This window comes from Eulemur rufifrons, chromosome 17 (assembly GCF_041146395.1).
Source record: "Eulemur rufifrons isolate Redbay chromosome 17, OSU_ERuf_1, whole genome shotgun sequence".
Lineage (NCBI taxonomy): Eukaryota > Metazoa > Chordata > Mammalia > Primates > Lemuridae > Eulemur > Eulemur rufifrons.
In genome coordinates, this window is record NC_090999.1 from 81,861,080 (window position 1) to 82,005,258 (window position 144,179).

A 144,179-nucleotide genomic window follows, 5' to 3' on the forward strand; every position below is an offset into this window, starting at 1 on the left:
ACTTGCAAATGAAAGTGGGATCCTACGTGGGCTTCACTTTTTCTATTTCAAATCCTAAAATACAGTTGAAACGGCCCTTGCCAACAAAACTTTACCAAACACCCTACGTGTTAAGAGGTGACTAACAGAAACTGCTCCCAAAGAAAACAGTTCTTTCCTTATTCTTTTCTTTCAGTTATCCCGTTCCCCCAACCGTCAACCCAACAAACCATAGAGACTGAAGCGCTGGCTGCCCTTTGGAAAAAGCGAACCTTTCATCTTTCGGGATGATTAAGTTTTACCTCTGGTTCCAGAGGATTGGTAGGGAGATTCATTTTTACTTAAATCACCAAGCCGGGGCTGCAAAAAAGCCAGCCTGCCAGGACACCGCACCCAAGCAGGTCTGGGAAGCAAGGGCCTTCAATTTACATTCCAGACCAACTCAGAACCACGGATAAGAGAAATCAGATCGTTTGGGGGCTGCAACAAGAGCGGTCGTTAATTTGCGAAACCTGACAGTGGATTTGAATAAGCCTGCAGTCGGCAAGGTTAAACTGGTCTGAGAGAGGGGACAGCAGAAGTTGAACAGTAGCTGCTATCCCAGGACCCTATTTTACATGAGTAAAAATGCCCGTTGGAAGGTGCCTGGAGGCAGGTGACCGAAGGCGTAGTGATGGAGAACGGACGTGGGAATCGTGTCCTTCACCATCACCTTCCTCCCGATGGCTTAAGTAGTTCTCTGCCGGGAGCAGCCTCCGCTAGCGCAGCCCGTCGGTTCCTCGAGGTGCCTAGCGGGTCGGAACCCGAGTGCGGTCTCCCCGCACCTCCGCGGCCCGGGTTGACGATGGCTCCAGAGGAGAGGGCATTGCTCCCCAGGCCGGGGGCAGGAGGAGTAGGGGTTCGGAAGCAGAGGAATTGGCGGGCGAGGAGAGGGTAGAAAACCTCGCTGCCGCGCGGTGGTCTCTCCGGCCGGCGTCCGGCAAGGCCAGTGGGAGCCACTCTCCGCCCGCATTGCGGCCGCAGAGCACAAAGCGCGGAGCGCCAGCCCGTGGCTCGCCAGCGAGGGGGTGAGTGGGCGATGGGAGGGGGCTCAGCGGGAGCACTGAGGCCTGGGCTCCCCCGGGCCAGACCCCCACGTATGTGCCCACCACGCCCGCTCCTCCTCCCACTGGAAGAGTGGGCACCGCTTAGCTTCAAGGATAGAGCGCGCTCACCTGTACTGATCGAACTTGGCGTACATTGCCCACTCGGCGGGGTCGCTCTCGTAGGCTTCCATGACGGCTTGCACTTCCTCTACGTTGATTTCATCTCTGGAGAAGAGCTGGTGCAGGATGCGGATCAGATCAGCCAGGGTTCGTGGCTTTAGCACCTCGGTCTGTTCCATGCCGCGCGGAGCTGGCGGCGCGCGCGTCTCCCTGCCGGGCAGCGGTGGAAAAGCTGGGCGAGCAGCGGGGCTGGGGGCTAAGAAGCCTCGCTGCCGGCTAGACAGCCACACACACAAACCCAGACACTCGCGTGCTGACACGCAAGGAAACCCTCGAAAGGTATTTAGAGACCCACCCCCTGACAGCGCGGTGGATCAGAGCTTGCTAAAGGAACACTGTGTGCACCAATCAAAACCAAATCTGCGAGGTTTACCCTACCCGGGCCTTTTTAAGCTCTGGAGTCAGCGGGAATGTACCAACCGCCTTTGTGGGGTGGAGGGAGGAGGACAGCGACCAGAAAAAAGTAACAGAGGTGGGAGAATGTGCGGGCAAGACCGACGCGCACGGCCCCGGCGTCCTGTGCGCGCTGAGCCTTCCCGGGAGTCGCATTCTGTCCAGTGTCCCAGCGCTCGCGGTGGGCTCTGCGCAATCTCTCCCCCACCTTAACGGCGCCTGTTGGTTCCAGCCCTTCTCCCCGCGCCAGAATCAGGAGGAGACGGTTAGGGGGACACAAAGGAAGGAAGGGAAAGAAGAGGGCAGGGGAGGGATTCTTCTTTCCAAATAAATAGAGCTGAGGGGTCGTGAGGAGCCTGCGAAGATTGAGGATGGATTCCACTCCAAGCTTAGAGATCGACTGTTTTGTCGAATGAAACTGTCCATAATATGCCCCAGACTAGATGAAAATAAGTCGAAGTTAAAAAATAATTTTTTAATGTAGTGTACCGTAGGTACATTTGTACAAAATGAAACGATGGAAGGCTAGGTTTTCTCGACTCATTGATTTTAAAATCAAACATTTCCTTAAAAATTTCCAGGGCAAAAAAATTGATGCTTCCACCGGTAGTAAAAACGGGGCTTCCTATTGCCACTTCACTTATTCAAGTCTCTGTTCTATTTTGACTAGGTAGATTATGCACTGGCCTCCGAAACTGGATTCCGTGGTTCTGGCTTTTTCCCATGATTATTCACAGCTGCTTGGTTAATAACCCTAAAACAGAACTGATGTTTCCTGGTCATATTCCTTAACTCTGACTTTCCTATACACTATAGGTCTTGTCAGCCTGGCATTTAAAGTTCTCCATGTTTTGGCTCTAAACTACCTTTTTGGATCTTTTACCCTTTACTATTCTTTACAAGCATATCTTTCAGCCACATTGAATTCATCACTGTTTCTTGTACTTACCAAATGCACTCTTTTGCTTAAGCTTTTTCTTCTGCCTAGATTCTAGAAGGCCAGTTCAGCATGTCCAAATCTTATTTTAAGGTCCAGCTCTTGCTTTCCTTTCAAATAATTTTTCCTTTTCCTGAACAATTGGAACAATAATCAATTTGTTATGGCACTTACCATTTCTTGGCATGTATTGCAGTTCCTTATGTGGATCACCTTGACAGTGAGAACCTTTAGCACAGGTTCCTGTTACATTTTATTTTTATATCCCCAGCAGTTCCTTGCACACAGTGCTTTGTGCAGGTTAGGCACAGATGGAAATATTTTTTAAGTGCATGCACGAATGATGAGTTTAGGAAAAGCATATTGGCTAGAATAATTCAATTGCTAGTTTTTCTTTAGAGATCCTGGGGTTCTGAATTCAAATCCAACAAAGACTTGTTTTTCTCAGGTTTTTTCAGTTTCTTTGCAAAGGACACCAGAATTCTTCCCCAAAGAGTTGCACATTATAATCCAACTACATAAAAAAGTAGTCATAAAAAGGTATTATTATATGCTCTATTAATATAAACAGAATACCGAGGTCCAAAGACGTAGTTCTGTACTCTGAGTTGCCCAGGGCAATGATTGTCACATTTTAAGATAGACATTGATGTGGGTGGGCATAGATTCCCAGAAGGGAACCAGATTAGAGATCTGTAAATATTCATCTATCCATCCATCCAACACATTTTTAAAAGCATGTACTACATTTAGGTGCTGCACACAAAACTAAGTCACTGCCCTCAGAGGGCTTGCATTCTAATGGGGGTGGGTGGGTAGGGGCACACCAACAAATAATGTACATGGTATACATGGAGAAATGGATACTGTATACAATATACAACAGAGAAAAATAAAGCAGGGAAAGTTGGGTATGCAGAGTGGTGAGGAGTTGCCATTTTAGGGGAACACTTCCTTGAAGTGATATTTGAGTTAAGACGGATGTTAGCAAGACATCTGGCAAGTTTTCAGGTGGAGGGAACAGTTAGGTGCAAAAGCCCTGGGATGGGAGTAAGTTAGTGTTTGAAGAACAGCAGGGATGAACACAGATATGGGTGGCAGAGTGTGAGGAAGTGGGGAATGCAAATCACATAGACCCTTGCAGGCCAATGTAAGGACTTCAGCTTTTTCTCTGATATTGGAAGCCACTGGAGAATTGTGGCAAGAGAGCAGATACCAGGGAGCCAATTAGTTGGCCATTATGATTCAAGTGAAAAAAAATATATATATAATGGTGGCTTTTGCCAGGGTGATAGCAGATGAGAAATGGTTGGACTCTGAACATGTTTTAAAGGTAAAACTAATCTTTAATTTCTAATTTTTAGGGATACAACTGTTGTACATGTTAAATATTTATAGGATACATGTGAACTTTTGATACAATGTGTAATGATCAGGGTAACTGAAATATCCATCACCTCAAGTATTTATCATTTGTTACAAACATTCCAATTCCACTCTTCTAGCTATATTGAACTATGTAATAAATCATTAACTGTAGTCACCCTACTGTGTTGAGCATTAGATCTTATTCCTTCTAACTGTATTTTTGTATCCATTCACCAACCTCTTTATCTCTCCTTCCCCATTACCCTTCCCAGCCTCTGGTAACATTATTCTACTATCTCCATGAGTTCAACTTTTTTTACTTCCCACATGAGAACATGTGGTATTTGTTGTCCTTCTGTGCCTGGCTTATTTCACTTTACATAATGAGCTCCCATTCCATCTATATTGTTGCAAATAACAGGACTTCATTTATAATGACTGAATAATATTCCATTGTGTATATGTACCACATCTTCCTTATCCATTCATCGGCTGATGGACACTTAGGTTGATTCCCTATCTTGGCTATCATGAATAGTGCTGCAATAGACTTGGGAGTGCAGGTATCTTTTCGATGTATTAATGTTCCCTTCTTTTGGATATATACCCAGCAGTGATACTGCCGGATCATGATAGCTGTATTTTTAGTTAAGAAACCTCCATACTGTTCTCGTAGTTGCTATGCTAATTCACATTCCCAATAGTGTGGGAGAGTTCCCCTTTCTCCACATCCTCACGGCATCCACCACCTGTCTTTGGGTAAAAGCCACTTAAACTGGGGCGAGATGTCTCATCGTAGTTTTGATTTGCATTTCCCTGATGATTAGTGATGTTGAGCATTTTTTTCCCATATACCATTTGGCCATTTGTATGTCTTCTTTTGAGAAGGTCTATTCAGATCTTTTGCCCATTTTTTAACTGCTATTGTGTCGAGTTGCTTTTATATTCTGGTTATTAATCCCTCATCAGACGGGTAGTTTGCAAATATTTTCTCCCATTCTGTAGGCTTTTTACTTTTCTGTGCAGAAGCTTTTTAGTGTGATGTGATTCCATTTGTCCATTTTTGCTTTGGTTGCCTGTGCCTTTCAGGTCTTAGTCCAAGAAACCTTTACACAAACCAACGTCCTAGAGTGTTTCCCCAGTTTTCTTCTAGCAGTTTCATAGCTTTAGGTCTTATAAGTGTTTAATCCATTTTGATTTTTGTATGTGGTGAGAGAGGAGGTCTAATTTCACTCTTCATCATATAGTTATCCAGTCTTCCCAGCACTACTTATTGAAGAAACTATCCTTTCTCCAATGTATGTTCTTGGTGCTTTTGTCAAAAATAAGTTGACTATAAATGTGTGGATTTATTTCTGGGTTCTCTATTCTGTTCCATTCGTCTATGGATCTGTTTTTATGCAAATATCATGCTGTTTTGGTTATTATATCTTTGTAGTATAATTTGAAGTGAGGTAGTGTGATACCTCCAGCTTTCTTCCTTTTTCTGAGGATTGCTTTGGCTTTTCAGGTCTTTTGTGGTTCCCTATAAATTTTAGGATTATTTTTCACTATTTCTATGAAGAATGTCATTGGTATTTTGATAGGGATTGCACTGAATCTGTATACTGATTCAGGTAGTAAAGCTGTCAGGATATGCTGATGGGGGGATTAGAACTGGGTTGGAAGAGAGGAGTCAAGGTTCTAAGGAAAGAAGCATGGATTTACCATTTAATAAAACAAAGATGATTTGGGAAAACTGGGGTGGGAATGGGGGAAATACATGCTTTGTAGATAGATACTAGAAATAGGAACAAATAGTTGGAAGAGGGAGGGAGGCAGATTTTGGCATACTGTAAGGCAGACAGTTCTGTAACAAATAGAGCCACCTCAAAATGGATAGGGCTTCCTTTGTGTCTATCACAGAAGTAATCAATGTTAAGATTCATGTGCATCTGTTGTGATAACAGAAGGAACTATGAGAGTTGTATTTATAAGGACTCTTAAGATTTTATTCAGACTCATACATAAGTGTTTTCTTTCACTCAGTATCAAATACAGAAACATATGTAAAGCTAAATATTAGGTATCAAATATCTTTACTTTCCAATATTTCTAAAAATTCAATTTAAAAACTTAAAGATTTAAATTCAAATTGGAAAATCTGCCTCCCTCCATTAAAATGAAAGCATCACAAAGGATTTTATTAATCTTATTACAGTGCTGAGGACACAGTAGGCACTCAATATGTGAATGAACAGGTTATATGAACAAGTCAAAGCTTATACTTGGTTTCATGATTTTTGATATTGCCAAACTGCCCTTTAAAAATTAAGTACCAACTGACATTCCATTCACCAAGAATATGACAAGACTTATTTCCCCACAACTGTGCCAACCCAGAGATTTACATTGTTTTTAATTATTGATAGGTGTGATAAACAGCATTGTTTTATTTTCATTTTTCATACCTAATATAGGGTTCAAGGCTTTTCACATTTTATTGGGCATTTGTATTTTTGTGAATTGAATTTTAATGTTGTTTGCCTTTCATCAGTTGGTTTGTTTTTTCTTACCAACTGAAATGAGTTCATATACTAAAGACATTAAAAACCCTGTCATCTGTTGCAAATATTTTCCTTTACTTTCTGCTGTATAAAAATGTAAATGATACAAATTTCCTTTTTTTGTTGTTTTTCTAAGTCATACTTTACTAATCACATTTAACTTCACTCACTCAACATATGTTACATTACTGATTATATATGAGCAAGGAAATGTACTAAGTATTATGTGTGTGGGTACTAAATAAAAAAGCAAATAACATCCTATTTTCAGGAACCTTACAATCATGAAGGGTTGTTAGACACATCCCTGTAAGGCAGTATGCAGTTAAGTGCTGTAATAGTAGTAGTTTGCCGTTAGTGTTCTTATGAAGGAGAGGGTATTTCCTCAAGGAATTCAGATAGGTTTTGGGAAGAGTTAAAATCTGAATTAGGGCTGGGCATTGTGGCTCACATCTGTAATCCTAGCTCTTTGCGAGGCTGAGACAGGAAGATCAATTGAGGCTGGGAGTTTGAGACCAGCCTGAGAGACAACCTAGTCTTTACAAAAATACAAAAATTAGCTGAACATGGTAGCATGTGTCTGTAGTCTTAGCTATTCGGCAGGCTGAGGCAGGAGGATCACTTAAAACCTGGAGTTTGAAGTTGCATCAAGCTATGATGACCCCACTGTGTTCTAGCCTGGGCAACAGAGCAAGACCCTGTCCACCCTGTAAAAAAAAAAAATCTGAATTAGGCCTTGAAGGAGAGTTAGAATTTGAAGGGGTAAAGGTATAAGTAAACTGCACAAGCAGATATAGAAAACAAATACAAGGTGTCTTCAGGGAATAGCGGACAATCCAGTTTGGGTTGAATAATATTGTAGGGAAATAGTATCTATAAGACTAAACCTGATGAAATGTTTTCTAAATACTTTTCACTATGTGGCCTTTAACTGGCTTTCATAGTGCCAAAAGCTTACCTAGCACATTGTAACCCTTGGAAAATGAAGCAGAAGCTGCATGAGAGGCAATTTTCATTTTCACACTCGCTTCAACACCTAAGGCTTTCCCACTTTATGTTACATACAACCAAATTGACTAGTGTTATATAATCTGAGACATATCCTGCACTTTAGTTTTCTAATCTGATTAGCTAGGATTGAAACTTCTAGAAATCATAGATTGCAGGAAGTATCCAATCTCATTTTGATTACAGATAAAACATTCTTACCTTATTCCCTAAATACAGGGAACTCATTATGAGGTCCTTGGCATAGATAACTTTTAAAAATGGAAGCAAAATAGTCTAATATCATATATACTTTGTGTGCTGTGAGCCATTTTTGCACAGTAATATAAAGCATATTATTGACATCTATTTAGTCATAAACATGAAAAACTTAAAAATATACCTGTTAGCTTAAGATAGTTTAAACTAGATGCGTGCAAAACTATTTGTGAATCAATTGTGTTTTAAGTTCTAGTCACCTGATAACTTATGGGATCCAGGCTTACAAGTAAATGTTATAAATTTAGCACAGAATGATTAATTCTTTGGGTAAAGATCAAGAGATAATAACATAAATATGGTTTGAAAAAGTGTGAAGTCATGTATTCTTCAAGGTTATTAGGGAAGAAAATAAGGTATACATATTTAGTTAACCTTAGAGTTAATAAACAAGTTATTTAGATAAAAAATAATTAAATTGATGCTACAAATTCAAACTCAAGTATTTCTGGTAGTCAAGGTAGTTAATGTTCTACCACCTGATACCTCAGTAGCAAACATAACACAAAAATTCAACATATTTTTGCTATTTGTTAAATATATATGCATATAAATAAATATATTCATTTCCTTTGGTAAACTGTAAGTAGAAAAAGAACAGATCTTTCTCGTATCTGACTTGACTTGAAAATAGTATACTTTCCAGCTTTCAACATATAAACAAATTTCTTCCCTAATCTTATAATTTTACACAACTCAACTTGTATTATTCTAGTGCTTTTTAGCTGTATTAATTTATTACACAGGGACACTGGTAAAAGGGGGCTCAAAAATTCACGTTTGGGCAGAAAATGAGAACTGAACAGTTATTTTTATCACTGCAAAGTTAACTGTTACTTAGCATCCCCTAATGCTGACATATAGCAGATCACTAGCCATGAAGTGCATTCTGGGATTTCAGGGACATTAAGGGTAGTTGAAGTCCTTCAATATAATCATATCATTCCCAACATTACCTTTGAAAATAAACACTTGGAATTCTAGTACATATCTTAGATCCTGTTTGGACATTCCATTCAATTTATTGGAATACTTTTTAAAAAATATGGCATTACAAATAAAATAGAGAATGAAGAAAAAAAAAGTTAAATCTCACTTTAAGCACTTACCAGTCTAACAGCATCACTAAAAATGGTATTCTTTTGGTCATGGTATGAAATATGCGTAAAATCTAACGCTGTTTTTCAATTATCTAGTGCTTTCAAGTTGGAAAATGCATTATGAAACAAAGATGTTGCCAGGTTTACTCAATGAGTGCTTTGACACTATATAAATAAGTGACAGTAACAGCACAGTTGTATGACTGGGACTCAAGAATCATTAAATGATACAACTGTAGGACTTCTTTGTCCAAAATTTATAAAACTGTTTCCCAGTAAAATAGTTAAATTTAAACTATGCATACTCTCTAAAACAGTCTTTCAGTTTGTCCAAAATGCTTGCTTTCCTGGCTACATATTGGCTAGAAATTAGCAAAAGCTTTTTCCCCTGGCAAAGATGTAAAACCAAACTGCTGAACTCTTTCTGCCAGCTGGGCCGCCCTCTACTGGACTATTTAAGGTATTCAGCCAGCAGGTCAATGCGATTTTACAAGATAACACAGTGGATATAAATGTAAATTTCCCATACCCTAAACAAACTGAAGTTCCCTGAATACGTTAAAAAAAAAAAAAAGAGAGAGAGAGAGAGAGAGAAATAAGAACGCTTTGGCAAATTAAATTTTACCATAGGGTAAAAAAATCACTGGAGTGCTTGTTATATAACAATTTCAGTAATTTTGAGAACTGGTAATGAAGAAGTTTACAGTCTTAGTCTCCTATTTAACCTTGGAGGCAGATCTGCAGCAATAATAATAAAGGGTAGGAGCAATGGGTATATTCTAATGTCAATCTTTTATGATGATTTGTGTATTGATACAAATCACATTTTTGTGAGTCCATTCACACTATGGATGTTTTCTTATGCATAAATATGGGTCACAGTAGACACACGCTGAATAGATAATATCTGTTAAGTCTCTTGCCACAAGTATCGACTTTTCAGAGCTGTCTCCTCTGTGAAAATTCATTTTAAGTAGCAAGTTGTTTTTCTCTGTGGTTCATCCCCATGCCTGAGACTTGCAGTAATGTAGGACCAGTTTACCATCACTGCCAAAACACTACAAAAAAAAAAAAAAAAGCAATAAATCAAATTCAATTTCTGTTGTTTTTAGATGAAACTAAGAAAAAATAAATCACATGTATCCTATTCATATACATGTAAGTTACCTCTGTGATAGGCTATTTCTTTCAAAAGATGCCAGTTTCTATCACACACATATCAATAGTTATAATGTTTAATAAACCTGTACTTTAAGCATCTTAGGCACGGATAGGTAAATCTTGTCCCTTTCTCTACATCTCCAGTCAGAGTACGTGATTTCAGCTGTTTTCTACTAGTGGTACTAGTATGTACACTCTGATTATTTCTATGAAACTGCAAGAATGTTGAATAAAGTCAATCTTATGTAGTTTTTTCATTTTCTTGGAGCTAGATCTGGATCACAGATCTACAGAACAATGTAGAAGAAATGAGATACAGACGAAGGGAATCTTACTTTCTGAGAATACAAACAAAAGATTACCTTGAAGTATAATTTATTAAGATTCTATTATATTCAAGGTGTTAGAGATGTAACAGAAAACAAGAAAGCCACTTCTTTCTCAAATAGAGAATTAAGAACGGCATCATGCCATTTCTTAAAATAAAGATGTGAATTAATGGTCATACTATACACTACAATATAAATATTATATAGATGTGCATACTCCATTAAGAAAAGAAAAAGCAGTAACTTTTTACCTCATAGAGGGTTCCTACTTCCTGGTCTGGGGAAGGAGCAAAGGACTGATTCACATAAATAAACTACAAGAAAGGAAAAAAAACAAAAAACAGATTCATTTTTAATGGTATTCTGATTCACGTGCATTTTTCTGGGTTCCAATCAGCCAGCTATTTCACCTTGTCTTCAGAATTAAAGAAAGCTTCCCTAAACTCCTTCTAATTCTCACAAAATAGTCAATTTAAAGAGATCTTTATGAAGATTGCATCTTTCCTCCAGAGGAATAAAAACAACAGAATTTATGTTCTTAGTGGTTCCTAACTTTTTAAAACTAAGAAACTTTTAAATATTTTTTACAAATAGCTTTTAAAGGGCTATTCAAAAAATTACATCATAAAAATTGTCTCACCAATAAATATAGAATTTCTCCTACCAAAATTTCACACACACAGCCAGAAATCAAAAAATCTAATATTTAAGATACTCTGTGCATTTTTCTTGGGTAAATGTATGACATACAAGGTTTTCTTTTTAACCTTTACCATCTTTGAAAACTTTTGAAGGTACTGAACGTCAGGCGGGGTGCCACTACCATAAAGTCACCTGCAGATAAATGAAGTAGGAAAAAAGGTAGCATAATTGAAACCTAATGTCCTTAGAACCTCGTTCTTTAAAGGATTCACTGTTCGATGTTTCAGTTTACTCTGTGTTTACTAAAATATTTCTAGTACTTAAAAAAAAATTCCTAAAGATAATGAAACAAAAGATTATAATGTCAAAGTGACTTTTGATAATTTTCCTTTTAGAAAACAAGACATTTGCAGGTAACAAATGTAACATATTCCATTTCCTTTTAATATCATTATAATCAAATACTCAGACTAAAATATCTTAGACCTAACATAGTATTTTTTATAAAAACAATATTGGAACAGTTGGTTAGATACTATTTTGGTCATGAAGTGTAACAGGAATAAATATTGCTCACATTTCTCCCTTAGGCAAAATAGTGTGGTGATTAAGTTTATAGGTTCTACAGAGAAAGATCTGGGTTTGAATCCTGGCTTTAAATATAAATAACATTTTTCATCCTGTTTCCTTACACGTAAGATTTGAAAAATAATAGTCCCTATACCTTTTGAATTTGCTTGGAAAGATAAAATGAGGTAATATACACCAAGTATCAGTGTCTGGTTTATGTACTCAACACCCATTATTAAATTATTTTAAAATAGTTCATGTTTAAATATCATTTCATGGTTAAATCTGAGTAAAGTTCTAACATAAATTTCAGAACTATGCCAGGCACGGTTGTGTGCACCTATAGTCCCAGCTACTTGGGAGGGTCAGGTGGGAGGGTTGCTTGAGCCCAGGAGTTCAAGATCAGCTGGGGCAACATAGTGAGATTTCACTTCAAAAATAAATATAAATTATTTTTAAAAAATGCTCAGAAATAAAACAGAAAGCAATGTGCATTTTAATGTGAATTTCCTATAATACAGACATAATTTGTGTTTAGTTACTGGCCATTTAACTTTGAGTGAACACTTCTTTTCCTCTTTTGGTACATTATAATAAATTAGAGGAAAGGCTCTGAATGACAGTTTATTTCAACAAATATTCATGAGTGTCCATGATGTGCTAGCAACTATACAAGGTATGGCACTATGAAAAGTAATATGATGTCTCCCCTCAATGAGCTTACGGACTATTGGAGAGGCAAAGACATAAAAGTAGATAAGAATATAGATGAGAATTGTGCATCTAGTGAGATATGTAGCACAAAAATTAGCCTAGCCTAGCAAAAGGGTCAGGGAAGGCTTCCTGGAAGAGATACATGAGGAATAAGCAAGATTCAACCAGTTGAACAAAGTAGTAACTAGAACTTTGTAGGCAAGGGAGACAAAGATAATGTGAGTGTTCATATGGACAGCAGAATAGAAGTAGAGAACAAAAGGAATTCAATGTGGTTTTGTAACAGGAGTTAACAACTGGAAGTAAATACAATAAAAAAAAACAAAAAAACAATTCAGCTAGTTTAAAAGAGATAAAGCTGTAAGGGTCTGTATACCATAAAGCTCTGTACAAGTAACAGGTTATCATCATCATCAATCCCACTGAAGAAACCAGAAGTGGCTTATAATTTGTTACTCTTAAAATAGATGTAGTTACCTTGGGTCTATGAAAATAAAATCTCTAAAACCCAAGAACTTGGGCAGATAAAATTAGTTTTACTGAATGATTTAGTTTTTAAATTACCAGTCTTTAAATTGATGTCTCTCTAGTTATTTTGGTTGTTATAAAGCTCTTTGTCTAGCAGATTCCCCAGCAAGGATTCACAGGAACAGTATTCCCTGAGTTCTTGCACATTGCTAACAGTTTGTGCCCCCATTAAGTCAGACTGGCAGGATACAAAACCCTTATCTCACACTTTCTTTCCTTGTGTATCTTTCCTGACAAACTTTCATGATAGCATAATTTTCTTATTATGTAAGCCATGCCCTCTTATTTCCCCCTAGATTTTCATAGGATATTTTGTTCTTTCAGGTCCAGTAATTTTATCAGAATGTGTCTCGATATTCTTCGTTCTAGGTTGATATTCTCAGGTACTTGGTATGTTTTTTCAATATGTAGTTTCAAATTTCATTTTATCTTAAGAAATTTCCTTTGCATGATAGTTTTATTTCTTCTGTTCCTTTGCTTTGGGAATCTTGTTCATATGTTCATTCTCCTTTGTTCATAATATCATTTTCTCTTGACTATTTTTACTTTTTTAATTAAAAAATACTTTTTTGCCTTCTATTTTTAAGACAATATGTTTATTTGTTCTTATGTTCCTTCTAGTTTAGTATCCATTTCTGAAATAATTTTTCTTTTAATTCTTTACCTGAGCTGTCACTTCATTTCTTAGTTTCATTAATGTTGATTTACCCTGTTCTTTTATATTTTGTACCATTTTCTTAGTATCTTTCAGCTTGTTTTGAAATACGCAGTTACAGTTTTTGACTTGTCTTGTAGGCACATTTTTCTGGTATGATTTCAATGTAATTAGGGATATTGTTCTACTTTTACTTTTTTCTTGTAACATTGTACAGGATTTGACCTTGATACTTCCTGTTGCTCACTTTTATGTGAAATTAGCTTTCTTCAATTTCTAGAATGAAGTTGAAGTGGGTTAGGTTAGTTTTTCTAACTTCAGAGCTCCCTCTTCTGTTGTTTTTTTGTAGTGTTTAAAAATATAGAAGTCTGCTTTCTGGGCTTTCCAAGTTCTGTTCCCCCTCCACTTGGATCTGGTCCTTCTCTTTCCTTTCTTTCTCATGTTCCTATCCTGCTCAATTTTCATTTCATTTCCCATAATTTCTCTTCAGTATGGGCTCCTGTCCTGAAAGGGAGCCATAATGGGTCTATTTTTATAAAGAGTTTGAGCCCCTTTAGTACTCTTTAGTGCAGGCATATTGCAATCACTTGCTTTAGCAGAGGGCAAGATCCCTTAGTTTCAACTTCCATCTTAAATTGGCCCACTTTGCTTTCCAGTGGACCTTTTACTATTTTCTTAGGGCTATCAGATGCTAACCCTGTTGCTTGCTGTTTCTTTCACCACAGATGCTGACACCATGTTGGTCCTGTGGTTGTTGGTGGTTTGTCCCCACCAATGTTTTGGGGTTGGTGAGGATATCTTGTCACCTAGCTTTGTTGTAAGTACTGATCATCGGTTTTTAATTTTGCTATCTAGTTGACTAAATTTTTCTGGAAAATCAAAGAGATTCAACTATGCCTTCTGATACCACTGCTGTCTTCCCAGAATTTCTAACATTACTTTTTTCCTTTAACATCCATTTTGCTAGCTACAAGTAGGACCTAGACACAGCTTGATGAAAGTCAGAAGATGTAAGTTCTAGGTTAATTTAGGAAAGTATTAATAACAAAATGACTCTTGTTTCTGTTTTTGACTGCTTCAATAGGAAGATTTTCAAATTCACTACAGAAACTTTAATTTGACCCGTATGAAATTGTTTTTGATGGTTGATTGATGGCAATTTTGCATGGTTCAACCAAATACATACTGATATCAAGTCCTTTCAGATTACTGAAAATAGGCAATACAAAATTTCAAGACACTAACACTAATATAGGACATAGTATCATTTCATCTTTTCTTCCATTTTTTTCTTTTTTTGCCTACTGTTGCTACCTCTGAAGATTTTTCTTCTCTCTGTATTTCTAAAACTAATGCTTTCACTTACTTGGCACTACTCCGCTTTCCTACCATATCAACTCTTCATGTTGCATCTTTAGTAGAGATATAGCCTCTGCTCATTTCTCTCAAGTGTATGTCCTGGTTCCTTTGACTTTTCCATTTAGACTTGAGCTCTAGGCAAGGTCCTCCGCTTTTTGAGGATTTAGCAATCATGTGCATGTGGACAACATTAAAATCTCTTGCTATTCCCTCTTCAATGAAATTCTATGACATTCTTATCAGTTATTCCCAATATTTTTCCCAAACAAATTGGCTTGGAGGGATCCCTGGCTTTATGCCATTCTTGCCTCAGATAATTTCTAGTGATTAATCTCTCTTACATTTACTTTTATACCAATGCCCCTTTTGTGAGAGCCACTTATAGCCAAACTCTTAGATCAGTCAGTTCTTTGCTCCTCATCGACAAAAAGAAATTCCAACAAGTCCACTTTAATGATCAGTTTACTCATTTTACCTGCTCTGACTCCTGTGTTCATAAGGAAACATATACCCCTCCCCAACGCTTACACATACAAATTCCTAATTTGTATTTCAAAGATACTTAGTGATTCTTCAGTTACCTATCAACTCACATGCTGATTTAGTAATACCCAGGATTGTAATCTGTTTGCAGATAAAGGTGCCTGATACATACTTTTGTAGTCAAATACCAAATTAAAAACCAGTGACATTTAAAGTATTAACCCCTACTACATCAACCATCATGAAGCAATCATTAACACATAGAACGTGCAATATTTGGTACAGCTTTTAGTTCTTTCACAATATATAATAAAGATTCACTGCTTACCTCAAGAAAAAAATGGGGAAAAAAAAGCAACACTGGTATGAAAACAAATTTTACAGAAAACTCTGTACTAATATACAGATAATGTAATGTTGTATGGTAGATTTTTATGCATGGGTATTCAGTGACTGAGGAAAACAATCAATACAGTAAGTTTAAAAAAATGGTTCACATTGCAAAGCAAATTTAAAACTCATTTCATTTCAAGATTTCCCAGAGAATCTTTCCATAAAGTAAATTCCACCAATAAAGAAATAAAAGAGCATAACAAAAAAGTAACATCTGTGGCCCCATATGCATTTCTATAAACTAGTTATTTGTTGTTGCATAAGAACTATTGCAAACTTCTGTAGGAAATGATCACCATCAGTTTCATACCAACTGTTCTGAGGCCACAAGTTTAAGGAATTTTTTGATGAAGTCAATGAGTCCTTGGATGGTTCGGGTTCGCTCCACAGCCCATTTCTTTGTTTTCATGATAGGGGTGTCTCCAACAGCCTTTAGCAGGATGTCAACTGTAAAAGAAAAAAAAAAAATTACTGACAATTACACTGAAACATCTAAAGAGAATGTGATATAAAAGACTTTAGGAAATCTTAATCTTTAATCTACATACATGTCATATATTTATGATACTGAAGATATTGGGTCATTAAACATGAATGTCTGATTTCGAATCAAAAGTTTAGATTATATTTCAAACAAGAAGCAATACAATTAATCAAAGTATGCGCCTCTCAACACAGTTTTGCCATCTTAACAGTAGCTTGTTTATGCCAGCAAAAAAGAAGCCTGAAGAGCAAGTGGCAATGAAATTGCAAAAGGCGTTTTCCACAGCTTGTTAAGAATTGAGTATTTTTCCCTGCAAGAAGTGCTCCAAAGCCTGGAAGAAGTGGTAGTCAGCTGGTGCAAGGTCTGGTGAATACAGTGGATGACAAAGAGTTTCTGAGTCCAGCTTCTGCAGTTTGAGCAGCGCTGTTTTCTGTTACCTGTGGTCTTGTGAGAGGATTGGCCTGTCTCTATTGACCAATCTTGGCTGCTTAATCCCAAGCATCGTCATCATTTTGCCCAACTGGTTGCAGTAGACATCTGCTGTAATCGACTGACTGGGTTTTATGAAGCTATAGTGGATAATACCAGCACTGGACCACCAAACAGACACCATTAGCTTTTTTTAAACAATTATTTGGTTTTGGACTGTTTCAGCACTTCATCGTTATCTAACCATTGTGCCGAATGCTTGCGATTGTCAAAAACAATCCAGTTTTCATCACATATAACAATACGATGTAGAAATGGTTCGCCTTTATGTCATGACAGCAAAGAAAGGCAAGCTTCAAGACAACTTCTCTTTTGACTCTTGTTTAAGTCATGCAGTACCCATCTATCCAGCTTCTTTACCTTGCCGACTTGTTTGAAGTCATCCAATATTACAGGACTAGTAATGTCAAACCTTGCTGCTAATTCACATGTAGACTGAGATGGATTGGCTGCCACAACAGCTCTCAGCTCATAATTATCCACCTTGGTCTCAGGTCACCCACATGGCTCATTTTCAAGATTAAAATCACCAGAACAGAACTTCTAAAAAACCATTGATGTACTGTGCTTTCATTAGCCTTCCCAGACACTTCGTTGACATTTTGAGCTGTCTGTGCTGCGTTGGTTCCATGACGGAATTCCTATCAGAAGATAACATGAATTTTTGACTTATGCATGGTTTCACAAAAATTGATGGGGAAAAAAAACTTCCAAAGATAATCATAAGCCAAAATGTGCATTTGAAAGAATGAGAATATACCTTCACAATAAAAAACACAACGACCAAAACCCCACAAATATCAAAGTGAAATGTCAGAGATATCAACCGTCAAACTTAGTACTTAAGGAAATGGGACATCCTGTACTTAATAACCTAATATATCAGAGATATAAAGATGATGAGAATCTTTTTCATCATTTCTTTTTCTTGATTCTACAAAGTTTTTCCCAAAGGACTAATCTTTAAAATGCATTTTAACTTAACAGGCAATTCCAGAGAGAAGAAATATAATTAGTCAATGAAGATATGAAGAAAACAGCAAAGTAAAATAACATCATGGCCATTTTCACTGACCAAATAGGTAAAGATCAGAATAGTGTAGATCATGCTAGTGTTGAGCATATAAAATAGTATACCCTTTCCGGAAAGCAGTATGTTAATACAGATCCCAACACATAAAGATACACTTTGATTCTGTAATATTTCTAGAATTTAGTCTAAGAAAATATGAGATGTTGTAAAAATTTAGTAAACCTAAATATCAAACAAGGATATTATACTCTACCATATAATGTAGTAAAGAGCACATACTCTGAATTGCCTGGGTTCAAATCCTGGCTCAACCACTTGCTAGATGTGTGCATGTATGTATGTATGTGTGTCTATGTATATATACCTGGATAAGCTTTTTTTTTTTTTTTTGAGACAGAGTCTCACTTTGTTGCCTGGGCTAGAGTGAGTGCCATGGCGTCAGCCTAGCTCACAGCAACCTCAAACTCCTGGGCTCAAGTGATCCTTCTGCCTCAGCCTCCCAAATAGCTGGGACTACAGGCATGTGCCACCATGCTCGGCTAATTTTTTCTATATATATTTTAGTTGGCCAGATAATTTCTTTCTATTTTTAGTAAAGACGGAGTCTCGCTCTTGCTCAAGCTGGTCTCGAACTCCTGACCTCGAGCAATCCACCCGCCTCGGCCTCCCAGAGTGCTAGGATTACAGGCATGAGCCACCGCGCCCAGCCTGGATAAGCTAAATCTCCCTGCCACAGTTTCTCCATTTGTAAAAGAGAATAATAGCACCTACCTGGTAGGGTTGTTGTGAGAATTAAATGAGTTAATATATGCTTAGAACAGTATCCAGCACATAACTCATACTTATTGAACCTTAAGATTATTAAGCAGCCATTAAAGAACACATTATAAAATCATATTTAACAGCAAAATTAGCAAAATTCTAAATACAAAGCAGCATGCATATGGTTTCAATTTCATTAAAAAAATCACAAAAACATTCACATAAATATAGAATAATACGTACAAAAATGTTATTTCTCAGTGGTAACATTACAGGCAATTATTTGGTTTTACTTACATGTTTTGTTAACTACAAAATTTTCAATAAACTTAAAGGAAAGCAGTAAGTTATTAACAAGAAAATATAATAACCAGGGTCAAAAAGTTTCAGAGAGAGAAAACGTAAGGTTTCAATGGTCCAAAATAGAGATATGCAAGCCCAAAGACTATGAATATGTCTCCTGACATTATGTTTTATTTCAAAATATTAATTAAGAATTTCTCTTGAAGTGATTTTGCTTATAAAAAACCAAAAAACTATGATGAAAACCAAAAAAAATACTGAAAGCAGAATAGTGTACTGCTGCCCCCTAAAGTTAACTCTATTCTATTACATCCTTCTTTCCCCATTCTTTGGGTGTTGAAAGTTGGGACTCAATGGGGGTCAGAGATCAAGTTATTCACGTTTACTCCTGAAATGAAGGCATCTAAAACATGTGATGCAAACAGTTTATGTTTCTACTAAAGAACTACTTAATTACTCTAGCTTCAGTTATTTTAGGAATAGGAATAAATCTGGAGATAACAGAACAGCTTTTGGTTAGCCTTTCATACCTCCCTTCCCTGCTCCCTCAATACCCTGGGACTACCAATAAAATAACTCAGTTAACGCAATTAGGCATTTCAAGAAAACAAGGCAGAAATATTATGAGATGTACTACTGAAGGAAGAAGAAAGGGCGGGCAAGAAACTAGAAAAGGAAAAGTATTTTATTATAGCTGCACTCTCTTTTTTAAATTTTAAAGGTGATTAGCTTGTAGTGCTGAACTCTGGTTACACATTAGAATCAACTGGGGGAATACGTAAAATACAGGTGTCCACACAAATAAAAATCTTTTTGGAACTAGGGCCTTGGCACTGGTATGTTCAATAGCTCCCCCAGGTGACCAAATGTGCCCCCAGGGCCAAAACTTTGATCTGTTTCAACGATTTTTCTTCTGTAGATTAAAAAAAGGTCAAGCACATGAAATATTAATAGTTAAGCTTCTTTCATCAGACTATCCTCAAAAAATGACGGCAATCTCAGAGTAGGAAATCAATAGCTAGACACTAAGTTTTACACTGGGAGGCGAACTCAAATGCTAACAGGAGCCAAAAAATAAATCTGAATTTTAAATGACCGCTCAAGTTGCAAAAAATATTGTGCAGACCAAAGAAAACATGCCCTTAGACAACATATGGGTTGTAAGCCATGGCCTCTGTTTTACACAGCTATTATATTATGAGGGTCAAGTAATAAGCTTTTGACTAAGACCGTTAGACCTTAAAACAACAAACCCTTTGAAAGTACGCTCCTGCTTATGATAAATAGGAATATGCAGGAAAAATTTGGAAAACATTTGAAAAAGGTATTTGCCGTTTTTCCATAGGCAACTCTAACTCTACATAGTATGCATCACAATAGTTAACTTCAGTAATTTCTGCGTTTTATAATGGCACACTAATTCTCAAGCAATAAAGGTTGAAGACAACTAGTTCAAGCAATGAAATAACTCCCTTTCAAAGATTCCAATTTTTTTTTTTTTTTATTAAAGCAATGCCTGTGGCTTTGGTTTTCCCTTAGCATTCTTCATATTGGGTAAGATTTCAGGTTTTGGATTCAAGGAGTAAATTTACACTCAGTGGGGGTGGGGAAACGAAGTACTCCTAACGCGTGAATTCTAACCCAGGCTTTGCCACTGACCATCCCTACACTAATGTAAATTATTTGAATAATAGGCTCCTGTGTTTAGTACCTGGAACTACCGAGATCCCACTCAGCTAGCTCCCTCTTTCGAAGAGCTACCAGTCTGGCCAACTCAAAGGAAGATTAACATACAGTGTAAAAAGTGGTGTGGCAGCCAAATACGGGGCACGACATCTATAGGGCACCTAACCAAGCCAGAGATGACTTTGAGAGAAATGCAACTTAAAGATTTGGAAAATCGCAAAGTGCACTTTCTCTCTTCTGAGGACCGGTTAAAACGCATGTCTGGGACGAACCCTCCTCAATTTTGCTTCTTTACTGGCCCACACCAGTAAAGCGGTGCAATCCGAACCTCCCGCCTCTCTGCCCAGAAAGAAATTGCTCTCAAAATTACTTTTTTTCTTGGTGTCGCCAGCAGGTTCCTCTGTCCCCGGGGAGACTGCAGCGGAAGAAGGGGGTTCTGGAGTGGTTGTTTCTGGGGAGACCTCCGTAGGTCCCTCGCCGCCAGCGGCAGTTGTGGTAGGTAGCTGCAGCACACACTCTTGATCTTCCGCCATCTTGCTCGGTGGGAAGCCGGAGCGGAAGTGGCGGCTGAGCGCGTGCAGTGGGCGGACTTTGGGCCTGGGAGCGTCGCAAAGGAGGCGCCGAAGTAGGGGACGGAACCAACAGTGAAAGTTGGAGTTTCCTACTAGTCCTCCATACCCAAACTGTCGCAGACCCCTGACAGTTAATATCAAATTGTGTGTTTTCCTGCAGCAGAAAAAACCTAGGAAGCGGGGCCAAGAGCAATACCCCGTGCCCCTCCAAGGGCACTGGCGCCCCTCAGGCCGGTGGGTTCGGACCTGGAAACGTTTCCGCTTCCCTCCGCTCCTGCCCCGCCCAGGCCCCGCCCCCGGCTCCGCCCAGCGGCACGGGAGCGCGCCCGCGCGCGTGCGGGAGGGGGCGGGTGGGGAAAGATCGCCGGCGAGATCCCGAGGCGAGGCTCGCGCGCCCGCCCCCGCCCTGGCCCCCAGCGCCCACCCGGTCGGCCCGGCCCAGCCATGATCAAGGCGATCCTCATCTTCAACAACCACGGGAAGCCGCGGCTTTCGAAGTTCTACCAGCCCTACGTGAGTATCCAGCCGCCGCCGATCCGGGCGAGGGGGAATCGTTGGCGACGGGCAGCGCCCAGCGCGGCTTCCTCGGAGCGACCCCCTCCGGCGCGCTGCGGCCCTTCTCGCGCCCCGGCCGCCTCGAGCTTCCAGGCTGTCAGCCTCCCGGTGGGTGTGAGCAAGGTGTCCGCCTCCCCGCCGCGCGCCCAGCCTCCGACGTGGCTCTGGCCAGGCGGCTCCTCCGCCCGTCTGTGGGCTGGGTGGCTTCCTGGCTGCGCGGGCGAGGCCCTCACCGGTCCGGCAGCCTCAGCCCACCTGCGCCCGGCAGCCCTGCGCCCCAGCCCCGCGAGCCCACCCGGCGCTCTTGCCTTCCTGCTGCCCGCGGCTTCACTTAGCCCGGGGGGAGGAAGACGGTGCAGGGCTGGTTCCTCTCGCCGCCCCACCTCCCTGACTCGCAGCCTTTCCAGGTGGACTTCTTTCTGTTCCCTTACGGACAGATGGGCTACTGTTTTCCACTGTAATCCTCTCATAGCGCCGGAACTTTGGCTTCCTGCGTTTTGATAGCTGCACGTTTTGTACAGTCCTGTATGTTTCCATACGTGATCAACTGCCTGCTGTGACTTTCAGATGTCTCTTTATTTTTTTTTCTTTTTTTTTGATTGATACATAGTAATTGTACATATTCATGGATTACATGTTACATCTTGAAACAAGCACACAACATACAGTGATCAAATCAGGGTAACAGGGACAAGTTTCACCTGAAACATTAATCATTGCTTTATGTTGGGAGCATTTGAAAACTTCTAGCTATTCTGAAATACAGTAAACTATCGTCAACTATAGTTGCCACATTGTACCACTGAACATCAGAGCTTCTTCCTTCTATTAAACAGAATTACTCCTTCACCAACACCTCTTCATTGCCCCTTCCCACCACTCTGACCAATCTCTAGTAGCCACCATTCTATTCACTACTTCCTTGCGATCAATCTTTTTTTTTTTTTTAGGTCCCATATTTGAGTGTGAAAATGAAATATTTGTCTTTCTGTGCCTGGTTTATTTCTCTTAAAATAACGTCCTCCAGATCTATCCATGTTTCTGCAAATAAAACAGAGGGTAACTTCAGATGTCTCTTTATTAAGGAGAAAGATAAGTGAGGACCTAATATTTTTATCGGGCTTTTTACCTACTGGCTGTAAATTATTTACTGTCTAAATAACTGGCCACGTTTGTAGTTGACCGATTAGAACTGTGATTCTATACCTGAAAGTTAAGACTTCAGCTTCTGGTTTGGCATTTTTCTATGCAAGGGAATTTTCCCCAATTTGTAGTTTTTCCTTACACTTATGAAGAATGGTAATATTTGTAAAACTCTTCTTTTAGAAGTGTAAATATTGTTTAATATTGGTAAGTGCAGAAGGCTTTAAGATAGTAAATATAAGTAGTTTATTGATGATTGAAAAAGATGATTTATGTGCTTATCTAAGGGCGAAATTCACCAGCAGGTAAAACATGTAAAACTGGGTTCCCAGTGGCAAGATTAATGTGAGATATAACTGTTGTGTTGTAGTGGGGCATTTTGCTTATGGCCAGAAATGAACTTCCAATTCAGTTTTGAAATTGTGCCAAGGCTAACGCTTTTAAGCATATGAGTCCCAGATGGAAATCATTCTTGCCATTAAAAATTAAATGTGAAAATGTCAGTTTGCCTAAAATGATAATGCAATCTGTGGAGGTGTTAGTTGAAGTGAGAAATCTTGAGCTTATTTTTCATTTCCCTAAGTTGTTTTGCTTTTGCTAGCAATAAAGAATATTTTCTACTTTTCCTGTGTGGTTTTAATTTAGTTTAACTCAAATACTAATGATCTGTTTAAGAATTCTACATCCTTCTTTAATCCAGTATACAATTGTAATTTACCCTTGTGAGTGAAAAAAATGCCATTAATTTTACATTGTACCCCTTTGCTTAAAATGTAGTACTAGGCTTTATTGAGAGAATTTGTCTTTTAACCATTTTACCAGTGCTATTCATTTGCAGTGTAGTAAAGGTATGTTGCGATAATGAAATAGAATTCAAAAATTTATTTTTCTGTATCTAAACTTAATAATTAAGCAATATTCAAAATAATAGGTTTCTTGGCTCATCTATAATATCAATATAACCACTCCTAGTGTAGAATTTAACTACCTGCAGAAAAATGAATTTAATGTGTAAATCCAGAAATATATCTTTCTCTTGTCCAACAGTGGAAACAGAAATATTCTTTCCCTTCATTCAGTAGGTAGCAGTGAAGGTTAATATGGGAAGAGTCAGTTCTGACAGCAGTGGCAGCTCTGGTGGCATTTTTGGCCACTGCATGAGTGACAGTACTCCTGGGGACAGGGAGCTAGGAGGTATAAAAAGAAGAATCTGGTGGTCACCGACCATGTAGAAGTGGGTTGCCAGAAGCTGTTTCCATGTATTAGTCTTTTGTAAGTTGGATTTTGCTGTGTGTATATTTTTGTCTTTCAGGAATAATTTAAGATAATTTATTTATATATTTGCTTCCTCCATTAGACCATAACCTGTTTGAGGGCAGATATTTTTTCCATTTGTTTATTTCTTCAGTCAGTTTGTCAACAGATATTTATTTCATGCCTACCATGTGCAGGCACTGTTTTAAAATCTGGAGATAAACATAACTTCTGCTCTTGCGGGAGGGAGGAGCATAGACAGAGCTAATAAGAAGTAACCCATATTACAGCATGCCGGATAGTAATGAATGCTGTGGGAGAAATAAGGCAAGAAAGAGTGATAGGGTGTGTGAGGATGAGAATTTAAAATAGAGTAGTCAGGTAAGTTCTCACTGGGAAGGTGGCATTTGAGCAGAGACTTGAAGGAGGTAAGAAAGCCAGCCTTGCAGATACCTGGGGAAGAGCAATCCAGGCTGTGAAACAGGCCTTGGGTATCGGGTTTTAGATTTATTTGTATCACCCCCAGAAGTCAACACTGAGTCTCGAACTTTCAGTAAATCTTTGCTAAATGCATTCATTTAGAATATGCTAGCTTGAAATAGAGTTTGGATTAGAATTGACTTCCTGAATTTACTTCCAACTCTTAAAATTTAGTCCTTCATGAAATAAAGGTTTTAAAAACCCATGCATTTAGCACAAAAGTAGTGGTGGAATAGCTATTACTTCAACTGTTTCTAAGTTGAAAGAAGTCTCTAAGAAATACATATCCAGTAAGACAGTTGTGAGTTTAATTTATTAAGCAATATCTAGGGGTGTGACTAGACTCAAACCATACCCTGACAGGATGCTGAGGTTTGAGTCTAACAGTAATGGTTTAACATTGAGTGGTTTGAAAACTGTTTAACCATTTGCCAACAAATTTCCCCCCTGCACCGGATTTTCATTCCCCATTTATCCTCCCTCATGATATAACACCGTATGCGTTCATCTCTACCCTGTAACAGTGCAGATTTCCATTTCATACTGTAATAGACTTTTAGATTTGATTGTGCCTCCAAGCTGTTATGTGTGAGACATATGAAGTCACACACCTGTTTTGCTAAACTGAAGTTTTAGTTCATTCCGCTAGAGTCAGACATTAAGAATTCAAGGGTGGGCTCAATGCATCCCCTTTTGTTTTTGCCTTCTGTATCCTTGGGCTATGACTGCCTAAGTTCAAATGTTTTTCTTGGTTTCTCTTTTTAAATTGATGCTTAGCCACAGCTACTTGGCAACAATAACCTTTAGTCTTTTAATATTTGCCTGACAATATGTTTGTGTATTACTGTAAATGACTGAGACTTACATTTTTATAAACCAGATATATTTATACATAGCTATCAAACAAGAAAAAGTAACAACCTTGGATTACGATTGCTGTGCTATTAATGTATCATAGCGTATCCACTGGTGAATTACTTTAATAAGGTAGTTTTTCTTTTATATGAATTATCTTAGTTCCCACAGGTATAAAAGATTGTGTTTGTATATGCATGCGGGAAAATTTTCAAGCTGTAATATACATGAGTTGCCTCAATTTTCTTATAAACTGTATCTGATTGTTAACCAAATGTAGACATTCCTAGGAGGAACTCTTAAGATTGTTCTTTCCTTTTTTTCCATAAACAATAGAGTGTTACAGGTATGTATAACTCTTTTTTCTTTTTTAAAAATCCTTGGGAAAGATGCATCCATGTTTACTGATGACTTTTTTTAGTGACTTTTAAGACAATGTAGCAGATGGGATTGTTAAATTTATTTCTGTGACCAAGATATAATTATCAACAGTTCTGAGTATTAAGGTGTTAACACATACTAACACATAGTGTTTCAGCTTTTCTGTTAAGAAGAAAATTCCAGATGATTTTGTTTCCTTCCATATTGGTTAGAATGCTTTTGTCTACATAAATTTGGTTTTATGTAGCCCGACTCAAATGCTTAAAAGGAACTATGTTAGGGTACATAGTAGGAAGTGCAGAGTAGTAGACAGATTCCAAAATTATTTGATTCAGCAGATCAGTGACTTCATCATAGATCTAGTTTCTCTTTGTCTGCTTTACTCTTCACAAAATTACTATTCTCCAAAGGCTGATTTTTTCCTTGAAATCAGTGGTCATCAGTTCAATTCACAAAGAGAGGTGATCTGTTCCTGCAGTCCTGGAATATGTCTTTTCTTCAGTCTGGTTAGACCTACCCAAGACTAATAATAGCTTACCCTAATCAGAATCCAGCCTTAGAGCTGAAGATGAGGGTAGAAACAGGAATAAAACTGATACTCTGGGCCAGGTGTGGTGGCTCACACCTGTAATCCTAGCACTCTGGGAGGCTGAGGCGGGCGGATCATTTGAGCTCAGGAGTTCGAGACCAGCCTGAGCAAGAGCGAGACCCCCGTCTCTACTAAAAAAAAAAGAAAGAAATTATATGGACAGCTAAAAATATATATAGAAAATTTAGCCAGGCATGGTGGTGCGTGCCTGTAGCCCCAACTACTTGGGAGGCTGAGGCAGAAGGATTGCCTGAGCCCAGGAGTTTGAGGTTGCTGTGGGCTAGGCTGAAACCACGGCACTCTAGCCAGGGCAACAGAGTGAGACTCTGTCTCAAAATAAATAAATAAATAGATAAAACTGATACTCTGTTGGAAAGATGGAAGAGAGGAGTAGATGTTAGGCAGGCAAACAAGGGGCTACTATTTCGTCTTTTAAAAATTTTATTATTAAGGTATAGTTGACAAATAAAAATTGTACATATTTAGAGCATACAACGTGATGTTTTTGTATATGTATACATTGTGAAATGAGTAAATCAAGCTAATTAACATATCACCATTATTCCCTCTTTATTAACTTTCAATAGATATAATTTTTTTCTCTCTATAATTTTGGATTGCTTCTGAGGTGATTAATAAAAGGAGTGGTTCGTTGTAATATGCAGTCCTGAACATGTGCCACAATAGATCTTAATTCAAGATATTTCTTATATCAAAGGATCGTTGAAAAACTCAAATTCTAATACAGTCACAAGTTTTGTGTGGAATATGCCTAAAGATTTGCTTCTTAAAAATTAAGATTAAACCTGTTGAGCTTTAAGTTGTACAGAGGAAATAAACTGTTCAAAATTACAGTGATTTTTGGTTTTGGGGGGAGATGTTATAAATAGAACAGTATTATAGGTCATTCTATGGTTTTTCTAAACAGGAAGAAGGCCTACATAAAGTGGCTATATTATATTCTTTTGCAAAGTTTTTGATTGTTAAATTATTTATTGTTTTAAATTTTAAATAAGTTTCTTTTTTGTGATTATGAGGAAAATATTTAAGTATTAATATCACTAAGGTCATCCTTGATTCCACCATACTCAGATAATTATTGACATTTAGTATGTTTCCCCCGTCTTTATTTTTCCTTCCAGAATGTCCCAAAGAAGAGTATGTACCTTTTAGACATTAATAACACAAAATGAATGCTTTGAAGCTGTGGTGGATTGATTTATCAAGCATTTATGGCTTTATGATAAAGGTTAATGTCTGGCCACTCTGTTGTTAAAATTTTTAAAAATACATTATTATATGTCAGTAGCACATTAATAATTTGCATATATATTTTTTTCTTTATATATGACTTTTCTACAAAATTGAACTTACATATGTAACCTGAGCGTATCAGGGTCCTTCTCTCTTCTCACTTCAAAGGGAAAGCTTTGCTAATTTTTGTTAGAAAAGTCAGGGTTCATTCTTGTCTTTATCACTTAAGAGTCTTCTTTGTGCTTGTGGATTATGGATTTCTTCACTCCTGCTGATAATCCAAGGTGATTCTGAGTTGTGGACCACCTAGAGGACCAGTCCCCTTCCAGCCTCTTCCTATCTCAAACTCTCACACTAGGCTAAATTATACTTTCTTTCCTCACCCATTCTGTACTGTTGGCTTTCCCTTCTCAGATCCTTTGAACTATAGATAAACAACTTTCTTTCCTGAAGGACCAGGCAACTCTTGGAAGGGTAATGCAGTGTAAGGGGAATAAAGGCCAATTCTAGCTAACAGGTGTTTTCTTAAGACTCTAAGAGGAGGAGGCACTTTTAAATTTAGTGCTATAAGAAGAGGAGTAGCCTTTCTGGATACTACCTGACTTGTTTCTCTGTTGCACTCTTCTGTCTTTCCCTGCCCATATTCCTTCAACAAGTACGTATTTTTTGTTTGTGTGGCCCTGTTAGACGCAGCAGTAATACAGCGATGAGGAAGACAGATGTCACCCCTGCCCTATGAGTTTACAATCTAGTAATAGGAGATAGAAAATAAACAAATTGTGTAAGATATGATTAGTCTACGAAGAAAAATGAAACAACGTAAGAGGATAAAGAGGGATGGGAGAGTGACAGTATTAGATAGGATCAGGGAAAGCCTCTTTCAGGACCTGACATTTGAGAGGAGAGCTGAATGAGATAACGGAGAGTTATGACAAAAGCAGAGGAAAGAATGTTTTAGGCAGAAAGAGGTTCACAGTCTCTCAAATGGTGTGTTCAGGAATAACAGGACGACAAGCTGAGTGATCGCAGGAAGGAGTGGCAGGAGATGAGATTAAAGAGAACAACAGGACCAGATCATGCCTATGTGCCACATCATGCCCCTTCTTCACGTTTCAGTCTTATGACATCAACCTCCACATGCTCTCCACAAAAGGAGATATTTCTTCTTGAATCCTACATGTATTTTGTACAGTTGAATAATGCCTCTTGAGAAGAGCCAGTGATACTCTCCTCTGCTCAGTTATTTTTTTTTCTCTATCCAGTTATCATTTAGACTCTGGAGAGGTGGGGTGCCAGCGTGAATGAAAGCGAAAGTGAGTGCTTCAAAGCCAAGTGTGGTGCCTGTAATTCCAGCACTTTGGGAGGCTGAGGCAAGAGGATTGCTTGAGTCCAGGAGTTTGAGTCTGCATTGAGCTATGATCGTGCCTTTGCACTTCAGCCTGGGTAACAGTGCAAGACTCTGTCTCTTTAAAAAAAAAAAAGAAAAAAAAAAAAGAGTGCTCCAATTCTGTGCCGTCTATCTACCAATGAGACCTGTGATCACCCTGGTTCCATGTCCTAAGTCTCCTGTAAAGTAACACAACTCAAGAAGAAAAGCATTTATTTTTCCTAGCTTATTGTCTTAATTGTATGTGAATAGAGTTTATGTGAAGCCCACTAGACCTACGGTCCCCAACCCCTGAGCCGTGGACTGCTACAGGTCCATGGCCTGTTAGGAACTGGCAGGCAAGCAAGCAAAGCTTCCTCTGTCTTTATAGCCGCTCCCTGTCGCTTGCACCACCGCCTGAGCTCTGCCTCCTGCCAGATCAGCAATGGCATTAGATTCTCATAGTAGCACAAACCCTACTGTAAACTGCGCATGCGAGGGATCTAGGTTGCACGCTCCTTATGTGAATCTAATGCCTGATGATCTGAGGTGGAGCTGAGGTGGTGATGCTAGCGCTGGGGAATGGCTGAAAATACAGATTATCATTAGCATTTATATTAGCGATTATATTAGATGTTTGCACAATAAATGTAATGCACTTGAATCGTCCTGAAACCATCTCCCCCACCATCCCCCATCCCGTAGAAAAATTGTCTTGTGAAATTGGTCCCTGGTGCCAAAAAGGTTGGGGACCACTGCACTAGACCCACCTATGTTGTGCTGAGAAGCATTTATATCTTTCCTGCCTTGCTTGAGCCTGGTGTAATTACAAGAATCGCTTGCTGTCATTCATTCTTTTCTTTGTTACCCAGGAGGAAAAGGCTCTTTTTCAATATTCCAGACACATTGAATTGTTTCAGTTCCTGGGTGCTAAGTGGGGAAAGAGTGCCTGTTCATCATACTCCCTTTGTATCCTGTTATTTCCTGTCATTTTAATATATCTTAGTACAATATGAAAAGGTTATAAATTTTTTTATTGTAGTAAAATATGTATAACATAAAATTTACCATTTTAACTATTAAGTGTACAGTTCTGTGGCATTAAGTCTATCACTTTCTTGTGCCAGCGTCACTGCCATCCGTCTCCAGAACTTTTCATCTTACCCAACAGAAACTTTGTATACATTAAACACTAACTCTCCATCCTCCCCTTCTCCTAACCACAGGCAACCACCATTCTGCTTTCTGTCTCTGTGAATTTGACTGCTCTAGGAACCTCATATAAGAGGAATCATGGAATATTTGTCCTTCTCTGACTGGGTTATTTCACTTAGCATAATGTCTTCAAAATTCACCCATGTTGTAGTATGTGCCAAAATTTCCTTCCTTGTTGAGGCTGAATAATATTCCATTGTATTTATGTAAATATCATATTGTTTATCCATTCGTCAGTGGACACTTGGGTTGTTTCCACTCTTTGGCTATTGTGAATAATGCTGCTATGAGCATAGATGTACAAATATCTGTTCAAGTTCCCGCTTTTATTTTTAGATACATACCTGGAAGTGGAATTGCTAGATCATATTGTAATTCTATGTTTAATTTTTTTTTTTTGAAGAATTGCCATACCGTTTTTCCATAGTGGCTGTGCCATTTTACATTCCCTTTGCATTTCTTTAATGACTAGTGATGTTGTGCATCTTGTGCTTATTGGCCATTTGTATATCTTTGGAAAAATGTCTATTTGAGTCCTTTGCCCTTTTTTTTAATCCAGTTGTGTGTTTTTTGTTGTTGTTGAGTTGTGGAATTTTTTTTAATGTATTCTGAAAAAGTATCATATTGGTTATGTGATTTGCAAATATTTTCTCCCATTACATGGGTTGCCTTTAATTTTGATGAGGTTTAACATAACTGTTTTTTCTTTTGTTGCCTGTGTGTTTAGTGTCATATCCAGAAATTCATTTTTTAATATTTAATTGTATAGTATGCCATAATTTAACCAGTATTTTACTGTGGACTTTTATTTTGAATAAGGTTTTCTTGATGAAGATTAAATAAGAAAATACTTATAAAATTTGACACGTAATAAGGACTCAATAATTGTTACCTAAATTAACAATAAATTACTTATATCATTACTACTACTTGCTATTTCCTATCCCTTATTGGAAGATCATGTAGCCAAGGAACTACAGAACATTCTAGATTGTTCTCCGATACTCTTTGTATTTCCTTAGAATGAATTGTCTCTTATTTTTCTTCTCAAAGGCCCCAGTGTTTAAATTATGTGGGCCCTGTTTTGGAATGTACTTCCTTCTTATTATAAAATTCAAAGTCCTCTAAGACTTTTCCAGAGAAGAGTTCCGTAAGAAGACTCTTTTGGGAGAAAATGTAGTTATGAAACTTGCCCTGGCTTTTTCTTCTTAAGAATTAATCTTTTTAAAAACATCTTTATTGGCTGGGCATGGTGGCTCACGCCTGTAATCCTAGCACTTTGGGAGGCTAAGGGGCGAGGATTGCTTGAGCCCAGGAGTTCAAGACCAGCCTGAGCAACATAGTGAGACTGTGTCTCTACAGAAAAATACGAAATTTAGCCAGGCATGGTGGTGCACACCTGCAGTCCCAGCCACTCATGAAGCTGAGGCAGGAGGATCACTTGAGTCCAAGAGTTTGAGGTTGCAGTGAACTGTGATGATGCCACTGCCCTCTAGTCCAGGCAACAGAGCAAGACCCTGAATCAAAAAAAAATATTTATTAAGATATAATGTACATACTATAAGATTCACCCATTTAAAGTATGCAATTCAGTGGTTTTTAAAAATTATATCACCACAATCTAAGTTTAGAACATTTTCATAAAACCATGTGAAACCTAGTATCCATTAGTGGTTAATCTCCAAAGCCCACTCCCTCCAGCCCCTAGCAACCACTAATCTATTTTCTGTTCCTATAGATTTGTCTATTCTGGACATTCTGTATAAATGGAATTATGAAGCAGTCTTTTTGTTTTTTTGTTTTGTTTTTTAATAGTTTTAGATTTATAGAAAAATATTATCGTCTTTTGTGATGGGCTTCTGTCACTTAGCATAATGCTTTCCAGATTCATCCATGTTGTAGTATATATCAGTACTTCATTACTTTTTATGGCCAAATACTATTCCAGTATGGGGGTGTGTGTGTGTAGATAGATAGATAGATATACACACACACAAACGCACCATTAGTTTGTTTATTCATTTATCAGTTGATGCACATTTGGGTTGTTTCCACTTTTATGCTACTATGAATAATGCTGTTAAGAACATTTATATACAAATTTTTGTGTAAACATATGTTCTCATTTCTCTTGAGTACATAACTAGGAGTAGAATTGCTAGATCATATGGCAACAATATGTTTAATTGTTTGAGGAACTGCCAGACTGTATTCCAAGTGACTGTACCATTTTACTTTCCCACCAGCAATGTCTGAGGGTCCCAGTTTCTCCACATCTTCACCAACTCTTGGTATTGTCATTTTGATTCTGGCCATCCTGGTGGATGTCAGGTGGTGGTATCTCATGATTTTGATTTGCATTTTCCTAATCATAGATGATGAACATTTTCTTTCATGTGATTATTGGACATTTGCATACCTTTTTTGAAGAAATGTCTATTGAAATCCTTCACCCATTTTTAAGTTGGGTTATTTGTCTTTTTGTTATTGAGTTGTAAGGGTTCTTTATATATTCTGGATGCAAGTCTCTTATTAGATAGATGATTTGCAAATATTTCCTCCTGTTCCATGGGTTGTCTTTTTACTTTCTTGCTGATCTTACTTGCAACACAATGGTTTCAAGTTTTGTTGCTGTGCTTTTGGTGTCATATCTAAAAAAGCTTTGCTTAATCCAAGGTCATAAAATAAAACATATATTTTTTCCAGGAGTTTAGTAGCTTTAGTTCTTACATGTAGGTCTATGATTCATTTTTAGTTAATTTTGTATTTAGTGTGAGGTAGGGATCCAACTTCAATCTTTTACTTGTGGATATCTAGTTGTTCTAGCACCATTTGTGGAAGATTATTCTTTCCCCATTGAATTGCCTTTGTACTTTACCCCAATTTTTTCTCCCAAGTTTTATCTTGCTCTTGGAGTTCTCAGACCTTTCAGCTGCTACCATGCTTCAGATTCCCTTTAAATATTTCAAACTCTGTTACCATCTCAGCTTTTTGTTATTTAAATAAAATAATATGCTCTTTGCCATTGAAACTGGGAAACAGCTCAGTGTGTGTCTTAGTTCATTTTTTGCTGCTATAGTAGAATACCTGAGACTGGGTGATTTGTAATGAACAGAAATTTATTTAATTTACGGTTCTGGAGGGTGGGCAGTCCAATATCAAGGCACAGGTCTGGCAAGAGCCTTCTTTCTGTGTTATCTCATGGCAAAAGAGTGGAAGCGCAAAGAGATTGAGAGAGAGGTGTATGAGAAAGGGGGTTGGAAGAAAGCAAGAGAGGGCCAAACTTGTTTTTAAAATGAACCCACTCCTGCAATAATGACATTAATCCATTCCTGAGGACATTCAAATCAAAGCAGTATGGTAGATGATGGTTTAGGATGTTAATAATAGCTGCCATTTATTTAGCACTTCCTTTATAGTGCTAAGGATTTTTTATACATTATAAGAGAAAATACCAGAGGATTCTTTTCTAAAGAAATTTAATGAAATATATTGGGGAGTGCTAATAACATTACTGTTGTAGGTATCCTGGTCCCTTTTTGTTTGGGATTTAAGTATACCCCCATCCTGATTGCTGGTTCTTTGTCCAGTCAGGCTAAAGGGAGGCCTGCCCACATACACTGAGTCTCTAGCCAGACTTCTCACTTGGGAGAGCCTGGCAAAAAAGCATACTGACTGAATTTTCTTTGCTGAGGCCTTCTCTTTTTCTTGATTCCTAAATGTTGGAGTACTCTGAGGCTTAGTCCTCAGACTTCTCTTTCTTTCAATACAAAATAAACTAATTCTTATTCTTCATATGAGTAATATTCCCTTATTTTTCTGATCCACACTTTTGTCCAAATTTTTTCTTCTTCCTAGAATGTCATGCATCTTCATATTTCCAATTCTCTGTATTTTTTAATTCTACCTATTCTTAAGGTCCTCCCTCAATGTCTGCTCAAAATCATTGTTCCCCTTATACTTCTTTTTTTTTTAAATAAAATTTTTAATATTTGTTTATTTTTACTTTATTTTTAGAGACAGAGTCTTGCAAGTTATGTTGCCCAGGCTAGCCTCGAACTCCTGGGCTCAAGCAATCCTTCTGCCTCAGCATCTGGGGTAGCCGGGATTACAGGCATGTGCCACCACACGCCTGGCTCCCCTTAACTTTTTATAGTATATTATTTGTAGTGCTCTTATGTCAGAAATTGTCCTTTTTTATTATAAAGATTTCTATTTCGAAATAGAAAAAGGCAAAATACAAAACCTTAATAAAAATTTAAAATAATTATGTCTATACTTTGTCTTTTTTTTTTTTTTTTTTTAAAGAGGGAGGCTTTTGCAGTATTGCCCAGGCTGGAATGCAGCTATTCATAGGTGCAATCATTGCACAGTATAGCCTCTAACCCCTGGCCTGTAGCAATCCTCCTGTCTCAGCCTCCTGAGTAGCTGGGACTACAGGCAGGCACCACTACACCCAACTTATATTTTGTTTCTTGTATGATATCATAAGCTTTGAGAAAAGGATTTATTTCTCTTTTATCGTGGTAATCTTCTATATTTTTATATCCATCAGTGTGAATGAATGTATTTTAAGAAAAAATTTCTTAAATATTTTTAAGAATGATGAGGTTAATGACATATTTTTTGTTTAATTAGAGGGAAGTTTTATTTTAAAGTTGGCTTTTATGACATATACATAAGGACAGGAGGGGAACATAGGCAAAGAGAAAGTTTTATTAGTAGATTTCTGAATTTTTTAAGTTTGTTTTTATTTTTCATTAATGCATTAGGAAGTATTTAAAATAATAAAAGTCATTGCCTTTATGTAATTCTAGTTGTCTTTAGACTGATGTAATCTAGGGGTTGTGACCAACTGAAATGTATCTTTTTGACTTCCTTTATGAAACTATAGTGTTAGGAAATCCGATCAACCTGAATCAAGTTCTGGGCTCCTTTATGAGAGATGTTAAGTTAAATAGATTGTTAAGGAAAGGGCAATGGTCTAATGTTCGCAAACTTGATTTATTTAATCTTAGCTCAGACTTTGGATGTTTGATTAAAAATTTAAGGCATTCTTTCCCACATTAATTGTCTTTTTGTCTTCTTAATAATTTATATTTAATTGACAAATAATTATGTGTATTTATGAGGTACAGTGTCATGTTTTGATCTATGTCTACATTATGGAAAGAATCAGTCAAGCTGATTAACATGTCTATCACCTCACTAATTTATTTGGCGGTGAGGATGTTAAAAAAATGTTCATTTAGAAGTTTTGAAAAATATAATACATTGTTATTAACTGTGGTCACCATGCAATGCAATAGATGGCTAAAAGTATTTCTCAGGTCTAGCTGAAACTTTGTACCATTTGATCTACATCTTCCCTTTCTCCAGCTCTCCCCCTACTCCTCCACCCCCAGCCCCTGGTAATTACCTATGTTGATTTTCTTAGTTGAGTACTGCTAGCATTCTGAGAAGATTCCAAGTGGCGGTCGTAAAGTTCCTATGAGAAATTTTTTTCATTGCCAAAATAATGAAACATAAAGTTTAGCATATTTGACCTGTTTGTTGATAAACAATAATATAATGCAGAAAGATAACTTTCCTCAAAAGAAAACCCCCTATAAGATCTTTACACTATCATTAGAATTCTAGAGCTTATTTGACAGATCAGGCCTAGAGGTAGATACTTAAAAATAAGTTAGTGATAATGCATGCTTATTATGTGCCAGGTATTCTGAGAGCTTTATGTATATGAACTCAATCTTCATAACAACTCCATTAAGCACAGAGAGGTTGCGTCACTTTCCGAAGTCACACAGTTAATAAAGAGTACATGCAGGAATAAACCCATACAGTCTGAGTGCAGATTCTATGCTGTGCTCTCTCCCATCTTTATTTTTAGTTACTTTATCCAAGTTATATATACACACTGGTTAAAGAATCTAATAGTTCTTTATGATTTATTATGAAAAATAACATTCCCTCATTTCTCCCTTCCCACAGGTAACTACTTTTAGCTGATTATTTTGGTATTTGCATACATGTATACAAATAACATGCTTGTTTTGCTGCCTGAGTTTTTACTGGTAGACATGATCTATTAACTTCTGCTGAAAATGATAATTGAGCTCTCTTCTCTAATTTTGGTTAGATCAGTATTCTGTGTTTACGTTTATTTATTATTATATGTAAACACTATCCTCGGCTAAAACATGTTGTAAATAGTGCTTAGTTTATTCTTTTCCTGACATTTTATTTTATTGGAAGATGATAATTACCTTTTCCTTTGATCTAATTTTTATTTATCACTAATTTGCATCTTCTCCAGTTGGCTAAATCATATGCATCTTTTATCAGTTTCATATTCCTAAAGAAATCTCTTCTGGAATCTTTTGACCAGGACCAATTTGGACCAGTTGTGTGGCAGTCATGCTGGGATCTTTACTGTCTTAGGGATTCCTTTTACTTGTTTCCTGTGTTGGATCTCTTCTTGCTTGATTTTTTTTGTTTGTTTGTTTGTTTGTTTGTTTGTATATTACCTTACGATAGTGGAGCCAGTAACATCCTCCAGTAACTTCTTGAGAAAATGTCGTGGGAGATAGATTTTTTTGAGACCTTGCATGCCTAAAAAGATTTATTATAACTTTCCATTGACTGCATATAGAATTTTAGGTTGGAAATAATTTTTCCTCAGAATTTTTATTGTATTGCTCCATTACCTTTTGGTTTCCAGTGTTGCTATCAAAAAATCTGAAGCAATTCTGATTACTTATTTTTTGTGTATGATCTGTTTTTATGTTCTAGTTTGTAGACTCCTATTTGTTTGCAGAGTTTCTAAAGTTTCACAGACCCTTACCATGGATGGCATTTTCATTAATTGTGCAAGGTACTTGATGGACCCTTTTTATTCTGGGAACTCTTGTTCTTTCTACTGGAGACATTTCTCAGTTTTCTGTTTTCTTTTTGAATCTCCTTTTTTTTTAGTATTTCTTTGGACTGTTTCTTATCCTTTCTCTTCTGTTTTCTGTCTGTTTGCCCTTTGGCTCTATTTCCTGGATATTTTCTTAACTTTATTTTTCAGTTTTTCTCCTGAATTCTGAAATTTCTCCTCGTATTTTTAATTTCCATGAGCTCCCTTTTTATTTCTCAATTTTACTGTTTTATAGTATGCTGTTGTTGTTTCATAGTTGCATTATCTATTTTTACCACTCTGATATTGATGATGTATATTTTTTAATTTTCTTCTCCTTGCTTGGTTTGACTTGTTTTTCCCCCTATTTGACGTTAGAGTTGTCTTCAGAAGTCCAGTAATGCTTGGTTTACTGCTACTCCTATCTAAGGATAGTGTACTGAAACCTGATTGGAAGTTCTGAGTCCATGATTAGAGGTTGTCTCTGTGATCTTTACTTGAGGAGATCAGGCTAGGCAGTTAGGTAGTGTAAGAATTTCATTTGCTCTAACCACAATCCCCCAAGTCTTCATGGCTTAACACAATAAAGGTTTATTTCTCAGTCACATAAAGTCCAGGGTTTGTGTTCTTGATCGGCTAGAACCTTCCGTGTGAGCATTTGTTTATCATTCCTGAGAAGGCATCAAAGGAACTTCTGTATCTAGCTTGTGTGAAAGATTGTGCGGGAATTTTTATGAGTGAGGCTTGGACGGTAGGTATATTTTTAACAACCTGCTCATCTGGGAGGAAAAAGCTCTAATTTGTAGCATTTGCTGATCTCCATGGTATAAATATATCCCATCATGACCAAGTTCAGGCTACTGGTATGCTGTCACTGAATGCAGAATTGGGAAGAGACACGGCCAGTAGGCTTTTGTGCCAGCGCTGGCATACTACCAATCATGTTACATTGGCCAGAACTAAGCTGTATGACTCTACCTAAATTCAAAGGAGAATGGAAAATGTAGTCTAATTGTGTGTGCTCATGTTGATGAGATTAGGAACACCCAGATAATCTGGGATAATTTCCCCATTTTAAGGTCCTGAATTTAATCACATCTTTGAAGGCTTTTTGTTATGTTAAGAGCACATATTTACAGGTTCCAGGGATTAGAGTGTTGTCCTTTTTGGTGAGCCTACCATAATACCTCTTGCTCGCCAAAGATCTTCCATGTTATCTCTCTCTAAGAATAAGCGGTTGGTCCGAGTGCAGTGGTGTTTACAACTAATTGATCACAACCAGTTACAGATTCCTTTGTTCCTTCTCCACTCCCACTGCTCCACTTGACCAGCCTTAAAAAAAAAAAAAAAAAAAAAAGAATAAGCCTACAGACTTTTCTTGGGGATGAGTGAGGGAATTTAGTGATCCTTCTGCTTTTTAAACAGACTTTTAGTCAGCTCTTATTTTACATTCTTCTCTTGATCCTCACTTTCAGAAGTAGCTAAAAGCACCAATTCCTAAGGCTTTGGCTGTTTTGTGATACTGATTGAGTTGGTTCTTGGACTTTCCTCTCAACCAATTTACGATTAAATTTTCAAAGGTCTGTTCAATATTTTACCACTCATTCAGCCACTTTCAAAATTTTGTTGTTCTTATCTTCCTTTCCCATTCTCCTCATCCTTATGGGTTTATACTTTTTTTTTTTTTTAAAGCCCTTTAATATTGTCTTAGTTGGGATGTGGGTAGGCAGCAAAAGTAGATACATGTTTAATTTACCATCTTAATTAGAACAGAACTCATTATTTTAACTCCTGCACCATGGTGCCTTAACTTTATTGCCTCTTTTGTGTAAGGTTATGCAGATATTAGGTAATATAAATGGATTTGGGTCCTATCTTCTAGATTACAAATTTACTTATTCAGTACATTTTTATTGGCTACTCTATGCCAGCCGCTTTGCTAGCATTTCAATTACAAAGTTCAGATTGTGGTGTTAGAATTCAGACATATACAAAGAAAATTGGAGCACAATGTTGTAAGCATATAATAGGAATAGAAACAGTACCAAGGAAGCATGGAGAAAGAGGGAACTAATTTTTCTTGACAAAGTCAGAAAAGACTTCATAGAAGTTAAAATGTTTGAGCTGTATCACAGTGAGGGCTGTGTCATTACTAGAGAATGGAGGAAAGCGTTCTAAGACAGAAGTGGGAAAATATGAAGGGAGTGAATGGTGAGAGAAGTTCAGTGTGGCTGGAGCAAGGTAATAGAGGGGAGAAGAAATAGATGATGAAACTTCAGAGGTAGGTCTGGATTAGATTTTGGAGGATGTTTTATGGCATGGTGTAGATAGTTTGTGTTTTTGGTCAGATGGAAACTAGAGATCTTTAAGGAAGGAAATAACAAATCTTACACATCTTTGCTTAAATTTATTCCTAAATATTACTGTTTAAAAAAAATTCTTGGGTTTTTCTTTTTGAATTATATTGTAAATGGGATTGTTTTCTTGATTTTTTTTGATTGTTTATTGCTAGTGTATAGAAATACAGTGGATTTTTTGTGTTCTAACTTTGTATCTTTCAACTTTACTGAATTTGTTTATTAGCTCTAACAGGTTTTTTGTAGATTTTTTTAGAGTTTTTTGGGGAGTATAAGATCATGTCATCTATGAAAAGAGATTGTTTTATATCTGCCTTTCTAATTTGGATGCCTGTTTGGGTTTTTTTTAAAAAAACATGCTTGTAATTATTGATTTTTTTCACCTAATTATAGTGTGGTTAGAGAATATAATTTTTATGAAATTAATCCTTTGAAATTTATTAATCATTCCTTTGATTTTCTTAATAGTTTCATTTTTACTGACTATACTTGTATTATTAAATAATGTATTATTTAGTTTTAAATGTCTTTGAATTTTATATTAATGGAATGATTAATATAAATTAATATATATTATAAATTATATATAAGTATATAATATAAAATTTATAAAAATATGAATATATAATATAAATTATAATTCTATAGACTGAATTATAGCCCTTCAAAATTCCTGTGTTGAAGCCCAACTCCCAGTTTGATGGTATTTGGAGATAGAACCTTTGGGAAGTTATTAGGTTTAAATGAGGTCATGAGGGTGGGACCCTCTTCATGGGATTCGTGTGCCCTTTTAAGAAGGGACACTGTAGGGCTTGCATTTGCCTCTCACCCTGCCGTGTGAGGACAGAGTGAGAAGGTGGTGATCTATGAGACAGGAGGAGAGCCCTCGCCAGAAACAACCATTCTGGCACCTTAATCTTGAACTTACAGCCTCCAGAACTGTGAGAATATAAATTTCTATTATTTAAGCCACCTAGTATATGGCATTTTGTTACGGCAACCAGAGCCAAGACACCCTCTCTTTTCCACATTAAGTTTTTTGAATATCATCCATATTTAAAGGTGTAATTTGCTTCTTTTCCTTACTTTTTATAGGATTCTATTGTATGAGTATACCATAATTTATCCATTCTGTGATGAGTGAATTTGGGTTGTTTTCAACTTTTTTTGTTGTTACAAATAGTGCTTTTGGAAACATTCTTCTGTGTGTCTTCCAGTGTACAGGTTAAGAGTTTATTATATGCAATTGACCCTTGGGTCCACTTCTATGCATATTTTTTTGATAAATATATTGGAAAATTTTTTGGACATTGTGACAGTTTGAAAAAACTTGCAAACAATTGTGGAACTTGAAAAAATTAAGAAAAACATATGCCATGAATGCATAAAATATATGTAGATACTATCCTATTTTATCATTTACTACCATGAAACATACACAACTCTATTATAAAAAGTTAAAATTTATCCAAAGTTAGACACACAGACTATGCATGATGCCATTTACACTTGAGAGAAATGTAAACAAATGTAAAGATGTACTATTAAGTCCAAACAGCATAAAACTAACAGTAGTACATACTCTACTACTGTAATAATTTTGTAGCTACCTTCCGTTACTATTGTGGTCAGCTCAAGTGTTGCCAGTTTCTGCTTAAAATGCCAGTCATCTCCAAATGAGCAGTTTATCTCTCCAGTAAATCACTTATCACAGTAAAAAGTAATCTCTCGAGGTTCCTGTGTATTTTTTCATCATGTTTAGTGCAATACTGTAAACCTTGAATAACACCATTGGACCCATACAAAGTGCTCCCAAGAAGCAAAGTGATAACATCCCAAGAAGAAGTTGAATTGCTTGATATGTTCCTTAGATTGAGATCTGCAGCTGCGGTTGCCCACCATTTCAAGATGAAGACAGCATAAAGACCATTATAGAAAAAGAAAATCCATGAAGCCGTCATTGCAGCTATGCCTGCAGCTGTGAAAACCTTGCACATTTTGTGAAATACCTTTTTATCTAATATTGAAAATGCAGCTTTTATGTGGGTGCAGGGTTGCTGTAAGAATGGCATACCTTTAGACTAATGTGATTCAAGAAAAAGTGAAGTCATTATATGACAAATTAAGGCAAAGGGAAAGTGAAGGATTTAAAGCTTAGAATTTTATGCCAGCAAAGGATGGTTTGATAATCTTATAAAGTGGCTTGGCTTAAAAAATGTCAAGATAACAGGAGAAGCAGTTTCTGCCAACCAAGAGACAGCAGACAAGTTCCCAGATGTCATTAAGAAAATCATTCAGGAGAAAGGACATCTGCCTGAACAGATTTTTAATAGGGCACAGTGCCCTATTCTGGAAAAAAATAACCTAAAAGGACATTTTTTAGTAAGGAAGATAAGTGAGCACCGGGGTTTAAGGCAGAAAGGGATAGGCCAACTCTATTGTTTTGTGCCTAATGCAGTCAAGTTGATGATCAGGACTACCATTATAAAGCTGCTAATCACCAAGCCAAAAGCTAGGTATCAGCTGCTAGTCTCTTGGTTGTACTAGAAGGCCTGGACAAAAAGAACCCTTTTTTCTGGATTGATTATATTCATGCTTTGTCTCTGAAGTCAGGAAGTATCTTAGCAGTAAAAGATTGCTTTTTAAAATTCTATTGATATTGGACAATGCCCCTTGCAACTCAGAGCCCCATGAATTCAACACTGAAGTCATCAAAGTGATCAACTTGCCTCCAAACATGTCTCTAATTCAGCCTATAGATTGGGGGTCATAAGGATCTTTAAGGCTTGTTACTCCCAGTACTCTATGGAAAGGATTGTCAATACTGTTGAAGAGAACCCTGATAGAACATTGTGAAAGTCTAGAAGGATTGTGATGCCATTATTGTTATAGAAAAAGCCATCAAACTTCAAACAATAAATTCCTGCTGGAGAAGACTGTGCCCAGATGTTGTGCATGACTTCACAGAGTTTATGACAGAGCCAATCAGGGAAATCATGAAAGAGATTGTGGATATGGCAAAAAGAGGAAGAGGGTGAAGGGTTTCAAGATATGGATCTTGGAGAAATTCAAGAGCTTATAGACACAACACCAGGGGGATTAACAGAAGACTGCTTGATGGAGATTAGTGCTTCTGAACCAGTGCCAGACAATGAGGAAGAAAATGTAGAAGAAGCACTGCCAGAAAAGAAAGTGACATTAGCAGAGGGTTCTGATTATTCAAAACCACATTAGACTTCTTTTACAACACTGACCCTTCTGTGATACAGGCACTGAAACTAAAGCAAACTGTAGAAGAAAGATTGGTAATGTATAGAAACATTTTTAGAAAAATGGAAAAGCAAAAAAGACAGAAATTACAGTGTATTTCTGTAAAGTTATACCGAGTGTGCCTGTGTCCACTTCCATCTCCACCTCTTCTGCCTCTGCCACCCCTGAGACAGCAAGACAAACCCCTCCTCTTCCTTCTTCTCAACCTACTTACCTTGAAGCTGACAAGGATGCAGACCTTTATAATGATCCATTTCCACTTAATAGTGAATATATTTTCTCTTCATTATGATTTTCTTAATAACATCTTCTTTTCTCTGGCTTACTTTATTGTAAGAATATAGTATATAATACATATAACATACAAAATATGTGTTGACTATTGATGTTATCTGTAAGGCTTCCAGTCAGCAGTAGGCTATTATTAGTGGTTAAGTTTTGAGAGAGTCAAAAGTTATACGTGATTTTTTTTTTTTTTTTTTTTTTTTGACTGAGGAGTCAGGGTCCCCAACTCCCCACATCACTCAGGGGTCAGATGTTTATGTAATTACCAAAGTTCAGTTGTTTTTGATCTTCAAAAACAGTGGTTTCCTATGGTTTAGAATAGTATATAGGAGTGAAAGTGGTGGTTAATAAAACTTTTCACAAATAATTGTTACCGAACTGAACTTGGGTCTGCTCACCAATTGCAGCAAAGCCAAACACAGACAACCAGGATTTGCAGTGAGTGAAAGAAAGGCATTTATTGCATGGCACCAAGCAAGGAAAATGGGCAGCTAATGCTTAAGACCTGAAACTCCCCTATGGCTTATAAATAAGAGTTTTTAAAGGCAGGGTTACATTTCAGGGAAGCCGAAATTACAGGCAAAATTGTAAACTAATACATAGAGGTTATATATTGGTTTGGCCCCAAAAGGCAGGATATCTTAAAGTGGAGGCTTACAGGTCTTAGGTGGATTCAGAGATTCTTTGATTTGCAATTGGAAATCAAGGTTTTGTCTAAAAACTTGAGATCATCAGAAAGAATGTTAAGGTTTGGCCTGTGATTGACTCTGTAGGTCCTTCAGGAAGAAATTTAGGACGAAGAAGGACAGTCCAAGTTCAGTACTCAGTTACCCCTAATCTGAGGTTCATGTGATAGCAGTTGGCATTTTCAAGCTGGTGAGGGTCCGGGTTTCTGAAACATAACTCAGGAACATATGGTATTATCTTTTAGTTCCTATAGGGAACTAAAATACCTTGTGACTCTGATTTGCTTGGGAGACTACTATCTTCTTGCTTATCAGGTTGCTCATTTATTTCTCAAAGCTAGCTAGGTGTCTGGAATTTCCCTTGAAGAGACTCAAGATTTTTCCTTTTCCTATGCTGGGACTCAGGGGAGGCAGACCCCCGAGAGGGGTCCCTGCTCTATCTTGGTTGTACCGTTTACCCTCCCACTGGTGGGATGAGAGTTTCTGTGGCTTCACATCCTGTCAACATTTGATATTGTAATATTGACACTTTTGCTAATATGCATGTGGAGCTATCTCAATTATATTAATATTTCACTTAATTACTATTGAGGTTTAACATCTTTTCATTTGTTTATGATCATCATATTTCCTTTGTTGTGAAATTCCTGTTTCTGATTTTTCTCAGTTTTCTACTGTGGTGTTTGGGAAGCCAACTTTTACTCTAGGATATGAATTGCTTAGTTGACTTTAATAAATATTTATTGAGTCACTTCTTGGCTTTAAGTCATGCTTATATAAAGACAGGTTCAAGATGAATGGACTGTTACCTCAGTATGCATTTAGAAAATATTAAACTTATTTGGAAGCTCCAAACTTCTGTTTCTTTCTTCCATTCAGATACAGATTAGCTACATGAATTATTTATAACTTTACCTCTCTGTTTCAGTTTACTCATTTGTAAAACAGTGGACTTTATCTAGTTTCCCTTTTATGTAGTTTACCTTTTACTAGTGTATGTAATTCATCTAATACTTTTTCTTATTAGTTTTTGAAACTTAAAAATATGTTACTTTTATTGTAGTGGTAAAATGTAAAGCATTGGTTTGGTTTTTCTTCCATCAGAAAAATGTTGAGTTTTGCTTCTCTAAGGTATAATTTAAGTCAGTTCTCCAAGGACCCCTCTCTTAGAGGGATTTCCCAGACAGATATTACTATCTTTTGTTTTTAGAAATTTAAAAATGCTATTAAACCTACCTAATGTATATGAATTATTCTTTCTCAGAGTGAAGATACACAACAGCAAATCATCAGGGAGACTTTCCATTTGGTATCTAAGAGAGATGAAAATGTTTGTAATTTCCTAGAAGGAGGATTGTAAGTAAAGAATTTTATAGACATTTCTAAGTTTTGACTATATGATTAAAATATATACTGTTTAATCAGTTTATGGTAAAAGCTTTCTAATTTTGATTAATTGGATTAGGTGAATTAATTTCCATCTATGTTAGCTATAAATCTAACTTAAAGAATTTTTTAAAGATATGCAATCTTTTTTTCCCAATTTGTAAGGGCATTTTACATAAAGGCAATATATTCATATAGTAAAAATGGAAACATTACGGGAAAGTATAAAATGTAAAATAAGAATCTTCCAACCTTAGTCCTTCTTCCCAGTTTCTTGTGTATCCATCTAAAAAATTAATTTTGCATTGACTAACATATTAAAGTAAAACCTTAAAAAATTTTACTTATGAGATTATACCATGTATGCTCATTTGTATATTGCTAGTTTTCACTTAATATTTTGAAAAGTTTTGCATATAAACACATCTAGTGCAACCTCATTCTTTTTAAGACTACAGAGTATTCTACAGTGTGAATGTTTATAAAAATTTAGATTTTATATATATATATATTTTTTTTTTTTTTGAGACAGAGTCTCGCTTTGTTGCCCAGGCTAGAGTGAGTGCCGTGGCGTCAGCCTGGCTCACAGCAACCTCAAACTCCTGGGCTTAAGTGATCCTACTGCCTCAGCCTCCCGAGTAGCTGGGACTACAGGCATGCACCACCATGCCCGGCTAATTTTTTTTCTATATATATTTTTGGTTGGCCGGTTAATTTCTTTCTATTTTTAGTAGAGACAGGATCTGGCTCTTGCTCAGGCTGGTCTTGAACTCCTGAACTCAAACAATCCGCCCCCCTCGGCCTCCCAGAGTGCTAGGATTACAGGCGTGAGCCACCGTGCCTGGCCTGTATTTTTTATATTATTGCAAACAAGACTGAAGCCTTTCAAATATATCTGTGTATCTACATACCTATATATGATTCATAATCGATTTTTCTATGTTTAAAATGAATAGATAAGAATTATTTATAATTAGCTTGCCAAATATTATAATTAAATACTTTTACATTAATGGGTTCTATCAAGACAGTTTGCTCTCACACGTTTTCAAAGGTGTTTTCTCCCCTATTTGTATAATTAATATACTTCAGGTATTTCCTCATTGGAAATTCAAGAACTAAACTTTAGCTGAGACTTATTGTGAAAATCACAGATTAGTCATAAAAACCTAGACTTTTCTGTATTTTAATGTGTATGATGCATAGTATGAGAAATAGTTTAGGTAACAGGGAACCCATGATCATAAGTTACTTTTTATCTTGTAGAATGCTTACTTGCATTTTCTTGTATCATGCTGCACTTAAATGTTCAGTGCACACTTATAACTCATAAATTTTTCTATTAACTCAAGGCTCCTTAATTTAATAGTTAAGACAAGTGTACCTGCTTCTATTTTTTTTTTTAATTTTACTTGTACTGATTTAACTTAACTTTGCCATTAATATCACTTTCTCTTATCCCAGCCTCTTAATTTCTTATCTCCTTGGAAACTTGCCACCCAGCACAGTGCATTGCATATAGCAGATGTGCAAGAAGCTGATTGATTTAACTAGGGTAGGGTACTGTTTGAACTAGAAATTATGAATTGAAATTGTGATTGTTCTTTCTAACCTTGCAAAAAGTTGAAAGCAAATATTGTATTAGATGAGGCTACATATCTAGTTTAGTCTAGTTTTGTCACTAACAACCTGGTTTCCTTAGATCACTTAAAGTCCTCAGTGTCCTCCTCTGTAAAATGATATATTTGGACTGAGAAGATTTCTAAAATTCTGTGGTTTATATGCTGTATTGCATTCCATACAAGAATTTCTATCAATATTGTAGTATAGCTTAAAGATAAAATTATATTTTTAAAGGCAAAATATGTACTTGACACACTAATGTCTTTACTTTTTTTAAATAACACTAATGGCCTTTTAGAAACTTACGGTTTTCAGAAGTTTGGTCATCATCCTATAAAGCAAAGCAAAAGAAGAGTTTAAGATAATCATGAAATTGCTGATTCAGGATGAAGTAAATCCGCTATTTGTTTTCTTTTTATCTCTTTTAGGTAACAGTTGCAATCATGGTCTATAAATATAATCTCAGAATCTATAAATTGCATGTACATATTTTTTAATTAAATTTATTTTCTAGAAAAGTATCTAGCATAGTAGGAATTTTTAATTCTTTTCAAAGATCATTTCTACTTTTGCTTAGAGCAGTTGTCCCCAAGCTTTTTGGCACCAGGGACCAGTTTCATGGAAGATAGTTTTTCTGCAGATCTCCTGCTGTGTGGCCTGGGTTCCTGAGTTTCATGGTTTCATGGAAGGTAGGGGCAGCGGGGGCGGAGCACAGGCAATACACCACTGGGTTCAATGGGTTGGGGTTTGGGGACTGCAGTACTAGAAAACATGGAAGTAGTGTATACTTACAGAAATTCTGCACTTGTAAATACAGAAGTTGTTCTGCACTTGTAAGTTTAGTGTTAACTTTTACTGAGTAAGAGAGAGATTCTATTTGAATGTTCAATTAGCTTTGGTTACATTTAGCCTTGATTTTAAATTATTTTACTGCTTGGAGTCTTGAGAAGGTGAACTCATTATTGTCAGCTTAACTGGGAAATAGCTAAACTATGTTTAGAAAAATATAAGATATTTGGTGTGATTCCTCAATTATTATTTTAAAAATGCTGAAATTCCAGTCAATATAAATAAAAGTATTTAATGGAAGAAGTGAGCATCACTTAGCTTAGTTTTCTTGCATTTATATTTCAAAACATAATGTATTTTTGGAGATCTTGATGGTAAATCTGTCCAAAACTTAAGAAATGTCATTATTTTTCCTAGTTGATAATCAGTCTTAAGCTGTGACCTAACAAGTTAAATCTAGTAAGCACTTACAAATGCACTATGATTTAATTTCTGCCTACTTCTGTGACTTCATCGTTTACTATCTTTTCTTGTCCAGTGGCCTTCTTTTTCTTCCTTGAACATGTATACTTTGTTCTTGATGAAATGACCTTTTTATTAGTTGTTACCTTGGCCTGAAATACTCTTATCTAAATTTTTTCATGGCTAGCTCCTTATCATGAGATCTCAGCCAAATGTCCCTCTTTCTTAATAACCAGACTGAAGTATCAAACCCATCAATATAGCATCTTATTTTGATTCTCTACCTAGCACCTTCCACTATCTGATAATTTTCTTATTTATTTATTTATCTGTTGTTCCTTCCCCACTATCAGTGCCTGGCACATAGTAGTTACTCAGAGAATAGTTTAATGAATGTATAAACTAATATTAAACAATGTCTTTTGCTTAACATTTCTGGAGAAAACAGCCATCTTAATTTACTTAGTCTCTGAAATAAGTTCATTTGAACACTGTGCCATTAAATGTCACCTTTTGTTTTATAAAAGGTTTTTAAACAAATTGTCAGTTGCTTGAGCTAATGAAAATGTTTTGCATTTTGTTGACCATAACATTCCAATTATTTTGTTTTGTCATTTAGATTAATTGGAGGATCTGACAACAAACTGATTTATAGACATTATGCAACGTTATATTTTGTCTTCTGTGTGGATTCTTCAGAAAGTGAACTTGGAATTTTAGATCTAATTCAAGTAAGTTAACACTTGCTTCTTACTATATCTTAAATAACAGTTTGGTGTTTTTATTTTTTGAAAACTTACGTGTTCTAAATTTTCTAAAATGATATTTTGTTTGGTAAGAAATAAAGTGTTTCATGGTAGATATTGGGCAGATAAAAGAGGGACAAGGAATGTAGAAATAAGTAAACTAATCTGATTAAGACTAATCAAAACTAATTATATCATGCCCTTTTTTCCTGTTCATGGAGCCCAAGACTCATGAATGTCTTACCACCTGTATCCTAATCTGACCCTAAAGCCTACCTCTCCCTGTCTTCTAAATATCTTTCATAATATGCTTGGAACTTAAGGTCAGTCACCAGCAAATTCTTTTTCATCTTCAACCCCTTTTGTTAATCTTGCTTTACTTTTTTTGCTCTAAGTTAAATCTTGCTTCCCTGATGATACTGTCTGCAACCCACTCAAGTAGTAGCCATTTTCTCTCCTGCTTCTTCATATCATTGAGCCCAGAGGTGTTCTCTTGGCTTCTCATTGCTTTTTTTCAGACCATTCTGTCTTCTAAAACTCCTCTAAATTTTCTGTCATGTTGTAAAATTATACCACTTCTATCCATCTAGTTACAGTCATCTCTGCTCCCCACCTTCCATTCACTGGAGATTTTGTCAAGAACTGTGAAGGGTTTGAGAATTTACTCTACTTCCAAGCTAGTAAGTTAACCTGCCACAGTTTCATGTGTGCTGGCAGAAGACAGGAGACCCCTGGGCCAGAGACAAAGGACCTTTATTACTAAAGCAAGACCATTAGCCAATGTAACAGCATTTGCCTACACTGGTTCTCCAATTCCTAAAGGGGATATGAAGAGGACCAGGTGATACCTACATACACGGTGGATTGAATTGCAGATGAAGAACCCCAAGCTTAGGGAACGGGAATCTTTTATAATGGATATTAAGTGTATCCATGTTGCCTGGGAAGAAGAGACTGTCTCTTTCTTCCAAGGGTATAAGTAAACCTATTTTTTGCTCTAGAGGAAGACACCATTTTCCAGGGCTGTTTGTTATCCAAGCATGCCTAAAAAGATAGTCCAAACAAAGACATTCAGTGCCTGTGCTCACAATCTGTTCAGAAACATGAGATCCATGGAGAATTGTCTCCTAACAGATTTTGGTTTCTAGTTCACTGACATTCACTCTAATATTGCTTGTTTTATAATTCATAGTGACTTCATTGTTCACATGTATAATTCTTCCAGTATCCTGGTGTCTTCAAGTCTGAAACTCCTCTCCTCCAATGAATTTTACCTTCTACCTCACCTTACTACTTACCCATTCCTAGACCTTATTTTTATCCAAACTGTAACCCTTCCATAATCTGAATTTCATGGTTTCCTCTCTTCTGTGTACCACTGTTTATTTTTTCATATCACTTTCTATTATTCCAAAAGTCTTTGGGCCTGTTGGAACCCTCAGTTTTTAAAATCTATCATTTTTTCGTTGTCATTTATCCTACTGATGTCTTACTTTCTTTATCCAGCTTAAATTCCATGGTCAGTCATGATGTTCATAGCCTTGTATACACTCAACTCCTTGCTGGTACCCATACACCTGAACATACCTAGAGGAAAATGTGACCATGCTTATTGGTCTCACTTTAAATTCATGATCCTCTTAACTCAGTGAGTCCTTAATGCTACCCAGTAATCATTTTCTATTTCCCTGGTCATTTAACTCCTCTGTACTCTCAGATGACTACTGATGCATTTTCTTCCCTCCTCAAACCTCTAGCACTTCTAGCACCTTGTTTCCTAGTTCACAGAGAAAGTTAAAGCAATCAGAAGAGAACTTCTGCAGGCTCCCAATATCTACCTAGCTGTCTACAGTCATGCCTATGTACTCTGCTTTGTCTTCTGTGAGGGCTGAACTCATCATTCTCTCCCGGCTAAGGCCACCCATCCACTTATATACTAGTTTCCACCTCCTTATTGCTCTAGCAATTCTCCCCCTTCTCTATCATTATTTTTTCCTGCCTTCTAGATCTGTGGTCCCGAGCCCCTGCGCTGTGGACAGGTACTGGACCGGGCCACAGAGCCCCACAGCCCCCCATCTCGCCCTACCCCCGTCCATGGAAAAAATGGAGAAATTGTCTTCCATGAAACCAGTCCCTGGTGCCAAAAAGGTTGAGGACCGCTGTTCTAGATCATTCTTACCAGCCTACAATATGATCTCTCATCTTTAACAACAACAAAAAAAGTCCTGTCCCTATTTCCCTCTCCACTGCCTCATTTCTTTCCCTCACTTTATAACAAAACACTTTTTTTAAAAAGTGTACAGACTGTTTGAAATTTTTCTTCTCCCTTTCTCTCTTGAACCCATGCCAGTCAGACTTTTAGCCTTACTGCTGCTGAATCCAGGGGTTCTCAACAGTCCTCTTTATTTGATTGTTTCTCCATGAAATACTTTGTTCACTTGGCTTCTAAGACAACTTACTTGCCTGGTTTTTCTCAGTTACTTCATTTTGGTTGTCTGATTTCTCCTACCTCTAAATGTTGATAACGCCCTAGGGGGCAGTCCTTGGATGTCTTCTCTTTTTTGACTCTATTCATTTGCTAGGTGATCTTAACCAAATATTTTCTATATAATGAGGACTCCAAAATTTGAATTTTCTGCCCAGACCTTTCCTGTTAATTCCTGATTTGATTACCCAACTAGCCTGCTGGACATCTCTACTTGGATATCTAATAAAGACCTCAAACTTAATATGTCCCAAATTGAGATCTGGATATTCCATCAAAATCTGTACTTCCTGAAGTCTTGCCCATTATCAATTAATGACGACTTCACTTTTCCAGTTGAAACAGACCAGCCACAACCTGGGTATTTATCCTTGACTCTCATTTTCTGACCCCCACGTATGCTTCTTCAGCAGATCCTCTTGCATGTATCAGTCTGACCACTTACTACCCTCTCCACTGGTGCCACGTTGGTCCAGGCCACCATCAGCTTGCCTGGATTATTACAGTATTTTCCTGACTGGTCTCCCTGCTTTCACCATTTTTTCCCTTTAGTCTTTTTCTTAATGCAACAACCAGAGTGATATGGTTGAAATATTCCATATCTTTCACTCTTCCATTCTGAACCCTTCAATGGCTTCACTTTTTCGCACAGAGTAAAAGCCAGATTCTTGACAATAACCCATGAGCCCCACATGATCTGACTCCCCTCCTTCACCCATATTACTTGTCTTCTTCTCCTCCTTTCCCCTTTGCTTGGCCTCCTTGCTTTCCTTAAATATACCAGGCATGCTTCTACCTCAGGGCCTTTGTACTTGCTTATCTTTGCCCCTAGAATGTTCTTCCATTTGATATTCCCATGGCTAGCTCCATTGCTCCTTCAGATCTTGGTCCAGATGTTACCTTCTCAATATGGTATTCTCTAGTCATTCTTTATAAAAATTCTCTCTTTGCCATTTTCTAACCTCTTTCCTATTTTATTATTTTTTTCCTTAGCGCCTATCACTAGTATACTATATATTTGACTTGTCTATTGCCGTTTACCTTTATAAGAATGTATGCTTTATGAGGGCCAGGATTTTTGTTTATTTTATTCACTTATTTGTCCCCAGTGCATAGCATGGCATAGCACCGGACACATAGTAGGTCCTCAACAGATAATTGTTGAGTGAGTGAATGAATTTAATTCCTCGTATTTAGCATTCTGTGTAAAATAACTGACAACAAAGCCCAAAGGTTGATAAGAAGAGTTAGCTAGAAAAATAAAATATAGTAGTTACTACATGGTAGTAATATTTTGTTTTTTGTTTTTGTTTGTTTTTGTTCTGAGTGCTGGTTACATTGCATTGTTTTATTTGTGAAAATCATTAAGCTTTATATACACTTATTTTTGTACTTTTATATGCAATACTTCTATAAAAAAGTTAACTGTGTCACAATTTAAAATGTAGTTGCTACAAATAATTATATTAGATTAAGACTATCATGAGGGAATATGCTGAATTCATGTTTTCTTTCTCTTTCTGGACAGTGCAAAAACGTAGGGGCATGGTGTAGGTAAGTTGTAAATTGGAGAAAGCTACATGTGAAAAGGAAGTTTTCTTTGTAGAACAAGTTTAGTGTTTTTGAAATTGGCAAGGAGGAGGCATGGTTTGAGTTCTAGTTAGCATTATAGAATATATGAGAAATTAACCCAAGCAGAAAACTTAGGTAATAAATTCTGAGTAAGGTGGTTAGATTAAGGCTTTAGAAATAAAAACTGTTAGTTAAGTCAAAAAAGAGATAAGGGATCATTGGTGCTGTCAATATGTCATCTGACTTTTAATCTGTAACTCTGAAACTAGGTTTCTAAGAGGAACTAGGTACCAGTTACATGAAACCACAAAGTAATCATGGTAAACACTTCCAGTATATGTTTTTTTTCTTTGTTTTCTTTGGTGATGAAGAAATGAAGATAAACATGTATATATTATGAGGTAGAATACAAATTTTTTATAACATTTAAAGCCCTAAGAGGAGCTGATAAAGAAATTTTTAGCTTGAGGTCAATAGGCCCCAAGACCCCTTGGATATATGTTCACTTTCCTCCTGGGGACTATTTGAGAAATACTCTTAAGTTTTATTTTGTTTTCCCAAAGGCTTTTTTAGTAAAGAAAGAGAAGCCAAATTTTACTTTTGGTAACAGTTAAGAGTTGATCAGGCCTGTATATTGCATTGCCTTCTAACTTTGTTCATAATTACATTTCTTGGTTTTTCCCATATAGGGGAGTAGTTAATTTATTATATTATGTTAAGGACGCTTCGTATTTTTATAGAAAAAAATTTTTACTATTTCTGTCTGTGCTGTTTCTCTCTTGGTTATCCATGACTGAAGAGAGTGGTCAATATACACGCTACCTTTTAAAACACTGTTTTTTATTTACCTGTGCTAGCTACTAGAGTTACAAGAGGAAAAAAAGGAGATAGTATATCGTTTCAAATTCACTCTATTAATATTTTATTGAAGAGAAATGTTGTAATTAAAAAAGGTTGAAATAAATGTGAATTTTCCTAGAGGTACATCTGAAGTATTTTGCACTTGTGTCCTGAAATTAAGTCCTCATCATTGATTATTATTTTGACGCTGTGGCTGATCTTAATTGTTATGAGAGAATAGTTGTTATATCTCAGAAGGGAATTAGATGGGGAATTGTTAAAGAACAAATATTCTACATTGTATCTGAAGTAAATTCTATCTTGTGCTCATGGAAAGTGGAAGCTATCTCTTGTGTTTTGCAAAATTTTTTAGCCATTAGTGTTCCATAGTTGATAATTTGTTTTTATATTAAATAATATACAGAAAAGAGGATTTCAGCAAGATCGCGTCATTTTCCCCTTACTAAAGTAGGCTAGAGCTGTTTTTATAAGACCCTGTTGAGTTATCACATGCTGATCTGTTGCGTCACAAAACAGAAAAGTTCTGTAATTTACCTTGCAGGTACTAAGTCTCTCACTTCTGTGAACATATTGGAAGTTCTGTAGTTGCTGTCTTTCGCCTTCAGTTACCACAGTTCATTAAATACTTAAGAGGGAGTGCTGAGCGTGCATGAGTCAGTCACTTTAAAAACATTGGTTGAATGAACAAAGATTGAAGTGAGTAGCTTAATTGTTTCTGCTTCTGTTTCATCAAACAGCTATTCAGAGTTTATTTAGAACTTATTTTCTTAATTTGTTCATCCTCTAGTTTTGAGAAAGGCAACCTTAATGTAAAAAGTAGAAGTTGAAAATTATAAACCAAGAGACTTTAGATCAAAACCCCTTGCATCTTGTGTATTCTTTAGAGAACAGATCAAGAAAACCTAGTATCAGTATATAACTACTAAACATGTGTTTATCATTTTGATGTTTGAAATGTTAAAAATGATACCATTCAAATGGTAATTGGAAGCATATAATTTTATCCAAATATGTGGTGTTTCTAAGGTATGCACATGTATCAGATTTGACTTTATATCTTATATAAAATCTGGGAGAAGGCATTATTAGTAAATGCTATATGGAATTTATATGTCACCCAGTTGAATAATCAGCTTTTGTTTTCTTTTGTTTCCCTTTTTAATTCCTTATAAATTGGGAAAAAAAGGTGAACATTTTTTTTCTTGATATGTATTATATTATTTTAGTGTGATATTAACTGCCATGTAAGAAAATTTCAGAGTTAATATAAGCTAGCTTTTTAAAGAGTTCTTTCTGTTGTAGCATATCATCCTTGGAAGTGTTAAAATATTTACAGGGTGAGAATAGAAATTCATTAAATATTAATGTTGGATTGTTTGAGTTATTTATAAGCAGTCATATTGTCCTCAATTAGTTTATTATGCCAGGCTGATAATGGAGGCATAAAAGTTCACTGAATAATTCCGAATTCCTGGTATAATTTTCTGTATCACACGCAACAATTATCACAGCATCAGTCTTGTTCAGTTGTAGTTAGTAGAAAAAATTGAGAACTAACAGCCAAACTTTTCTTTAGGTTTAGAAAGATGTGTTTGGACCATGGTGTTAGAATATGTATTTAAACTAGAGTTCCATATATCACATTTGTCATTGTTACTTACAGTACTGTTAGATTAGATTTTGGTAAATTATTTTACTTCTGTCTACTAATGCTAATTTAACTTGAGACTGAGCAAGTTATTTAATATTTATAGACCTTGGTTTTTTTCACCTGTAGAGTATGCTTGTTTCAACATGCTGCCTACAGACCTCATGAGGTTATTAGAAAGATAAGTGAATTAAAGCAATATAGTAAGTCTTAGTGGTTAAAACCATTCAGGCTTTGCTGTACACTAGCTTTATAACTTGGGGCAAATCATTTAACCTCTTTGACCCTAATTTTTCTTATCTGCAAAATGGGGGTAACAATAATAGCAACCCATAGAGAGTAGGTAAGATGAGTAAAAAAAGATATTATACATGAAACCCATGGCTATATGATTCACATGTAGTAGTCAGTGGTTTTTAGCTAATGTTACCATTAAAGCATATGTTTATAAGAAAGGCAGATAAAGTATTATTTCATTCTTTCATACATGGACTGAATTAGATAAAAAAATCCTTGTATCTTTCTAACTTTCTCATTTTTAGAAGCATTTGTGACTCTTTTTATCCCATGTGTTGTGTAATGGCTTGGGATGAATTTTATACGGTGACACATTTAGGTGATAAGAAATAGGCTTAATTGGGGAAACTTGTAAGTCGAGAATACTTACGTGAAGAAGGATCCTCTGATCTTCCTGTTACTGTGTAGCAAATTATGCTGATGTAGGTGCTGCTGATGTACTGAACATGCAGTGGTGTGCCAGCGAAGGCCTCCCCCAGTCATTGTTCTCTCTTATTCCGAGGGTAGGCTTGAAAGCACCCTTGTCAGTGAGGTAGAAGATATGCTATTTAAATAGCATTGGGCTATCAAGGTTTGGGTACCACTTGTTTGTAAGATTAATCTGGAAAAACTAGTTGTTCAGGACTTGGAGATTGTGGGAAGCTGCAGCTCCCCTACTGGGGAGAAATAAACCTCTGGTCCTATGGGAAGATGTGTTCTGGTGCAATTCTTCCAGCTGGAGGAGGAGGGAGCCCTGGCCCAGCAGGCTTACTCTCCAGGCAATGCAGAGTGAATGTCCAGGATCCTTTTAGGAAAATTCTGCTTCCTACACCATACTGTGTTATTAGAATATGTGAAACTGTACTTTTCCAATAAGATTTGTTTTCATATATTTGTGAGAAATAAAAAAAAAATTTCTGTAAATAGTTTGAGTTAGACACTGTTTTAGAGTTATTCAGTATTCCTAAAATTTTTGTCCTATATTATTTTTTATGGTTGAGAAGTCTAATTTCCAAAAATTGGAAAGATAATATCACTTCTCAGTTATTTACATTGCAACTTGTTCAGGATAAATCCTGATGATATTTACTTTTCTAATTTGCATGTTTATTGCCATCTGAGCAGTCCTCTTGGGAGGCATCACGGTGTCAAATTGGTGTTCAGAGTCAAAGGGTATGGGTTTGAATTTTGGCTCTGTCACCTGACAGCTGTATAACTCTGGGCAAATTACTTAGCCTCATTTGTTCATAATTTTTTTTTCTGTAACTGCTGATATTCATAATTGCCAACATAATTGTAAGAATTAGAGCTAAGCAGCCAGCATAGGGCCTAGAAAATGATAGACACATTATTACTTCACAGTGATGAAGGAAATATTTTGGAACTCAAGTGCTTAAAATCAGAATTTTGGAGCTGGGATTTAATTGCTCCCCTTTAATATAGGTGTGTGTGTATATATAGCAAATTTTTTATTGATGTATAATGAATGTACATAGTTTTGGGGTACATGTGATAATTTAATAATTCATATAATTTGTAAAGATCAATGATAATCAGTGTACTCGGGATACCCATCACCTTAAATATTTGTCTTTTCTTTGTGTTAGAACCATTCTAATTCTTTTCTTCTAGCTATTTTGAAATATACAGTAGATTATTGTGTAAGTCTAAGAGGGAAAACTTAGCTTATGTTGGTGTTTTCCTTTGATTTAGGGTAAATGTGTCATTTCCTAGTATAGAATGGTTGGTTTTCAGGGTGGAATTCGACATAAAGGAGAGTGCCCTTTGAGCTTAGTTTTAAAAAATTTAAAGAAAAAAATAATTTTTAACTTTTCATATTGAAACTATTTCCCACTTACAAGACTGGCAAACATAAAGAACTATTGCAAACCATATGTTCACCCAGACTCTTCAAATTTAACATCTTCTGTGACACGGTACAGCTGTTAAAATCAAGAAATTAATATTGATACAATGCTATTATCTAATCTGTGGACCTTAAGATTTGCCAGTTGTCCACTAATGTTGTTTTTCTCATTCAAAATTTAATTGACATACTGCATTTAGTTTTCATGTCTCCTTGGTCTCCTTTACTCTGTAACGGTTCTTCATCTTTGTCTTTCATTCATTTCATGTTTTTCATACGTTGGTCCTTTGAAGAGTACTGGCAGGGATTTGAAATATTTCTTAATTTGAGTTTTTTTGATGTTTCTTAATGATTCAACTTAAGCAGCTTTTGGCAAAAATACCACAGAAATATTATGTCCTCAGTCCTTGATATCAATAGGTACATGATGTCCATTTGTTCCATAACTTGTGATATTTACTCTGATTACTTGGTTAAGATGGGGCCTGCTGGGTTTACAGTCTTTAAAGTTCCATTTCCCTTTGTGCTAGTAAGTATCTTATGGGGAATATTTGACATTATATAAAAATCTTTTTCTAATCATATATTTGTTTATTAATTTTGGCATCTATTGATGATTCTTACCTGAAACAGGAATTGTGGTATTTACCAAATAGTGGTTCTTTCCATGATGCCTTTTATATTTATTGGTTGCAAATCTACTGTAAGGAAAAGCTCTATTATATTCATTTTATTTTAAGTCAGTGCTGAAAATATCAGTTGTACCGTATTCACAATAGGTAAAAGAATATTGCTCAAGGCCAAATATCATTTTAAAAATCAGCTTTTGATTAGAAGTTTAAATATAATTTTAACAATTTGTGTTAATGTAAGTTTTTTAAAATGTTCTCATGAGTAGCTTTTGTGCCCAGAAAGAAATTATTCAGAGGGTACTTTCATTTTTTAAATTAATATTTGATTCATTAACCATACAAATTCAAAAACCCAGTTCTTCCTTGGACTTCTACATTCAACATACAAATCATATTAAGTCACTTAAGTGGAGGGCTACAACATATTAATAATTAAATTTCCTACAGTACAAACAGTTCTCATTTTACACAATACCTAGTGTTAATGGAAACTTACATTCATAGGAACCATGTCATCTCTTTGCATGGCTCATTGGTAATTGAGAACCATTAACATGGTACTATATGTAAAGTAAGGAGTGCCTATATTTTAAAATGAATTTATATATTTAATATTTATATTATTTTAAGTGCCTAAATGGGCAATAAAAATTTCTAAATATATTTATCTAAATACAAATATCTCTATAACTAATAAAAAAGCTTGTGTATTGTAGTGACTCATAAGTTATCTTAAATATTCTTAATATGTCCATCAATATAGTCAAATTCTCCTTTATTGTTCAACTTAAAAATCACATCTCAGTTGGTTATCCAGGTATACGTTTAAATTTAGATTTATAAAAGTCTAATCTGTTAGGTATTCTTACTATGCCAAGTTTTTTGAGGCTTAAATATTTAAATACCAGCTATAGAGATTATTTCTAAACTTAACATGAAAATATTAATACTATCGGTTCACTTCATAATTTCTGTTACTTTAAATTTTCTGGGGTTAAAAATCACTTAACCAGTAAGGCAACCATTTTTGTTTTTAGTTTCTGAGATTTTCTGTTGACTTGAGAGGCCTTGGCCTGATCTCAAGATTGATTCTTTGCTAACACACCGATAGGAATCCTGACAGTAGGCACTCTATTACATAGACAGTGGATTTAGCTGAAAGCCCCCTTCCTAGGTTGAAGTCATAGTAATATGACTTAATAATATGTACTTAAATGATGACTTCCTTCTACTTACAGAAGTCTGCACTAACATGGTCAACGTCATTCACAGCTTAGTTGTATTTTTCATTTCTTCTGCTTTCTTGAGATATTTAAATGTTTTCCTCCTGGTTCCAAAGACACATTAATGACTTTCCATTAGATCATTTATTCTTTTGTTCTCTTTGAATTTTATTATCTGATTTAGGTGGATGATATGCTTTCAAGAATGCTTTGAAAAGCCTGCTTTTTTGTTTATTTCCTTTTCTATTTCTTCACCTAAAAGGAAGTTATGAATGGGATTTTAACAGTAGTAGATATTTGTGGGTGCTAGAAGTATGGACAGTCTAAATTTTTGCTTTATACTTTTCAAATTTAAAAATTTGAAATTTATACTTTTCAATTTAAAAATTTTCAAATTTTTAAAATAATCACTTCTTACTATGTTAAAAATAAAATACTATTTGCTTTTGTGGAAGTGGTATGAATAATGAATAAGAATGTGGGTTCTGCAGTAAGACTTTTTGGATTTGAATCAGGACTCTATCAGTTAACTGTTAATATTTAATTGTTAATCTTTTGCTTTAGATTACTCTTCTGCAAATGACTGATAAAAAAAAGTACCTGCCCTATGGGATTACTGTGAAGGATCAAATAAAATAATCTATTTAAAGCACTTGGAACAGTAGCAGTGCCATAATAGTATGTATAGTTGACCCTTAACACAGTTTTGAATTGTATGGGTCCACTTATTTGTGGATTTTTTTGAATAAATGTTACCCCAAGTGTGCCTGCCTCTCTTTCCACCTCCTCCACTTCTGCTCTGCTACCCCTGAGACAGCAAGACCAACTCCCTTTCTTCCTTCTCCTCTTCAGCCTACTCAGTGTGAAGATGATGAGGATGAAGAGACCTGTATGATGATCCACTTCCACTTAATGGATAGTAAATATATTTCTCTTCCTTATGATTTTATTAATAACATTCTTTTCTCTAGCTTACTTTATTATTAGAGTATAGTATATCATACATTAACTACAAAATACGTGTTAATCAACTTTTATGTTATTGGTAAGGCTTCTGGTCAACAGCAGTCTATTAGTAGTTAAGTTAGTTAAGTTTTGCAGGAGTCAAAAGTTATACGTGGATTTTTAAATGTGGGGAGTGGGGATCAGTGCCCCAACCCCTGTGTTGTTCAAAGGTCAACTGTACTCAATAAATGCTAGCTATTATTATCATTAACCTTCTTCTATAAATCACATAAAAATAATCATTAAACTGTTTCAGAATTATTATGAGGTAATATAGAGGAAAGGTGGTCGTTTCATCAACTCTTAATTTTGGAGTTTCATATGTGTTTAGTACGTGGTACTTAGTAAGTGCATACTAAATGTCTCTATTCTTACTAACATTCCATCATTGGCACGTGAGTGTCCAGGTCAGGTTTAGTGGAAATCCAGTCCAGAATCCAGTCATATGCTGAGTCAAGTGCTATCTACATACCTTAAATATCATACTGTAAAGATTCTGAATAGTACATGCAACAGTATGTATTGGAGAGTGTATCTAGGCTACATTCATAATTGTTCTTCAAAGGTAATTAATCTGATTTTAAGTCCAGTTTGTCTTCCTAGGCTCTACTGGTATAATCAGTATTTTTAGTGGGTTTTTCTTTTTTTTTTTTTTTTTGTTCTTTTTGAGATAAACCAAGATTTATTTCTCTAGAACATCTGGCTGGTGACCAAAAAAAATTTTTTTAGGTCTCTTGGCATACTGTTAGTATTCTTAAATTTATGCCTGTTATTCTTGCACTTTTCCTACCTGTCAATTTAACCCTTTGTATTTTATTTATTATTATGGATTCCAAACAGCAGTATCTATTCCTCCTGAATTTTAGCAGAGATTTCTAAACCCAGAAAGAAATTATTTTTTTAATCTAGAAACTCTAAAGGGGGTCTGTGAAATAAGTGGTATGGCTTAAGGATATTTTATGGCATCTATTTTTATTTTACCTTGTGCATACTTTTATTTCTCTGTGTATATGATATTATGCTAGCTAACATGTACTGAGTGTTTTCCTTTATGAGACCTTGTTCTAAGCCCTTTACTTATTTAATCGCTAAAGCAACTCTAGGATGTAGGTACCATTTTAATGCTCAAATAAGAAACGGAGGCTTAGAGTTAAATAACTGGTTCTAGATTGCAGCGTTAGAGGCAAAGCTAAAATTTGCGGGTAGACATGCTAAAGCTTATGCTTTTGAATACTAAGTACATGTAAGTACTAAGCTGCCTCATAATAGATTCCTATTACCCTTTATGGCCTGGACATGCAGATTTTTGAATAAAAATAAAGGAAACAAGGAAGTTCTGTTGCTAGAAGAGCATGGGAAAGGGGGACTGACTATATGTAGACGTGGCATTTTTCTGAGTATTTCTTGTAAATTTATTTTTGGAATACTATGTAGTTAAAATGAAAGAAATTTAAAATATGATTCTTTTGGTAAATTAAAAGTAATTTCTCATCCCCTAACGTTTGAATTCCTTGAGGCCAGAGGTTAAGTATTTGATTATATATCCCTGTCACCTGACTAGCTACTTAGTAGCTAGATACCTGTGCTATTAAAAATTGGCTTTAAACTTTGTATCGTTTTTTAAATGACACACAAGAGGGTGCTGTTTACCATGTCACTTCTAGATCTTGGCTCTTTTTATCTTTCTCCTTGTAAAACAATAAAACAGCAATTTTATTACTTTTTGTTATGGTTAGAACCACCCAGACCCTTAAAAAATTTTTTTTATTGATTTCTTCAGTGTGTACATTATTTGTTTTGTATTAGACTTGTCCATGTAACAGACATCAGTGTGTGTCTACCTTAGGGCTCTGGATTGCTAATTATATTAAATAATTTGTTTTAAATGAAAAGATAATTAATGGAAAGCCTTTTGAAGAAGGTCTTTGATTTGTTTTTTAAATGAAACTTAGTATTTGAATGCTAATTCTTAAAGCTTAAGAATACTCTTCATAAATTAAGAACATGTAGTTAAAATGACATTTTGTACTTTTTTTTTTTTGTAATATTCACATTTTTTTATAGGCAGTATTGTTCTGGTTTAAATATGGGCAGCATTCTTTCCTTGTAAGTAAACAAGCAAATCAGAACATCTTAGCAGCTGGTACCTTGCTTTTATGTCAGTATTTATCAGTAGAATTGTAATTTTCTATCTCTATTTCAATTTTACAGTTACTACCTTTTGAACAGCCAGATAACTAATTTCAGCTGAAATTTATTAGATGTGTTTTGGAACTGTGGTGGGCACTCTGTCTAAATTGTTTAACTCAGTCTTTGTGATAATCCAGAAAGGTTGAGAGTTTTTTTTTTCTTTTAGCATATTACGGGGGTACAAATGTTTAGGTTACATATATTGCCTTTGCCCCACCAGAGTCAGAGCGTCAAAGGAGTTTTATCATTATTTTATAGTTCTGAGATTTAAAGGTGTTAAAGGATGCTCGAGGCCACAGAGTAAGAATTTGAAGCCAGGTCTTTCTGGTTTCAGAGCGTACGTCCTTGCCACTATACCATACTGCCTCCATAGGCAGCCCATATTTTTAGTTCACCAGTGGCACACTTAATGCTTCAAGAATTTTTTTTTCTTTTTTGCTCAATATAATCTGCACATTCAGTGGGCACTACTGACTTTTTGTAAGCACATGTGAGTAATGGGAAACTCTATTTAGACAGCATTTTTATCAAGATAGTCTTCTTCTAATGGTTAAAAAAAGCATGACTGCAACATAAAGGTAGTCAAACCAGTGGAACTGGAAAAATTAAGCAAGAAAAAATAAAGGCGTAGTGGAAATTTTGTTCTAATTTGTAAGTCTAATAAGGACTTAAAATTAAAGACCACTCCACACCATACACAAAAGTCAATTCCAGATTCAGTCCAAACTTGAAAAATAAAACAGTAAAGCGTTTGTTTTCTTCTAGGAGAATATCTTTCCTGGACGTACGTAGGCAAAGATTCCTTAAATTGGACATAAAAAATATTTTAACCATAAAGGAAAAAAACTGAAAAATTGGATTATATTGGAGCGTCAAACTTCTGTTCTTCCAAGAACACTATTAATATAAGGAAAAGGTGAACTGCAGAGCAGGAGAAGATATTTGTAATACGTACATATGACAAAGGACTGTATCTAAAATATGTAAAAAATTCTCATACATCAATAAGAAAACGACCAGTAGAAAAATGAGCAAAAGTCTTGAACAGGCATTATGAAAAAGAATATATAAATGGCTAATAAAGATGAACCGGTACACATCTCATTAGCCATCAGGGAAATGCAAATTAATTATCACTGTATACCACCACACACCCATGAATATGGCTAAAATTAAAAGATTGATAACATAAAGTGCTGACAAGAATATGAACTATAGGAACTCTAATATAATACTATTTAGAGTCTAAGTTTGTGTTATCATTTTGAAAATCTATTTGGCACTATATACTAAAGCTTAACAATAGGCTACTCCATGACGTAGCAATTCTTTAGATATACATTCAGTAGATATGTGTACATATGTTCACTAAAAGACATGTGTAAGAAATATTCCTAGCAGTACTAATTATAATGGCTCCATACTGGAAACAACCCAAATTTCTGTCTACAGTAGAGCAGATACATTGTGGTATATTAATTCAGTGGTGTACTGTACATCGAGAACGAATGAGTATTATGTAGTAATGTGAATGAATCTCAGGAAAATAACAATGAATAAAAGAAGCCACTTGCAAAAGACTATATATTGTATGTTCCCATTTAAATATGGCTCAGAAACAGGCAAAACAGGTTCTACAGTGTTAGAAAGCCGAGTATTGGTTACTTTTGGTGGTGCTACTGACTGATGGCCTGTGACGGGGCTTCTATAGTGCTGGTAATGTTAAAATTCGATTTGGGTGTTGGTTACACAAAATCTATCATGTTATATGTTATGATATTTTGTACTATATATAACACTTAATTAAAAATTTACTAAAGGGAGGATTGAAATGGCTTCATTTCTCATAACTTTTAACAATGATTGTATAAATTAGTATTCAGACAATTTCTAAATTAAAGACTATTTCCAAAGTAAATATATTCTTCTTTCTCAATATGAAGCATTTTTTCCTTTTCGCTCCTATTTTTACTCTTCCCAAAAGATTAATATTTATTAATTGCTTACTCTGTATTCAAGCAGCATTACCCCCTTCAATTCTGGCAAGAAGAATCTGTTGTATTAAAGAGGGAAAATGTATCTGAATTAGTTGGGAGTTTGGCTGGATACTCAATGATATTTATTTTCTACCTACCACAAAATTAAACTAAAAACTCACTTGAGGTTGACCTGTTATAAAAGGACAAAACCGTTTTTTTCCCTTTACTTCCACAGTCACTCAATACAATATTTTTGACACCAGCTGTGCAGGGGTTCTCCAGCAGACACCACCTGGGTGTCCTATAATTCAATTCTGACACTACCTAGAGATAATGTCAGATCCCACAGATTGTGTGCTCAGTCCCACAAGACTACGCCGCCCACTTCAGACCCCAGTTGCAGGTTGTACTTCTGATCGAATGGCAATTAATTGGGATTCTCATGACCCCCTCCTTAGTTTGATTAATTTGTTAAAGCAGCTTACGGAACTCAGGGAAACAGTTAAGTTACCCACTTATTATAAAGGATATTACAAAGGATACAGATGAACAGCCAAATGGAGGAGGTGCATAGGGTGAAGTTATATGGGAAGGGGTGCAAAGCTCCCATGCCCTCTCTGGGTGTACCACCCTCCAGGCACCTCCAGGTGTTTAGCTGTCTGGAAGCGCCCTGAACCCTATCCTTTTGGATTTTTATGGAAACCCCGTTATGTAGGCGTGATGGGTTAGATCACTGGCTGTTGGCGATCAACTTAACATTTCAGCCCCTCTCCCCTCCCTGGAGGTTGTCATCTTAATAACTTGCTCTCTTCTCACTGATGAGATGATGAATAAATCTATATATATTCTTGGTTACTGCAGACCTATTATTTCTCTTGGTGATGTTGGTCTAAGTCGGGAGTCAACAAACTACAGCTTACAGGTCAAGTCCAGACTGTGACCTGTTTTTGTAAATAAACTTTTATTGAAAAAGAGCTATGCTGATTTGTTTACATATGGTCCATGGCTGTTTTTGTGCTAGACTGTATAGCCCCCAACCTAAAGTATTAATTGTCTAGCTCTTTGCAAATAAAGTTTGCCCACCCCTGGTCTAAGACAGTAGTGATTATAGTTACATACAGTTGACCCTTAACAATATGGGATTAAATTGCATAGGTCCACTTATACACCAATTTTTTTCAATAAATACATTTGAAAAATTTTTAGAGATTTTCAACAATTTGAAAAAACTTGCAGATGAACCATGTAGCCTAGAAATGTTGAAAAAATTAAGAAAAAGTTAGGTATGTCATGAATGCATAAGATAGGTATAGATACTAGTCTATTTTATTTACTACCATTGGGTATACACAAATCTATTATAAAAAGTTAAAATTTATTAAAAATTATGCACACAAACACTTAAAGACTAGACATGGCACCATTTGCATTTGAGAGAAATGTAAATGTAAAGATGCAATATTAAGTCATAACTGCATAAAATTAATGGTAGTATGTACTGTACTACTGAAATAATTTCCTAGCCACCTTCTGTTGCTGTTGTGGTGAGCTCAAGTGTTGGGAGTGTCTGCTTAAATGCTAATCATCTCCACTCCACGTGAGCAGTCATTTCTCCAGTAAATCGTGTGTCACAGTAAAAAGCAATCTCTCTTGTTCTTGTGTACTTTTCATCATATTTAGTGAAATACCATAAATCTTGAATAACACCATGGGACCTATACAAAGTGCCACTAGTGATGCTGGAAGTGCTCCCAAGAAGCAGAGAAAAGTCATAACATTACAAGAAGTAGTTGATTTGCTTGATACGTATCACAGATTGAGGTCTGCAGCTGCGATTGCCCACCGTTTCAAGATAAGGTGTAAGGAGACACATTTAAAGATGGTGTAAGGACTATTATAAAAAAAGGAAATTTGTGAAGCTCTTGGTGCAGCTATGCCAGCAGATGTGAAAACTTTGCACTTTTTTGTGAAATACAAAATATGTGTTAATTGATTATTTATATTATCAGTAAGGCTTCCAGTCAGCAGTAGGCTATTAGTAGTTAAGTTTTGGGGGAGTCAAAAGTTATACGTGGATTTTCAACTATGAGTGGTTGGGTTAGCTTCCCAACCGCTGCATTGTTTAGGAGTCAGCTGTATTTACATACCTACATAGTTTCACGTGTCTTATCCATCTACATTGATGCCACGAAGAAACCTTGGATTGTGTGTCTGTGTAAAGTAGCCTGAAGTTGGATCAGTTATAGCAAGAAGCCTCTTAGATTTTACTCCTTGCCCAATAGGATCATCTATGCATAGGGTGACCATATGTTTCAGTTTGCTTGGGACGGTCCTGAGTTACATCTGTTGTTCCAGGCTGTCATTACATTATGATAACATTGCATACTATTATAATAATTAATAGCTTTTCCTTCTTAACTCTTAAAACTGCCCCAGTTTGGGTGATAAATTGTATGGTCACTCTAACTAAAGATTACTACTGAGAGGGGTGGTGGGAATAGAAATGGAAATAGAATAGTCGGTGACAATTATGCAAGATGGAACTTAAGAGATTAATTTTTGAAGGTTTGTGTTGGGGTCCTCAAGACCACCTCAATGATCTGCTAGGATTCAAAGAACTCAGAAGTTGCTGTATTCATGGTTGTGGTTTATTATGGTAAAAGGATACAGAGTAAAATCAGTAAAGGCACATGGGGGGAGGTGTGAAGGAAACCATTTGCAAGCTTTCAGATGTCTCTTTCTACTGGAGTCGCACAGGACATGCTTAATTCCCCCAGAAAGATGTGATGACATATGCAAATTGTTCCTAACCAAGGAAGCCCATGCTAGCCTGGGTGTCCAGGATATTTATTGGGGGTCAGTCACATAGGCATGTAGTGCCTGCATGACTGACCTTTGTTACTAAGCTTCAGAGCTTCAGAGAAAAAGCAGGTGTTCTCCTTGAATCACATTATTAGCATAAACTATCTGCTCAGACTGGTACAGCATGGCCCAAGACCACAGGCATACAAAAACACACTAATCAGACGGAACTTTTCAAAAGATCAGAGCTTAGTTCTCAGGAGCTGGCCAAGGGCTAGTCCTAAAAACAGGCCATTTGGGGGAATGTGCAGGGTTTGAACAACCCAGGCCTGCTGAGGTGAGTCTTTTCCTATACAAGGTCATATAAATTATTCAGGCCAGAGTTTGAACCCAGGTAAGTCTGATTCCAAAATCTGTGCTCTTTATGTAAATCATTTTTAGTTGTCTTTTATACTGATTTGCTAATTAAAAATTATTGGCTACATTAGGTATGGTAAGGGACTTGAACTGTGCCCACTTATCTTGATAAATATCTCTAATGAGCTTTTTTCCCTCTTTACATGAAGATAAGGAGCCTGAGTTGAGTATTTTAAGAGCTTTCGTAAATAATGGTGCTTTCTAGTTTTGGTCATTGTCAAAAAAGTTTATTGTATACTTATGTATTGAAAGAATAGTCTATTTTTTTTACACCTTTTGCATTTGATGCAGCTTGTAGTTTTAAAAAGAAAAATGTGGTAATAGAGTTAGTAGAGTTTTTAATTCACAATTAAGAATTGTCTGCCTTGTAGATAGTAGGTTTGAATGAACTAAAACGGTTCTCAAAACAGTTTTTTCTTTTCTTTTTCCATAGGTATTTGTGGAAACATTAGACAAATGTTTTGAAAATGTCTGTGAACTGGATTTGATTTTCCACGTAGACAAGGTAATATTTCTATATTGTCAAAGCTTCTAAGTTTTTATTTAAGAAAAACATTAATTTGCATTTTTCATAGCAAAACATGGGTTTAGTGGATAATTCTATTTTTATTCTTTTATTATTCAATTCATTATTTTTACTATGAGCTAGGCATAGTACTTAGTGGAGAAGATTCAGATCCTGCCCTACAGGAGTTCACATCTAGGGGATGAAACAATGACATTAACAGATGGGAACACAAATGAACCACTTACCTCTGCATAAGAGAGTGAAGGGAGGAAATTACATTTAAACTGGATTTTAAAGGATTAGTAGATATTTCGCAGGTAGAAAAGGAGAGGGTGACCTTACTAGCAGAGATGTAAAATACAGGCTTTTTTATGAGGAGAGATTGATATTGATCAAGAGGCCTAATTTTGAAGAACCATTAGTGCCATGGACTTTGCACTTTATTCTTTTTTTTTTTTTTTTAACTTTTTTTTTTTTTTTTTTTTTGGAGACAGAGTCTCGCTCTGTTGCCCGGGCTAGAGTGCCGTGGCATTAAGCTCACAGCAACCTCAAACTCCTGGGCTTAAGCAATCCTTCTACCTCAGCCTCCCAAGTAGCTGGGACTACAGGCATGTGCCACCATGCCCGGCTAATTTTTTGTATATATATATTTTTAGTGGTCCAGATCATTTCTTTCTATTTTTAATAGAGATGAGATCTCTTGCTCAGGCTGTTCTCGAACTCCTGACCTCGAGCGATCCTCCTGCCTCGGCCTCCCAGAGTGCTAGGATTACAGGCGTGAGTCACCATGCCCGGCCCACTTTATTCTGAAGCAACTTAATGTTTTTAAGTAAGTTTTTATTGGCATTATTGTTGCTTTGTATATATATTTTTAGCAAGAATTTGGATGGTTCCACCCAAATTGTTGCAAAAGGCATTAAGTCATCCTTCTTCATGGCTGAATAGTATTCCATGGTATACATGGACCACATTTTGTTAATCCACTCATGTATTCACGGGCATTTGGCTTGATTCCTCATCTTCGTGAATTGTACTGCACTAAACTTTCAAATATAGGCGTCTTATTGATAAAATGACTTCTTTTCCTTTGGGTAAATACCCAGTAGTGGGATTACTGGATCAAATGGAAGGTCTACTTTTAGTTCTTTGAGAAATCTTCATACTGTTTTCCACAGAGGTTTTTACTAATTTGCAGTCCCACCAAGTGTATAAGCATTCCTTTCTCTCTGCATCTACACTAGCATCTATTGTTTTTGGACTTTTTCATAAAAGCCATTCTGACTGGGGTAAGGAGATAGCTCATTGTGGTTTTGATTTGCATTTTCCTGATGATTAGTGACATTAAGCATTTTTTTCATATATGTATTGATCATTTGTCTTCTTTTGAGAAGCTTCTGTATGTGTTTTGCCCACTTTTTTATGGGATCGTTTGATTTTTTTCTTGCTGATTTGCTTGAGTTCTTTGTAGATTCTGGTTATCAGTCCTTTATTGGTCTCCCATTCTGCAGGTTGTCTATTTGCTCTGTTGATTATTTCCTTGGTTGCACAGAAGCCTTTTAATTTAATTAAGTCCCATTTATTTGTTTTTGTTTTTGCCATGATTGCCATTCGGATCTTGTTCATAAATTCTTTGCCTAAACCAATATGTAAAAGAGTTTTTTCAACATTTTCTTCTAGAATTCTTATGGTTTCATGCCTTACATTTAAGACCTTTATCCATCTCGAAGTAATTTTTGTGAGTGGTGAGAGATATGAACCCTGTTTCATTTTGTGCATGTAGCTGTCCAATTTTCCCATCACCATTTATTGAATAGGGATTCTTTTCCCCAGTGTACATTGTTGTCTGCTTTCTCAAAGATCAGTTGGCTGTATGTGGATGATTTTATACCTGATTCTTAGTTCTGTTCAATTGGTCTGTGTCTCTATTTTTGTGCCAGTACCATGCTAGTTGAGTTACTATAGCCTTGTAGTATAGTTTGAAGTCTGGTAATGTGATACCTCCAGATTTGTTCTTTTTGCTTACGATTGCTTTGATGGCCAATAAACATATGAAAAAAATGCTCAGCATCACTAATCAGGTGCTCCCCCAAATGGGCACTCCTTGGACCCCCACACACCTGTAAGATTGAATCAGTAAATGCCGAAAAGGGCATTCTAATTGACCTCCCTGCCAGTAGGTGGCACTTGCCAGAAGGAACAAGCTGCTATGTTGTTTTGGGGTCCTGTACTTGGCTCTAGTCCCTCAGGAGAAGCACTGAATGCCCCAGGTGGTGGTTGGGGCCCTGGAACTTCCAGGTGAGTCCTTAATCTCTGCCCCAGCAGAGGTGGGTAGGGGAGAGTGCAGTTGGGCAAGTCTGGGTTGGGTGAGCTTGGCCTCAGGCTCCACAGAAGCTGGCAAGGTAGCTATTTCGGCAGGGATCAAAGGTCTGTTCCCAGCTTCTAGGTAAAGCTACCAGGGAGGGGCTGAAGTGGCCCCACCCGACCAGAATGTCTGCTCGTGAAGGCGGGGCTGTCTGAGAGCCACCATCTGGCTGTCAGGAGTGGGTTTCACTCTTTTCCCTACTCCCCTGCTCTGTGGTTTCCCTCCAGTGACTACGCCATGGACTAGGTAGCCTCCCTGCCCAGGATCTCAACCCGGGTTGAGAGCGCAGCCTTCCTGTAGGGGAAGGGGTACTGCACAAGTACGCTGTGGCTGGGCCCATCCTGCACTCACCTCTTAGTCCTGCCCATGTGTGCTCCTTGCCTCCCAATATTAGTTCACAAATCTACCCTCCGTGCCCCTGAGCAACACCATCGAGACCTGAGGGTATGGGATCTGGCCTGTGGGCCTGTCCCCAGGTCCCTGAAGATCAATCCCTGACCGTGCCAGGGAGAAGTGCACTGGTCCTGAGTTGCTCTGAAGTGCTCAAACAGGTTTGAAGTCCTGCTTGGGGGTGTGCCCTGCTCCAGTGGAGCCACCATGCAGGTAGCACCAGAGAGGGCCGGTGAGCAGGAAGCTTATAGTCTGAGCACACCTCATTCAACTGCAGGACCCCAAGAGGAAAAGTTTGAGCCCCACTCTCTGTGGAGGTCTCAGTGTGGTGGCTCAATTGTCTCTCTTAGCAGCTTGGGTGGGGGAGGGGAAGGGGAGGAAAAGAGTCTGGATGGAGGAAAGCTAGCATTCTGGTCATCTCTGTTACTCCCTCTGGAAGGCAGCCTCCCCAGAACATCCGGGCTCTGGAGTCCCACAGATCCCCTGGGACCCACTGGACCCCTGTGGCTCCCACAGTCTGAGCCAAAGTTGGCAAATGTTTTTGTGGGAATGAGCAAGATGGAACCTGAGGAGTTGAAGCCACCTGGGGAGGACCAAGGTGCATGGTGGGTAGAGAAGCAATATGGCGCCTGCCATCCCAGCTTGTGTCTGCGGTGAGAGGAAGTGCCCCCAGGGGCCTGGGAGCCTGGTGCTTTGTGCACAAGAAGCTCTCAGCTTACTGGCTACAGCAGCTTTTGGGCTGTGGGTGCAGAAAGTCTCTCCCGCAGCTTTGGAATCAGCTGACTGTCAGAGATGCAAGGGAGGGAGAAACAAACCGTTCCAGCTGTACCCTTTTCGCTGGACTCCAGGCTTCTCAGGGGTGAACTCTGCCAATATTTTGCTCCCTCTTGTTCTGCTCCACAACTTCTTCCTGTGGAGTCTCCTGTACATTCTGGCACCCTTCCCTCAGAATTACATCCCATCTATGTTGTTTGTCTGTTTGCTTTTTGTCCTTCATCTAAACCTTTTCCTTCTGGCAGCTGGTGTCTCTGCTCAGCCATCTTGAATCAGCTACTGGCCCTTGTTTCTTTATCCATTTAGCTATTCTCTCTGCCTTTTAATTGGAGAATTGGATCCACTTGTAACTAGTGTTATTCTTGATAAGTGAGGGCTCACTACTACCATTTTGATGCATGTTTTCTAATTATTTTGAGACTCTTCCTTTCTTCTTAACTGTCTTTCTTCGTGGTTAAGTGATTATCTCTAGTAGTATGTTTTAATTTGTTACTTTTTATTTTAATGAATGTATTATAGGTTTTTGTGTTGTGGTTTCCATGAGGCTTATAAAAAACACCTTACAGATATGTTATTTTAAAGAGATGACAACTTAGAGCACAAAGAAAAGAATACAAACAAAGGCAAAAAAACACACCAAAAGCTACACTTTAACTCCATCCTCCCACATTTTGACTTTTAGTTGACTTAATTTATATGTTTTTGTATTATCTCTTACAGGTTCCTGTACCTATTATTGTTTTTGATAGGTCTTTTCAGCTTCATACGAGAGTTATAAGTGAATTGCACACCACAAATACAGTAATGGAGTATTTTGGGTTTGCCCAGGCACTTAATTTTAACCATTGGGTTTTATATCTTGAAAAGTGTTCTTTTGCACATTAATATCTTTTTCTTTCAGGTTGAAATTCTCTTTAACATTTCGTATAAGATGGTTCTGGTGGTGGTGAATTCTCTTAATTTTTGTTGGAGAAAGACTTTATTCATATTGGAATGATAATTTTGCTGGACCCGATATTCTTGGATGACAGTTTTTTTTCTTCGTGCACTTTGAAAATGTCCCACTACCTCTTAGCCTGTGTGGCTGTGTAGTTTCGGTTGAGAAGTCTGTTGCCAGACAAATTGGAGCTCCTTTGTATATTATTTGCTTCTTATCTCTTGCTGCTTTTAGGTTCCTCTCTTTGTCCTTTACCTTTGAGAGATTGGTTATTATGTGTCTTGGGGTAGTGTCGTTTGTGTTGAATCTATTTGGTGTTCTCTGACCTTCCTGTACCTGTATATTTATATCTTTCTGATGTTTTGGAAAGTTTTCTGTTATTATTTCTCTGAATAAACATTCTACTACTTGCTCTTGTTCAGCTCCCTCTTGAACACCAATAGTTATTAGATTTAGTCTTTTGAGGTAATTTTTTATATCTTGTATCCCAGCGGTCCCCAACCTTTTTGGCACCAGGGACCAGTTTCATGGAAGACAATTCTTCCGAGGATGGGAGTGGGGGTGGGAGGAGAAATGGTTTCGGGATGATTCAAGCACATTACATTTATTGTGCAGACTTTCTGCTCATGATAATCTGTATTTGCAGCTGCTCCCCAGCGTTAGCATCCCCGCCTCAGCTCCACCTCACATCATCAGGCATTAGATTCTCATAAGGAGTGCACAACCTAGATCCCTTGCATGTGCAGTTTACAGTAGGATTCGCAGTCCTATGAGAATCTGATGCTGCTACTGGTCTGACAGGAGGTAGAGCTTAGGTTTGTGATACAAGTGATGGGGAGCAGCTGTAAATACAGCTGAAGCTTTGCTTGCTCGCCTCTCACCTCCTGCTGTGTGGCCAGTTCCTAACAGGCCACAGACCAGTACCGGTCTGTGGTCTGCGGGATGGGGACCCCAGTAGTAGCCAGTCTTTGTACCTTTTTGTTCTTTTTTCTTCTCTATGTATTTTCAAATAGCCAGTCTTCGAGCTCACTAACTCTTTTCTCTGCTTGATCATTATGCTGTTGAGAGCCTTGAAAGAATTCTTCAGTTCAGCAAATGTTTTTGTCAGTTGCAAGTATTCTTGTTGTTTTTTTCATTATTATTTTTTCAAATCTCTGATAAATTTCTGAATCGATTTTCTGTGTTATCTTGGAGATCACTAAGTTTTCTTAAAAACTAAGAGATCACTAAGTTTCCTGTTATTTTGAATTCTTGGTCTGAGAGCTTATAAATCTCTATCTTGTTAGGGTCAGTCCCTGGATTTTTGCTTTGTTCTTTTGAAGAGGTCACGGTTTCCTCTTTGCTTTTGTTTTTTGTGAGTATATGTCTGTGTGTTGCACTGAAGGATTAATTATTCTGGTTTTCTCTGTCTGGCTTGTTTTGGCTTTTATTGAATATATTTGCATAGCGAATCTTCACTAATAGGTTGTTACCTCCTTTTTTGGCTCTAGGTAGCGCCTTAAGCCCAGATTCACCTTGACTCTAGTAAATTATCAAACTGGGGGAAGTCCCAAAGGGATTATTCCAGCAGTATGGGAAGGCTGGTTAGGACTTTGTTCCCCAGGAACCTAGGGAACATACCTCTTACAGCATAGTGCTTCTGAACAGCCACACTCTGCTTTGGTATCTCCTTGGGCCAAGTTACAGAGTAGAGTTTCCAGAGTTTTTTTTATAATTAATAGTAGCATAGATTTGAAGAAATACCAAAATGTGAAGAGAGATTAGATCATTTAGAATTATAAATACAGGTAATAAATACATTGTTTAAAATTTTCATTAGCAAATAAGTATATATGTATTAAAATGTTATAAGATTAGTAAAAGCATGACTTACAGAAGTACATAAATGGAAATTTTCTGCTAACATAATTTAAAGTAATTTCTTATCGTTTTGTCATAATTGGCTATTCTGTCTTAAAATGAAAGCATCATGTCTAATAGTATAGTTCTTAGAGTAGATTTATAAGTCTGCTTTGGGTACTTTATTTTTTAGCTCCTGTTAATTTTGCAAGCAGAGAAGAAGTAGGTGTTCCTTGCAAAACACATCTTACTGCAGGGTATGTAAAGGGCATGCCCTTATCCCAGTTTTCAAGTAGCTTGCAATTGTTTCAGGAACGTAGGTGATTCGTGTCTGCCTCTGTGTATCTGTATTTATCTCTCTCTTTTCTTCTTCCCTCACACTGTTAAAAAATATTAAAATGTTAAAAATATTTTATTATTTTACAATTCCAGTAATAGTAATTATCTTTATTTAAAAACAATACTGAATGCCATATGATTAAATATGAACGTTTTTCTTACCTTGTTATCCTTCTTACATCCACCCACGCCCATCCCGCACTGCTTCCCTGAAGTAATTTCTCAATAGTTTGTCTAGATAGGCTTCCAGACGTTTTGTGTCTAGGTATTTATCAAGATACGCATACTTCATTTGGTTTAGTGAGCGATTAAGTTTGTTTTTATTTCACATAGCGTTCTGTGCCTTACTTTATTAATAACATCATGTCTTCAGATCCTTCTATGTCAATGCATACATATCAGCTTTATTCTTAAGTGAAGTATTAAATAAAATGGATATGTCGTATTTTACTTGACCACCTTTATAGTCAGTTGATAATGTAATCAAATTCAAAAAAATGTTTTGTGTGGAGGACCTCATTTCTAAAATAAACTATAACAAAGTAGCTTTTATGCTCTGAAACAGGTGACAATCTATAGAAAAGAATTTACAGAATTTGACCTACTTACTTTATTCTTTTTTAGATCTTAGTTCAGTCTAATAGAGGGCTTGTTACTATTAAAAAGTGAAATTTTAGGTTATTAAGTATGAAATGTCCGCTTTCCTTAAGTACTAAGTTTGACAGTTGATACCTCTGACATTTCACTTTGACACTTCTTGTTTTATTTTTATTGTGAAAGTATAACCCCATTCTTTCAAATGCATGGTTTGGCCTGTGATTATCTTTCAAATTTTTTTTTTAGAGCAATTTTTGTGAAACCATGGATAAGTCAAAAATTTGTGTGATTTTCAAATATGAGTTCCATTGTGGAACCAGTGCAATGCAGACAGCTCAAAATATCAACAAAGCGTTTGGGAAGGATGTGGCTAATGAATGTACAGTACATCGGTGGTTTGAGAAATTCCATTCTGGTGATTATAATCTTGAAAATGAGCCATGTGTGTGACCTGAGACAAAGGTGGATAATGATGAGCTGAAAGCTGTAGTGCAAAAGTGTAGTGTAGTGAATTAGCAGCCTACGTGAATTAGCAGCCAGGTTTGATGTTACTATTTCAACAATATTGGACCATTTGAAACAAATGGACAAAGAAGCTGGATATATGGGTACCGCGTGAATTAAATAAGCATCAGAAAGAAATCATCTTGAAGCTTGCCTTTCTTTGCTGTCATGACATAAAGGTGAACCATTTCTATACCGTACTGTTATGTGTGATGAAAAATGGATTCCTTTTGACAATTGCAAGCATTCGGCGTGATGGCTGGGTAAAAATGAAGTGCCGAAACACAATCCAAAACTGAATGTTCATCGAAAAAAGCTAATGGTATCTGTTTGGTGGTCCAGCACTGGTGTTATCCACTACAGTTTCATGAAACCTAGTCAATTGAATACAGCAGATGTCTACTGCAACCAATTGGACAAAATGATGAGGGTGCTTGTTATTAAGCAGCTGAGATTGGTCAATAGAGACAGGCCAATCCTCTTGCAAGACAACGCTCAACTGTCCCACAAACAACGCTGCTCAAACTATAGAAGCTGGACTTGGAAACTCTCTGTCATGCACTGTATTTACGAGACCTTGCACCAACTGACTACCACTTCTTCCAGGCTTTGGATCACTTCGTGCTCAGAAAAATATTCAGTTCTCAACAGGCTATGGAAAATGCCTTTTGCGATTTCATCACCACTTGCTCTCCAGGCTTCTTTGTGGCTGGCATAAGCAAGCTTCTATTAAGATGACAAAACCGTGTCAATAGTTTACGCATATACTGCTTCTTGTTTGAGATATAATAAACTAAACTTTTGATTTGAAATTGGACGTTACGTATTTGATGACCTAATTTTTATCTTCATTCTACTTTTCAATGACTATATAGGCTTTTTTCAAGCTAGGATGTTGCTGTCTGTAAGTGCTATATATAAATATTTAATAAATGATTTACTGACAGCAAGGTAGTGAAAACTGTTGAATATGAATAAATACTTTGTTCTGTAATTTTTGAATTTTGGCCTAATTGTTATATATTATTTTGAAGGAAAAAAGTATGTTTAATATTTATTAGATACCCACTGTGTGCTTTATAATAATTTATAAATAGTAATAAAATGATACATCATTTAATCCTTAAGTATCTTATAGTAGTTTTCAGCAGAGGTTTCCAGGTTCTGCATAGACACATGTATAAGATAGAGTTCTTACCATTTAAACACATGTGAAAAGTGGCATGCGTGCCTTTTCTTATTACCAACAAATATTCAGCACCTTTGTGCTACTTCATAAATAAAGTATGTGCATGGCCATTACTTTAGTTTAGGCCTTTAATGTTGTTCCTCTGAATTACTGCCATCTCTTTTACTTTTAGTAAGCTGGGTTTTGTTTGGGTTTTTTTTTTTTATTTTTTTGTAGTACATGCACATGTTAAAATTTTTCCAAACAAAACTGTAAAATGAAAGGTTAAGTCTCCATTCTTCCTCACTCCTCCAGTCCCATTCTTAAGGTAACTATATATTAAAAAGTATTTTAATGCTTTTCTGAGCATATCCAAGTGTATAAATTTTTTTGGTAAACCTCAGTGGGACCATATTATAGATATTGTCTGTACCACTGGTTTTTTTCATTTAATAACCATATTTTTCAGTAATCTATAGATTTCTCTCATTTTTCAAATGTATAATAATTAATGTAGATTCACTGTTTTACATTTTTGTACTTTTGTTTGCTTTTACCAACAAAGTTTTATTGATCATTTTTGAACATTTATCTGGCACCAGGCTCTTTGTTATGATTTTCTTAACTTAATTCCTCATTCTCTCCTGCCTCTTAAGTTTCAATCTATTCTTTATTTTCTTGCGTAACTATCAAAATATATAGTGTGGTCTCATTTGTGTAAATTAGATATACATATACACACATATAACAAGTGTGTGCATAACAAGTTTTCTAGAGGGATATATAAGATACAGGTAACTGATTATCTTTGGATAGAGGGATCTAGTAACAAATGCAGAGTGTGGTGGAGACTACTGTTTGTACAGTAGTGTATGTGTGACTTGAGCTCTTCGTCATTTGCCTACATTGCTTTTTTTAAAAACATAAAAATGAGCCAGGCCCAGTGGCTCACGCCTGCAGTCCTAGCACTTTGGGAGGCTGAGGCAGAAGAATCACTTGAGTCCAGCAGATTGAGACTTTCTGATCAACATAGTGAGACCTTATCTCTGCAACAAAATAGAACAATTAGCCAGCCATGATGGTTCAGACCTGTAGTTCCGTCTACTCAAGAGGCTGAGGCAGGAGGATTCCTTGAGCTCAGGAGTTGGAGGTTACATTGAGCTGTGATGATGCCACTGCACTCTAGGCCAGGCAACAGAGCAAGAACCTGTCTTAAAAAAATTTAAAAAAAAAAGCCATAAAAATGAAGCTTAGAAGTTCTGGTCTATGTCTAGAAGAAACTGTGCCATTGGGTAGATAGGGCAAATATTAAAAAACAAACAAAAAAATAGTAGAAGTACATTGTTAATGTATAGGTATTTACTGTTTCTTAAACATTTAAGTACCTATACAATTTTAGAAATAGATAAAAACTCATTGAATTCTTACTTTAGGTGAACATCAAAGCCGTTTAATAGATCAATTGTATTATAAGCATGTTGTCACCCTTTTTTTAATTCCCATAAAAATCTGTTTTAAATAAAATATATATGAAACAAAGTACTAAAATATGTCAACCATATGAGTTAGGGCTGACCTAAAAGCAGATCTTTTATCATTTTCTTTCTTTCGTTAAGTCTGCAAAAATTCTTACCAATTCTGGGAACATGAATTCTTCGTCACTGGACATGTCATGTTCAACTTCTAAATTTCTTCTTTTCATGTGACATAGCTTATTTTGGACACCATATCCTTCATAATACTGGAGTAGCCTTACAATTAATAATTCTCATTTCCTTACATGTTTATCTTTCTGAATTTTCCATGTAATGTCTAGTATCTCCCCATCAAGAATATAGTCTTTAGGCATTTTTATCTTTATAATAAATGGGACTGTTTCTGCGAGGATTTAGCTCACAGGACCCTTTTCTATTTTCCGTCTCTTCTGGATTTCTGAATTTGCTTTCATAGGAATTATTTTTGCTTTGAAGACAAATTTACACCTTAGTTCTTGTCTCTTAAATTAACATACGTTCTTAAAATTTCTTGGGTGCGACCCCCATTGGCGGGCCACTCACACTGTAATACCTCTGAACCTTGTAGGCTTTTCTATAGTACTGAAATTTATGGTTTCCACTAATCTAGTGCTTGTGTTCTGAGATGTTTCTGGAAAGGCAATAGTGTAATTCTCATAGGGATAAGAAGATTCTGAGCCCATTAAGAGTGGCTGAGTAAAGTGGAGGTGGAGGAGTTACTACACTCCCCCACCCCCAATTTATAAGGCTTTTATGAACCTTATAAATTGTGTTTTCTCATGAGAATTTGTTTTAAAAAGAAGAAGGGAGTTTCCACTTCAGAAGTTTTAAAAAAATCTTTGTCCTCTGGCTATGGTCTTTCTGAACACAATAGCTATTAACTATATTATAAGGTAATTGTATTTTATCACCTAATTACCTTCTTGACCGTTAAGTGAATTTTCATAGATTATGACTAAAAGTTAATTAGCTATGTCAATTGCATTCATTATTGTTATGGAGAAAATGAACTTGAGTCACTCAGACTTAGGTTTCAGTTGTTGGTTTGCCACATACTAGCTTATGTGTTTTGTGTAAGCTGGGTTATTCTCTCAGCTGTAATAAAGGGTGATGTGAGAATTAAATTATATCCCCTAAGTACAGCATCAAAACATAGCTTTAATAAATAATGTCTAGGCCAGGCGCGGTGGCTCACGCCTGTAATCCTAGCACTCTGGGAGGCCGAGGCGGGAGGATCGTTTGAGCTCAGGAGTTCTAGACCAGCCTGAGCAAGAGTGAGACCCCATCTCTACTAAAATTAGAAAGAAATTATCTGGCCAACTAAAAATGTATATAGAAAAAATTAGCTGGGCATGGTGGTGCATGCCTGTAGTCCCAGCTACTCAGGAGGCTGAGGGAAGAGGATTGCTTGAGCCCAGGAGTTTGAGGTTGCTGTGAGGTAGGCTGATGCCATGGCACTCTAGCCTGGGCAACAGAGTAAGACTCTGTCTCAAAAAAATAAATAAATAAATAATATCTGGTCGCATTAGCGATAGTAGAAGTTACGATATTTAGCACTAGTTTTCAAAACAACTGTGACTTCTGAATTTGTGTTGTTTGCTAGGAAAAGTAATCAATATAAACCTTTCTTCAAAGTTTGTACATGAGGTATCCATCTTTCCAAAATGAAAAATTAGTAAATAATGATAGAATATTTTTAAAATCACGAACACATTTGTATGAAATCTAATAATTATTAAGGAATGAAAATTGAGTATGTTGGAAAAAAAATAAATACCTTATAATACCTAGTGGTACTGTGCTAAACACTTGCATGAATTATTTTTTTTTAATTCTTATGATAATCCTATGAAGTACCTGTACTGCTTCTATCTTTATTTCATAAATAAGTTACTTCACTCAGAGAGGTGAAGTAACTGCTCAGGGAATGCAACTCATAAGTGATAGAGTCACTGTTCATGCCTATCTAATTTCAGTGGCTCCACTTCTAACTTATCAGATTATTTTTAAAAAGTTATAGCAGAGTATAGAGTATACTAGTCTGTGAAACTTCGTTCAGCTCTGAATTGTTGATTTTTGATCCAGTAAATACCTTATGAAAAAACACCTGCATTATATTATACCTGGGTTTTACTCCCCAGTGGAAGACACTGTTTTTAATTATTATATTTATAAGAAGTCTGAATATTACATGGATAAACAATTTGGGGGTTAAAGCACAAAGTATCTACAATAAAAAGAAAATTCTACTGTTTTTCCAACCTAGAGCTTAGTAGTAGTACTGTACTACATGGCTTCACTAAGTTCCATGAGTATAAAATAGCAACCTAATAATTGTTGGCTGAGAATCTGGTATAAAAGGCCCTTTGTATGGATCGTTTGAGCTCAGGAATTTGAGACCAGCCTGAGCAAGAGCGAGACCCCATCTCTACTAAAAAAATAGAAAGAAATTAGCTGGACAACTAAAAATATGTACAAAAAAAATTAGCCGGGCATGGTGGCGCATGCCTGTAGTCCCAGCTACTCAGGAGGCTGAGGCAGTAGGATTGTTTTAGCCTAGGAGTTTGAGGTCGCTATGAGCTAGGTTGATGCCATAGCACTCTAGCTTGGGCAACAGAGTGAGACTTTGTCTCAAAGAAAGAAAAAAAAAAAAAAAAGCCCTTGTAGATCATTTTTGATCATTAAATTTGATATAATAATAATGGTAGTTAATATTTATTCGTCATTTACTTCGGGGACTTCCATGGATTACCTCCTTTGAAGGCAGTACTATTATTATCTTCATTTTACAGCCCATTAAACAAAGACTTAGAGGTTATATAACTTCCTAGAGCTTCAGAGTAGTGATGAAAGTGGATTTTGAACCTTCACTCCAAATTATTCTGACCAGTCATCATTATAAAAGACAGCAGAATGTGAAACAAAGTTACTGAAATCATAGAACTTTTTGGTAGTGAATTTTCTTTATGAATGTATATTATTTTTTCCTCTAGGTTCACAATATTCTTGCAGAAATGGTGATGGGGGGAAATGGTATTAGAGACCAACATGAATGAGATTGTTACTCCCAATTATTCTGACCATTCATCGTTATAAAAGACACAGCAGAATGTGAAACAAAGTTACTGAAATCATGGAACTTTTTGGTAGTGAATTTTCTTTATGAATGTATATTATTTTTTCCTTTAGGTTCACAATATTCTTGCAGAAATGGTGATGGGGGGAATGGTATTAGAGACCAACATGAATGAGATTGTTACGCAAATTGATGCACAAAATAAACTGGAGAAATCTGAGGTAAGAATGGAAAATGCTCTAGTTAAAAAGGTTCTAAGCATGATCATAAATATGCATGATTTGTAGCTTTCACTGTTTGTCCTTCAGTATCACCCTTTAGGTATAACCAATATGCTTATTCAGTTTTAAAAGAAATGGAAGATACACATTTTAGTATGTTCAATGTTCTGTGACTACTATCTACCAAATAGCTTTGTGTATTCTTCTTTTAGACACAGTCATAGCTACCTTGGGTAATAAATACAATTCCAAATTCTTATTGTTTAAAAAAAGCATTACTTATTTGAATAATGTAACCTAATACTTGCTTTGCAAGACTTCAATCAATAATTTCCAAAGAAATCCTAGAACTGTATTTTAAAGACATGTAAATTTAGTGTTACAGAACTATTTCTGGAAAGGGAAAGGAGAAGAAATGGAATGCTTATGAGGAAATAATGTTTTGAGTTATAATAGGTGCTTAACAAGTCTGAGTGAACATTTAAGAAAGAAATTCAATAACTTAATCTTTTAACACTGGATCTTTCCCAAAGGTCACTGAAAATTTAGTTAAGTCACATATTTTATACATAGATACATATATATTCATGGGTTTTTTTGCATTCTATGAGGGCAATATTTGGTTTGTTATACTTAGCTAACTTTGTGCTGTTAGATTCAACGTTAGATTGGGTGGATGAAGACCAGCCAACACTTAAGCACTGTATAAAACCCTACTTTAGAATTTTAGTGACTCTTCCCTCAAGCACTAGGCTGAATATCAGCAGCAGGTGCTTGCTATAGCTGAGCCACTCAGTTTAATGTTACTTTGGTTGGTTATTACCCTCAATCATGAATAGTCTTGATATCTCATTCAACACTACTTGTTTGAAGATATTCTTACATTTAGTATTTACAGTCAAAACTGAGATTGGAAAAAACAAATTTTGTTTATAATAGTGTAAGCTCAGATGTTTGGTTGTTGTAAAGTAAATATTACTGTGAAATCAGCAAATTATGCCAGTATATTGGCATTAATTTACAACAGGTGAGTTCTGAAAAAATTATCTTGTTGGCATGTTAAAGGATCGATTTAACGCAATTCTGTGCTCATTTGAATTGAAGGAAAACACAGAATGATGGATAAATCTGAAATCTGAGGGTTAGAAACAGTTGAAGATTTCTATAAAAACATTTTCTAATGTGCTATTTTAAATTAAAAATAGTCTTGCATTTCTCCTTTACCTCAGTTTGCCATGCCTATTGGTTTCCCAAAGGAGACGCTTGTAATGGTGATGAAGAGCTAGGACTCTCTTATTTTGTGTATTCTATAACCCATTTTTAAAATATTGGTTTTTGAAAGGGGAAAACAAACACAAACTAGGTTAATAGAGAAAATTTTGTTTTGGGACAAGGAAAAGGACTCAGAATATTATTTAGTGTACTTAGACTCATAGTATATTGTTTAGTACAGAAAAGATTTACTACAAACCCTAAACTATAGTTTTTAAAGTCTTAAAATGATAAAATGTATGTAATTTGTTAAACATTGCTTTACAAAACTGTATGGTTATAGATTTTAAATGCCAGTGGGCAAACAATGACACAATCCATTAATAATAGGTCTAAAATGAATGGATATATGGTAATTTGTGAATTCTGTGTAATCATTTGCAAAAATATATTGATCACTTGACTAGAATTCTCACATTTCCGGTTACTTACCTCCTTTCCATTGGTGGTATCCCTTCTTTTTCTTTTGCTCCTTAGTGTGGTTTATATTATATTTTTAAGAAGTCATGAAGGACCTATAATAATTGCATAATGGGTATTTACTTTTTGATTGTCCAGTAAAAGTTTGTTAATGAAGTAATTTTTCTTATCTGTAAAGAGCAGTAAAATGCAGAATTTGCATTTTTGAAGGAAATAGTTGTAAGAATACTATAACTTAAAATCCTTTCACAGAAACAATGCTATTTAAAATAGTTTAGAATACTGTTGAACATTTCTATTATTCTCCACCAGTCATCTTGTAACGTATATAATCATTTGTTCTCTGCTACCAAATTAGTTTTCCTTTTTGTCCTTTACAAGAAAGTATGTTTTGAATCTGACTGGGGATAAACCACAAAGTTACAGATCTCTCAAGTGTCTCTACATGTGATATCTGCTGATATTGTAGTTAAATAGGATTTCAAGTTAAAGTAAAGCCTGACCATATTTTAAAAGCAGTGTTGAAAATTATGTTGACTCTGTAATTTTTCAGCAATTTTCATATATTTTAAGTATGTGTGAAAGGCTGCCGGCTTTATATCAGACACATTGAAATGTCAAAGGTTTTCATACATTTCATTTCCATGTTACTTCAACTGGTGATATACCAGAGATATGACTTTGCAGAATAATCTAAAATTATTTGAGAGCAAAGTATAAACTTTTATTAATCTCTTACTAAACTTCCATTAAAATTTATTATATAAGCAAAAAAATCCAAGAAAGACTTAATTGTAGTCCAGAATTTCATGATTAATGAAAAGAACTGGTTAGCATATTTTAACAATTCATATAAGTAGTGTACTTGTAGGAATAGTATTTACTTTTCAAAAATCAGCTTGGGCATAATTAGCATACAGCTTTTAAAATATAACATGGATTTATCTAGGGGCTTTGTCAGAAATCAAAGATTTTATTATATTGGCTTAAAGGTGGAACATTCTGGTAATGGAATAAAGCAAACCAGTTTAATTCTCAATATCTAGACAGGTAGAAGCAAAGATGCCCCATCTTTAAAGAGAGGAAAAGCTAAGATACACTCTGAATGTGTTGTCATCTATTGTTTTGATGGAAAAGTGGTTTACTATAACATTGGGATCTTGGGAGAGGAGGGTTTAAGCTGGGAGGTTGGTGGGATTTGGGGGAAGTATAAGAGGCACCCAGGAATCTGCCTGAGAATAAAAGGGCTCCCTGGGGGTGGAGGTAGAGGGGTGGGGTTGGGGAGACTTGTTAGCTTTTATGTATTTCATGTTATTTTTAAGATGGGTAAATGAGTCTGAATTTAGTCACTACTTTTTAAAAGTCAGTCCTCTTTTTTCCCGAACATCCTGATCTTTCTAGCTCTTTCCATTCTTCTCTCTTGCAGACCTTTATCTTTCAGTCTCCCAGACAGGACAGGTAGACAAGGTATTGCTGACTTTGAGAAAAATGTACTTTAACAAAGGGAAAGCAAAATGATGTCAAAGGCAATTAATTATTTAGGCCAGACTCAAAAATTCTTTGTGTTAATGAACCCATATAGTCCCTGTAGCCTATTTCCATTCTAGTTTCTCCTTGTAGTTTCTTCATCTTTTATTGGACTTAGTGTATTTTACTAGTATATCATTGATGTCATGTTTGTTCTGTTTTGTCTGCCTGCATTGTAAGAGGAAAGTTTAAATTTTTTTTTAAGAACATTGTCATCTAACTGACAAATTTCCATTTGTAAAAATGACAATTTACTTTGTATATAAAAACCTAAGAATTTATTTGGGAATCATGTAACAGAACCAATCTTAATTTAACTCTCACAGATTTTTTTTTTTTCTATTTCTAAATTAGGATTCTAACCTAAAATTGCCTGCTGGGTTTTAGAAGCTGTGAATTTAAAAACCAAAAGCTAAACCTTAGTGGGAAGCAGTGAAGGCTTAGAAGAATGACTGCTAAATAGTACTTTTTTCTCCCCAAATGGTTTTCAGTTCCAAAGTCTTAACAGAATTGCTTTTACAGTTTTGATCTGCAAGTGCATATTAACAGTGGCAAACACAAAATAAGATCAGAAATCTTCTAAAACTTGAATTAAATGCTTTAAAAATGGAATTAAATATATTGACCAAAATGTAATACAATGGGTTTCCATTTTAACAAACCTGACATCCAAACATATCATAATCAGATTCAATAAAGTATTGTATAATATTTTATTCAGTATTGAATAAAAACCCTAAATATTTTTGCAAAGCTTATTGGCAAATATTGGAAATGTTTTTAATAGACTCCTAGCTTTACAAAACTAATTTTTCTTCTAATATTTCCTATACATTTTTTCACACCATAAATTAATTGTGAATTACTTTTGAAAAAGTTTCGTGGAGATGGTGATGAGCAACTCTTTTGTACAAAACCATTTCAGGAAAAATAAAAATGTTCATAGCTTCTAATTTAAAATTTAAAATGAAAGTAAATCACTGTGTCCTATGGAGGGAAAAAATCTATAAGCTTAAGTTAGATTACCTGCCTTGCTAATTAGAAAAATATCACTGAGAATTTGGCATTGCTTTTTATCCACTAAATTATTACTCTCTGGCAATGTTTGAGAAGGAGCAACATATAGGTAGGTGGCTTTACAATATCTTATTTTGAGATTGTGGGCTATATCACGAAGCCGGGCATACCATTTTTGGTCCCTGTGTCTATGTTACTTTATCCCTGGTATAGAAAATACATAGTGATCTCATAAACCCCATTAATCGAAATCTCTGCCGATTTCTATGTTCCAGTATTTATATTAAACTTCGATTTTCTAGTAAAGAACCACTAATCACTTAAGTCTGTTAATTTCCATCTCTAGAACTAGTAATTGGCTTTTTATTTGATTGAATATCTATTTTTCAAAGAGCAGAGAATAAGAAAAGTGGCCCTAAGATACAGATGTTGGAAGGTCAGTTCATAAGTTGGTTCTGCTCCTCCACCCTGACATGCATGATGGTGAGGATCCCTGAGGTCATTTATAATGGTCAAAACTAGAAATAATAAATCCATGAATGTCATTAGCTTGCTACATTTCTTTCAGATAGGGAAATCCTATATTAGAAATTAAAACTGTAACTGAAGATAATCTGTATAAAATGACTACTAATTTGGAAGGTTTTTAAATTTTTAAACATTCTAATTTTGATAAAGTTATTTATAAAATGGCATAGTTCTTGCTCACTGGAAGATTGTCATCAGCATTTCTAATCTGTTTATAATTGCAGTATTAAAGCACTGTCTTTAAAGCAAAGAACAAGCCTATTATAAATCCCCAGATTAAAACTTATTCTGCCTCCTATTCAGAAATTAAAATATTAAAATTTTCTGTTTTGCTCAAAAACATGCCTTCAAAATCTGCCATTATTTTGTTAATGATTTTGAGTCTGAAACCATTTAATACTGTGTTTATTAATGTTGGTGTTCTTTCACTTGCTGTTAGGTCAAAATTATAAATGTGCATATAGCATCTTCCAGCAGGAAGGGTGGGTAAAGGTTTTAGTATGTACAAATTATTCCAACTACCATCTTATTATGCTATATTTCAAGCTTGGAAAAAATATTTTAAGATGGTAGGGTGGTATTTTGTGTCTGAGATGAAATAAATAGCTAGGTTATTACTTTCCTTTTCCCTTAAGTCCGTTAATTGCTTACTGCATGAGGAAAAGGGAGCTTTCAGGTTCTTTGAAATATATTTTAGTAATGCTGCTTTTTCAGTTTTGCTTGCACATATTTTGTTTATTTTTGGGTCTGGCAATTTAAAAACAAAATCAAAAACAAATCATATCCATCCATTACTATCTTTGTGATTCAAGTGCTTGAAATTTCCAAGAGTATGTCTGTATAAGTCTTCTATCTGTTTGGCCTCATTTTGGTATACTTGCAGACTTCATTTTGTTTTCTTTCTCTTAATTCTGTTAATTTATTTAATCTCATGGGAGAGAAAACATGACCATTCTTTTATATACTGTACTTCATTCTTTCATCCAATTCATACTCTTAACTGCTTTGGATTCATATATTTGTTTTTATTAGTATAGTTGCTACAGTTTACCTGCCATGGTGGTGCTCGAGTATAACATAGACGGAAACAAGTTATTTCTCCAGTAGAATTTCATTCTTTTTATTTCTGCTTTGTGTCAACTATGTAATCTTAAATCTTTAAGAACTATGTTATTTTCTGTCAGAAATATCTTATTTTTACATTTTATAATATGTAAACAGTAGTTCCCCCTTATCCATGGGGGATAGATACATTCCAAGACCCCCAGTGGATGGCTAAAACCACAGATAGTACCGAGCCTTATATACACTATGTTTTTTCCTATACATACCTTTGATAAATTTTAATTTATAAATTTGGCACAGTGAGAGATTAACAACAATAATTAATAAGAAAATAAAACAGTTACAACAAATATTGTACTGAAAGTTATGTGAATGTGGTCTCTCTCAAAATACCTTGTACTGTACTCACCTGTTTTCGGACTGCAGTTGACCGCGGGTAAATGAAACCGTGGAAAGCAGAACTGCAGATGGGGGGAGCGGGGAGGACTACTGTATTACTAACGAATCAGGTCAACTTAACTTCTGTAACTTTTAGTGTTGATAAAGTTAAGAATTAATAAAAATTATCTGGCTGCTTTGAGTATATCTTAACTGGGAAAAAAAAAATCTTAACCAAGATGAAAATTACTTTATACCTCTGTATCAGCAAACTGATTACCTGATGGCAAATTACTTCTTTTACATCTTGTTTTAATAAAAATGTTTCAGACTTCACTTTCATGAAAGTCTGAAAATGAGGTTTTTTTTTTAATAACCATTCTGGTGTTGACTGCCTGAGTAACATAAAGTCTTCTTTTTTTAGCCCTAAGTTTTTATATATAAACATTGATAGCATGGTTAAGCATCTACTTACTGATCAGCAGTTCTTATTATTTCCTTAACATTTTATATCCTTCAGAATCTGATTTCTTAAAATGTTAGTTTAATTAAAACTTAAAGCACATATTACAGTTGTTTAATTTCCTACCATTTAAATTCATGACATACTACACGAAAGTATTGAACATGCTTGAGAAATAATTTGATTCTCCTAATTCATTTGCGTGTTCTGAATAGTTCTCATCCTTTGCATGTCTATGGCTTGCTGCTTATGTTTAGAAGAATTGTAGTTTGTTGTACTTAGAAACTTCTTTTGGTTTTACATAATAAGCACATATATGCTATTTAAATCAATTGCTGTATTGACTTTATATATTCTCATTAGCAGCCTACAGTCGACACCATCTTTGGTCACAAAGAAACAATTTAATGAAACTTAACAGGATACATTTTTTATTCATTTTCTTTGCTTTAGTTTAGCTGTTCATGGTATAGGGTATTATGGAAAAGAAGGCTTCATAACATTTAATTTAATACTGAAAAAATTATGTTTACTATTTATAAATGTAAAACAGCACCTAGTAAAATATACAGACACAGGCATACACTCACATTCTCTCTGATTCACTTCTTCTGCAATAATAAAATTCTTTAAGAATTCATGACTTCTAAAATATTTATTTTCAAATATTTATCAATACTTTTCTGTAGTCAACTCATTATTTGTATCCTTTATGGAAATTCCAAAGTAAAGTAGTGAGAACTTGGTCTTTTAATTAGAATAATTACAAAATCCTTCTACCTAGAAAAATGATACTAGTTCCAGGATATCTGCAATTTTGTAAAACAATTTTTGTTCCCTTGGCTGACAACACACTTCCTGATAAAAGAAAGCCTACGAGATGGTAAACTTCTTTGAACTATATTATTTTTTCGTCCTAAACCATTCTAAATTTCAGTAGCTATACCTTTAGCTTCAAATGATCAAATTGAAGACCCCTTTGAATATGATACATGCTGCTCTAAATATTATTTAGTTATATCTTCAACATTTTTGCGGGGAACAGGAGGGAAATGGGGTATAACAAAAACTTCATTGCTTCAGGTAGGTATAAATATAGAGGTCAGATTTTTAGTTGTACATCAAAAACAACTAACCTCCATTAAATTATAAAAATTCAATTCTCCAGCCCAGTTCAGTCTTTAATTGGGTATGGAGTTATTCATCCATATCACCCTTATCATTGCCTGTGTGGACCATATCTATTTTAATTCTATTTTACTAATTTTTCTATTTCCAATTCTGAATTGATAATCCATGGCTTTTATTTCATTGCTTAACAATGTTTGTATCCTTTATTCAGCAAATAGTTTACACTGGCCTATTTTGTATCAGTCAAGATTTTTCTCAGGTAACAGCTTTATTATTATTTTTATTTTAATTAACGAAAGAGGTAGGATTACATAAGAGGAAAAAACTAAAATTATGAAAAGGGACTGTAAAATTAGTGTTTCTAATTTCACAGACATTGTCTTTTATAAGCAAAGTGGAAGATTTGTTTTTGTTACTTAATTGTCTACTTTTGTACAAAATGATGCCACTGAACTCAGATGTGTTTGTTGGCTTTGCTTTATTATCTAGCCTGAATAAAAATTAATGGAATCTAATTGCTTATATAAATTAAACCTTAAATATGAAGGCTACTAACGTAGCTGTTTGAAAAAAATGATATATGTGCATTTTTCTTTTATTTTTAAGGGTACTTCTTTTGAAATTACTTCAAAAATTATAAATTTTCCCACTAAGAAGAAAGCCAAATAGTATGCACTAGTGATACTTCCTGGACATTTTAGAATTCATTTATTTATATATACTACCTCTTGCAATTATGCTATTCTTTCTCTAAATTTGTACACTGTAAGCTGAACCTATGTTGAATCTACTTTATATAACAAAACATTTTTAACCATTATATTTTAACTAATGCATGGAAGGGTTGGAATGAGCTTGTAGTTTCATCTTTAGGCAGAACTACTGTTTGGATTGAGGCTTCACTTAAAAGCCTGATTTTTTTTTTTTAATGTTCTAGAACTTTCTTAGAAAAGTTTAGAAGAGCCCCCACAATTTTAAAAACGAATTTTGTTTTGAAATGTTTTAAGGGTTTAGCCCTGAGCAAAGAAAATAAACAAGCATGATCTATTACTTTCAGTTTTTATTTCACAGCACATATTGATAATAAATGCCATTTTAAACGCAAAAAAAACTATCATGATTGTTGCAAGAGCTGTTTAATAAGGAAACTAATGTAAATTATGCTTCATGCTTATGTCATATGTCAGTTAAATCAAGATGTAGCTGAAGATTTAGCTTTTGTCATGTGAATATTGTGTGGTAGTATACATTAACTTGTATTTAAATCTTTACATTGTTATCATTGCATGTATTCACTGTATTTTTTTAAATGTGTCACGGTTTTCTCTTTATAGATTAGTATTTAAGTAACCATCCCATACCAATTCAAACTACCATCTGGTCTCTAAACTTGTTATATGAAAATCTTTTATCATTGTCTTCCATTGTAAGTGTTTTATGATGAGCTACACCTGAGTTGTACATTTTCTTTTTCTTTTATTTGCTTCTGTATACAGGCTGGCTTAGCAGGAGCTCCAGCCCGTGCTGTATCAGCTGTAAAGAATATGAATCTTCCTGAGATCCCAAGAAATATTAACATTGGTGACATCAGTATAAAAGTGCCAAACCTGCCCTCTTTTAAATAAAAAATTTAAAAGGCCACTCCCAGGTAAAATCCAGGGGGAAAGTCATCTAAGTTTACCATGCAGTTGTTTACCAAAAATAGAGGAGGAGAGTCTTAACTTTTGCTCTTGGATTTAAGTCAAGGTACTGTATAGAAAGTGTGTAAAATCAGTATGGAAGTTCAGTGTTGCGTTTCTTGCTCAGTGATTTTAAAAAAATTGAGTAATTCCTGTGTGATTTTTTTTTTTTTTTTCTTTTCTAAACTGCATTCCTATGGCCACCTAAGGCATGCCTCTATGTATTGGCTACTACAGTATTTCAGAAAGTGTTTGAGATATTTCTTTAATTATGTACAGCCCAAATGTTGGTGTTTTGTATGGATCACAAGTGCAGCATTCCTTAATTCATTCTGTTATTTGTTACACAATTGTTATTTAAAAAAACCAAGTATGTATTGCATGAAAACATTATGATCTTTTTCTCTTAGTTTAAATAAAACTCCAAGGTAACTGGACTTCTAAAGCACTTTTCTGTTTGCCTGATATCTACTTTAGCAATAATTTTTTTTTTACAACCCTCTGATTCAACAAAGTAAATAAAAGTATATTTTATCACTGTTAAGCAGCTGTTAATGTCAATTTATTTTATACTCATGTTTTTGATATTCAGAAACTTACTAAATTATTGTGAAACTCAATTGTTTAATAAATCAAGAGTAATGTGGCCGGGCGTGGTGACTCACACCTGTAATCCTAGCACTCTGGGAGGCCGAGATGGGTGGATCGCTTGAGGTCAGGAATTCGAGACCAGCCTGAGCAAGAGCGAGACCCCGTCTCTACTAAAAATAGAAAGAAATTATCTGGCCAACTAAAAATATATATAGAAAAAATTATCTGGGCATGGTGGCGCATGCTTGTAGTCCCAGCTACTCAGGAAGCTGAGGCAATAGGATTGCTTAAGCCCAGGAGTTTGAGATTGCTGTGAGCTAGGCTGACGCCACGGCACTCACTCTAGCCCGGGCAACAGAGCGAGACTCTGTCTCAAAACAAAACAAAACAAAACAAAAAACCCAAAAGTAATGTATCTCATAGCATATTGTGTAGGGTGAGATCTGGAGTGGGAAGTAACAATCTTTTTCTAAAATACATTTTGAGAAAAGGAAATCTTTTTTATACAAATAGCTTAAGCCTTGCATCTTGTCCCTTCTTGCCCATATGATGAAAAATAATTTCTGTAAATATCTAGTCTATTTGGGACACAAAAAACCTTGGGGCTACACTTGACTATCCATCCCAAAGTCAAAGTTAAACTAATGTTTTCTCAAGTCCTGTTCTCATCATCAGCCCACATTTTTTAATTTGGTCTCATGAACTATGAGTGAGTGAGGTTCCTTTTCCAGTTAGACGAAGGTTTTCTGTACAATTGTAGTCCACCTTCTCCAAATGTTCTCTTTGAAACGCTTCTTTAGATTTGTGGCATTTATGAATTTTACTCCAAGAACTCTGGGCTATAAGAAAAGTCACTTTATTTTTTCTAAGTAAAGTTAATCTGACTGTTGACATAACAGGAAATTCAGCCTGTGATGATTGGCATTGCCATCAGCTCAAACATATGTAAAAATCCTAAAGGAACGTTATGCAAAGTAGAACATTCAGGGAGGTCCCTGGTCTACAGTCCTTTGGCAAATGTTTATTAAGTGCCTACTGTGCCAGTTGAACAAGTCCCTGTCCTCATGGAGCTATTTATAATAACACAAAATGCCTGGCAATATCCACACCCCCCTTTTCCCCACTTTTCTCTTTGGGGAAAAAATTATGGGAAGGTTAAGTGTTAGTTTGGTTAGGGTATGCCAAAATTAGGGAAACTTCTGGGCTAGACCATATTTTAACCTCAAGAAACAGTCAAAAGTGTTTTATCTTCCATAATATTCTATCAAATACAATGCCCAAGCAACCAACCATCCTTCCTTTCTTCTTTTGCTCCCTACTCCCTCCCCTCCCTTTTCCTACCTTCCTTCATTCTTTCAATAACTCCTGCCCATCAGCTATGTGCCAGGCATTGTTCCAGGTACTGCGATAGAGTAGGGAGCAAAACTGTCTATTGGAGCATAAATTCAAATGGGGGAAACAAACAATGAATATATAACATGTCAGGAGTGATAAGCGCTATGGAGAAAAATAAAGCTGGGTAAAAGGGTAGGGAGTAGCAGACAAAGGCTGAGTTGGGCTGTTGTGATGTATAGAATGGGTAGGAGAAGGCATCTTTGATGAAGTAACATTTGACCAAAACCTGAAAGAAGTAAAGAGAGCATCATGGGTATTTGGGGGGCAGGAGTAATCCAGACAGGAAATAGCAAACCGTAGGGCCCAGTGGCAGGGGTGTGCAGGCATGTTTGAGAAACAGCAAGGAGCCAGTAGCAGGCTGGGCAAGAGGGAGGGTGAGTTCTTTAATGTCCTTATTGTCAATCTCTCACAACGTTTATTTGTGGGTGGTTCACAATACGGGATATAAATTTTAAACTTTTTGATATTTTGGAAAGTAACAATGGAGAAAGTTCCAGTTAAACATAGATTATTGAGCACACTCATTCACGTTTGTGCTGTTTCAAACCACACTGAAGTGATAGTAAAGAATTTTTTTAGAAGACATAGACCTAAACAGATAAAAAGAATCAGAGAGGTATCCCCTTGAGCCAGGAGTTTGAATCCAGCCTGGGTAACATATCAAGACCCTGTCTCTAAAAAAATAAAAAAGGATCAGAGAAATGATAATAGCTATAAAACTTTAGAAGCTAGAAAACTTGTGAATGAGCAGTATGTGACTAGCCAAACCTGAGAGAGCTAAAATTTAAGTTGACAATGGGATAATCATGAAAGCCTGTGAATTTGCACCACAGAGCCCAGAAAGACTAGGAAGTAGAGGTACAGTGGGACTGAAACTAGAATTACCTAGAAGTCTATATTGAAGGAGATGGACTCTCGGATCACCCTCACCATATCACAAACCTTAGCAGTTCTCACTCACCCCCGCAGGAGACTGCAGGTACACACACAGCTGAGGGCAGGTGTGCTGAACTAAGAGCCAGGAGATCACCCTACGTACCTTCTGAATGGTGGGACCTCAGCCCACTTTGCCACTGAGCTCCCAGATTGTTAGTAACCAGACTTATACTCCATCTTGTCAGGCAGGAGATTCTAGACTGTTCTTCCTTAGGGAAATTAGCCTACGAGAAAAGACCTACAGTTAGTGATGTTTTAAGGTTCCCCATTGATGTGGACCATCCATATAATCCTCCACTAAAGCCATTCTGTGGAAAAGTCTCTCCCATGCACACACAGCTTCCAGTCAGGTTTTTAGAGCCTCACACATGAGCAGACAGCCAAAAATCACCAAACATTTGAGGAGAGATTCTCATAGGAAAAGTATGGACCAAACAACATAATCAAACTAATGGGAATAAAATTTAAAAAAATGGAAAGTTATCATCACTATCCCTAGTATATCAGACACCTCTCACATATCACTTCAAAATCCTCTTGGCCCACCACTTACTTCTGCCACCAATTCTTCGTGGTCTTGACCAGCTTCAGCTACAACTGGATATTGCCTTCTTTTGGGCCCTAGCTATAACCTCCTGCTCCCTGCCCAGGGACTTCCTACCCCAGCTGAATGTTGTGGGAATGCCTTGGTATTAATATGTGCACAGTTTGGAGGTGAGGGAAAATTAACACCATGCTGTGAGTGGAATAGATGCTTCTCCCTTTTTATACCTTAGTGGACAGTTCTGAGAATTATCTCAAAAGTATTACTGAGAAAGTCCCATGGGATTGAGAGCCAGTTGCCTGCCCTAATACATCCTTTTCTTGACTTTCCCCCCTTCTCTGTATAGTTCATACGCTCTACACCTTCCTGGGACTGCATTCTCCCAAAATTACTTGTGTGTAAGCCTTTGTCATAGGCTATGCTTTCAGGGAACCCAGGCTATGTAAGATACCCAGGGAAGTAAAAGATAAAAAAAATAAGGGCAAAAAAGGAACATGTGGGGAATTAAAGGAGGTTCTTGGATATATTTTTAAATATTATAAAAAATATTTAATGGAAGGGTTGGAAGATGAAGCTGAGAGGATTCCTAAAAAGTAGAATAAAAAGACAAATAGATGGAAGGATCTGCATCCCCTGGGTGTAAAATCACCTTGGTCTACATTTTGATAAGATTGCACGATTTGGACTGGATGACCAAGAAATTACAAGCACATTGAAGGCTTTGTTACGATACAATCCCTCAATGGTTGAGAAATAAACCCTGTGAAGATTCAGGGCCTGCCATATCAGTGAAGTTTGTAGGGCTCCAAAGGTCTGTGATACGCCTTTTAAAGTTTTATTGCATTTTATAACTTCCCCACTCAGAGACAAGCACAGTGGTTGGTAGGCTTCTTCGGATTCTGGAGGTAGTATATTTCATATGAGAACACTATTCCAGCCCATTTACACAAACAGCTTCCAGTAGCTCTGCAGCAGGTCCAGGCTACTATACCAGTGATTCTTCCTCTTGGACCATATTACCTAACAGACCCAATGATATTAGAGCTGTCAGTGATGGGAAAAGATGCTGTGTGGTGTCTGTGGGCATGCCTCAGTTGGAGAATCACAACACAGGCCCCCCAGGATTATGCAACCAAGCTATGCCACCTGTAGTGAAAAATTATATACCATGTGAAAAACTGTACCTTGGATGCTACGAGGCCTTGGTTGAGACAAGCGATCATGCATCCCGAACTGAGATGGGATCCGTCCAACTCACAGACTCATAAGGTTAGGCAGACCCAGCAACAATCTGTGGTGAGACAGAAGTGATATGTGGGAAAGAATGGGGTCAGAGGGGACAAATTAGCTGCGGGAGTTCTGGGCACAATTTCATTCTTCACTATTGAACAATGCCTTTCCCTCAGGCCTGGGTAAGGTAGTGGTGAGGAGAAATCCTTCTAATGGGCAGAGCTTTGGCTCGGGCACATGGGCATTCTGGGTGTGAAAATAAAAATAGCCCAAGGTAAAAATATATATGTGATCATAGGCAATGGCTAATGGCTTGACTGGTTAGTCAAAATGATTGGAAGATCAGAAACAAGGAGGTTTTGATAAGAGGCATGTGGATGGACCTATGGGAATGAGCATGAAAATACAATTTTTGTGCATTTGAAAATTTTGAATTGTATGTTACACATCAGAGAGCATCTATCTCAGAAGAAGCACTATACAGTCAGATAGACAGAAGGACTCAGCAAAGTGTCAGTCTGCCTCTGTTCCTGTCCACTGCAGCGTTGACACAATGGTAACTTGAACAGACTGGCCATGGTAACAGGGGTGGAGGCTACGCATGGGCCTAAGAGCATGGGCTCCTACTCAGCAAGGCTGATCTAGAAACTGCTTCTGCCAAATATCTCATCTACCAGTAAGAGACCAAGGCTCTGCATCTGACACAGCACCTTCCCTTGAGGCAACCAAGCAGCTGTGTGGTGGCAAGTAACTTTGGACCTTTTCCATCTTGGAAAGGGAAGCAAATTAATCCTGACTGGAATTGATACATATTCTGGATATGAGCGTGTCCTTCCCGGCTGCATGGCCTCAGCCAACAACACTATCCAAGGACTTAGGGAGTTTGATTGACCTACATAGGATCCTACATAACATCACAAAGGACCACGGAATCCACTTTGCAGCAAAGGACGGATAGCAGTGACTACAGATCGGTGAGATTGACTGGTCTTGCCACAAGCCATGAAATCCAGAAGCTGCTGGACTGACAGAGCAATGGAATGGCCTTTGAAAGGTACACCTGAGCACCAGCTTAGAGCTGATGCTCTGCAGAGATCAGCATATTCACCAGGATGTAACATATACCCTAAATCAACAACCATTATATGGTGCTGTGTCCCCAGTAGGTGGGCTCCATAGGTCCAAGTACCAAGGGGTAGAAGTAGGAGTGGCCCCCCTCACCACTCCCAGTGACCCACTTGAGGAATTTGTGCTTCCGGTCCTCACGACTCTAGGATCTATGGGTGCAGAGGTCTTGGTTCCGGGAAAGGAAATGCTTCTTTCAGAGGCACAAGGCACACATTAACTTTTAATCCACAGCTGCCCTCTAGTTATTTCAGGCTCCTCATATCAAGAGACCAGTTGGAAAAGAAAGGAGCCCCCATCCACCGTTCCTGCACAGCTCATTGATGTCTGACCAAAAAGATGTTTTTCAGGGAACAATAAATAATAGTTATCATGTGTCATCTAGTGGAAATCACAGCCATTTTGGAGATGAATTTCATTAGGACCCTACTGCTTGTGTTCTTGCCACTGACTTAACACAGCTCACTCAGTGAGCCTCCGAAACCAGATGTTAAATATATAGTGTGTGTGTGTTGTGTGTAGGGAGAGAGAGGAAGAGAGACAGACCAAACTGAAGATTGTTGCAGGTGAGAAAGAGGTAAGCATACCTATTCGGCTCCTACTTGTATAAGGTCACGGGATTTGGGGAATATAATTTCTATGTTAGAATTAGCTTCTGTAATAGATTGCTCCATAAAAATTCATGAGATTGGGAACAGAAAAAAAAGGAACTGACTGACCTTTCCCATTTCAACCATTCACACTTCAACAGTTCCCTTCACTTTGAGCCCGTTGTAAAATAATCCTTTGGCAGTACTTGAAAGAATCTCCTGCACTGCATGTCTCGGGGTGATTAATTGCATGGCCTCCAGAGTCGGAGTGTCTGCTTTCTAATTCTAGCTTCATCCCCTCTTAAACCAAATGATCCCTGTAAGCCTCAGTTTTCTCATCCATAAGTAGGAACGCCAATGGTATTTTCCCCATAGAATTGATGGGGTAATCATGTGATGATTGCATGAACTAATTCATGTAAAGTGCTTAGCACAGTGCCAAACACAAGGTCAGCATTTAATGAAATCGTAGCTTTTTTTTTTTTTTTTTTTTTTAATTTATGTGCGTTTGCTTCAGGGGAAAGTCCGTACAAATACAGAAGGAACCTGACTGGTTAGTAAATATTTTCACTTTCAAATGTTGTTCTAATTGGAACATGCCCTTCTGGAACCTACTTTTTCAAACACCTTCCTTAACTATTCAAGCTCCTGAATTTTGGTTTGCTGAGACCTCTCCTCACCCCCACTCCAGTCTCCCCCAGGGTTGGGGAGGGGCTGCATATTGCAGCAGAGAAATTAAGATCAGGGTATTTTCCACAGTAAAGCTATTTTAGTGTGAGGAGGCAGGAATTCTAATTATGATGTTTAAAACTGTAGTGTATCTTTCAACTTCCTAGAGTTTATTTTTATAGGTGCTTTCATATTCCCATGAAACAAGAAGAGACACTAGTACCTAAATCTAAAAACCATTTATTTTGGGATTATTAGCAATACATGTTTGGTTTTTTTTTTTTCCCCCAAAGCCTCCAAATATGGAGGTTAAAATAGATTTTCATATTCCATCCTTTGATACTAACCACACTACCGTATGCCAGTGAACTGGCCCTGTGAGCGTAACCTGGGCCCCCCAGGGAAAGTTGGCCCACATTGACTTTAATTAGATGTCATTTCCTAAACACATGCTATACTTTATACCAGTTATTGGTAGAAACAACAGAAGCTGGTTATTCACTGTTCCTTCCATCCTTAAGCTGCTTTCTAGTGTACTACAAGGGAACATGCAGAATTAGAGACAACGGTAAAATTATTAGTAGAGTGAAAAGAGCTGCAAAACGGCTTTATAATGTGGAAGTCGTCATCCTTCCAGTTTTCAATGGACCAATGCTACATATGCCCTGTTCAAATGATCTTCAAATGGTACTTTAAATCTGATTGCAAATAAAATCCAATAACCTAAAGTAGCAGACTTTTAAATAACAGAGATTAGCTACCCTGCCGTTTTGGAGGTTTGAAACAATGTGCAGATGTGGTTGTTTAGTTCACTTATAGCGGCAGCCTGGAGTAGGCCACTTTGTGCCAAGAAGATCTCTTATACTTGGCACAGTCGCAATCACCACTTTCAGATTCATTAATAAACTCTTCTTTTAAATGCAACTATCACTTATCACAAGCCTAATTCACAAGAGCTTGTGACATGTCATACTAGGTAGGAGAGGCATGGTTTTGGAGCACAGGGCATTGTAAGGGAGGACGCCACTGGGGAAAGGTTTCAAAGGAGACTGAACTACCGCCGAACACTGCTGACGGAAGACGCAGCGAGAGCAGGAGGTCTCCACTTTGGCACTGTGGACGATTGGGCTGGACAGTTCATCATGGTGGAAGCTGTCCTGTGCATTGTAGGGTGGTTACCAGCAGCAGCCCTGGCTTCTACGCACCAGAGGCTGGTGGCAGCCCCGCTCCCAGATGTGACAGCAAAAATTTCTCCAGACACTGCCCCACGGGACCTGTGCTGCAAAATCACCCTCAGTTGGGAACCACTGAAAGAGAATTCAGAGTCCTGGAGAAACACTTGATATAGTCCGTGCTTTGTTAGGGCCCTGATGGCAGTGGCACCAACTGTGAGCTACTGAAAGTATTTGTCATACGCTGTCAAGAGGCTGACATTTAAAGCCCATCTCAGTTGGATCCCAATCTACGCTTCTTAGGGCCTGCTCTCTTCCCTGAGCGCCAGTGTTTTTCAAGATACTCATTAGGGGATTATGGAGTCAATTTAGTGTGTTCCAACCAGCATTTTTTTAAAAAAATGAAATAATGGAATAGAATAATGCAGAAAATACCAGTATACTTTGTGAAATAAATCTCAATTTGCAAAATTTTGTATTCTCTCTATGTGTGTTTGTGTATGCACAACTGTATGCTTGCTCATATTGGATATTAATATAAAATGTATTTTTTACCAAGAGTTGCAACCAAAAATGTTGAGACTCCCTGTTTTATTTTAACATATCTCCTGGACATACACTTCTCTCCTGATCCCTGATGTATTAGTGTCCTATTGCTGTAACAAATTACCACAAACTGAGCGGCTTGAAATAACACAAGCTTATTCCCTTTCAGGAGGTCAGAAATTCGAAGTCAGTTTCAATGCACTAAAGTCAAAGGGTCTGAAGAGCTGATTCCTTCTGGAGGCTCAAGCAGAGAATCTTTTCCTTGTATTTTCTGTAGAGCTGCGTTCCTTACACTCCTTGGCTGATGGCCCCTTCCTCCATCTTCTGAGCCAGCAATATGTCATCTTCAAATCTGTTTGTCCTCTTTTTATGTTCCCTTCTTTCTTCTCTTCTGCCTCCCTTTTATAGGGACTCTTGAGATTGCATAGATACCTGGATAATCCGGAGTAATCTCTCCATCTCAAGATCCTTAATTTAATCACACCACAAAGTCCCTTTCGGCATATACAATAATATTTACAGATCCGGAGAATTAAGACATGGACAGCTTGGGAGGCCATTAGTCAGTCTACACACCCGACCTTTGCTCTGCCTGTTCGTCCCTTGTCCTCTGCACCGACTCAGATTGGGCCCCGCCATCAAGGCTTTCATCCCACCTCCCAGAACTGGAAATGGAGAGTGAGAAAGAACCTTAGCTTTCTCATCGGTAAGATGAGGAGGTTAGGCTAAACCAATGGTGTTAAAGGTTTTTTCCTGAAGTTCTTAAAAAATTTTTTCACAGGCAATTTTCCTTGGTGTGACAATATGAGAATAAGATGAAAGTTGAACTGCTCTGCTCCCCCTACGGTGACTTGCCCAGTTTCTCATGGTGGACTCATCTCACTTGCCTCTGTTGCTGTGAGAGCCAGGGACACCTGAATAGTCTCCACATTAAATTCCTACTTTTACAAAAGAGGAAAGTAAGGCTTAGAGAGGTGAAATGATTGTGATAGTGGCTCTCTGCCATTAATCAGTTGAGTCATTGTCATCAGTTTGCGTGTGCTCTGGGCCTCAATTTTGTTACCTACAAAATGAACACTGAGGGAAGGCTTCATAAAGAAGTGGGATTTGAGATGGCCTATATGAGAAGCATTTGAAGTGGTAGAAAGGAATAGAGCATTATGGTAGGTAGAATTTTTAAAATAGTCCTAAAGTTCGCTGCTTCCTGGTGTACAAACCCTGAATAATCCCCTTCCCTTGATGTGGGCAGCACACATGAATGTTACGGAATTTCACTTCTGTGACTAGGTTACGTTATGTGGCAAAGGCCAAGTGATTTTGCAGATCTAATTAAGGTTCCTACTCAGCAGCCTTTGAATTAACCAAGACAGACATTATTCTGGGTGGATCTTGTCTAATCAGGTGATCCCTTTAAAAGATAGTCCGGGCATTTGCTGAAGGGAGAGATTTGAAGCAAGAGAGACATGCTTCTAGCCTTAGAGAAGCAAATTGCCTCACTGGGGAGTGGGACCGTGGCAGGAAACTGTAGCCTGAGAGAGCTGAGAGAGACCATCAGCCGACAGCCAGCGAGAAAACAGGGACCTGTCCTGGAGCTGCAAGGAACTGAATTCTGCCAACAACCAGAGAGCTCAGAAGAGGGTCATGAGCCTCAGATGAGATTGTAGCCCTGGCCAACATGTTGGTTCCAACCTTGTGAGACCCTGAACAGAGGATGGACTCCAGGCCCGTGGAAACTGTAAGGTTATAAATGGGTATTGTTTTAAGCCTCTAAATTTATGGTAATTTATTATACAGCAATAGAAAATTTTATAATACAGGCATTCAAGGGTTCAACAGAGCAGAATCTAAACTATGCTGATGTAGTACATGAATATTAATATTAAAATTAAGTGATTTTATGCAATAACATGGAAGAATCTCAAATGCATTTTTGCTGAGATAAACCAAACCCAAAAGGCTGCACACTGTATGATTCCATTTTATGACATTCTGTACAAGGCAGAACTGTAGGATGACCAACAGAACCATGGGTATCAAAGGCTGGGGATGGAGAAGGGATGACTGCAAAGGGCAACAGGAGGGAATTAGGGGTCAGTGAACTGTTCGGTGCTGTGACTGTAGTAGCTGATACACATCTCTATGCATTTGTCAAAATCCATATGACTGGACAACACAGGGCGTGAATTTTACTCTATATAAATTTAAACATAAATTTTAAATTAAGTTATTTTTAAAGAATTGCAAATTGTGTATTTGGAGTCTAGGAGTTCTGGTGAAGGTGATTTCCTAGTCTTGTCCTCTGAACACTTTTGTCACTCTCATGGAGTCAGAATCCAGCCAGGAAAACAGTAATCGCACTATATTTCAGAATGATGGGACTTAGTACGGGCAATTGGTTACGCAGATAGAAGAGGACTGAACGAGCAAAGAGGAACATCAAGGGAACTCAGAAATGGTAATTGCGGGGAAGAAGCGTAGGTGCTGAGAGGTGGGGCCCTGACGTGTCAGTGTTCAGACTCGGGGAGGTGCTGACCGGCTGCTGCCAGCCTCTCCAAGGGCCCTTTCTGGGGGAATCACAAAAAGCCAGTTGGCACCAGCAGTTGTAGCCAATTGTCACCCAACTACTTGGGTGACTTTGACAAGAACAGAAAAGAGCAGGAAGTTTCTTCTCCCTCCCTCCAGTCTCTTTTTCTTGGTAGAACTGGGGAGCCAGCTGGCAAAGGAGTCCCGGACATGCAGTTTGCAGAGTCTTCGTTCCAGTATTACAGAGCAGGGTGTAGAGTAGAGGATTTGGAGCTGAGAGACAAGTGATAAAAAAAATAATAATAATAATAACAATAAAGGAACCCAGTCTCCCAGACTGCATTCATAATCACAGAGGCAGATTAGAAACATGCCGTGCTGGCTGGTGACCAGTGTCAAAGCTGCAGGTGTGGGTGAGGAACACCCCCGTGGCACGCATGCAAGTGCAGACTGATGGTGCTCCACTGACGGCGTAGGGGACACTAGCATCACACACAGTTATCCAGTGTCATCCTTGAGATGCACAAGGTGATATTTATTTACCCAAGAGGGTAAAGAAACAGGAAAAATCGCTTTAGTCATTCCTAACAGCTGTCACTGTAATCACAACGGGTTGTTCTTTTGAGATGGGATAAGAAAAGTATGGCAGTTGAAATCTGTGAGCCAGGAAGTTCCAGTTTATTCACTGCATAGGCACAGGGCTAGTCTTTGAATGGCCTGTAAAGCAATAGTACTTACTCACCAACAGTAAATGCCGTATCTTTTACCTGGCACTGCATGTCTGCTTTTATCCACCCTAATAAAAAATCCCAAAGAATTACATCTTCTGTTACATTTAAATTATTCTGCAAACCTTAAAATGTATTCTTAAAGCTTGTTTACTGACAGATCCTTTCATTACTTTCCAGTACTGCCAAATAAAGTAGAGCAAAGTTCGTAATGTGAAACTTCAAAGTTTATTTATGCCACAGCGATACAAGTGCTTATTATTAAGACATTTCTTTTTTATTCAATAAACTTCTGACTTATATACAAAGGATTCATTGCTCAATAAAGATTGCATTACCAAATGATTTATTGTCTTCTGTGGGCTGCTTCTATGAAGATGAAAGTATCTCGATAGAGGATTTATTGATGTGTACAGAATGCAGACTATTCATGAGGGTTCCCTGTAGGTTAACAGCCAGGAAAATTAAAAATCCAGGGATTCAATTTCGATGTGTAGAATGTTCTGCCCTGCCAATAGCTGGTTTGATGGTCAAAGTTTTCAACCCAGGAATCACAGAGTTTGCAGCTAAACAGAAACAATTTTGCGGTAACCTTTACAATACCTTTTTTCTCTGTTTAATCCACTTTCATGAAGTGAAATATGTAAAATAATTAAAAAGCAAAATCATCGTACCTATTTTAGGGCTCCTCATATATTAGATCACCTGGCACTATATGAGCAAGAATACAGGAGCTGGAATGAACCAGCCTATTAAAGAAAAAAAATCAGGCTTTCAGGAGTGTAAGGCTGCACAGAGGGCGTGGTGGGTGTGATATTTGAAAAGGAAACTAGGCCTTGCAAATCAAGCTGAGGAGTTCTGATGTTATTCTTTGGAAGCCTTTGAGCACGTTGACAATTTCTTGTGTTGGGCATTTGATAAATGCACACGCAACCAGTGTTTGAAATATTTGGCTTTATCAAATTGGAATATGGTTCAGAAAAGAAACACCAAGTGTTTCAGTTAAACATAATTGAATAAGCATTTTTAGTCCACTGGTCTCAAAACTCACTGAAAAATGTAATAATGATAGAACAGAAACAAAAAGACACCACCACCCCCTGCCCTTGCAAACAGAAAGCAATAAAACCCCTCCATCTTCAGTGAAATAAATGGTTGCCAATTCAGACCACACACTCCAAAGCATACTCAAAATATTGTGAAATCAAAGTGAGGGAGAAATGTAAAAGCTAAACCTACCCTCTAAGATCTTAAGCTGGAAACATTTCCGCAGAAGGAAATGTTATGTTGTGGAAAGATCTATCTAAAAAAAAAAAAAAATCTCTGACTAGTGTGGTCAGACTTAAGGATGTAGGTGGCCCAGGGGAGACGCAGGAATGTCCCTAGAGACAGATCATTGGGCACAAAGCCACCAGACAGTGGGGCTGAAGGAGAGATTTGCTGATGTGCCACCCTCACCTACTTGAAGCCTCCTGGTCTGGAAAGACCACATGAATCTACATTTGAAAACTTGCTACTTTAGATACCAGCACAAACAGCCTGGGGCTTAAAGTTTTGGCTGCAATAAGGACACCCAAACTGAGGTCTTGGATTCTAATATCATTCTACAATAAAGAGAAACAAGGGTCCTTGGAGAAATGACTGATTCTAGGGCTGGGGCAGGGATATACAAGATGAGCCTGGAGCATCTTGTGGTCCCAGAAAGTAAGGAAGTATTCAAATGACAAAATAATGGATCAGAAGGACTCAAGAGCCAACTGAAAGAGCTCCCAATGGCCAAAGCTGAAACAATTTGAGCAACAAAATAAATAACACAGTGTTGGATTATAACCCAAAGAATAAAATATCCTTGAGTTCAAATAAATTATTGAGTTAAATAAATAAATACAGAAATAAGAATAGGCAAATCTGTACAAAAGCATTTCAAATAATTTATGTAGATACTGTGCCCCCTCAAGTAGGTGAAGCATAACTCCCTGTCCCGTAAGTACAGGCTGCACACAGTGACTTCCATCTAGAGTACAGTATGGAAAAGGAGGCAGAGTAGGGAAACCTGACAATCACCACCTCAGCCATGTGATCAGGCCTAGCACTGGTGAGAAGTCATGTTGATAGCACATACCCTGGATAGGATGTGGTGAGAATGGCACTTTGCCTGTGTGGTCTTCCTCCCAAGAACCTGTAACCCCAATGTAATCATGAGAAAAACATCAGACAAATTGAGGGCCAACCTACAAAGTACCTTGACATGTACTCCTCGAAACTGTCAAGGTTGTCAAAAACAAGTCTGAGGTATTGTCACAGTCCAGAGAAGCCTAAGGAGACACAATGGCTTAATGGGATGTAGTATCCTGGATGGGATCCTGGGTCCGAAAAAGGACGTTGGGTAAAAACTAAAGAAATTCAAATAATGTATGAATTTTAGTTAATAATAATGTATTAATATTTGTTCATTAGTTTTAACTGACAAATATACTAACATGAGACATTAACAATAGGAGAAACTGGGTACTAGATAGATGTAAAGGAACCTTCTGTATTATCTTTGTATTATAACTTTAAATCTAAAACTATTTTAAAATTAGAAAATATTTAAAAACAAATTTAAAAAACCCAGAAAACATATATAGTATGAATTTCCTTCCTTCCTTCCTTCTTTCTATCCATCCATACCTCTATCTCTCCTTCCATCCATTCTTCTCTCTATACGTACATAGAGAAATGGCTACAACACTGGCCACCACGTTTTTAAGGACTACTGTACCTGAACAGTGGAGTTTGGGGTGATTTTCTGAACTGTTTGAATTGTTTTTAATAATCATGCTATTTCTACCAAAGTATTAAAGTCTTTTATGTTTTTTTAAATGAGAGAGTTGGAAAGAATGCCAATCATCAGGAACTTTTTGACTTGACAGTGTTCTAGTCAATGTAGAAATCAACATACTCTTTCATTTTATAAAGATAGCAGGGTATTTGGTCCAAGAGAGGGTTTGCTGAATGACCATAATCCATCAGTACATTTGAATGCAGTTTGTTATATAATCAAAAGCAAAAAAGCATGTTCTTAATTTTTTTTCCTGTGGGAACACACTCATACAGAGTGCCTTAATTGTGTGCTTTTGCTGCTATGACACATCACATCTTTAACAGTCAGCCCCACAGGGAGGAGGGATGCTCAGTTGCTCCCCTCTCAATCCAGCAGAGCTCAATTAGTTTGTAGTCAAAAAGTCAACAATACATTGACTTCACAGTAGAGTTCTCCCTAATGTCAGAGGTAGGTCTAACTTGATACAAATCATTGTTATTTCAGGATAAAATCATTGCAATAAAGGATTGGTTGTGAAAAGAAGACAAATCTTGAGAAAAATCACTCTACCTTTTCTCCCTGTACCCTCTGTGGGAAACCAGAATGTGCCACCCTGAAATATGAAGGATTGTTGCACTGAAGAATTAACAAGAAGCAGATGTAGGAAAGCTCTCTGCCCTCCCTCTATTTGCCTTAAAGCAGAACATAGATTTACAAAGACAAAGGTATCCTGCCTCTCTCTCTACCATGGAGAACAAAAGTTAACTACTGAAGGCAACTTTAGACGCTTATGGGCCTGGAGATGGCACCAGAGGAATCCCCAGAGACAAGATTTTCTAACTGGCCTTTGTCTGCCATTCATTTGCCTCCCACAAGTTGCCACCCCTAGAGAATCCAAGTTCTTTTCCTTTGTCTTGCTGCTTCTCTAAAAATTTACTGTTCTTTGTTGAAGATGCTGTATAAGCTGGAATCCAAAACCTCCTCTTTGAAAACTACTCATTTCCTGGGTGTCTGCCATGTATATATGAAATATACATGTTAATAACTGCTTTTCTCTTTTTAATCTGTCTTTTGTTACAGGGATCTGTTCGAACTAAGAATTTATGAGGGTTGAAGAAAAAATTATTTTTCTTCCCCTACACCTCAAAGCAGAAAAAGCGGCCAGATCGCTCAACTTTTAAAATTCAATGTTAATTGGAGGTAGATTTAAAAACCAGAATTTTAGACCGGAAGAAATATCCAAGATCAACCCAAGAGTCTAACCCCCTCAGGTTGCAGATGTAGAACAGACGATCTTCGTGAGCAGTTTTTAGGAAACTGGATAAACCCAATTCTGCTTGCAAAATAGCTAAATCAGGAGGTGAATATTCATTTTACAAAATGATCCAAAGCAGTATTCCTTTAAATATGCTCCCCATATGTTTTTAAAGTATAATTCAACTTATAAAAACTGAATTCACACACAACTTTTAGGAATTCATGTAAATTTAGTAAATACACATTCCCATGTACAAAGGGTATCTTCTGTGTACAAAGCTCTGGCACCACGGGGGGAGCAGCTCCACTGTGATCAATGACCTTGAAGAAAACGTCATTCACCCTGTAAATTGATGCTCCTCTGTAAATATACAAAACAGGGTGCAATGGTTTTCAGAAATCATCAGAGTCCAGCGACAAGCAACAAAGACAGACCATTAACTGAGTCTCACTCCCGTTTCCTGGTCCCTTGGGCCTCCTCCCTGCCTCCCTCCCATCACTGCTTTCCTTGTGCACCAGGCCAAAAGCCCACGAATGGCTGATTAAAACAAGTGAAGGGGTCACATATGCAAATTTTCAAGAAAACAAACCAACACAAGCAGAAATGAACTAAAAGGAGAAAATATTAAAATTCTTCTAACTCCTTTACTCTTCAACTGGCCTTCATTTTGGATTTCTATTAGACGGGCATGTGTCTTAATGTTTTAATTAACCCAGATGACCGGCCTATAGTTTTCAGAAAATCGTACATCCTGGGATTAAGTGATGTTACCAGCAGGGGGAATGTGAAAGCCCACTTCAGTATCAGTCAGTGTGCTCTTTCGAAGGCTCCATCCTGCTGGAGGGAATTTGCCTGCAGGCCACCACAGACTGTCAAGGTTCATGGAGAGTATATAAAACCAATAGATCAGCTCCAGGACTAGGAGTAAAATGAAAAGGAAACACAATTTAATTCTTAATTTATAGAAGCAAAGCAGCTGTGTGCAAGTCAAGGTGATTATTTCTAAAGGATTGATAATCGGGGTAGAAATGATCTTAAGTGTTACTTACCACATCAGTGTTACCCTGAGACATTTATGGCAGTGGAAAGATACAGGCAAAGCCAGCAAGAGTTTCATGAGATGAAGCTCAAGTATATATAAAGCATCTAGATCCATTTCTAAATATTAATAATAGGCCGGGCGCCGTGGCTCACGCCTGTAATCCTAGCACTCTGGGAGGCCAAGGCGGGTGGATCACTTGAGGTCAGGAGTTCGAGACCAGCCTAAGCAAGAGCGAGACCCCGTTTCTATTAAAACTAGAAAGAAATTATCTGGCCAACTAAAAATATATAGAGAAAAAATTAGCTGGGCATGGTGGCGCATGCCTGTAGTCCCAGCTACTCGGGAGGCTGAAGCAGAAGGATCGCTTGAGCCCAGGAGTTTGAGGTTGCTGTGAGCTAGGCTGACGCCACGGCACTCACTCTAGCCTGGGCAACAGAGCGAGACTCTGTCTCAAAAAAAAAAAAAAAAATTAATAATAGTAGAATGATCAGAATTTCTTTGTTCCTAGTTCTCTTCTCCACATCCCAAAGCTCCTGTCTTCCAGGCTCACAGAATCTGCAGTGGCAGCATTTTTCTTTTTGAGTGTGTGTCCAAGTTCAGGGTTTGAAGTAGTTAGGAAGAAAATCTGGCTAGAAGAAAAACAAAACCCAATAACAAAAACAACTTACGGAAGTGGGAGAAAAGTCAAGGTGCATTTAGATTTCTAAAGATGCTATGTTCCCAGCCAGGAGAAATAATCCATTTTGCCAGTTGGCTTCACGGTATCCCAGTCTGGGCCCAGACACAGATGGAACAGATGTTGGAACTTCTTCTTGGAACTGTATTTATTACCAGACTCATATCCCTTAGGATACCCTAACTGGATGCTCTAAGAGATTGGAACTTGTCCCTGGCCTCTCAATTCATACATTCGTATTCAGAGGTGACAATTCTGAGGCTGTGCTCTCCTCCCAAAGGGGCTAAAAAGAGCACCATGTTCCTGGCAGTCCTGTTTCCTAATGTGTCCCTTGGTAAATTCTGCCACTTCTGGGAAGGCCTGTTGCTGCTTATGTTTCAGCTTCACCCTTTCCCTCCCTCTTCCTGTCAGTCAGACGTGCCTTCCTCGCCTCACCACACAGAGAATTCCCGTTGGCTTTTGCTAGAAAGCACAGCTAACACTTATGGGCCTGGCCCACGTCCAGATGCCCTAAGCAAACTAGAAATCTCGATGGGCTTGAGGGGAAGTTAGTGAAACATAAACTGACCACCCTAACATTTCACAACCAGGAAGGACTTAAAGAAACCAAGTAGAAAATGAATTAAAATATTGGGATTGAGACTTTTAAAAAAATCGTGAGAGGAACATTGACACCCCATAGGGTGTCATAGGCATAGGGTCTGTTCCGATTGTTTTAGGAGGAGTCAGCTCACAGCTGAGAGAGATGCTCACACCCAAATGTTCTGAGCAGCTTGCATACTGGGGCAGGGGGAGGAGGAGCAGGAGGAAGAGACGTGAACTGTCAGCGCGAGCATTTCGTGGCCATTCATCTCACAGCAGAGCTCCCGGACTGGTGGAAATCTTTAAAGTTTAGTCATCTGAGCTGGTACTTAATAATAATAGTAATAATAACCTATATGAATCATATTATACTTATGTTTTGATTGCTTTGTATAAACTTTTCTTCCAAATGGCTCAATCTTGTCTTTCCAATTTAGGCTGTAAATTCCAGGAGATCAAACACGATCTTAGATTGGTTTCCATTGTCATTGCCTCGGCCAGCAAAGCAACTAGTATAGTAGTGGGTGCACAGTACAGAATGGTGCTCAGGTTACTCACAAAACTAAAATAACCGCAAATAAAAATCATCTTTTCCGACCCCCTGTTAAAGGTGGATTCTTTAATTCTCCAAGAAAGATATTTCTCTCTCTTCTTGTACTTTCCTGGAAGTGAGAGACCATGATACTCCATGATCTTTCAGTCAAGTCTGACAACCAGCTTGTATGCAATGATACAGCCAAACTGATGGGTAAAATACTGAAATGCATTTATACTTGTTGGTAAATAGGCACTTCTCTGAGCCTCCAAATGTTCTCCTTTTGCCACTCTGGTTTCACCTCTGGGTCTTCCAGAAACCCTCACCATCTATATTAGTTTGCTAGGGCTGCTATGACAAAGTACCACAAATTGGGTTGCTTAAACAACAGAACCTTATTGTCTTGCAGTTCTAGGAGCCAGCTAGAAGTCCAAGATCCAGCTGTTGGCTGGGTCATGCTCCCTCTGAAGGCACTTGGAGAAAGATCTGTTCCGGGCCTTTCCCCCTAGTTTCTGGTAGTTTGCTGGCAATCTCTACGGCTTCGCTTGTATACCCATCACCCTGATCTCTACTTTCATGTTCATATGGCACCCTCCCTGTGTGCGTGTCTGTGTCCAAGGCCCCCTTTTTTAGAGGACACCAGTTAGATTGGATTCAGGACTTACCTCCAGTATGACTTCCTCTTAACTGACTACATCTACAATGACTCTATTTCCAAATAAGTTTACATTATGGGGGGGGGGGTTTGAACTTAAATGTACAAATTTTGGGAGGACAGCAGTCAACCCATAACACTGTCGAACAACTAACAGTCAACACTTGGCACAACAGCAGTTCTCCAGAATCCACTCCAGTCCCTTATCCATTCTAATTTGTCAGTATACATGATGTAGTATTATTAATCACTGGTAAATATTTTGAATATCATCTTACTCTCAAGAATTTCATTCACAGCTCATAGACTGACTTCCCAAGAGGTATGTAGAAAACCTTTCTGCTCCACGTTTGGGTAATACCAGGAATGCCACAGATTAGCACACTCATGGTTCTGAGCCAGCTGCATGCTTAGAGTTCCCTTTTGATGTTTTACCATCTACTGACTCAGGAGGCACCACACGGATCTCCCTAACCCCATCCCCAGGGTCTAAGGAAAACTGGACCCTCCTAAGCCAGTGGCAGTGCTTCTTAGGGGCCAGAGACTGCTGACTGTCAGCTGGGGAGGTCTCTGATCTCCTGATCTGTCAGGATGAACCCAGGTAGAATGCAGCTGTCTGTGGTGGTAGAAAGAAGCCCCACAGGGACGGAAGAGCTAGCTGTCCTGTAGTGCAGATGAGACCTCACTGACCCTCTAGACCGTGTGCAAACTCAGGCTCTCAACTCTAAAGTCATACGCAGTGTTCGCATTTCCTCTCATGCAAATTCAAAAAATTCCTCGACATACTTTCTTCTCCTGTTTATCAAGTGTCACTTCCACTGTGGCTACATTTACAACTAACTACCACAAACTGTGGCACAAGTCATTTCTCATCTTCTTTGCTGCCAGAACAGGATAGCAGTTTTGATATTTAAATATCACTTTGCAACTTGAAAATTCACTGGAGTTGGATTTTTGCTGCCTATTCCTGGTGGGCGAGACATCGTGGATCTGGGGGGACAGGGTGAAGGGCATGTGAGAGGAATCCTCGGGCTGTACCTTGCGCCTGGTCATTTTTAGTTAGGAGCTTTAGCAATCCCAGTAGTTTTCAATTGTTTCCTTTCCATGTTTGAGAAGAGCAAGCTCCTTTTCTTCTCCTTCTCTTCTTTTTTTAAATCTGTTTTGAATAAAGGGTGTTACGCTTTACAATGAACAAATTTGAAAGCCTCCAATACAGGCTAATGCCTTCATTCTTGCAGATGAGAACTGTGTGCTTCTGAGAGGTCTGGGCCTCGCTGGGGCACTTACAGCCCTCTCTCCTTGGAAGTGGTGGGCCGGGTGCCAGTGGCCTTTCTCTCAGCCCAGTGCTCCTGTGTCCATGCCACCCTGTTTCTGCCCAGAGCCCTTGACGTTTGACTCAAGTGGACCTAGTCTCACTCTTGTTTTTTTTCTCCCACCTGCTTGAAAAGATGTCCTTTCCCAGGAGAGGCCCTGTTCGAAGACTCCTGAAAGGAGCTGCGGCTGCAGGAGGAGACGGTACGTGGCCAAGGAGAAATGGAAGTGCAAACACCTGACGGTTGTCTCGGCCTATGCGTCGGCACAACGGCAGCCTGCAATTTGACAGCCTCTCTTAATCTTTTATTATTTCCACTGAGCCTCATACCGAATTCTTTGTGGGAGGCTCCTGTTTCTGTAATGTTAGAGGATTGGGCAGAAGGAAGAGGAGACAAGGAGATAACAGAGCTTAAGGCTTCCACAGACTTACGCAGTCCTTTTAAATCCTGCCCACTGTCCCCTGGGTCCCAGCTCATCCCTAGAGTGTGAGCCCCTCACCTTCTGGCTGAGGGTAGTAGTAGGTTCCAAAGAATCCCCAGGTGCACCAAGGGCTCATGGTATCTGGTGGTGTTCTGGGAGTGTTAAAATTATGAACATCAAAGGTCCGATCCTACTCTCTTTTGCAAATAGGGGCCCTAGCCCTGTGCCAAGGGTAGCTACCCCAGCACTTCCCCTTTCAGATGCAACTGCTTTCCTGTCTTAAAGAGGGAAAAAAAATGCAGGATCTCTAGCAGGTGATTCAGCTACATCATCATATATTTAGGTGCAAAGCAATTGCTGTACTATGAGTGACACATAAAAATAAGCCCCATTGCAAGAGGCTCCGTTGGTGCATCACGCTGGTCTGGTAAAAATGTATTTGGAATTGTAAACTGTACCATCTGGTATACTTCAGTTTTCGCTTGGCCTGGTTCCACCATGGCCAAGGAATTCCTCATTTCAAAGGCACATGTGAAAGTGCTCTCGTAGGTATCCAGAGGTTGAATATTTGACTGAACAATGAGTGCAAGTTTCTGCATTAGACCAGATACCAGATGGAGGTGAAGGACATGGAAACATTTCTTGCTCTTTATCTTCTGAGTTTCCTACCTTAAAAGAAGGAACACAAACACACTTACTAACTCCAGCATTCTGAGCTGGGGGGAGAAATGACATAAGTACTTCTCTCTACTTTTAGTTTCTTCTTGGTTGGGGTGAAAGGCAAGGGATTAGGGCAAATTTGCATGCATTAAAGCTCTAATTACATGGGGAAGTAGGTAGGGGCAAGATCAGAATCTAGATTTTGCCCTTGGTAGGTGGGGGGTTGGGGCAGGGAGTTTCTTTCCACGCAGCAAAAGTCTTGATATCCTTGGACCAGCCCTGATGTTTGCACATGGCTGGTTGTTTTGCTGCATAGGGAATTTTGATCCTGAGACATTTTGTCCTAACTTAGGAAACAAACCTGGACTTCCCCAAAGAACAGAGCCTGAGGCAGGAGTTTATGTGCTAGTGCTTTCTTAGAGAGTACAATCCCAGGGAAGGAGTGTGGGGAAAAGGAGTGAGACGGGGAAGTAGGAAAGCCAATGTGGTGGTGTACCGCCAGCTCCATGGCAATGGTAAGCACAGCTGATTGCTCAGTCTCACAGAGAAGGGGAGAAGAATTTATATTTCACCTCCCTTTGGTCAATGGGTCCTAAGTCAACTGCCCAGTTCTGTCACCTCCCCATTTGGGGTTGTACATTTGTGGGCACTGAGTGGTTCCACGTCTCATCAGCACTGAGGAAGTTGGGGCCCAAGCCAAGAGGATAGAGCAGCAAGCAAGAGACAAGGCCTGTCAGGTTGCCGGAGGCTCCTTGGAGTTGGTCATCGCAGTGAGGCTGGAAGGGAACAAGTCACCAGGGGCCCTGAGACAGATGAAGCTGAGAGCATCTCATCTGCCACTAAGAGGGGTCTAATGGACAAATCATTAAGCTTCCTTTTTTTCCTCTGAAAGTGAGAATATGTTACCTTTATAAAAACAGTAATGTATTTTTGCTGATGATTCATAAGGTGAGAAAAGATTTTAAGAAGAAAATGAAACACATGCATAATCCCTCTCCCTCAGAGATAAGTAGTTGTTTCATATGCATTGGATATTTTCAGTTTAACGTATTTAAATACTGCTTTTTCAAATAATATGGCACGGATATATTCCATGCAAATAAATATATCAATAGATTTTCATCATCCTTTCAATGGCTACATATACTGTATTATGTGGCTGCATGACCAATTATTTAATCTCCCATTAATTGGCACATGAGTTATTTTCATTTTTTGGTATTAAAACAATGCTATGGGGTGTGCATGGACCTTCTCTCCAGGGCTCTGCCACTAATGCCTCCCAGCTCTGACACTCTCTATCCATGGGTGTTTCCACTACAATTTACAAATTCCAGAGTAGGAAATTGAATTGCATCAGCTTGGGCGGAGTGTCAACACTGGATACGTAGTCTGACCAAGGGGTCCCACTGTGCATCAAGCTGCTCCCACAGAAGAAGGAATGCATGTGACTGTGCAGCCCTTCCACGAGGTATCTGGTCAGCAGACTATAGCCCTTGAGCTCAATTATTCATGTCTCAGTCCACACCACTTAGCATAGCGCCTGGCACAGAGTTGCTTGCTGAATGAATGGATGGATGTTAGTGGCAAACCCAGGCTCTCTGCCTCAGCTGTAAGCCTCTCATGTCTGACTCTGACTTCCTGTATTTGACCCTGGTCACCATGCACCCTCAGGCTCCTGATGCACTGTTCCCCTCTGTCTCTGAATTTGCTTCTGACTTGAGTGTCTTCTCTACCCCAAGACCGAAGGTAGGATTTGACCTCACACTCTAGGTGGCTCCAGCTTCTTCATTCCTTGTCCCATTCACACATTTTAATTTTCTCATCTCTTTCGCCTTCTTCCTTGATTTGGATGGACTAGCCCATCAGTATGGTAGACATGGACATGCACCACCTTCTTCAGGGTCTGCCTCAGCTGCAGAGAGATCGTGCCCACCCTGGAGCACTCTGCATCTGGTAACTGAACAAGACCTGCCCATTTATTTCAGGAATATAAAGCCCCAGACATTTGTTTTGGGACAACTCTGAATGGCAGTATTCACGCTAGAGCTCCCACTGGGTTGGCCTACATTGCTGTTTGACTTCTCTGCCTAATCCTGCCTCATCCCCCTTCCTGTCACAGGTGCTGATCTCTAACAAACATCTTGCACCCCAAACTCCATCTCTGTATCTGCTTTTGGAGAACCCACCCTGCAGCAACCAGCTTGCTGTACTGCATTTCTAGCATTTGTCAAATATGTATAATGAATATGAAAAGTTGGGCAATTCAAGGATATACAACTTCAACACCCCAGCCCTGGCCCCCAGTAGCCTCAAGGAGCCTAGTCCAAAATCATTTCAGAAGCAGTAGTGTTAATGATGGAAGTAAATTTCCGATTCATATTGACACCACCACTAGGAAGATATCTAGGGCCAGAGAACCCCTGGACAGAAAACACTGGAATTTCTGCTGTTAAGTGGGCAAAGCAGTGTCTTTGGGGCATTACCAGACACGTGAATTCATTTGTATACAAAGACTGCATATATCCAAAGGTCAGGTAGTATAGACAGATAGCTCTAAGTTCAGCATTTGGTGGTAGCAGAATTCCTCAGCACTCAGGCTTCCTCTCTGGGTTACTCACCACTGCCCTCTGGCTTCCAAGCTTGTTAGAACAGGTGGGAAGCACAGAGCCCCATCATTCTTCTTGCCTGCCCCCTCTCTGCTCCTTCAGGGTGGCCCCACAGCCTCACAGCAGCTTAGGGAGCAGCCGGGAGTTCATGTGGTAGAGGTTAAGGTGACAGGCAGTGAGAGATAGAATATGTTTCTTACTGATTTCTAATTCTGTTTGCTCACAACGTTGGAGCAGCATAATAGGGACCGTGCCCTATGCAGCATGGCAGCCCACCTTCTTCCATGAATGAGACCCACACCGAATATGTAGCATATGCTTACGTACCCTTGCACCCACACATTCCAACACACCCTCCTCTGGAGGTCCATACTTCCTTCCATTAAGTTGCATATGGAGCCTCTTGGCCAGGCTTCTCTCCCAGTAGGAATATATCCTTCTTTGAAAGGAAATGGAAAAGGTGATTGAGAACAATTTCCTCTTACCTTCCATGTTACCTGATCCAGAGAGAGTGTAATGGATGCAGAGACACTGACAAGAAGCTCCCTGTTTGCTCTATATTTACTATAGCTCAAGCCTGATGTGGTATGTGTGCTGGACTTCCAGTGCTGGAAGGAAAGTCCTTCCATGTCCTCCCCTAACTGTTGGCTCATTCTGTGGGGTTGGGAATTTTGGGGAGAGAGCAGACTAAATTCAGTGAATTAGCAAGCAATGAGGTCAAGAAGACCCAAAGGAAGTCGAAGTACAGGCACAGATAAGTAGCTGCTTATGGCAGAAACAGGGCTCACCAACTGTCCATGAACTCTACATTTCCCAGTTTCCTTTGCAGGTAAGGTGGGGCACGTGACTAGTTCTGGCCCACAGACTATGAGCAGAAGTCATGGATGGCAGTTCTGAGCTGAGGCAATTAAGAGCAGGTGGGCATCCTCCAGAATCTCTTCTCCTACTCCAATGTACTTGAAGACCTCAGGTTCAACGTGGTGAAGGAGCAAAATGGATAAAGACGACTCAAGCTGCATCTTCTTCCTGTCTTTCTTGGTTCCTAGAGCCTCCTTGGGCCTTCCCTCTTCCTGCCCTCCTACACTCCTTCTTCACATCATATCTTTCCTTGGTAAAGAGGCCAGGAGTAGCACTGGACAGAGATATATATGTGAGTAATATGAGACTCAGGGACATACCAACCAATGTGGGACTTGTCTCGGAGACAATAATTTCATGCTCAACTGTGTCCCTGGATCTCCATGAGGCCCATGATGTCACAGGGGACCCCACCACATACTTTATTGTAACTTCTGCAATTCATGCTTTAACTTTCACATGATTTCTTTAACATAGGACTCACATAATTTTTATTTTTCTCCAGGAGAATGCCCACCTGGTTGGATATCATCCATACTTAGTGTTTATTCTTCATTATCTGGAGATAAAAATGACAGAAAATATTTATATTTCAACAATTTTAAAAGCAATTTACTTACTTGTTTTTTTTCAAGCTAACCAAATTTTATTTCCATTTGGTGATTTTTTTTTTACAACTGAGCAAATCCTTAATCCTTTCTAACTGGAGATCAAAATAAACATATAATAAGATACTACATTACATAGGTCTCATCAAGAGTTATTATTTAATCCACTGTGAAAAATTAGCTTTCTGTACTCTTTTACCTATATCCCAGACTGGGATTCTGCCATAGCTTCACAGAGGTAGAGATCTTTACATATGACATTTGAATGAGAGCCTCAGGGCACAGCTGCACGTTTGCAGTTTTATATAAAATATGCATCTGTCCTAGCTCTGTTTCCAACCATTAATTCCCTCGTGGCACCTGATGTGTTCTTCTGGCTGCTGCCATTGCTGACTCCACAACAAGGACTCCAAGGACACCGTGTCTCCTGGCTTTGTCAAGGGACCCTGCCCAGTCCTGGCTTCCCTCTGGTGTCCGCCTTGGTCACTGTCCTCTCCTTTCATTCCACCTCCACCCGCCTTTTCCAGATGTTCCTGTATGAATACTTGGCAAGTTCCTTGTTATTACTGCTCCTTTGGAGCCTTTTCAGAGTAAGGATTGAGCAAGTTTGCAATGTAAACCTTAGGGATTTGAATTTTCAAGTTGTGAACTTAAGCCTTTTGGTGATTACTCTTGTTCAAATGCAGCTTCCTGCCCTCATGAAAAAAGTCTCCAGAAACATTTGGACATCTAGTAGCTATTGCAAAATGACATACTGTTGATGATTTAAGTGTAAGGAAACCAGAAACATATGAATTACATTTCCTTTTAAATGAGCATGGTCTTCAAAATGAAGGGAGCAAGTGAATTATTTGGCAATATCCAGTTTGGAACTGGTCGATATAAAAGTATTGGAAAAATGGGGCAGAAAACCAGGCCTCCTTTCAGGATTCTCCCTCCATGGGCTGCAGGGGGCTACTAGACCTTGTTCTGTGAGGGCCGCTCCCCAGCTGTGAGAACTGTCATGTTGCGCGGCAACTACTGGCATGGATTGGGACACTGCCACTGTCCAAGGGCATTATTGAGTGATGGCTCATCACTCAAATGCAATTAACACTTGTAAATAAATGGTTCATAACTGCAGGACATAACACTAATCAGCGTATTAAACAGATAAAGCCACTGTAATATATCAGCTACCAGCCTAGTCTTTATTCTTTAAAAATAGACTTTATTTTTTAGAGTAGTTTTAGGTTCCTAGCAAAATAAGACAGTGTTCATAAAGTGCCAAGTTCAGACCCTGAAACTGGCTCGACACATGTAAGAGGACTGCAGTATGTACCCGGCTTCCTCCCGTCTTCCTTCTCTGTCAGCAGGCTGCCCTCTCCCGCTCACCTGAGTAGGTTGCGTGGGAACTATCTTGGACTCACTCCTCTATTTCTTTTACCCTTACATTAAACTGCCTCATACTGTTGACTTTTAAAAAAACAGCTTTATTAAGATATAACTCACACAGTCTATGATTCACCCATTTAAGGCATACAATTTAATGGTTTTTTAGTATGATCACAGATATGTATAACCATCACCATAGTCAAGTTTAGAACATTTTCATCACCTCAAAAATAAACTCTGTACCCTTTAGCTTTATACTCTCCCATCTCCCACCCCCTTTCCCCTAAGTAACCACAAATCTCCTCTTTGTCTCTATAGATTTGCCTACTATTAGCTTTCATGTGAATATAATTACGCAATACGTGGTCTTTTGTGACTGGTTTCCCTCACTTAGCCTGATGTATTCGAGATTCGCCCATGTTATAGCATGTATCAGGACTCATCGTTTTTATGGCCAAATAATATTCCATTGTATGGATACACTACATTTTGTTTATTCATGCATCAGTTGATGGACATTTGGGATGTTTCCACTTTTTGGCTATCATGAATAATTCTTCTATAAACAATCATGTCCAAATTTTTGTGTGGCCATATGGTTTCATTTTCCTTGGGTACATAGCTAGAAGTGGAATTGCTGGGTCATATGGTAACTCTAATCATTTGAGGAATTGCAAGACTGTTTTCCAAAGTGGCTGCACCATTTCCCATTCCCACTAGCAGTGTATGAGGTTTCCAGTTTCTCCACATCTTCTCCAGCACTTGCTATTGTCTGACATTTTGATTCTAGCTATCCTGTTGAATTTTGAAAAATTCTTTTCCTTTGAAAGAAGGCAACATCTTCCTTACTTAGATCATTTTGTCCAATGTAGCCACCCCGGTCTAGAATTTCATCACTTCACCCAGAACTCGGGAGTCTAAACTGCTTTTGATTTCTCCCCTTTACAGGTCACACTGCCCAGCCCCTCCAAACGCTATGTGAGAAACACGTTTTCATCTCTGATTAGTCTTCCTCAGATCCCTTCAGTAGCTTCTAAGTTCCTGTCACAGCATCTCTGAGCTACTCTTGTGGCTTTCCAGGTAGCCCTGGAGACCCTGACCCTACTCACAGACCTCAGCACGCATCCTCCTTCTCCCTGACCAGACCTGCAGGCCGCGCTCACCCTCCCGCCAGCAGTGGTGCTGCCCACTCATTTTCGCCTCCTCAGCCTTAGACTCAACTGTGAATGCCCCTTTTTCTCTTTTGCTTGACCAAAATATCACCACAGAAGCTTCCAAGAAGATTTCTATGACTTTTCAACCCTTCCTTCCCATGTCCAAGGGGTGGGTGTGGCCAATCATGTGTCCAAGATTATACTTTCTCCCTGGAATGTACATCTGAGCCAAGTGACATTAGGATTAAAAAGTGGTGACAGTGGTCTCCTAAAAAGACTCCTCATCAATTTTATATACTTTTACAAGGACATCTGCCTACACGCTGTTGTCCAAACTCAGACTGATGTCACCCTCTTTATTGATATTTGCAGCCAAGGATAGTTATTTCTAAACAATTGTGCAATCCTCCTCAATTTTTCCTTTAAAAGCTTTTGTCTTCCTTCACCTCCCTAAATATGCACATAGTTTGCTATGACATGTGTATTCCCATTACAACGCTCTTTTCCCAAATAAATTTATTTTCTTTTAAAGAGCCTCTGTTTGCTATTTAGGTTGACAATACCAATCACTTCCTTTTTGTCTGCTTATGACAACCAAAGCTGTCTTCTACTGATTAAACCAGATAACCCTAACTGATATATTAAGCACCACAATACTAGTATGAATGTTTCTTCAGCACTGCTGTGGACAAGGCACTATGCAAAATTCTTCAGCTGGATTACTTCAGTTAATCTTCAAAGTGCCCTGTGAAGTAAGTAGCATTTTGTCTCCCTTCTATGCATGAGGGAATTGTACCTTTGAGAAGGTGAGAAACCTGTTCCAAGTGACACAGCTGATTAATGAGGAAGATAGGTTGAATCCAGATCTGCCTGGTTCCCAAGGATGTGCCCATAGCTAGTGTGCAGTTAGGCCTCTCACTCCCGTGGCATCTGTCTGGCAGCCAGTGAAGGCTCTTCCCCATAGAATTCCTTGTGTATTATTTGGTATCGAATATAGTTCACATTACTCTCTAGTGACAATTAACATTTCATCTTGTATTATAATTATTTCTATACGTACATGTCTTAACTTCTCGGCCCAGAATCTGGCATATATAGGAAGTAATCAATAAATATTTCTGAATAGATAAATGAATGGATAGTTGCATCTAAAAAAGACCAAATGAAATTCCGGATCCAATTGAAGTAAACTGCTTTGGCAGAACAAGTAGAGCGACCTTACCCTGGCAAAGATGGCGGCAGCTATCCTTTTCACATGAATGTATTTATAATTTCATCTTTAGAAAGCTTGTCATGGTTATTACAAAATACTGATCCCCTTTCCAGTACATTGCACACAAACCTTTAATAGTGGATTGTGGTTTTGGTCACCAAGGTTACTTTAATTAAATTCAGTAGTTAGCAAATACTTGTGGCAAATCTTCCCAAGTTACATCATTGGCCAGTGGAGCGTACTGCTTCTTACCAGGGTCTCTCTGCTGCAAGATTTTCTCCTCCTTCCTTGTTACCATTTTAATTTCTTCTTTTCATCTGTACTTTCTTCTCCTGAACTTTCCTTATGGCTCAGCTGAACTCTCTGCTTCTCTCCTCAAAAATTTAATGTTGAACACACTGCAGGGATTGAAGGAGAAACAGTCCCCCAAGCAGTAACAACTGGCAGAGGTAAGAATGAAGGGAGGGGAGCAGCCCTGTCGGGATGGACTGGCAGGCTGGTCCTGGGTAGAATTAAGTAGGGTGGCGCAAGCCAGCACAGATGATGTCAGTAATAACATTGTAATGTTCCCACAATCTGCATGAGTTGTCTAATTGAGGCAATTTTTTGAAAATTCCATGGAAAAGATGCAAAATCTAACTTTTCCTTTTAAATATTCCCAGCTGCTACCACTTACTCTCCAGGCTTTACTGATTTAAGGATGTCTGTCCCTCTTATTAGGACCACAGAACACAACATGTTTCATGTCCCCTTTTGTAATATAGAATGCTTTAAACTGCCCCTATCGGATTAACTGTGTGATAGAAAACTAACCAGAAAGCTGCAGATATGGGAAAGCTGAACTGATACTGTAACTAGAGACAAAGGAGAACGCTTTGCAAACCCTGGAATCAGGCAACTTCAAGGAAGGAGGAGATAGTTAAGAAGGTCAATATGGAGAATGAAAGAATTGAAGATAGCAAAAACACCTCTTTCATTTCGTAGTCAAATCATGAAAAAAATGAATCATATCGAAAAATGAATATCTTCTACACACTTTAAATGTTTCTTTTTGCTTCATTTAAATGTTATTTCCTAATATTAATAAATAAACAGAATGGTTCTTAAGAGAGGCACATGCTAAATGATGGAAATAGCATGGACTTCAGGCAGAGAACACAGACCTGGATTTAAATCCTGACTCTACTTCTCCTCAGTTCTGTATTCATGAGCAAATTGCTAATGCTCACTGAGGCTCATTTTCCATGCTTATCTAGTAGAGAAAAAAACAACCCCTGACTGCCTGTGGGCTATTATGGCGGTAAATGAAATGCATACATATAAAGTGCTTGCTATAGTGACTGGCACATGGTACGAAGTCAACATGTGATAGCAATATATATGCTAGTCTACCACATACATTGGTAGAACCAGCAAATTGTTTTCAACTTGCTGAACTGATCACCAGCCTCTTTTTCCATGATCAATGAAGTGAGGATGATAAATTTACCATGTCTGATGCAAAGAGAGGAAGGAAGTTAAAAGATTAGGTAGAAAAGATTCTGTAACAAAGAACATTTTTTAAAAAGATAACATTTTTCTAGTGTAAAGTGTTCATGGCATTGAAAAACTATCCATACATCTCTTTTGTAAGATGTGACGCCACTGCACCTTTCAAACAGAACTGCAGACTAAGTAGGTCAAGTAAGGTGGAGGCTGCCCAGTTTGTAGGTACTTTATGACCTCAGTATAGTTCTAGCAATTTTAATTCGTGCTAACTCACGCCTTTCTAAACACTTAAGAAACTAACCTGAGTCTCAGGAAGAAAAAAATGTTTGAAGCAATGGTGAGTTTATATTATGCTGAAAACAAAAGGAGCAGGGTAAAATGAACCTTATTATCTAAATCAAAGAGCTTTAATATCCTGTAATATAAGTCAACAATCAGTCTTATGAGTTATAAAGCCATTGGATCATAGCTGGAAAACTGATTACATGGTCATAGCCACAAAGCACCGGAAATCATAGACTTTTTTATTTTATCTTGAAAGGCAGATTTGGTTTGGATTTGAACATTTTAATTATATGCAATAATTTTATCTTTCCCAGCCTTCTACTTTTTGAAAATGATTCTTGGCCCTGGTGATAACATTCTTGAAGTTGATTCTGTGTTAGTGGATGTAACTTCCATGGTAATAAATAGAGTTGGAGCAAAGAGGAGAAAGCAGAACTGTCTAAAATTGTCCCTTGAATTTGTAAGTTTTTCCTTTAAACAATAACTTGTAATATATCAGGTATGGCCAGGGAATAAGCTGCTCTACCTAAATAAATTTTGTAGGCAGGAAACACTCCCCAATTGTTTATATTAACTATTTCTGTGAGGAAATCTGTTATATTTTCAGCCTCCTGAAGCAGTAGACAGAATATAACTAAACCTTTGTTGACTTTATCCTGGATGACTCAGGTCAATCATTTAAATACTTAGAAGGTAGAGAAGTAATATATCAGAAAAAGCACAGGATCAGGAGATCTGGTTATAACTGACTAACTCTGTAAACTTGGACAATTCACTTTATCTGGGTCTCAGTTTTAAAATTAGGGGGTTGATTTCTAAGGTTCCTTAAGAACTGTAATCCTATACTTCTGAGTATGAGCCTGTGTTTCTGAGGCTCTATGCTGTGGCTAAATCCACATTCATCTTATTCAGCCCTTCAGTAGTACTGAACACAATTGTTTACTCCTTCTCCCACCAAAAAAAAAAAAACAAAAAAACAAAAACAAAAAACACTTCCTTCGCTTGGGTTCCAGGACACTACACTCATCAGTTTTCTTCTTACTACAATGGCTTCCCCTTCTCTGTATCCTTTGTTGAAGCCTCCTCATCTTCCCAAAGTCTACATATTGGAATGCACCAACATTACACACATTCTTAGATTACTGTCCCCAGTTCTATGGCTCAAGGCATAAAAACACCCACCTATTGATAAAGCCTGGATTTACATGTATAGTTCTAACACCTCCCCTGAATTCCAGACAACCCACTCAACATCTTCATTTGAATACCTAACAGGCAGATCAAAATCAATAATCTAAATAGTCTACTCCTTTTAAAAAATTCTGCATGTCAGTAAATGGTACTTTCCAGTTATCCTGTTTCTCAGGTTTAAAGCCTTGGAGTCAATCTTGGCTCTTAATCTTTTGCTCCTACATGTCCTCTATTAGCCAGTCCCATTGACTCCATTTTCACAATATATTCCAAATCCAGCCACTTATTACCACCTTCAACTGGTACCACCCTAGTCCAAGACGCCCTCAGGTGTTGCCTAGGGATGGTCTCCTAACTGATCGCCACTTTTGACCATCAAAAGTCTAGTATCAAAAAGATCAGGAGCAGAGTGCTCCTTTCAAAACAAACCCTGATTATGTCTTTCCCCTACTCACAACCTTCTAATGGCCTCCCATCACAGAGAAAACCCCAAGTCCTTGGCAGGCCCTGGCACCACTCTGCTCTATCTCCTCTCCTCCCTCTCACTCCACTCAAGCCACGCTCCCTTCCTGCTATTTCTCCCTCAGTAAGCACACTCTTGCCTCAGGGTCCTTGCTGTTCCCAGAGGTTTGCACCATTTACTCTCTCACTTGTTCAAATGTCACTTATTCAGAGAGATAGATCTGCTATAGCCACTCTGTCCAACATGGCAGCCGCCCCACTTCCCTAACTCTCTCCCTTTATTATCTTCATATTTCTTTAAAGCTTTTATTTCTACCCAGTGTTATTTGTTTCTTTGTGTGTTTATTATCTGTTTTCCCTGACTAGAATGTAATCTTCTTGAGGGTAGGGACTCTAGTTGTTTTGTTCACTGATACTTCCCAGCAACTACAACAGTGCCTGGCATTTAGTAGGCACTCTATAAATATTTGTTGAATGAATTATGAAGGTATTGGACTTTTTGTATCTAATTTAACTTGCCCTAGAATGTTTGAGACCATAGTGTTGGATGGCTCTGTAATTTCCTTACTTCTCAGTATGTTAGTTTCTATTCCCACTTCTACCTCATTATAGTCTGCTTCTCCTGCTGAACAATGGTTATAACCTAGGCAGAATTCCAGGGTTTCCAAGGGACACTACATAAATAAACTTGTTAGGACAGTAAGATTAATTTTATGTATACTGTGGCATTAATAGGTCCTGTCTATGGCAATGTGGATAAAAGGGGCTGGAATGGGAGCCAGAAGCCTGGAGTCCTAGTTATTACTCTTCCACCAACCAGGTGTATGATAGGGGCAAGTCACATGGTCTCCGCATCTATAAACATTCTCTTCTCTGCTCCAAGGTCCTGAAGATATCTTGACATGAATTCTGTGGAGCAGAGTACATAAATTTCTGACACCTTTTTCTACCACTACTGGAAAGATATTTTTTCTTTCTTTTGGATTTGGGGATGAGTAAAGGATGTGTTTGCTTGAAGTGATGTAGTAGTTGATTGGAATCCAGGAATCTTACATTCCTTCATTAATTTTAGGAAATATTTATTAGGCATATACAATGCCAAGCAGAGTAATAGGAACTGTAAATAAATAAGTGAATGAGACAGTCTTTATCTTTGCCTTCATGGAGAAAACAGCCCAGTGGATAAGTCAAGCCTCAAACAAGCAATTAATCACATGTCAGGAGAAGAGTTAAAAGGCTTTTGTGCTGCTCTAGGTCAGGGATGATATTGACCTGGCATGGAGGTGCATAGAGGCACTGAAGAGAGAGAATATTTGAGAGATATTTTGAAGGCAAAACTGATAAACTGGCAATTGATTTGATGTGAGGAATGAAGAAGAGGGAGGAAACAGGGCTTGAGCAACTGGGAGTGGGAGTGGAGATGCCATTTCCCAAGAAAGGGAACACTGGCAGAGCAGCAGATATTGTGGGGTGAGAGGTCAGGAGAAAGAATTGAGTCCAGCTCATGCCCAGGAGCCTGTAACACAGTCAGTGAAGATGCCAAGAAGCCAGTGCAGACATGAGTCAAGGCTGCATACGTTTAAGTGTAGGATTCATCAGCATATGTGTGGTATTTGAACCTGTGGGATGGGATGGCATCACTCTGGGAAAGAGCATAGAGTCAGAGTAGAATAGGACCCGAGGCCAAGCCTTGAGGAACTCCTGTATTTAATGTTTGAGTAGAAGAGAAGGTCAAGCAAAGGTATCTGAAAAGATGGGCCAGAGAGGAAGGAAGAAATCAAGGAGAGCTGGGCCCAGAGGTCAAACAGAAAGGAGGGATCCACTGTGATGAATGCTGCAGAGAGGCCAAGCAAGGTGAGAACTGTAGATTTGGTGAGGTTGGAATTTCAACTGGAGTAATTTGAAGAGTGACAGATGAGAAAATAGAGACAACAAAAGTACAGTACATATTCTTTTCTTTTTTTTTTTTTGAGACAGGGTCTCACTCTGTCGCCCAGGCTAGAGTGCAGTAGTGTCATCATAGCTCATTGCAACCTCCAACTCCTGGGCAATCCTCCTGCCTCAGCCTCTTGAATAGCTGGGACTATAGGTGTGGGCCATCATACCCAGCTACCTTTTCCATTTTTTGTAGACACAAGGTCTCGCTCTTCCTCAGGCTGGTCTTGAAATCCTGAACCTCAAAGGATCCTCCTGCCTCAGCCTCCCAGAGTGCAAGGTTTACAGGCGTGAGCCATTGTGCCCAGAGTGCACATACTCTTTAAAGTACATACTCTTTAAAGAAGTTTTGCTATAGAGGAGATAGAATAATAGATGGACAGGCATAGGAGGTCAAGGAACTCTTTTTCTTTTTTAAAAAAACACAGACTTAAGCATGTTTAAACGGGAAGCGAAAAGATAGAGCAGAGAGGAAGAGGAAAGAGAATGGGAGTGAGAAAGAATGAGATTAATGGATAGCCTAAGATATCCAAGAAAATGTGTGAGAATAAGATTCAGAGCATAAGCAAATGAACTGACCTTAGATCAGAAACACATGTTATTAATATTTGTTGTGTCCGGAGGGAAAAGGAAGAGATGGGTGTGGATGCAGATAGGTCTGGTATGTAAAGTTGAAGTGGTTCCCAGCTACTGACTTCTATTTTCTCTGTGAAGTAGGAGAAAAGGAGCGAGGAGGAGGGTTATAAACGAGGAGGGTGGGGAATGTGTGAAAATAGTTGTGGCAGATAGTGAAAAAGCAAGATATTAGAGAAAAATGGTAGGACTGAAGATGCAGCAGAGGCTGGTCACCATGAATTTATAGTGTTACCAACCTGCTCAGTCATGGCACCTTCCCCTGCAGCAGGTGTGGAGACAGCTGGCTAGTTGGATTCACGATGCTGTGCAGACTTGCCAAGTGGAACAAGGCACACACAGGGGCAGGGGAAGTGCAGGGAGTAGAATGCAGTTGAAGAAATATCCCAAAACATTATGGCTGATTTGTTTTTGTTTCTTCATCCTTTTCTCTGTTTGATTTTTACAATAAAACAAAACAAACAAAAGTCTATAGCAGATATTTGTTGTTTGCTTACCCAGCATCCATCCCCCTTCCTCCAGAAATAGCTCCAATTTTTATTTGAAGCTCCTCTCCCACCAGCTCTCAGTCCATAGGGTCCGGGTGGGGCTCCAGGAGGAGGAGCTGTGGAGCATGTGACCATTCCTGGCCAATCATAGTACTACATTTCCTGGCCGCAGGAACAGATGCTCCTATTGGCTGATGTCCCAAGCGGGCCCAATCAGAGTGACTATTAGGGCTTTTGAGGAGGTGGGAAAAAGAGACCCTCTTGGGAAGAGGTAAGGCTGAAACTGCTGCAATCATCTTGTAACCAAGAGGGAGAGCCAACTAAGAACTGACTAAAAAAGCAAGTGCTGCTGAGGTTAGAGGGAGAAAAACGCAGCTCTGGTGACATGTTTTGAGTCCTAGACCCAACAATGCCTGAGGTGATACACTGGACTTTTCAGTTCCATGAGCCAGTAAGTTTTTCTTTTTACTTGAGCTAGTTTGTCTTTAGTTTTCAAAAGGATTTTTACCTGATGCAAGATTTTAATTTTTAAAAAGGAGCCCCCTCTCCCAGTCATCTTTTTGTAGAGATGCCTTTGTGTCCGTGTGAGTACTGAGAATTAATGAGGATGGTCATATCTCCTTGCTGGCTAAGAACGGAGATCAGAGGAATGTTGTGCAGCTGCTAAAATGGTTGAGAAAAAATTGTGTTTGGATTGAAGATAAGTAAAAAAAAAAAAAAGCAGGATTTAAATTGTATATAAAATATATTAATAGTTATGATGTGGTTTTTATAAAAGATGAGGTAAATACAACAAAGTCTTACAATAATTGTTTTGGGTTATGAAACTATGGTTGATTTCTCCACCCCCACATTTTTTGCATTTTTCTTAATGAGCATGCATCACTCTTATGTATTTGTGTACTTATTTAATTTTGAAATTAAGTTATATTTTTACCAAAGTAATGTGTGCAACATTTTTAAAAAATCAAACAGTACTAAAATGCGTATAATAAAAAACAGCAATCCCGTACCAGACCCCCTCTCTACTTCCTCTAATCCTGTTTTAGCTGTTTCTTATGTCTATATACCTCCCTATTTCTAAATATTATGCATAGACTGCTATTTTTGATTTGTCAGTTTTAGAAAGTACCTTTTAGAATTCTGTTACATCAAATGAGGAATTAAGCTCTCTTCTGCACCACCCCCTTTTAATCCTTTTCTTTCCATCCTCCTAATATGGTTGTGACACAGTTTAGGTTAAATCTTTAGTAATTTATGTGCACATTGTTTACTGCTAAACCAACAGTATAGCCATGAATATATTTCTGTTCTTAGATAATTTTTTTCTTCTTCTTAGAGTTAATAATTGCCTTGCTTTTTTTTAATAGCTTGTTTCCATTTATTTCCAAGTATCCATTGCAGTTGTCTTATAAGGGTCCAATAGAGCTGTCAAACTTGCAGCAATGTCTGTCAAAGGTATGTCTGTCACCATAAACCTCACATCAGTCTGGAGCTAACACAGCCCTCTATGCTTTGGGGCTGGTTTCTCTCTAGGTCTGCTGTGCAGCCTCACCCCCAAGATGTTGGATCCATTGTCTCCTGAGTCTCCTACCTTCCTCTTTCTTCAGTGTGTGGGGAAGCACATCTTTCACTGGCTTTCTGACAAAGAGTGCATAGAAGGCAATTTTTTTAGTCCTTGAACATCTGAAAATTTCAGATATTTAGTTTACTCTCATACTTGATTGATCCTTTGGCTGGATATAGAATTCTAGATTGAAAATAATTTTCACTAAGAATTTTGAAAGAATTGCTGTATCTTAGTCTATCTTCTGGTAACGCTGTGGGAAGTCTGATGCCAATCTGATTCCTCTTCATTTGTTTTTTTTTTTTTTTCTCTGTATCCTTTTTAAGATGGTCTATTTTTGATGCTCTGAAATTCATAATAAAATGCCTTGATGTGGGCCTTGAGATTTTGTTATTGTTTTCCAATAAGTTATGCTGGTCATACAGTATACCCTTTCAATCTAGATTTATACTAATTCGTCAATAATTTCCTCTTTTGTTTTCTCAATTCTCTCTGGTCCTCTAACTTTCTTAGCGTTTTTCTCTCTAATTCTCCACCTCTCTGACCATTTTATTCCTCTTTTAGAAGATTCCTTTGATTTTTAACATCTAAACCTTTACATTAAATATTTTATTTTAGCTACTATATATGTTTAATTTCCAAAAGTTTAATCTTGGAAATTTTTCTATTGTTTTTATTTTCATTCTTGTTTTATGTTCACAATATTATTTCTTATCTCAATAGCAATATCAATTGCAGAATTAAAAAGATAACTTCCACTTTTTGCATTTTCTGTTTCTTCTTAGTTCTTCTTTGCTGTTCGATTAGGGTTTTTTTTCTTTTATGTTGGAGGTTTTCCTCAAATGACCACTGATCCTTAGCTACCATTCGTATTTAAGCACACAGCTCTACATTGCCAATTAGAAGTTTTGTATATGGTGAGGGGAGGAAGTCTTGGAGGGATTAGGGTGACTAGTGTCCTTCACTGAATGGTCATCACGACAAGAGTTGCTCTGTCTCTCAAGGGTCTCCTGTTGGAGGTCTTTTCTCTGTACTGTTTAGTTTCTTAAGAGAAACTCCTCTAAACTTGTTTCTGGGATATATGCCAGGCTGCTAGAATTTTAGGAGCAAGGCAGGGTAAGAAAGGGCGACCCTTCCATTCATTGTGTAGAGTTTCACTAAGCAGTACATTATTTCATTAGCAAATATTGGTTGAATACCTGTTATGTGTCAGGCACTATTTTGTGCACTTAGGACCCATCAGTAAACAAAACATGGAAGGATCCCTGCCCTTAAGGAGCTTACAGTCTAGCAACCTTGAGGAAGACAATAAGCAATAGAGATAAGAAATAAACAAATTAAATAGTATCTTAGTAGGTGATAAGTACTATAGAAATAGAAAAATAATAGTGCAGAATAAGGGAGATTAGGAGTGTTACATGCTTGCAATTTCAATTAGGGTGGTCAGGATAGGCCTTATTAAGAAATTGATTTTTGAACAAAAAGACTTAATGGCAACAAGAGAGTTAGCCATGTGGATGTCTGGGCAAGAGCAGTTGAGTCAAAGGAATAGCAATGCAAAGGCCCTGAGGTGGAAGCAAATTTGTCATGTTAGAGAAACAGTAAAGAGGTCGGGACAGCAGCAGGAGTATGATTAAGGAGGAAATAGAAGGAGAGGAAGAGGGAGTGAAAGGTGGGTCTTGTGGCAGATAGGATGGCTTTACTCACTATAGAGGGATGCCATTGTAAGCTTTGAGAGAAAGAATGCCACGATCTGACTTTGGATTTCAAAGAATCGCTCTGGCACCTGTGTGGAGAATAGACCATAGGGAGAAACATTAAAGCAGACAACTTAGGAGGCTGTTCCAGTAATCTAGGAGAGAAAGAGAGGGTGGCTTACACCAGGGTGGTGGCAGTAAAGGTGGTGAGAAGTAGTTAGATTCTGGGTTTACTTTATCAAGATTTCCTGTGTCCGTCAATTCATGAGTGAATTAAGAAAATGTGGTATTAACATATACATACCATGGAGTACTACTCAGCCATAAAATGGAATGAATTAATGTCTGCTGCAGCAATTTGAATGGAACTGGAGACCATTATCCTAAGTGAAGTATCGCAAGAATGGAAAAAAAACACCACATGTACTCTCTAATAATTGGGAACTAACTGATGCGTACACATGGGCAGTAAAAGAGAAGTAAAAATCACTGGATATCAAGAAGGAGAAGGGGGAGGAAGGAAGGGGTAAAAACATACCTAACACATACAATGAACACTATTCACATGATGCACACTTACAGCCTTGAGTAAAGCATTATAAAAGCTATCCACGTAACAAAAACATTTGCACTCCTTAATATTTTGAAATAAAAGAAAAGATTTCCTGATAAAATGGGTAGGAAGTATAAGAGAAAAAGAGGCATTAAGGGGGACTCCCAGGTGTGTGGATTATGCACCTGGAAGAAAGACATTACCATCTGCTAAAATGAAAGAAGGGTCCGGAGTTCAATTTGGATATGTTGAGTCTTCCTATTTTCCTTCCCATGGCTTACCCTTGCCCTTTGCTGGGTGTACTGTCTTGAGCCACTTCCATTTGGTTCTGCCACAGAATAAATCTCCAGTTTATGTGTACGTGTAGAGGTGTATGGGGCAGTAATGTGAACTTTGGGGGCCACAAAGAGTGAGTGAAATGGTGTGTGGGGAGTCAAGTTGCTCCATATGTGTTCAGCAAAGCCCCCTGTTTTTATTCCCACAGCATATTGCTATCTTCCATGGAAACAGATACCTCCAAATCCTAAACCTTTCTGGCGTTCTGTGGAGGTGGAGTCCCATTGCTATTCCCCTCTGCAGGCACTTGAGTTTTAACTTCCTCTGCTTTTTGCAATGTTCAAAAATTTGCTGAAATTTCTTCTCCTGTCTTGCCTGTACTTGTCCTTGTGCAATCATCTTTTAAAATTCTTTTGCTGTGTCTTGGATTTGGAGAATAAGAGGTTATAACATGTGTGGTCAGTACGATGTTGAAATGGATTTGCACATTTGAGGGGGAAACTGTTCAAAAGTTTATGTGATTTTGATTTCACCACACTTTTTTTTTCTAATCCCACATTTATATTTAAATTATTATTGGACAAATTGCTTGCAAGTTACCTCACAAATCATTGAAAGTCTGCAGTTCAGCTCCAGATTAGATGATAGAACAGAACATCCTGAAAACACCATCTCTGAGATTTCTTCCCAAGTGAGCTCTTTCATTGAGAGGCTAAGCACTGGCTTGGAGTTCAAAAATAAAGCATGGCATGGTTAATAAGGTGGTTATCATAATAAGTTCTGAGAATGCATTATTTAGAGCAGATAACCTAAAACAACATCTTCAAATGTATCCTATTCCAGCAGAAGGAAGCTGACCAATATCAGGAATTAAAAAAGGGATATCACCTTGTATTCTGTGGACATTAAAATGATAACGAAGAAATATCAGGATCAACTCTATGTCAATAAATTTGATAAAATAGATTAAATAGTCTAATTCTATTATAAGAAATAAACTGGAGGTGCTTTCTCATGAAGAATCAGATAGCCTAAATATACCCAAGTTAAATAAATCAATTGAAGTTATAATTAAAATTCTTCCCACAAAGGAAATGCTAGACCCAAATGATTTCACTTGTGAATTCTACCTAACATTTAAGAAAGAAAGAATACAAATTGTATACCAAATTCCCCAAGAAAATGAAAGAGGAGAGGAAACTTTCCAAGCTTATTTTATGAGGTCAGGGTACCATGATATCAAAACCAGATAAAGACATTACAGGTGACAGATGCAGGCAATTGGAAAATATTGAGAGAATTATACCTACAAAGATAATGGAGTTTTCAGGTAACTGATAAGTTGCATTCATGCCTTCAGAATGATAATGACAGACTAAGAGCTGTTACCACGCAGTTACCTGCTAAGTGTGAGAAACAGAAAGCATATTAGTTTTAAAAGAGGTCCTCATATCTTCATTATATGTAGCAGAAGGACAAATACCATCGAACAGTAGACTAAAGACCTAATTGTGAGAATTACAGAGCACCAGTGATGTTTGAATGTTCAGCCAAAGCCCATCTGTCATGAAGATCAGGGCTCTGGTAGGGAAAACCTGCAATCCTGAAAAGTGAAACAGGGACATGTGATGGACACCCTTGAGTATGCTGACTCTACAACCTTCCTTCCCAGAACCTCTGGGTGTGCAGAGGATCCCACCCTTCCCTTACTGGTCCCTAGTAAGGACACTTCCACTGTGTTGGAAAATGTGGCAGAAGCCTGTCCACCACAAGGTAACTGGGATTCCCTTCAAGAGCTGCTCTCATCTCTACCCCTGGCTGCCAAGCCAATAACTAGGGTTACCCAGAATAACCCAGTTGGGGATGTGCTGCTTTGGTACCTAAAGAATTATAAAGAACTACCTTGCCAAAAGAATGCTCCCAGGATTGGATTTTGAGGTTGCATGACCAAGGGACTTGGAATGTAAAGTTAGATATGGAGAAATTTATTGATTTGAGTACACTTTCTCAGAACACTGGGATTAACACCCTAGCGAGGACCCCAGGGGTTGCTGTGCTCTTAGAAGTCTGTAAAAACTGATGATCAACTTTTAGAGAAGTAGCAATGCTGGAGTTTCCCTGGCAGATGGTAGAGGAAGGTGGGTGGGGTGTGGGGGAAGGCTAACCCACCAGAATAGAATGTTCCATGACAGGGCCTAGAGCATTCACCAAGGAAGTTTGGTGGTGGCTGTCCTCTGCAGGTCAGGGTTGAGGGTAAGAAAGGAGGTCACAGAGATTCTCTCATTAACATCCATGGGGATCATGATGGGGTTCTGAAATAATAGCAGCCAGATGGTAGCACTACCCACCAGAAGTCTAGAGACCACAATTACCCTAATGACCAGTAAAGCTGGAGTAGCATCCAAAGGGTGAGAGTTTGACCCACCAGGAGTTGTAGAGGTGGTTATTAGAGCACGATGTCCTTAGAAATAAAATATACTGACAGCCAACAAAGTTGTTCTTTAACATCTGTTAAAATGGAGGGGGAGAGCAACAATGGAAAAACAGGAGGCTGAGGGTGGTAATTCCAGTAAAACAGCATGATCCCTTGTTCAGTTTCCAGATACGAGCTAATTTTCAGATCTGGAACCCATTTACTGAAGAGGGCACTGGTTCCAAGAGGACCTTGCCACACCATGGCTAGTGTCCACTGAGGTGATACCTCCAGTTCTTCCATTATGGGACCTATAGCCATTTACTTGGGTGACTTTACACTAGGGAAAGGAAAATAAGCAAGCATTTTGAGAAGTATTGGATACAGAATCTGAGCTAATATGATACCCAGAGATATAAAGTGTCATCATAATCCCCAGGACAGATAATAAAGTCCTGAATGCTCAAAGTTTGGCTCATAGTCCCTGAATGCACATTTGGAATCAATATACTAGAAAGGTGGAGTAGCCCAATATTGGGTTTCTGGTTTGTGAAGTAAGCTCATCATAGTTGGGAAGACCACATGGAAACCTCTGAAGCCACACCCATCCAGATAGTAAATAAAAAACACTATTGTACTCCAGGGAGGATGGCAGAGATTAATGCTACCACTAAAGACCTAAAAGATGAAATCATATCTTCATCTGATTCTAGTCTGACTCCTGAAGAAACCAGATGAATCCTAGAGAATGACTGTAGACCATTGCAGAATAACCAGATAGTAGCGCCAATTGCAGTTTCGAATGGCTGGCCATTTTGAGAGGGCCAGTGGTCCATCCTCACAAGGATATATAACCCATTTGAGGTACGGATTTGCCTTTCCTGCCCACAGATTGTCAGCCAGCACCATTATATGGGGGATTTTGGAATGCATGACCAACAGATAGGGAATCCCACAAAGCATAGCATGTGACCTGGGGCTCACTGTACAGTGACAAAGTCGTGGGAGCAGGCCTCTGACCATGGGATCTCCTGGTTGAAGTACATACCACACCATCTAGAGGCAAATCACTTCAGAGAATGTGGGAAAGGCCTTCTAAAGTTGCAGCTCAATTGCTGGCTTGAAGAAAACCCTGTGAAAGAATGGGATTCCATCCTTCGGAATGCAGTGTATTTATTAAATGAGAGACCTCTATATGGCACTGTTTCCTCATTTGGAAAGATACATAAGTCTGAGAAACAACCAGTGAAGGCAGGAATGATCTCACCTTCTTTCCCTTCCACTGACTCACTACGAAATTTCTATTTCTCATTTCTGCAACTCTGGGCTCTATATCATTAGAAGTCCTGGTGCCCAAGGGTACTTCCTAGGGGACACAGCCAGAGCACCATTGAACTGTAAGTTATGGCTGTCACAGGTTACCTTGGACTCCTTATGCTCAGAGACCAGCAGGCCAATAGGGGGATCACCATTCTGTAGGGATAACTGGCCCCGGTCAGCAGGAAGAGGTATGACTACGTTTATACAATGGGGACAGTGGTGTGATCCACGTGGGCACGTTCAGGTGCTCCCTTGCCCCGTTGTAACTGTGAGTGGCCATGTGCAGCAACCCTAAACTTAGAAGGGTATGACTGTCGAGTGATCAGACCCCTTAGGAATGAAGGTTTGCTTCCTATCAACAGATAAACACTAGACTTGCCAACGGTGAACAAAGTTTAGAATAAAAGGTGGAGGTGGGAGAGGATGAGTATGAGTTGTGGCTTTGAGATCAACTGCTGTGTCAGGGACTACAGGACATCCACTAACCTCCTTTTTCTGAGTCTCCCCTCAGGAAGAGAGGCCCATAGGAATGGCAGAGAAGCTACTCCTGGAACGTGTCTGGATAAGTGTCTATGTGGAAGCCATGAGAGTGTACCTCGCAGACCTCCAGAGCACGTAATTGAAGAAGGGCCCAAACTGCTGTGCTTAAAAGCCAGTGCCAAACAAGGCCCTGCCTCCCATGGGCTAGTCCTCACTGAGTGGGGTAGGGAGACATGGAACTTTCTGAGGGCAGACTGTGGGCTCCAGGACTCCCCGACAGCTTTGCCAGCCCTTCCTTAGACTGCAGGGCAGTCCTGGAGGCTTCCACCCAACCTCCTCTCCCTTTCTTCTTCACTTGAGGTCAGATTTACATTGAGGTTTGGTGGCTCTCCCATTCTCCCCTGGCTCCCTGCCTATTTCATTCCCCACAGGCTTTTCTCCTAATAAAATTCTTGCATGTTTCATCTCCTCTTGATGTCTGTGTCTGGGCGGATGCAGGCTAACACGAGGCTGTGACTTTGTTCTGGCAGACAGTTAACTTACTTGTGAATCAGCTTGATACTTTTGAGGCTTGTTTTCAGGCTTTGGTAGAACAGGTCTAAATAGCCTTTTTCTGTAAGGTTAGTTCAAGCCTAAAACTAAGGCATTACCCTGTATGTCCTGAAGTTCCGGAAGAACTCTTCACTCTGGCTGGTTGGATTTGAATAGTTCTCAGCCTTCTGTGAGCTCTGGAATTGTTCTGTTTACAGCTCCCTGGCGTTCTTTGCTTGGCTTTGTGGCACTTTACCCTACATGTGTGTAGTTAAGCATACAGCGACAGAACCAAGGGACCCCTATGCACATTTCTCTGGGTAATTCCCTTCTCTCTGATACTGTCTATGTTCTGTCAATACTGGGTGCCCCAGGCTCCCCAAACTCCAGTCCAGAAAGTGTTTCTGGTAGAAAGCAGAGATAATCATAGGTGTTGCTTCATTGGTCCCTTCTCTCAGGGAGGTATCACAATCCTGTAGTGACTGTTGTTTAATATCTGAAAACAGTTGTTTCATAAATTTTATCCAGTCTTCTAGTTGATTAGCATAGAAGGGCAGTTACCCCAGGAGGGGAAATCTGGTTCTAGTTACTCTATCATGGCTGGGAGTGAAATTTCAGCACCAGTACCACCCTTATACCTGGGCAAGCAAAGGGTCCTGTGCTTCGGAATGCCTTTCTTGAAGTTTTCAAGTCCTCTCTGCCCCTGGTGCCTGAGACCAACTGGGGCCACCAGTGCCATCCTGTTGAGGTGTCACAAGTCGAGACTGGGACCCATATGGGCTCTGGTCCCTATTTCTCCCCTCTGGATGCTCCCTAGCCCTCACCCTGCGCATGGGTTTGACCACATGCCCTGGGGAGCTCCCATACAGGAGTGTGGTTTGGCTAGTGGATTGTTTCCTATGGATGATGTGATATTTCTTTTGCAAGGTTCTGTGAGGTTGGGCTGCCAGAAAGGTGCTGATATGCTGATTTTGGGTGACTTTCACATGGGACACAGTGTAAGTTCAGTTCTCTGATCTACCACTGTTCCACCGCTAACCCTTGGGCTGTATCCATGTGTGCGGGCCTGTGCATCAACCTTCATCTCCATATTCCAACTGGTCTTCCACACCAAAGAGCAGGGGATGGGGGAGGGGGGGTGGCAGGCGTCTTTTATCCTTTGCATCCCCTGTCACGGGCAGCCAGGGCAGTCTCCTCACCCTCTCCACAGGCTCTGTGCCATGTGTCAGGTAGTCTGCTATTGGTGGCTGCACCTATTTCCTCTGAGAGCTTTTGAGATCCTTGCTCTGCGATGCCAGTGGGCCCTTTTATGCGTATGTTTGGGAGGTAGAAGAACAGGTCGCACATAATAGATCCATTCCAATATTTCCATAAGCAGGCACTTTTTGGTTTCTTCCTCTGCAGCAGTAGTTCTAAACATTAGAATCACCAGGGAGCTTTAAAAATACCTTACCTTGGCATTAGAGATCTGTGGGTTGCACATTTAACTGACATTACAACTTTGGGCCTAATCTATGTTGGCCTTGAAGCTGGAAGATAGATAAAACAATTCTCTAAGGTGACCAAAGAGGTTTCCTGACTGTCCACTTGTGACTTGAGATGGGAGTTTAAAGCCTTAAGTTTTTTTTCTTTTCTTTTTGGGCTTCTGCCATGGCAATCAGAAGAAGCCATAATAATCTACAATCCTCATAATCACTATTGTCACCATAATAACTAAATCCTATAGCCACTCAATCTCCCAATGCCCTGCTTTCTACCTGTAATCCACCCTGTGCCATCACTGGTGAGTAAGCTCCATCCCAGCAGGGAGGATATTCATGTGCTCTTCAAACATGTGAGCTGCCTGATCCCATGGTCACATTTTGAAAGCCTTTTTTCTGGAACAATTTTTGATAAAACTATTATATCAGCACCCAACAGAAAATAAATGGCACAATCATGGGTGAACTGAAGAGAATTTAATAAGCGAGTTGTTTCTGGAGGTATGAACAGGATTAAGGATATAAATAAAGAATTATTACACATCTAGAGATTAGCAAGAATGAGAAGTTATTAGCATGCTTAGACCTGAAGGGGCCAGAGGAAATGGTATCAGCAGAGCCTGGAGAAAGCCAGGACCATGGCAGAGAGCCACACAAAGGGAGCTGTGGCCAAAACCCAGTCCAGCCCTTTCTAGAATCACAGCACCTCTCACCATAACTCAACCTCTTTCTTTTTTCTGCCTTTGGATCTCCTGATGGTGCCTCCTGTTATCCAGATCCAGCTGGAGTCAGAGGTCAAGAGAACCTGGCTATTGCAATTAGTAGAGCTCAGCCTCCCAGAGCAGAACACAAGGGAAAGATTGAATTAGGCTGTGGGGAACTGAGAACAATTAGCCCAAAATATCAATCTCTTTTCCAAAAAGCTGCTATGGTAGGCAAAATAGACCTTTATGAAACCTTTGCTGATTTTAGTTTTTGTCACCTGTGGGTTTCTCTTTGGCCACTGATGGGAATAAACAAAAACCTGTTTAATATTCTTGATCTTATTCTGGTACCGTCAGTCCATGGAAAAGCTCCTTAGTAAGGAAGTGATAAAAACCAGGAAGGGAAATTAAATTATCCAACTTTTAGCCTGCTTTTCAGTTCTCCATCTGAACTCCAGAACTTTCCCTGTTTTGCTTTTGTATGGTGATCCTGATTTGCACAAATGCTGAAGATTCACTTGTTGCTGACTAAGGGTCTTCTAGCCCTGAGCAGACTCAGTGATGCCAATAAGAGCAGTGCTCACTGAAACCCCTGCCTCTTCAGAGCATAGGAAGTGGAGCTGGGTGGTAATTTTAGAGTGAACATTGGAGAATTGAAAGTGCAGCGGGCAGGTCTGACCTCATATTTTGAGTGAACTTCATTGCTCTCCTATGGCTCATAAACTGTGACAGCTGCATAGAGTGCTTTCTGTGCATCCTTAGATAAAAATAATATTTGGCACTACACAATACCATCCCTGAAGTTTAGTTTTGTGGTTGCTTCCTCTTATTAAGTATTTTCTTTAAATACTGAGTAAAGAATGATTGTATTAAACTGCTTTTGTGAAGTGTGGCAAAGACTGCTAATTATCTTCCAATGTCCATTCTTTCCTTCCTCCTTTTAGTAATAGGAATTCCCTATAGAATTTTAGAGACATAGCTAGCCTTCCGTAAAAGTAGATTTGGGCATATGGTTTCTTTACTATTGGAATATAAACAAAAAAGACACATGCAGCAACATCTGCATCATTTCTCTAAAAGAAAACATGTGTCCTCTACTTTCTCTCTTGTCCTGTTCCTTAGTTTCAGTCTTTCACCACTGAATATAATGTTAGCTATAGGTTTTTCATAAATACCTTTTATCATGTTAAGGAATTTTTCTTCTGTTTCTACTTTTCTTAGTTTTTATTATGAAAGAGTTGGATTTGTCAAATACCTTTTCTGCATCAAGTGAGATGATCATGTAGTTTTTTTTCTTTGTTCTATTAATATGATATGTTACGTAGATTGATTTTTTTTATGTTGAACCACCCTTGCATTCTTGGGATAAATCCCACTTGATAATGATGCATAATCCTTTTAATACACTGTTGGATTTGATTTGCTAATATTATTTGAGGACTTTTACATCTATGTTCATAAGGATACTGGTCTGTAATTTTCTTGTGATGTCTTTATCTGGCTTTGTTATCAGAGCAATGCTGGATTCATAGAATGAGTTATGCAGTGTTCCCTCCTCTTCAATATTTTGGAAGAATTTTAAAAGGTTTGGTTTTAGTTCTTATTTAAATGTTTGGTAAAATTCACTGGTGAAGCCATCTAGCCTAGGACTTTTCTTTTTTGCGGATTCTCTTCTCATTTCTTTATGTGACTATTCTATAGATATTTTCTTTGTGGTTACCATGGAGATTACATTTAACATTTTAAAGTTATAATAATCCAATTTGCATTTATACCAATTTAATTGCAATAATATACAGAGTCTCTGTTCCTATAGATCTCTGCCCCCTTCTGTTATTGATGTTATAGATTATACCTTTATACTTTGTGTGTCCAATAACATAAATAAATAATTGTTTTTATGAACTTATTTTTTTAAATCACATAAAAAATCAAAAATGGAGTTATAAGCTAAAATTATAAAAATATTACCTTTCATAATTGCCCACATATTTATCTTTACAAAAGATCTTTATATCTTCATATGGCAGGTCTAGTGGTAACAAACTCCTTCACCTTTTGTTTAGCTGAGAATGTCTTAATTTTTCCTTTGTTTTTGAAAGACAGCTTTGCTGGACATAGAATTTTCAGGCAACAGGATTTTTCTTTCAGCACTTTGAATATATCAACACTCTGCCTTCTAGTCTCCGATGTGTCTCATGAGAAATCAGCTGATAGTCTTATTGAGAATCCTTTGTATGTAACCAATCACTTCTTTCTTACTGTTTTCAAGATTCTCTCCTTGTATTTGGCTAATCACAGTTTGATTATAATGTGTCTTGGTTTGGGCCTCTTTACATTTATCCCACTTGAAGTTTGTTGAGCTTCTTGGATTTGTAGATTCATATTTTGCACCAGATTTGGGAAAATTTTGGTCATCATATCTTCAAATAATCTGTCTTTTTCTCTCCTTCTGGAACTCCCATAGTGTGTATGTTGATCTGCTTGATGGTGTCTCATAGATCCCTTAGACTCTGTTCACTTTTCTTCATTTTTTTTCTTTCAGTTCCTCAGACTGTATAATCTCATTCGACCTTTCTTCAATTTCATTGATTCTTCTTCCTGATAAAACCTACTATTGAGCCCATTTAGTGAATTTTTCATTTCAGTTATTGTACTTTCAACTCCAGAATTTCCATTGATTCTTTTTATATAATATCTATCTCTTTACTGATATTCTATATTTAATGAAATATTATTCTTGTGCTTATCTTTAATTCTTTAGACATAGTTTCCTTTAATTCTTTTAACATGTTTAAAATAGCTAATTTAAAGTCTTTAGTTTTTGTCCAATACCTGAAATTCTTCAAGGACACTTTCTATTGACTGCTTTTTTCCTGTTTATGGGAATACTTTCTTGCTTCTTTGCATGTCTCATACTTTCTTTGTTGGAAACGTAGTGTTTTAAATAACGTGACAACTCTGAAAATCAGATTCTCTTCCTTCTCTAGGGTTCATTGTTGTCATTTTTCCCCCCAGTAAAATTTGTGTTCTTTCTTGTGGTGGCCACTGATGTCCTTGCTCAGTTAGCTTAGTAGTCAATTAGTGATTAGACAGAAATTTCCTTAAATTTATAGAACCAAAAAGTTTCCCAGTCATTGAGAAAGGGATCTCTGTGTGTGTTGAGGCATCCCTTCAACACTCAGCCAGGCATTTGACAACTCTGCTTTAGCCTTCACATTCAGTTCAAGCAGTGCCTCAAGATTAGCTAGAAATGAGAGCTTAGGGATGTCTCAGGTCTTTCCTGGGTATATATAGAGCCCTGGTCACATGTATAGCTCTATACATGTGTGTGGCCTTCCAGCATTGTAGAAATATTTTGGAGCTTTTCAAAGCCCCCTATGGATATCTCATTCCTGAGCTTTTCCTTTTAAGCTTTTTAGTGAGTTTATTATTTGCTCCAATTGTTTGCCCATCTCAGAGAGTTTTAATGTTAAACAGTGTTAAACAATTGCCTCTGGTTGTTTTCAACCAAGGATCCTGAGGAAAGGCTGTTCACACTGGGTAACTCTGAGTCACATAAAAAAAAAAAATCTTTGCAAGCGGGGTCTTACAGGGAATTATCAAATATTTCAAATAATGACAATTCTCTGAGAATGAGTCTTTGAAGGGGCTCAAACATCTTTCTGTGCCTTTCAGTGGTTGCCAGGCTGCTAGTTTGCATGATGATAGCAGTCTGTTGGTTTTCAAGGCTACTGTTGTAGATCTGGGAAGAGGGAGATGAGAATACAGCAATTTAAAATGCCACAAAGCTCATTTTTTACTGAGATTTGTCTGTTTTTCTTGAATAAACACTCCTTGAATTGCTACAAGCCTTTGGTTCATTTCAAGAGTTTTGAAATAGTTAATTCTGACAGTTTTTCTGATGTTAACATTACTTCTATGGAGGAAAGGATTTTTAGTGATCATTATTATGCCTTACTTGTGGATATATGGTTTTTTACTCTTGGCCAATTTATGATGTAGTGATTAAGGTCTGAAATGCTCCTTGGAGACCACTAAGATTGGATTTTTTTACTGATAGTTTGCAACCAAAGTTATTGGTTTAAAAAACTTGATAGATAGTATAAAAATATATAAATGGAAACAATAAAAAATTAAAAAGCAAGGTGGAGAATGGAGGTAAAATATAGAATTTCTGTTAGATTTCTCTTTGATTGTTTGTTTATAAGGAGAGTTGTCATATGTTTAAAATAATTGGTTATAAAATATTTTTTCAAGCCTCATAATAGTTTCAAATCAAAAAACCTACAATAGACACACAAAAAATAAAAAGCAAGAAATTGAAAGACACTACCAGAGAAAATCACTTCTAACAAAGACAGACAGGAAGGAAGGAAAAAAGAAAGAGAGGACCACAAATAATCAGAAGTCAAATAACATCATGGCAGTAATAATTCCTTACCAATCAATAATAACATTGAATGTGAATGGACTAAACTCTCCAATCAAAAGACATAGAGTGGTTGACTGGATGTAAAATATACCCAATTATATGTTTTCTTCAAAAAACCCATTTTACTTATAAAGATACAGAGCAGAAGTAGCTATACTTCTATCATATAGTTTTTCAAGGCAAAAACTATAAACAGAGACAAAGAAGGTCATTATATAATGATAAAGTGGTCAATTCAGCAAGAGGTTATAACAATTCTAAATATATATATGCATGCAACACTGGAGCACCTAAATATATAAAGCAAATATTATCAGAGCTAAAGAGAGAGCTAGATCCCCCAAAAATAATCATTGGAGACCTTAGTACTCCATTTTGAGCATTGGACTGATTATCCGGACAGAAAATCAACAAAGAAACATTGGATTTAATATGCATTATAGACCACGTAGACCTGACATTTATAGAACATTTCATCCAACAGCTGCAGAATACACATTTTTCTTCTTAGCTCATGGATCATTCTCAAGGATAGACCATATGTTATGCCACAAAACAAGTCTTAAAAAATTCCAAAACACTGAAATAGTATCAAGTATTTTCTCTGACCACAATGGAATAAAACTAAAAATCAATAATAAGAGGAATGCTGGAAACTATATAAATACATGGAAATTAACACAATATGCTTTTGAATGGCCAGTGGGTCAATGAAGAGATTGAGAAGAAAATTTAAAGATTTTTTGAAACAAAATAAAAACACAACATATGAAAACATATGGGATATAGTACAACAGTAATAAGAGGAAAGTTTATAGTAGTAAGTGCCTACATCAAAAAAGTAGAAAAGCTTCAGATAAACAACCTAATGATGCATCTCAAAGAACTAGAAAAGCAAACCAACCCCAAATTAGTAGAAAAAGAATAAAGATCAGAATGGAAATAAATGAAATAGAAAAATAAATATAAAAGATCAATGAAATGAAAAGATAAACAAAATTGATGCATCTTTAGCCAGACTAAGAAAAAAAAAGAAAGAAGACTCAAATAAATAAAATAAGAGATGAAAAAGGACATATTACAACTGATACTGAAATTCTAGGATCATTAAAGACTAATATATGAGCAACTATATGCCAATAAATTGGAA

General features: G+C 37.8%; 3 protein-coding genes across 12 annotated transcripts in view; 1 reads left to right on the forward strand and 2 right to left on the reverse strand.

Moving 5' to 3' along the window:
• CDO1 (cysteine dioxygenase type 1) overlaps window positions 1-1,617 on the reverse strand; it is a 12,308-nt gene extending 10,691 nt beyond the window's left edge. Inside the window, exon 1 of one of the 2 annotated variants that reach the window (XM_069492699.1) lies at window positions 1,194-1,617. In XM_069492699.1, the coding sequence (XP_069348800.1) occupies window positions 1,194-1,363 (170 nt within the window). In that variant the 5' untranslated portion in view covers window positions 1,364-1,617. The remainder of the gene's footprint in view (window positions 1-1,193) is intronic. The other variant, XM_069492698.1, reaches the window with a different exon arrangement.
• A 7,822-nt stretch (window positions 1,618-9,439) lies between these two features.
• Window positions 9,440-20,987, reverse strand: ATG12 (autophagy related 12). The gene is made up of 4 exons (XM_069492155.1): window positions 20,816-20,987; window positions 15,999-16,135; window positions 10,596-10,658; window positions 9,440-9,912 (listed from the first exon to the last, which is right to left on the reverse strand). The coding sequence occupies exons 1-4, from the start codon at window positions 20,976-20,978 to the stop codon at window positions 9,853-9,855; spliced, it is 423 nt and encodes a 140-aa protein (XP_069348256.1). The 5' UTR covers window positions 20,979-20,987; the 3' UTR covers window positions 9,440-9,852.
• A 371-nt stretch (window positions 20,988-21,358) lies between these two features.
• Window positions 21,359-91,821, forward strand: AP3S1 (adaptor related protein complex 3 subunit sigma 1). Of its 9 annotated transcripts, XR_011235925.1 has the most exons (8): window positions 21,370-21,530; window positions 44,870-44,961; window positions 48,485-48,596; window positions 68,002-68,073; window positions 81,690-81,797; window positions 84,916-84,956; window positions 89,810-89,857; window positions 91,095-91,820. XR_011235925.1 is itself a non-coding variant. In XM_069492097.1 (7 exons), the coding sequence occupies exons 1-6, from the start codon at window positions 21,462-21,464 to the stop codon at window positions 84,949-84,951; spliced, it is 489 nt and encodes a 162-aa protein (XP_069348198.1). In that variant the 5' UTR covers window positions 21,359-21,461; the 3' UTR covers window positions 84,952-84,956; window positions 91,095-91,821. The 9 variants fall into 9 exon arrangements, 8 of the variants coding, with proteins under 8 accessions (XP_069348198.1, XP_069348196.1, XP_069348199.1 ...); XM_069492097.1 differs by lacking the exon at window positions 89,810-89,857 and having other exon boundaries at window positions 21,359-21,530; window positions 91,095-91,821; XM_069492094.1 differs by lacking the exon at window positions 84,916-84,956.
• Window positions 91,822-144,179: the final 52,358 nt, after the last annotated feature.

What these genes read in the sequence shown, in the direction of transcription:
- ATG12 (XM_069492155.1), bottom strand. Translation starts at nt 20,978, where the DNA reads ATGGCGGAAGATCAAGAGTGTGTGCTGCAGCTACCTACCACAACTGCC. An exon ending in TGGCGACACCAAGAAAAAAA is followed by an intron (nt 16,136 to 20,815) that starts GTAATTTTGAGA and finishes TTTCTTTTACAG; the next exon opens with TTGACATCCTGCTAAAGGCT. An exon ending in TTGTGGCCTCAGAACAGTTG is followed by an intron (nt 10,659 to 15,998) that starts GTATGAAACTGA and finishes CCTTTCTTGTAG; the next exon opens with TTTATTTATGTGAATCAGTC.
- AP3S1 (XM_069492094.1), top strand. Translation starts at nt 21,462, where the DNA reads ATGATCAAGGCGATCCTCATCTTCAACAACCACGGGAAGCCGCGGCTT. An exon ending in CGAAGTTCTACCAGCCCTAC is followed by an intron (nt 21,531 to 44,869) that starts GTGAGTATCCAG and finishes ATTCTTTCTCAG; the next exon opens with AGTGAAGATACACAACAGCA. An exon ending in TCAGTCAAGATTTTTCTCAG is followed by an intron (nt 89,858 to 91,094) that starts GTAACAGCTTTA and finishes TTCTGTATACAG; the next exon opens with GCTGGCTTAGCAGGAGCTCC.